This window comes from Gymnodraco acuticeps, unplaced genomic scaffold (assembly GCF_902827175.1).
Source record: "Gymnodraco acuticeps unplaced genomic scaffold, fGymAcu1.1, whole genome shotgun sequence".
NCBI lineage: Eukaryota > Metazoa > Chordata > Actinopteri > Perciformes > Bathydraconidae > Gymnodraco > Gymnodraco acuticeps.
The window spans coordinates 1,960,866-2,105,044 of NW_022990501.1; the positions used below are offsets into that span (position 1 = coordinate 1,960,866).

General features: G+C 41.0%; 1 protein-coding gene across 1 annotated transcript; it reads left to right on the forward strand.

Annotated features, from left to right (window-relative positions):
- Positions 1-1,171: 1,171 nt before the first annotated feature.
- On the forward strand, positions 1,172-103,081 carry pcdh1a (protocadherin 1a). Its single transcript, XM_034226724.1, has 5 exons — positions 1,172-1,747; positions 8,926-9,740; positions 10,678-12,864; positions 78,302-78,521; positions 99,119-103,081. The coding sequence occupies exons 2-5, from the start codon at positions 8,946-8,948 to the stop codon at positions 99,487-99,489; spliced, it is 3,573 nt and encodes a 1,190-aa protein (XP_034082615.1). The 5' UTR covers positions 1,172-1,747; positions 8,926-8,945; the 3' UTR covers positions 99,490-103,081.
- Positions 103,082-144,179: the final 41,098 nt, after the last annotated feature.

Genomic DNA, 144,179 nt, shown 5'->3' on the forward strand with positions numbered 1-144,179 from the left:
GCTTTATGGTTTTGACCCAATAATAGTTTTCTAGTATAGTATTTGTATACTAATACAACTTTGTTCCTCTCACATTGTGTTCTTCTCTCTTTCTAGGCGACTCATGAGCCACCTGTAAAATACACTTAAATCGTTATTAGTATGGCTGCAGAAGAGCAACATAGCAGTGGCAGTGCGTGGGCGGGAGCTCTAATGTGATTGGCTGAGGGACACTGTAAGCCTGAGTGGCAGCTCTTAATGGGAGCCCTGGAGAGGTAACCCAACAGCTGTGTGTTTGCAGTTAATGAGAGATGGGGGAGGAGTAAAGGATCACAGACTGGAAACACTGTGATAAACTCTTGCCTCAGAATGGCTGGGGAAGATAGGAAATCAAGTTTTCTCCGGAGGGGACGTTGCTCAAGGCTTTCCTTTGTTACAAAACCCGCGTTTATCATTGCCCCTGGTCCATTGCTTGTGTTTTAAGCAGTTATGATCACTGGCATCATCGTTGTGGAAGAAAGGAAGAGAATAACTGTGGCGTGGGATGTGTTTGCTCCCTGCTGAGCCATGCTGATTTATAGCCCACAGCAAAAACATTGTTTTTTTGTAATTACACTGTTGCAGTTTTTAAACAGATGATGTTAGTTAATCCAAATGTACACCAACAGCATTTCCATTGTCTCCAATCGCAGAAAAAAGGAAGAAGCAACAATAGGCCTATAATGTGCTTTCTTCAGACTTCAATGTTATCATTCAATTTCCCTCCTAATTCCCTCAGCTAAACAGTGTTATTTCCCCTCCTTATTATAACCGCCTGAGGGTGGCGCCAAATGAATAAATAGTGGCCGCACCAGCTTCCATTTTAGGGCCATTCATTTTGCTACATGGAATGCATATCAACAAGTAAACTGTCAGTGCTACCTGTTACATCACGTTTGGACACCTTTGTGTATTTTTTGTAGCAGGGGTTGGTGTTTGCAGCAGCAGTTAACACATGCACACAGACTGCAGGAATATTCTCCAAGGTTGCATTGAATTCGCCCCATTTGAGGTGACCCAGTTTGATGAGATCTTAAACTGTTGGAAATCACACAATTTCCTGGTAGGCAGCCCGGGCATAATGTGATGTTGAGTGTGAAGTTGCTGTGTGCTGCGGTGGATGAGAGCCCCACCTCCTCCCACGCTCTGATGAGTAGGAAGAGAGATAGGGAGAGAGGGGAGAAACTAACGGAGCCACAGCATCTCCACACTTGCTCTCTGGAAATGCTTCAGATTGGCTTCTTGTTTTAGGGTTGGTAAGCTTATTGCGTTGCACAAGAAAAGAAATACAAATAACAGTCGTTCAGACATACAGTGCGTCCTTAGTTCTCACATCAGAGGAAGCGCTCTGGAAACTTGGAGCAAAGCGATGCGCCACCGGGTGCGTATCTTGGAAGGAATCAGTTCTTAAGGATTGGGAAATAGCACACAGCTGGCTATCCCTGTGGAATGATTGACCCCGCGTTTTCCAGCTCTATCTTAATTATACAAAATATATCGATCAGCTCGTAACTTCTAATATTTTCCACGGACAGAATTCTACCGGGACGACACGGAATCCGGTAATTTTTTTGGAAGTTGCAAATTGCTGTGAGTGGATTTTGATACTGCTGAAGTTAGTCTGATGTGACGGAGGTTTGAGGGTAAGACACCTGCCTCTGGGATCACCGGCGGACACTTCAACTGCGGACAGATCGGCGACGCGCTCATAGAGAAGTCTCTGGCTCAGGTAATGACTGCGAATTCACGGAGAAAGTTGTCGCGATTAGTGGATTTTGTGTAGAATTTTGGCACCAGGGAAGTTTCCTTCTGAAAAGACTCCTAATACAACGCAGCCCATTATGCCAAACGGACTGTTTTTTTCCTACAACAAGTTGTCACAGGCAAGCTCTGTGTTACAGGTTGATGGACAGATATATGTCAGCCACAGTAACGATGCGTGACTAAAAACGCATATAAATCGAGTAGTTCTAGCCTCCTTGCGTAATGGCATTAAGTCATTATCATATATCATTGCACTTCACCCACGCTTTAATATGATGTGTGCTGGCGATCGTCTAATTGCATCTCATATCTTGATTCCTTGAAAAATCTGATCCATTCGCATCATTCCTTCTTCGCAAACATCACTAATTATCTTCTTTATTTAGAGTATTTTGTTTTCCATTCTGACGCACAGGCAACTAATCGCCTGCATTTTCTGTATGGAGACACTCGCGCATATAATTGAAGTGGGGGGTGAAAAAAGAAATCTTTGATCAGCACATCCACACGGGTAATCTCTCTCTCTTTCCAACCCCCCCCCCCACATCCGCTGAGAGTATGGGGTGTTGTTTCTCGCCACTCCATCGACCACCAGGCACATTTGTAATAGTCTGCTCCGCGTACTGATGTCGGTCTAAGTTCCCCCACACACTGGAGGCTAAGGTGCCGGTAAAACAGAGCATCAACACAGACCAATTACCCAATTTTGCCCCGTATCTTACAGCCTGCCTATGAGACATAAAACTGATGAATGTGAGGGTGGAAGTCGGTCGATTATGAAGCAGTCGTTGGAGATGGGAGTTTGGGAAAAGACAGACTTAATTGTTAGTTCTGCCAATAATTCTTACGGACAAGTAGCCTTCTATCTATCTAAAAAAGTGCAAGATGATGCCTTTAAATGTCCTGTTGTGGAACCAAAAGATAATCATTTTAATATGATATAAAACAGAGCAATTCAGAAACATCCATATGTGAGAGGCAGAAACCAGCATTTTCTGCAATTTTTCATGAAACATATCTTATCTATCTATCTAACTATCTATGGCTGTCAGTTCCATTTCCTCTATTTTCCCCCTTTTTCTAATTTGGTTTCCCTTGCTGATCAATGGTGATGATCAATGGTGAACTTTACACATGTCCTTTCCTCTAGTAAAGGAACATGGTTCAATTACATGCATTGTGTCATGTAAGCCCATCTGTTTGGTAAACAATTCATCGAAAGGTCACCAGCAGGGTTTTCTGACATGACTGATCAAACTGTTATTTGAACTTGAGAGTGTAGACCTGTTACAAATCATTCAAAAGCAGAGACTTACTGAATCAGGTTATAATGAAATACACAGTCTGAAAAGGAATACAACATATAGGACCTATGATTATACATCTATAGTTGTAACAATAAGACAATAGTTGATCAGTGGGCATTTAAATGAAAAGTCGTTACTACATATTTCATTAACATGGCAGAAAACAACTGGTTACAGCCTGTCTAATGTGGATATTTTTGAATTTCTCTATCTACCAAACTGATTATCTTCTGGTTCCACAACAAGACATGTAAATCAACTTGGACTTGCACTTTCTGACATGTATATATTAATCTAGAAAATAATGAGTCTGCAGTAAGTTGAGTCAACTGTTGCAGGTCTATACATTTCCCTCTTGTGTCGTAATGTCTGAATGCAACCTCCTTGATCTAAGTGCATTTAATGGCATTCTTTGTGGAGCAGCCAACATGAATAGCTAAATGCTCCTGCCCTTAGCAGGTGTTTCCACCCAAAGGCTATTCCTTTCTCATTACCAACAGCCAGGGTTTACTGTCTCTAGGAGTGCACAGTGTAACATTTTGCAGTAAATTATTTTGGAAGATCAGCTGAAAGGGGACCTAAGCTGTGATACTAGCCATCATAAATCATGCTGGTGGGAGGGTAATGGGTTTTACCTGTTATACTAGCTAAAGGCGCAGAGTCAGCCAATACATCAAATCACCTCAGTTGAGAAAATCATTAAATCATCCGTTATCTTTTCGCACACTACCACAGCTTGGAAGAGCAGATCTTACAGACATGCATGAGCTTGATCTGTGACCAAGTAACAGGTGACGGTTCAGATTCTACAGAGGAACACAAAGCCGTTGCCGTACTCTAATCATTTTCTTTGACATTATTATTAATTTGCAATTATACCTCAGTTGATTCTCCGCGTGAGTCATTTCCGATGTACCTGTGGAGCGGCCAACTTAAAGAGCAAGTGTCACCCAGTCAGTCACTGAGTTGACTCAATCAGTAGATAGTCTGTCTCTATGGTAACCAGGATGGGCGCACATGCTCTGCAACACAATTATACCGTTCATTCTTTTTACATACCTTAAATTATGACAGTATAATGACATGTATGCAGTCACACACAAATATTGAGTTACTTATTATGTGACTATTCTAAATATCTGATGGATCTTATTATCATTATTTTATCCCCTTCAGCACCTAAACATATGGATTGCAAATCATTTAGCTTTACAAAACAATTGTGAAATGCTCATAAAATAAATATACAATGTTGTGGCAGTAAAATAACTGTATAAATACAGGATGCTTGCCAACATAACATTAGACACACAACATTACTTTTAAATAAATAATCAGTTTTCAACTTTTCATAACTGAGCAAATATCATGTTAAAATTGCGCTTTGATTTTTTGGAGTGCCTGCATCCAAGAATGTAGCCAAGGAATATAAAACAAACTGCATATTTGTTTGTAGCTGTAAATATGTTGGTAAAGGTGGAAAAAGCTCTGTTAGGATTAGGGTTAGTTTCAGAACTTCTGAATAATTGGGATGTTGCAATATACCTTTATTATTATAATATTATTACAAACATTACATTATGATATCATTTAAATAATAAACATGATAATATCATGTAAATAATCAAGATACAAAATGAAAAAGCGCATAATAAACCAAGATTAAGATGAATTTGACTGAGCTGAGTATTTTTACATATCACGGTAATATTGTCACCATGAATTCTATTAGACTCGATAAGGGTGTAGTATAAATCTGTAATTTGTTCTGGTTTTAATGGAAAACCCGGCAAGTAAACATATTGTTTTCCCTTAAATAAAACAGTTGAACGCAGTTGATGTCAATCACATCACTATATTTCAGTGAAATTTGACAGTGACAGCAATCTTCCAGGCACAGTATGCGGGAGTGGGAATAATTTCCCCCGCTCTCTTATAGCCGTGCTTATCTATAGAGGTCGATGGCAGGTGAAGGGGTATGCTCGGGTACATTTCTCCTGCAGGTTGTAAGTCTGTAGGCTGATGGCCATGCTGAGAAGGAGCAATGACCCACAGACTCTCTGGTCTAGTCTTGCATTAGACCTGTGTCCCCAGATGGTCTTTATAGGCTTGGTTTTGGCAAGGGAAGAGTTCTTTCCGCGTGGCGGCCGTAGGGGTCGCAAACTTCATTGTTGAGTAGTTTCGCTTTGACTGCATTCTTTGTTTCAAAGTTTTCAGAGAAGATACAGCAAATGGAGGACCCATCAGACAGTTTGAGTCTTTGAAAGTCCACCTCCATACTGTGGTACAGGCTGCCTTTAGTTTTCCTCTAGGTTGGAACCATCTGGACCATTGCATGATCACAGCGTGAGGCAATGTGTGAATGCTGCTTCACTGGTAGAGTTAAAGTGTTCTCCTCAGTACGAGTGGATGCGTTGATTTTATTTCGATCGAATTTTCCTCAGAATATCTGTTGCTCTTTTCTGTGCAGCTCAGTGTGTTTGTGCAGGATGTTTTTTGCAGTGCACAGAGCTTATAGGAATTACAGTATGAGCCCTTTAGGCCGTACAGAGCCCTAATAGCTCTGCGTAAAGGAAGTACAGTGTGCTGCACTCATTCAACTAGTAGCACAGCAGGGGTCATCCTAGAATTAGCCAAGTCGATTGTCCCGTGGTGTAGCTACCACAAAGTACATTAGCTGGAAGTTTTTGTTATAATTATATTGTGTTTATTATTTATAATTCAGTTTACGAACAGAGAAGTTTCAAGTCAGCAGAGTACGTTTATAATAGACAAGGGGATTTTACTTAGCAATTCCTGAGGATTTCAGTGTTGAGATGCCTGATCCAGTGCAAGTATCTGCACCACACTGGTATTCTAAAGCCCCTTTCCCATTAGATAACAAAACTCTCTAACACCCACTAACATCTGTTCAGTGGGAAAGGTTGTAATCGACATCCTATTCCAGTAGTCACTGGTATGTATCGGCTCTAGCTACAATCGACAGTGATGGATTTTCACACTTGTTCCCGCTCAATGCAATAATGCACTTTTAAAACAATATATAATAGAACAAACTTAAGGCAATCCTTATAATATAGATGCATACAAAAACTACAGAAAGCATACTTTCCTGAAAGCCACCAGAAACCATTGTTGGAAACAGTATTTTTAACACGCTGTTTATCGTAAAACGCACTTTCAACAATATATACTGTAACTCATGAACTAATCTAAACGTTCATTGTTAGTCTTACAGCTGTTAAGGAAAAGCTAAGAGAATGTTGCAACTGGCATACTCATCTACTGGCAATGGGAAAGGAGTTTACTGCCTAATTTAAGTGGGTTTTCAATGTTTATTCACACATTTTGGTCGAAAAGGAGTATAGTTGTACAGTTAAGTCCATACAAAAGGAGTGCTTGGAGTGGTTAAGCAGAACTGATATCAAAGACACATTGAACACACTGGGAAAGCTAACTTCTTCTAATTTTATGCTGAGTTATGTTTTGTGATTTGCCTGAATCAGCTAGTAGTCTTGTGGGTCTACCACACCATCTGGGATGGCAGATGATAACCAAGTTTTTTAGAGGATAAAACGCTGAGATGCAGAAAATGACATTCCTTGTTGTATTCAGCTGCTTTCATTCATCCATTTTGCTGCTCAGGTAGGGGACTCTTGCAAGACTTGCAGTAGTCAATGTTGAGAAATCTCAGCACATCATATGTTCCCCTTCGCCACCGCTATGCTTTGAGATGAAGGAAAACATGCTGTCAAGCTTTTGATAAAATATTTGTGAGATAGAAGCCCATGTGCACGGTGTCAGTAATATTCACCCGATAAGAGATGCTCACTGGGTGATTGCAAAATGCGTATTTCACAGATAACATTCATTTTAATGTCAATGTAAACAAAGAAAAAAGAACACCAATTCACCGTGGCTGCCAGGCACAGTGCCATCTGGAAGACAGGCATGAGGCCAACTGGAAGACATTAAGTCATGAGTGTCATCAACCATAACAATCATGTCACTATCAAAGTGCGCCTATTCATTCTAGAAGTGGCTGTAATGGTAGGGGGACAGTTACAGCAAAACAAATGTTACAACCTTTATTACGGTTTTCATATTGAAATGGTCATTTTATGGGTAAAACATTTTGCAATCTTGAAATCAGTATACAAAAAGAGACAGGGAAAATATATCACAAGTGATCATTGTCCAATGTTAACTTTCAGTTTTTTAGTAGCACTTGGATGTATCCCCTGATTATGTTTTTACTCCTGCCTGCCTTTTTTTCCCATCTACACTTGAACACACAGAATGCACACTCACCGTTCACGGCACATTGACTCGAGACTCCCCCTGCAAATGTAAAAAGGGACACATCGATAACCGGGCAATTAGTGCATCAATAACCTGCACTTCCAATTTTAATGTATTCAAAAGGAATTGGATTTCTCATTGGTTTTCTGTATATTTGTTTTCTGCTGTCTCGCTTAGTACACATTTGCTTTGCTCCTCTCTGCAACAGTGTTTCATGTGAGGAGATGCAGAATGTATTTGAGCTCACAATAACACCATCTGACCATGTGCATCTCTGTCTTTCTCACAAGCACACAAACTAAGGCTGCACTGATCTTCGCTTATCTTTCCCAAAGGGTCCCTCAGGGAACTGGCTGATATCAGATCCAGAACCTGTACTCCTTTTTATTCTCTTTAAATGATTCTATGTGAACTGCAACACACATGTATTTCTATCTACGTGGTGATGTAGACGCTCACAAACGTGCCCAAACACACACTATAACTGGTGGCCATTACTACGCTATCCTGAGAACCGGGCCTTTATTTTTAACCCAAACGTCTGCTCTCTTTTCAATTACCAATAGAACTCTACACACAGGGAGACCAAAATAATTGTATTCTAAAATCGACGTAGCGTGAACAAACCCAGTATTCTTTACCTGGAGGGAATACAGATCAAAGAAGACGCTAAAATAATGGGTTGTAATTACGGAGTTGAAAGGTTCAAAATCAAACATAATGATACAATGTTTGAGTTAGCCAGTAGCAATAGAGCGCAGATGGAGAATTCTGCATTGTGCATTGTTTCAACCTGCATGTGATAGTAGTTGCTTAATCTACACAAAAATACCTGTTCTCTATACCTCTCTTAGAAGGCAAGCTCTCGTTGTTAGAGTTCTCCTGTAATGAAAACGATCAATCACCTTCATCAATGGACACTATATTGGCAAGTTTGTAAGGTTTCATGTGTGAGGGTTTGTTTTTTTACCATAGGTTCCTTTTAAGCAACATTGCTTCCCCGCTCAATTTCTAGGAGTGTAATAACAAAATAATGAGTCTCTTAGGCAATTTGATTTTGTAGTACACTTTTATTTGATTATGCAGCTGAAACAATGCGATCCACACCGGCCCTCGAGTTTGTTGTGTGTTGTGTAAGCTCACAAGATACAATTTCTTGTTCCTGCTGTAATTTACACGGGAAATGTGTAAGGCTGAGACATTCATTGAAGTTATTGAAGCTCTGGGACAGAAATGAAACCAAGCCGGGAAATAGTTATCATGCCTCTTTTCCCTTTCTTGTTATTATTGTCTAATTATTATATTTTGCTCCGAGGCCTGTTGCAGATTTTTCTGTTATAATAAAGAAAATACACTAAAGACATTTTTTCTTTACCGACCGCATGTATCTGTCTGGTTTTAATAACCTGTTGATGTGAGTTTCTTGCCTTTATGTAAATGTAAAAGTTCAGCAAATGTTTCGCCAGGTATTAATAGCTTAATCCGAACCAAAAGAGACAACATTTTGACAGAAATACTCTTTGTCATTTTACAGGCAGATCTTCTGATGACCTAATGGAACCAAATGTACGACAAGTGCTGTTCTGGGTCCTGGTGCTGCACTGTGGTTCTGCTGAGGGCAGCATCCTGTACAGGGTCCAGGAGGAGCAGCCCCCCAACACTCTGATTGGTAGCCTGGCAGCAGACCAGGGCCTACCAGACTCAGGCCATCTCTACAAGCTGGAGGTCGGGGCACCCTACCTACGTGTTGATGGGAAGACGGGGGACATTTTCACCACTGAGATACCCATAGACAGAGAGACCCTGAGGGACTGTCGAACCCTGGTTAAGGGTAAGCCTTGCTACCTTGAATTTGAAGTATCGGTGACAGACCTGATACAAAACCAGAGCCCACGACTGATTGAAGGACGCATTGAGGTACAGGACATAAATGACAACACTCCACAATTTCCCTCTTCTGTCCTCACCATCTCAGTCCCTGAAAACACAATCATGGGGGCGCTATTCTCCATACCTCTGGCTACTGACAGGGACTCAGAGAGGAATGGGGTGGCAGATTATGCTCTGACTGCAGGGCCAGATGCAGCAACCCTGTTTGGCTTACAGGTGGCTGACGACAGGGGGGGGAAGCTCCCGCAGCTTATTGTCCTGGGCAACCTAGATCGTGAGTTAAAGGATTCCTATGACCTCACCATCAAGGCACTGGATGGAGGAAATCCACAGCGCTACAGCAGCGCTCTGCTGCGAGTGGTAGTCACTGATGCCAACGACAACTCTCCCAAGTTTGAAAGGTCCACGTATGAGGCGGAAGTGTCCGAAAACAGTCCACCGGGGCACTCTGTGTTGCAGGTAAGGTTTGGCAGCAAATAAACTTGACTTCAAGAACTTATTTTCTTTCAAATAGGAAATTGAAAATGCAAAGAAAATTGTTTTTGCTGCTTGATGTACTATATTCAGCAACTAAGAGACACAGACTCAAAGAAAGAAACACTCAATAATACATAATGAAATACACAATTTATCAAGTTTTTGAAAAATGAGTCATGTTTCTGCAGTGCTTATTCCTCAGATACAGAACTCTATTGAAAATGTAATTCAAAGATAGATATTTTATTCTGCCATTGTGCTTTAAAATACTTAAAAGTAGCCCTACAACTCTGAATGTTCAAAATGTAACCTCACATGCGGAATTCTTGGGAATCAAAGGTCCAAGCTTAGTTCTTGTCAACTCACAGATAATCATATTCACATTTAACAAATATCTTATTTATAAGTTGTTTCAATCCCATTACTCTTATGTGCATTTTGATATTTGTATAACACAATATACAATTATGTATATACAGGTAATTAAGCTGCATATTGTTTTTTGTGCTATTATACTTACATGGAAATAATTAGAGATACACAATGACTGTACTCAAAGAGTGTATGATTTTTTTCTGCTTACCACTGGGAACTTGTACCAACTGTCATGGAAGAAAAAGCAGCCCTTATATTTTGCCATTTGGTTTAATGTGAATCTTTTCTATTCCCTATTTCTGTAAAAAAGGGAAGGGTGGGGGGGGGGAGACCCATCAAAAGCACAGAGGAAGGGCAATAATAAAACATGCCTAAATAAAGCTGTTCACTTGCTTTGAAGTGATCAGGCACCCGTTGATTAATGTATTCATTCATTCATTGACCAATGATTAGTAGAGAAAATCCTACACTGACTTCCTTTAATTCAACCACACAGCGCTGCACATAAATCACGCCTTTAACCACAGAATTCCTTTCATTTCAGGTCAAAGCAAATGACTCTGACATGGGCTCTAATGGAGAAATTGAGTACACCCTTCACCAAGCAGTAGACCCAGTGTCGACACTCTTACGAATTGACCGGTCCACCGGCATTATCTACGTTAAAGGATCCCTTGACAGGGAAGAAATCAGCAGCTTGTCCTTCTATGTGGTGGCGAGGGATAAGGGTCCACAACCTAAAAGCTCAAAGACATTTGTTACAATTGAGGTGACTGACCAAAATGACAACGCCCCAGTTGTGGAGATTCGTGGAATTGGTCTTGTGACACACAGCGAAGGAGTGGCCAACATTTCAGAGGACATGCCAGTTGGAACCGCTGTTGCTTTAGTGCAAGTGTCTGACAAGGATGAGGGAGAGAACGCTATGGTCACTTGTGTAGTCGCAGGAGATGTGCCGTTCCAGCTTCGCCCTGCCAGCGACTCATCCATTGACAGTAAGAGGAAGTATTTCCTACAGACAACCACTCCCCTCGACTACGAGAGGATTAGGGATTACCGAGTCGAGATTGTCGCTGTTGATTCTGGAAATCCGGCCCTCTCTAGCCAAAATTCTCTGAAGGTGCAGGTGACTGATGTGAACGACAACTCTCCAATATTCTCCCCAACATTGTTTGAGGTAGATTTTGCCGAAGAAAATCAACCAGGGGAGAAGGTTTTGGATGTTATAGCTTCAGATGCTGACAGTGGCACTAATGCTGAACTCCTTTATAGTATTGTGGCAGACTCATCCATCAAAGGTCTGTTTGAGATTGATCCAAATACGGGCACAGTAAGAGCCCGAAGCCCCCTTGATCGTGAGCATAAAGAACGCTACGAGTTCCGGGTCACGGCAGCAGATAAAGGGTTACCTGTTCATAAAGGGACAGCAACTGTTGTAATAAACGTCCTTGATCGCAATGACAATGACCCCAAGTTCATGCTGAGTGGCTACAGCTTTTCAGTTTTGGAGAACATGCCTCCTCTCAGTCCAGTTGGCATGGTGACAGTCCTGGATGTGGACAAAGGGGAGAACGCCCTAATTGATCTGTCTGTAGAGCCTGATGGAGGAAAGTTTGTCGTTCAAAATGGAACAGGCACCATTCTTTCAAGCATCTCGTTTGACAGGGAGAAAGAAAGCAGCTATACTTTCCGTCTTAAAGCAGTGGATGGAGGAGAGCCCCCTCGGTCTTCATATGTGGCCGTCACGATCAATGTACTGGATGAAAATGACAACAACCCTGTGGTTACCAAACCCTCCAATTCCTCCTTCAGGCGTTTGTCACCTCTAGCTTCCCCAGATAGCCACGTTGAGATAGTGGAAGCCGAAGACCTGGATAGTGGGCCCAATGCCGAGCTGGTGTTCAGTATTTCTGGCGGAAACCCTTACCAGTTATTCCGCATTTCACCGTCCAGTGGGGAGATCACTCTAGCAAAAGAAATGACCCGAAAACATGGCGGCCTACATCGCCTAGTAGTGCGAGTGAGTGACAGGGGGAAGCCTGCACGTCATGCCACTGCCCTGGTCCACATTTATGTCAATGACACCATCTCAAATGTCAGCTTAGTGGAGGCTCTAGTAGGACACAGTCTTTACACTCCACTGGAAAGGGACATTGCTGGTGATCCTGACTATGGTTTCGCTGCACAGCGTAGTAACATTTTGTTTGGAAGCCTTGCCGGAGTGGCAGGTGTTGTCATGTTGATCCTGGTGGTGGTATTTATCCGACACCGCATCCAGAGAGAAACTAAGAGTGGGTATCAGGCTGGCAAGAAAGAAACAAAAGACTTATATGCGCCCAAACAAGCACCAAAAAATGCCAAAGGCAAACGAGGAAGGAAAGGAAAGCCCCAAAAGTCCCCCAAACCACTCGGGGAAGATGAAGAAGTCAGCCTTCAAAAGAGTCTCAAGTTCAACCTCGATGGAGTGAATGATAGCCCCAGGATACACCTGCCCTTAACATATTCTCCAGGAAGCCCTGATATAGGCAGGCACTACCGCTCCAACTCCCCCTTACCCTCCATCCAGCTGCAGGCCCAATCCCCTTCGGCCTCACAGAAGCACCAGGCTGTCCAGGACCTTCCTGCCGCCAACACCTTTGTAGGAACCGGAGGAGACGACAACTCTACCGGCTCAGACCAGTACTCAGACTACAGCTACAAGACCAGCCAGATGAAGTACAGCAACAAACAGGTAAGAACATGACTCACACAAGCTGCTGTGTAGGTGTTAGAAAGTGTGTCTTATTGTGTTAGGATTTGAGGAGAGATAATTAACTTTAAGAAATCACAAACATTACTCATCCTGTTGCAAAAATGGTAATACATCTGATAGAATGAACAACTTATACTATATTAAATGTCAAGATCTACTTGAAAAGACAATAACATGATCTCATACATGAAATGTGTTACTGTCCTTTCATCCTAATTAAAAATGTGTTCTCTGCAGAACAGTACATACTGTGTGTCATGGCAGATTAAGGAACACATATACTCCCATTAAAAAAATACACAACTTGTTAAAAATTCATTAAATACTTCCCTTTCGAGTTGGCAGAGAAATGTGGCTATGGTCGCATGGATGACCATAGTATTCTTTAGGGAACATTTTTATTATGATCCAGTTATAGATATAATAATCCATTTGTTCTCTTATATTAAGTGCAGTGAAAGGCTGCCATAATAGTTTTTACTGTTTTTGCTCCAATGTAACATCGCTGGAGGGTGAAATTTGATACACTGGAAAGAGTAAGTTGCCGCACATATTAACTTCAAGTTTGTGGTCAAATGTTGCACTTCTAATACGGAAAACTTTGATGGCCTTCTATATGTTTTTGCATGGGGTTGTCAGTGCTGTTGAGCAGGGATGGTCCATTTCTCAGTAGCTTGCTTCGGCTCTTCTGCCTGACCTCTGGTGCTCTGATCTCAGCGGGTCACTTGCTACACTTATCTCTCTGCTCCTTATGCTCTTATCTCCTCTTATCTGGACAATATTTGGCAAGACCTGAATCGCCATGGAAACAGAAATATTAATAGAGGGGATTACGAGAGAAACAATTGTGGAGTCTAGGGATACAAAGCTATTGTGTCTCTAGGTTTCTGTGTCATCTTCAAGTGTGTGCATGTGTGTCTTGGACTAGACACGTGTACATTTCAATTGGTGTGTGTTTCTCAATGCAGACTGCCGTCATACTATTATCTTTAAATAATAAATATTGTTATTCCATCCGTTTTTTCATATAGCTATACACTATTGACATTTAGCTCCCTTTTCCCCGTAATTACTGTTTTAAACTTCCATTCTACTTAAGAAAATAATCCAGTAGGTAACAAGGAGGTAGTTTAAAACAACTTCAAAGAACACCCAAATCCAAAGACTGCCTACTTCAAAGGCATTCATTCTCAAACAAACATGCTGCATCCACAATCAGTAACCTAATGTGACAGTTGATAGTTCTCGCCACCTCTGAGTGAAAACTGAATTATTTGTGAATCACACAATAATGACAAGCTCTAACAGTGCAATATTCTTGTTGCTACAGGGGCACATTTTATGGAAATACATATTTGACAGTGATGTAAACAATTCATTTTCATCCAAGACAAGTTGACATCGGCTTTCAAGATGCTTTCATATATCAAATCACAGTGTCATGCATACAAAACTGTTTGACATTCTCCTAGGGCTTTGCAGATAAAGTTTGACACATGGAAAAAAATTAGCAAAAATAGAAGTGGAAAATATGCCACCGAGTGCTGAACATGTGTAGGTGACACTTTTTTATTGGAGATATCTTCAGAGCCACTATCACAGTTGGCTACTTGGTGGTTTCAGCAGATGCTTGCTGACAGCTTAGGTGATCACAAGCCTTTGTGGGTGGAGTCAGTTTAGAGAGCAGTCACCACTGTCTCCTTGATGGACAACATAAGGGACCAAAATGAATGCAAGCCACGGGGTTTGTCTGGGTATTTGTGTGTAGTGCCAATCTCTGTTTGTGTGTAGATTCACCGCTCGGTAAAAGACTGTTAATTGTAACTGTGGCACAGATTTACGCTCGCAGCTCTTGACAGTGTTTGTGGTTTCTCAATATGATAACAAATGCGTATGAGACAGATCTCAAGCGATTGACAGGCTGTGTAAAAACATGGACAGATGTTGAAGCTCATGTGACACACCTCAGCAGATGCTGTCTCATGTATGACATCCCCTCTTACATCAGGAAGAACAGATTGACCAAAATATATAATTAAAGTTTCTGCCAAGTGATGTGACAGATGTAGAGTGGTGCCCTTGCTTTAATTAACTGTGCTACACTTGACAATGGCTTTTCATTGGGAATTTGGTCAGGTGTCTGTGTTTCTACTAAACCGCTTCATGTCTAAATGTATCAGCCAGAATGGTTATAGATTATGTTCACATGGAATATAAATAACCTTTCTAGTCAAACTTTTTTGTACTTTACAGTTTAGCTTTGTAACTATCTGCAGCCTTGGCTTTACTCCAACTCCCTAAATAGCAATCCATAAATGTTGTTTAAATATGTTGTACATTATTAAAGATGGGGATGTTTTGCACAATGGGGTACCTACGGGGGGAGGTTAAACTGAAAATAGGTTCAGGGTTAGGGTTGGACATGATTTAAATAGGGCTTAGGTTAAGTTTACGGACTAGTGCAACACACTTCACAAAAAGGACCCTCTTTGCAGGGTTTAGTATTTAAGATCCGGCTTGGTCTGGAGAACCTCTTTTAGCTGGGATATTCCTAAATTGCCTTTGCATTGATTTATATGTTAACACCATTACTGTGATTGGGTGAAAAACTTTGCTTCAAACCAATTACTTGACTAATTTATCATTTTAAAATGTGGCTACTGTTATCGGCTGTCAGCACTCCCGCCCCCCCCCCCTAACACACACCACAATACAGAAAATAGCATTGTTTTAAGTGGGTGGTAAAACATATAAAAAAAGTGTTGAGGAAAAATGGTTAAGTATATTTTTGCTTCTTAGGGCTTGTTAGTATTTGTTTGCTTGTAGAAAATGAAACATTACACCTGCACCAATCCCTTTGCAATGCCTTTTGATTATTTTACTTACATTTAAGTAAACATTTTTTACTTGAAATGTTGTGAGGTACACTCATACCTATATACATATGTATTAATAGCAATAATTAATATTTGTTTTGGGTGCTTTTTGGAGAATGTTGGTTATTTGATCAGGTCAATTTGAAGAGTTCCCTATTGATTGTAAGTTTGTCATGCATGATCTTTTCAAGGTATTGACTCACTCTGCTTTGCTCTTTTTCAGTCTAAAAACATGCAATTAATTCATGAATTCATCGGAGGACCTTATCTTATTAGAAGAACATCCACACCTCTAAATGATAGCCTTGATACCAGACTGGCTGAACAGCAGAACATATAAATATTGTATGATGTATGTCATGAAGAGTGGAGCAGGTGCACCCAAATGCAGGACGCTGCAGGCAACATGAATTTGAAGACATTACTTTGAAATAAAGATTTGGTGAAGGCACGGCACAACTGAACAGCATTGAACACAACCAAAGCAGGTGTTTAGATGGGAAAAGGAGGGAGAATACAGAAAAAGAACAAAAAGTATCATCAAAAAGTCTGAGGAACTATGGATATCAATCCACAATGTGACACTGTCAACTAAAGAATGGTTGGCTAAGAGTGCCAAACCCAAATAGATGTTTCAAATGTCCTATTTATATCCCAACATTATTTGTATAAGTCTGTGTCAGCTATATTTGTTTTGTTTCCTACAGTATGGGCTAATACTGCTATCAATTCAGAAACATTTTGATCGCCCTCCCCCAGAGAGATTTTTCAGCCCTCTAATTGATTTAGATTAACCCACTTTCAAAAATAGTTCTTGAAATGCAGTTTCCTGCGTATAGTGTATTACAACAGCCTCTAAACATAGTTGTGCACGAAAATAAACATTGCCTCACAAGAAATCCGACATAAATCTTTTTCTTCCTAAATTACTTGTTCTAAAAACAAACCAGTCAAATGCCTAGAATAGACACATGCATCCAAAAACAGTAACCACAACTGTAACCAATGGTTTTCATGTACTGTCTGTGTCTAAATCCAATGAAATTCAAAACAAAGGATATATAGTTCTTCAGTGCAGATGGAGTACAATTTCATGATGAGCAGAGAGTAAGACGGCCTGTTTCAGGCTTATTGAAAGACTCCGTTCGCAACCACTAGCAACACTAAATGTTTACAATTCTGAATTTAAGTGGATAAAGCCCACCAACAGCTAGAAAAGAAATACCTGAGCCAGTTTCTCTGTCTGTTAGGAAAAACAATTTATTCTTGGCAAGAAAAAACAACATAACAAGTGCAAATGTACCAACAAACAAACCCAAACTGTTTTTATTCTAGGTTTGAACACACATGATGAGCTCTCTGCATGAATGCTGTAGCTTCCCTGTGCACGAACAAGGATCCTTACAATTGCTTTCACTCTGCTTGCACCTGTTTGGGTAATATTATAATTGAAGTGGGGACATTGGGAATTTTCCTCAGGGTCTTGGCAACTTAAACCACTTTCCTGTATGTCACATACAGGAAAGTGGGGATATTTCAAAGGAATATTCATTAATATGGGAATATATGTTTACATGGATAATGCATGCTTGTGTAGTGTATCAATTCCAGTAGAAATTGCAGGTAATAGTTGTGTTTTAAATGTAATACCATTCATAATAAAATATATACATATGAACAGTATGGTCACACAAACATGCACTAATTTGCTGTTTAAAAAAGTACAATTAACCAACACAGTTTCCACACTGCTGCTTTAAAATCTTACCTAGAAATAGCATGATAAGCTTCACCTTTTATAACAGGACTGCTGAAGGTATTGGCACTCTTTACAGTTTCCCGATTTCATCACCTTTGAATGTGTGATATTGCATGATGGTTGCTAGAGAAACCAGAGCCTCACATAGTCCATTGGAGCTGATAATTAGCTCTTTTGGGTACAAGAGCTGGCACCTTTTTTCACACTTTACTTAATGAGAATCCTGCTATTGAACAACACACAATGCAAGGGGTATGACATGCGGATATTCTTTGTAAACTGGCAATCATGACTTCCTGAAAAGCTGTAAACGCACCCTACACACGGTTAATATACGTTATTTATCACAAATAGATGAGTGTTGTCCCCCTGAGAGCTTCTCGTTCATCTCCCTTCCTGTCTGCATGTAACCTAAAGCCATTCTTTAAGCAGGAAAGGGGATAGCATGAGTCACTGCGAGTCTTAATTAACCTGCTTCTTTGTTAAGCAGGGCCCACACTTTGGGAACTTTAGGCATCCCTTTGAGCTGGGATTAGCCCAATTTAGCCCAATGCTGCTGTTTCAACTCAGCAGAGGTGCATTACAGACGAGGCCGGAGGCAACATTAATTGTTCTCCAAGACTGTGACACATTATTCTCTCTAGCCTGCACTCAAGACCAGTGAAACCTTGAAATCTTCGAAAATATGTCATCTGCAGAGTGAATAGTTGGCCAAACAAGGAGTGCAGCTGACTTATTTTCCCCATGTTTTCCTATCTTGGTTTCCAATCTGCCTTCCAGTATTTCTCAAACAGGCACGACACACAAATATATACAGACAAACACACACACACGGCTCTGCGCGCACCACATATTTGCCCTAGCTTATTACACAGAAAAAGAAGGCTAGAAGGAAATTGAGGTGAAAAGCATAGAAGCTAGAATAATTCACCCTGCCTGTACTGTACGTTTTCCCTGCTGTTTGATAGCATGCAAGCGTGATTCAATACATTGTGTTGCATGTTGCTGCATTCTTTTGAACGTACTATGTATATCGTTAAAGTCCCCATTGTTCTTGCCATTATATATCTTAACAACACCCTTTCAAAGGTTTACCCATTGTATGTTTTGCTTGTGTTCCAAATAATAGTGACCTAAAATAGTAGAACACATTTTTATCATTACAATATATTACCTGTAAGAAATGCTTAGTTACAGTTATATAACCTAGCATCCTAGAAAACAGTGCAAATATGTATAGGTTTTTCTTATGATAAATAAAGTCCAGATAATAAAACAAGAAATGTGGCAGGAGAGGTCAAAAGCCCAGGCTTATCCAACATAACAAAACTATAACATAAATCATAAAAAACACAAACAAATGAGAAATACTAGCCAACGAGTAAACAACATACTACTGTATCAACGGATAAATCTGCATCCAATGGTTGGTTCATGATGCAGTACAGTCTATTTCAGAATGTTTTTCAGCTGCATTTACATATTTGAATTTATTTGAAAAGTAAATATCTATTTCATCACATTCTTTTTGAAGCAAGTGTATATTATAGGTTACATGAGCATGTTAAAGGTGGGGTAAGTCATTTTGGAGAAACCAGCTCGAGTGCGCTATAATTTGAAAATACACAACCGGAAAAAATCTGCCACTTCCTTACAGAGCCCCTCCTCCATCGCTCACACGCGCACGTGACCAATGAAGGCACGAGATAAGTGTGTGCACAGATGGAAGGCTGACAAGCAGGTAGGCCGTCCAGTTATTTTAGCCGGGCCGGCTCAGATGATTGGTCGTGATTTTTACAGTACTACGGCTTCCACAGATGACATTGTTTTATGTATTTATTGTCAAAGCATTTAATATATTCATTGCTATCGGGATGTTAATAGCATTCCATGGAATATAACAAAAAGTGTTTCTGAAATAAATTACATACCCCACCTTTAACAGTACCATTATTTATTTTTCTACAAGAAAAATAAAAAGAAGATATTATTTTAGCTTCTGATGAGGGAGTATTTTGACATGGAACCAACCATGAAAGGCTGCTTTAAGAGCAGGAAATAGTAATGAATGTATGGTACTTTGATCCCTACATGATGCAGCCAAGGCATGGCTGGATCAAACACAGTCATGAAGATGACAAGAGCAGATGGAAGGTTTCTTGGCTTGCGTACGTAATTGGGAACCTTGAATGATGGGAAAATAATGCAAGGGCAGAAAATAATTACTGGACTTGTTTATGTGCTTCACATCCACCACCATGCTGTCATCGTTCAGGTAACTGACCAGGGGCGCCGTAAGGGGGTGAAAAGTTAGGACGATTCTAAGGGCCCGTGACTGACAGGGGCCCCAAACATTTTTAGAACATTAAGAACAAATGTTTAAGTCACCTTTCATCAATCATCAACAATTAACATTAATATAACGTTACATTGATAATGTACTCACTAAACTTACGATTCATTTCACTTTTTTTTTTCCAAAAGTTAATTATCCAAAGCCTCTGTACACCCCCCTCTATTTACATGTAATGGTTTGGTCCCGCCTCCAAACGCTGTGCAGCACCGCACTTTCTGGCAGAGAGTGAGAGCATGTGAGGAGCAGGGATGCTAGTACTTACGTGTGTACGATGTCTCAACGACTAACAAAGTCAGGCTTTCAAGAAAGAAAATAAAGGAGAGAAAGACAAGAGAGAGGGACTAAAGGGCGACAGTATGTCACCCAGTTTTTCAAGAGAAAAGGTGGGTCTGTTAGCTAAGCTTAGTCCATTGTAAATAATAATTGTAATGTTTTGCTGACATTAAGTACTGTTCATATCTTCACAGAAAATGCTGAGGTTTTTCATTTCACTCCTCTTTTAGCTGACATTTATTAAATGCAGGTACATTTTTAGCAGCTATTCATACTAAATCAGTTGTCCCTCCCCCTGGTGCCAGGACCAACAGATCCATCTTTAGGCTCCGCAGCACTGTCCCCCCATAAGGCTTTGCAGTCTTGCCATGCTGTCCATTGAAAGCCAGTTGGCTAGAAAGCTGGACTTCAAGGACTTGATCAGTGACTTTGCCTGTGAGAAGGCTTGGCGCTGGACTCTTGGTGAGTAAGGCTGAGCCAGGCCTCGTAATAACTGTTAAAGGGCAAGGCTATGGTAACGATATTGGATCACTACCTGATCACTACACACAAGATGCATGATGAGAAAAAGACTGAGAACAGGTAGGCTCTGATTTAGCACCACCATCAGGCCTTTTCATTTCCATTTCCGTTTTGTTGTCCATTTACACTTTAATACCCGCTTATTTTGTAGTTGGTATGTATATTTAATTAAAAAATCTGCTGCTTATGTTATTTTTTTTTTGTTGCTAATATTGGTGTTAATGTTCACTTTATTTTAATTTAAGAGGTCATGTATATTTAAGTTAGATTTATTTAGATTTTTGAATGTTCCATTCAAAAATGTTATTAAAAAGGCATGTACACCATAAAAGATGACTATTGAGGTCTATTGTCAGGAATGTTAGTGTTATATGAAATAGTGAATTCTACTGCAGTAGAATGTTGCACGTCTGCACAGTGTTATATGTTCACCGCTCAGTGTCAGTAAATATTGTGCAGTTAGTATTGGACTACAAGATAGATGCAAGCCTGTACAGGTAGAGTTATTTAAAGCATAAATTAGTCGGTTGGATTCTGGAAGTGTGGTTACAGCATTGTGCTTGGTTGACGTGGCCTGTGCCTGGTGGTGGGGCCCAATGTGATATATTTTCATGGGGCCCAAAATCCCTGGCGGCGCCCCTGTAACTGACACATAAAGTTCGACTCAAAAGTAGACAACAATGTACAGCAGAGTTGTTATAGGGCAATTTACTATAGCTGCAAGAAAATTGGCGAGTAAGACAGGATATCAACAACTGGATGTCAGGCATTCGGGTAACGAGAAATGGCTGGTAGGAGAGGTAGCGTTACCAGGCAGTGAATACAAATCCCATATAGGCTTTGACAAGAGAGAGTCGCTCATATGGCTTTGTCTGAATGTGAACCTGACATGGAAGAGAGAGGATGAAGGCACAAGGACTTTGGCTACATGTGTGTGTGTACGTGCTGAGCTGAGATTTCATGTATCCTTTTCAAATTAAATATAAGCAATACGATTGTTTGTGAATCAGAGATAATTGGTGTTGAGAAAAGAACGGCCCCGCATTGAACTGTTGCATCATACTGTTATGTGTACACTTCTGGTTTGTTAATGTTTCAGCTGCTGCCCTCCACACTTTCTTTCACAGTAGAAAATGAAGCCGTCCACTCCAGAGACTTTTCATTATTTTCCATTGAAGCATCGTCTTTAAACACATTTCATCAGTTTAGGATGGCTGAACACGAAGACCAAACTGGAAACTTTCCCTTGGGACAAATCAAGTTAAAGCTTAATAAAATATTCCTTACCCATACGTTAATTATGTGGGCTAACATGAACATGAAAATATTACCTAAAACAAAGATAAAGTAATTGATTTTAAAACTTTTTAAAAGTGTTTCGATGTTGGTCTTCGTGGGAAGTATATACATTTTGGGCATTTAGAAAAAAAAGAAAGCGTTCCCTATTACCATATCTACACCAAGTTAATATTCAGAAAAAAGGCCAGATGCAAGCAAAGCTTCAAAAACAATTGGCTTGAAAATCTTGCTAATGTTGAAAATAAAATATTCTGTAACCATGCAGCACTGTTTTATTTAAACGCCAGATTAAACTCTGTGAATTGATTGCATTCAATTGTAGTTAATTCTGCAGGCCGCATTAAGATGGAAGCACTTTGGCTGACATGTACCTAGTTGGCTCAATAACAATTTGAATTCACCTGAGCAGACATCAATCCGAGTGGAGTTAAAGTAATGTTTTTTGTTACAAAATCAATAATAAGAGAAAGTGCCTTTGCTAAATATTTTTGGCATTGGTCTGTAGATTACGCTTTTGGTTAGTTGCACAGTTGTCTTCGTAATATCCTTTAATCTCCTATTGCTCATTATTTTGTTAATAATAATAATAGCAACCTTTGGACATTTGGATTGTCCAACAAATTAGTCTTGTTGATATTCACAGGGTTTGTCGCTGACCTGCCTGTTGGAACTGCTGCCATACCTCCAGCAGCCAAGCTTGTGAAATTGCATTAGAGGCAGGCAGCATTATGGACATTTAGCTCATTGACTATTTAACATACAGTAACAACACCAGAAGCAACACTATGAGCAAATGACATCCAAAATCTACACGTATTCATTTTTCGCATAAACATACAAATACCTTGGGAAAATAAACTGTCACCTAAATGTAATAAGGGAAACACAGTGGGGTTGTATTTGGATTAGCAGAAGCCTGGGATAGACTTGGAGCCCGATTTAAACGATCTATAGTGCATGGTCCAAAGTGAATTGCTCAAGTGTATTCCGGGCGTGTCCGACTCCACTTTTGCTAATTAAATCCTGCATAATCCGGGCGTAAAGGAAACAAGTGGTAAAAAGGTTGTCTTTAGTCTCTTAATCAATCACAGCAGAGTTTTGGACGTAAAATAGATGAAACAAAAAAAAAACAATGTCATTTCCCAGTCCCATTAAAAGCAAGACTATGTCAATTGAAAATGTGGCAAATGTAGAAGCGAGCAGTATTTCGCACAGACAGACTTGTGGACTCCTGATCAATTACTTATTTAACTGAGGGGGATGAGCCATGTTGTGCATCCCTGTGTCTGTGTTACACTTAGATTGTACATTCATCTTTATATAGCAGGACAATACTGTTCAATGCTGCCTACCCTGCAGCTTCAATGCCACTGCAAGTACTTAAAGAACATGAAACTGCATAATAGGGGCCCCCAAGTGTACAATATCAAATTATGTCCTCCTTTGGTTCTGCGTAATATACAAACAAGTCAACAGACATCAAAGGTCCAATGTCTAAGCCCGTAAATACAAATAATACAGCCACAACAAACGGATCTGCCTTGAATATTACTTTCATTTTAAGGCTCTAGTAATTCCACTGCATAAGTCGAGTGGGCTAGAGTCTCAAATCCTCAAACTCCACCCCTTCATATCTTCTTTGGTGTTGTTGATCATTGCTATTAAAAACGGCGGTAGGCAGGTGGAGATTGGGGCCAAAAACATTCACATAACATCCCCAGACATCCTTTGAAGTATCTTGCCAGGGTAGAGAGGGTGCACGTTACCTTGAGTTACAGTAGACGGAGACGGATGTCAGCTGTGCGATCTGGCTCTGCACGTTATAAAAGATGGCACGGCTCAATAATCAAGGCTTATGCGGAAACGCTGGGTGCACAGGCCGCCTGCTGTACTCAGCACATTTACAATTTCTTGGCACCTTCCGAGTACCCCTCTGATGCTGCCTTGATTCATGTTCACTTAAAGACTGGAGCGCCTAAATATAAAGATACATCCTAATTATTCAGAGGCCAATCAGCTGTCTAAACTTGGCAGGGGAAACATTTTCTTGAAGTCCTTGTGACTAAACAAGTCAAAGTGTATTTAAGGCATGTGATGCTCATTGGCATGCAGATATCTGGTTTTACACCATTAAACCAATTGGGGAGCAAGACTAGTGAAGGGTTACAGGTAGTTATATTAAAACGTGAATTAACATTAAGTCAGAGTCCATGGATCATGAAGTTAGACACGCCTGGGTTTACATATTCAGGAAATGAAACAGAGGCTACGTAGTTATGCAGCACCCCCATCGTCAGTAAATGGAAGTACTACAAAGAACCCCGTTTAGTGCAATTATTTCACAAGTTTTGTTATATACACAGCTTGGAAAAAATTACCGAGGTCCGGACCTCGGTGACCTCAATGGTGGATACGGCCATGATGATGTGTATATCCAGCATTAGGCTATTTATCATAAGGATTAAAATGAGAAATTACAAATAACTTAGATATTGAGCTTCTATTGGCTAGCGCTCCAACACATTGTACTTGATAGGCTAATGGGCGGGACATTTTCTAAGTGGTTGACCAATCACAACAGAGCCGACCGGCTAACCAGTCAGCTATGCTGCAGCACAGGCAGTATGAGAAGAGTAAAGCACGTTTTGAACATTAAAGCACAAAAAACAAATATAAACCTAAAAATGTGTATAATAGGGCCCCATTAAAGCCTGTAAACATGTCACAGAAGAAGCACAAAAAACAAATATGAACCTAACAATTAATATAATAGGGCCCCTTTAAACCATGTTGCCAATAAACTCCAAGTAACATTGGTAGCAGAGCAGTAGAATAGTTCCTTCAGTAATTGTAACAAAAACCATCTCCTATTTATTGTAAGTTCCTGCTATTTTTCTACCATTGTGAACTGAAATCCCATTAAAACATGAATAAGAAAACCCATTTTATCATTAGAAGTCGGATATACTGTAGGAGACAATACTTGCAAACACAGCAGATAATACTAAGAGTTTTCCAACCACTCTCTGTAACAGAGGAATTATTGATCCCAATAAAATAAAACCTCTAACTAGACGGGGTGATTAACATGGTGAGGGCAAGAGAGACAGCAGAGAGGCAAATGACTTCAATTAACTGCCTTGCCCTAATGAGAGAACCATCCTTTGAACTCGGACATAAGGATTGATTCCAGTTGCACCTCACTCTTGAATGATTAGGATTGGCCCTCAGAGATTGCTCGGCCCAGCTTCAGTGTGGCAGGACTGACAAGCGTAGATAACAGGCTAAGACCATGCAGTACCCTTCAGTATATGGAGCATAATTAGCATACACGTCTGTTGCTATCTGGAGAGTCTTTACACCCGGGGACCTGCAGAAAGCTGTGGCAAGATGTTATTTTCCAACTTAAAAAAACAACCAAACTTGGAGAATGTGTCAGCGAAGTGTGATACCACTGGGCTTATGCTGATGATTTCAGTGCTCAAGAACATATAGTATAAAACTTGTTACTTTTGGTCCGCTTGTTGTTTGGAACAGATTTCATTTGCACTGTGGTGTGAAATTGCATGTTGATTAATGTTTCAACATAAGGATAAAGAGTGTCTCCAGTAAAGTATTTTTCTTTATCAGACTCAAATGCACTAACAAATACAAGTTCTTCAGTCATGCAGTTTAGCTTTGATTATTTGCAAGTAACTGAAATCATAAGCTTGAACTCTCATTTTCAGTATTTTTGGACTGGTACTGTAGCTAGAAATGTGCAAGTGTTTAGCTTTGGCTTGTACAATAATCAACATTTAAAACAAATAAACTAGCCTAATTTACAATATTTCCACAACTTGAAACTACAATACAATGTTGATTGATATTGACTGGGATTGTTCTGACAAACTACTGTAGTTGATCCAAATAATGGAGGTTCCTGTGTTTGAACAGTTGTTACTTCATGTTAACTCACTGAGTTAACTCAAGAGAATAGTCACCACTATAAAAAAGACCTTTCATTCAATGATAGTGTGGTTACAGAGTAATGTTCTGTTTGCATTAAATCATTACCTAACACGCATTGAACATTGGTGGCTGCCAATAAAAAATAACGAGGAGAGATAAAAGGCATATAGATGTGTCAGAGTCAGAGCTTGACATATCCTAAACAAAGGCCACAGTCTCCAACACACAATAATTCTGAATAGTAGTTAAAAGAACATTTTAACCATAGCCAAAGACCCTCAATACATTTTTTTAATAATGTAACAATCTATTAATTTAATGGCAAATAACCCGTAACAAAATGTCTCCCAATGAATGGACTGTACCTGAACTTTCTGTGCAGCTCGCCCTAACTGCCAGCTATGAGCCCTCGTGATATCATCAATATGCCCGGCAATGCTGACTTGCTCTTTGATGTAGAGGGAAAATAATTAAAGGGATGCTGGTGATCTATATACGTATTAAAAAGTGATGGTCTCTCCCTATCGATCACGACCAGATGACATTCTGATGAAAAGCCTGTGGTTCACAATGATCTGTTCTCAATTTTCCTCCGGCGCATATGCATTCTGCGAGTGGCACATGGACAGATTCCGTCTTTTATGTAAAAAATAAAATAAAACCAGTAACTCCTTTAGGTAAAGCTGTGTGGAGGCTCAGCTCCCTGATGGCATTGCCTTTAGCTGAGATATTATATCACCACACACCCCATCCTCCTTACCTTCTGCCAGGCAGATTAGTGCTTTTATCAATAAGCAGCTTAGCACCAAAGTGTCCCTCAATAATATGCCATGCTATTTTTTCTCCTGCTGCTTTAACTCCAGGGCTTCTCTTCCCCTGTCTTTTGCTCCTGGAGCGCATTTCACTGTTTTCACCCCCAACAAATTCTCCACTTTCTTTAAGTCTGGGTATTAACCTCTGACTACGAGAGACAGTGATACATAATGTATTCTTCTCTTCGGGTCACATTAGGAACCTAGACAGGGCCCAGGAGGACCAGAGTGCAGCATCCCCATCAGACATACTACCCCATTAGAAGCCTGCAGAGCCCCATAAAAGCCATTAAGGTCCATTAGGGAAGTGCTCTGGCCCTCAGACACCTTTAAGGCCGGTTGGCCACAAAGGTGCACAGTTACAGATGGTGTAAAACTTATTTGATTTGTCATTCAGAGCCATGTGTCAACATAATGCAACACAAGAAGCATCGGTGTGGGTGTCAAGCATGTTTGCTACGTGGTTGCAAAATTTATGTAATTGCAAAAGTCATATGTCAGTGTCAATTATCTACAAATTCCAACACGGCCTCATAACAGAACAACGGCATAAATGGATTGCCAGTGAAGGCCAAGAAATACAGATAAATAATCCTTCCAATTAGCATTATAAAAGGTTGCACGCAGTTTTTACAAACGTTATTCCTTTGGCCGTTCCATGTAGCAGCAATTGGTATAGGCAGCAAACTTACTTGGTTAGCTTAAGGGCATTTTTGTGGTTTGGTTAATAAGAACGGGACAAAATAACACTTGTGACTTACTGTATAGTGTAGTTACATGCTCGTAATGAAAAACCAGCCCATATTGCAACATGAACACAATAAACATGGATTGACATAAGCGTTATTTAGGTTCTCAGAAAGTCCCTTGGTCCTTTCATCATTACTACAGCTTAAGGACGCTGTTGAGGAACAGACAAAATATGAGTCATAATAAGCTGGTTTTAAATGAAACACATTTTTCCCAAATGTAGTGAACAATTCTGGTCTTTGTATAATATTTCTTGTTAGAAAACCAGCTCACAATGCAACACGAGCACTAAAAACATAAATTGACATAAGCGTTATTTAGCTCAAACAGATTCCAGCTGAAATGTTCCCCTCAGTGTTTTGTGGCTGCCTGAACAGGCTCTTCAGCAAATGGCAGCTCTTTCACGCTCCTTCGATTGGAACAATTGCGTATAGCTGAGAGGTCTCAGCGTTCTGCCTCTCATGTGATCAGAGCACTGCCTATTACGTTTGATGAGCCTGACCCAAATCTTCCAGTGGCAGACACATTTATCACAGCGAAGGTTTGAAATTCTAAATCCTAGATCAAGTCAGAGGTGAATCCTTGACTTGGCCATAATTGCGGTGCATTGATGTTCGGCTGTTCCTAACATTTTCCTGATGTTTAAAACCGGGGCGACACATTTTTAGTGGTTGACATGTTTACGAATGTAACACAAGGTGTCAAGCAACACGCCTCCGTCAAAGCAAGAGCTTGTCACACATCATTGTTGGGAGCACTGCCTAAGAGAGGTTTTTAATTAGCTGTGGGGAGGCATTTCTCCTTGTGACAAACTGTTGTTCATGTGTTTGTTAATTTATGTGTTCCATGCCCTTTATTTTGACAAGTTAACAGCATCAAGTGGATCTCACATGTCCCTTTTTTAAATATCACTCACAAGTGCATGTTGTTGTATTATTGCTTTAAGAAAACTACTTGACTAAATGCATTATTTTGAATTATATGTATGTACTTTAAACACATTATAGAAGACTCCACTAGAACGTTTTTTTTTGTTGCCAATTGGCACTTCTATTGCTTTGCTTTTGCATTTTTTGACAGTGCCTCTGACAAATTGAGATATTTGTTATGTAGTATTAAGCTCGATACTGAGGACAAGATGTTATACATTTTATAAAGTTGGCCACAAACGATATTTAAAGATATGCTAAGTATTTATTTCAATTGAAGAAAATGTTTTTTTAATAAAAACTAGGATACATTTCCCAAGAAAAGAAAGCTCTTCAAACACAATAGGCGCATTCACACTGCAGTACTTTTCCCACAAAGGTTCATGAGAACTCTTTAGTTCTGATGAACTAAGTAGGCTACAGATCGCGTTCACAGCGGAAAAGTTCCTGGGGAAGGATTAGGCAAATGAAGCCGCTGACGTCACTTCTTCTGCTTTGGGTTTACTGGCAGGCCGCACAAAATTTCACGGCGTATACTGCCACCCGAAGTCCCCGGCCGGAAGTCTCCAGAGTTGGGGACTGGCTTCAGTAGAAGCTGCTGGGACTCCCAGAAACTTCTACTGAAGCCTTCCGAGTAAATCGCTAGAACGCCGACACCTCCTCATCTCCACCGCTCCCATGTTTTCTTTTGTGTTGCCATAAGTTAGTCTCTCTGTGTTTGTGCGCTGGGCTAATGCTAATGCTAATAATGCTAATGCCAGGAGCGTGGTTTGCATTTCGCCTAGCCAATCAGAAATAGGAACCTTTTTCTCCCACGAAAGTCCCTGTTCTCTAGCAGGGACGGAAAAGGGGATAAAAAAGGTTCTGATTAACTCATTTTAGTTCCGGCTCTTTTTGGTGTGAACGCAACATTTCGGAACTATATCGGAACTAAAGTGGGAAAAGTACTGCGGTGTGAACGCGGCCATTGACTGAAGTGTGGCAGGTAGGTACACATTCCTCTTTTCACATTCCAAGTGGATATGTACTCAATATTTTGCATTCTTTCTTTGTATTCTCCTTTTCATACCCACAATGTACATCTTTAAGTGTCACGTTTTATTTTACAGCTCTTCAACCTTTTGAACCCATGCATATTTATATACATTCAAAGTATTATGATTCTGCAATATGATATTTAATGCAATATGATATTTATTTCACAGTATCTATCTTATCATTTGTAACACAGAGTTCTTTGGCCAATGATCTGCTCTGAGCCCCAGTGTGTTTGCCATGAGAATTAAAGTAAGAAGTCATAATAAAGAGGAATGGCTCAGAGAAAAGTGTGATGACAGGTTTTACTTTTTACCAACATCTAATTCAAAAAGCAGAGTAATTAGTGTTATAAATAAGACTTTGACATGTATTGTTAGTTAGTGAAAGCCCCTTGACTGGTACTAACACTATTAACATTTCTGATTTTAAGAACTTCTGCCTTTTAACGGCAGAGAGAAAAGACAGAGTAAGAAAAGAAAAATTGTGGAAAAAGAAATCATCTGATGTGGTTAACATTTTGAATGTGATTCAAAAGACTGCAAAAAAGGTTTTACTTTATTAGTTGAACAGCCACAATTCTCATTTACATTTCTAATTCACATTTAGGGCACAACGTTTTAACACTTGACGCTTTAAGCAATAACTCTTATTTTGGTTGCAGATACAACTTTACGTAGTTAACTTACCTGTGCAGATTCTCACACTACAGCGTCCCACCTGTGAACAGATAAGTCTGACTTCCATGTGTTTCTAACAAAGGAAGCTCTTTAATGTGTTACCTTAGCTAAGCATAATCATTGGAAGCCACCCACAGATCTAGAAAAGTTGTTCAAGTTTACTTTGGAACTATTTATCAACCCATGCGTTGCATTGTGGGATTGTAAGCAGAATTCAGCATACACAAACAATACAACTATATATATTTTCTATAGACAATCCTGAAACGTCCATATTCCTTTATTATTCATTTGTTCTCATTGACATTGATGTGTTCATTTTAACACATAGTATCGATAGTAATTGTTATGAAAAAAAAGTCAACAAAAAATGAGGGAATGTATAGCTTGTATGCTATAAGGACAAGAGGGAAACAGCTCTGGTAAAAAGTTGGACTCCAAAGTAAAGAATGATATCCCTATGACCATTCTCTTCGTTTGGAAACTGAATGGCTTGTCAGGTAACTGCATGAGCAGCAAAAACATCTCGTATTTTTGTTCAGTAATTGCAGACTTACCTACAAAGTGCAGACAATTCAGGTTAATTACACCTGGTGACGGATGCATCTGCGCATTACCCACCGGGGACTGAACATGCAATATGATTGCCAAACGCGTCGCGCTTCCAGAGGCAATGAAAGTGTTTTTTAACCTCCAGCTGAGAGATTTTTTACAGTGAAAGCACTGCCATAGCGCTCATTACGGTGCTCAGCCCATAAAAGTTTGTCCAATTCTGCCTGTGATGCATCCAGGAGTGCAATATCAGCATGCCGGCTCCGCTTCATTGCAGGAGGTACATGTAGAGAAGAAAGAAGGGCCATGGTCAAACTGAGCTATGAGCAGCTGTTCTGTATTCCTGTGAAATTCAAAATCAACATTAATCTTCTATTAAGAACGTGAGCTTTGGAAAAGACGATTGCGCGGGTTATTAATTTAGCTTCCAAAGGAAACGCTAATACCGTGGAGACATCTTTGGATAGATGATTTTACTCCAGGCTATAGGTTGCTACTGTTACTGGGACATACATTTGATTAGGCTCACTGAGCATGTCCACGCAGGCAGACACAATGGTGTGTGTGTGGAGCGCAGCGTGGCATGGGTTGCCTCCTCATCTCCAGCGACTGGAGCGGGGGCAGGTGCTGGCGGAGGTTGGAGGATAGATGCTGATGGGGGGTTGGCTGGAGAATGGGGAGGATCGGGGGCTGGGTTTCGGGCCAGATCTCGTCCTTGCAGTTATGAAGGAGAAACAAACTGATCTGACAGTGACAAATGAACCGTCTCCTCTTCCCCAACTGCCAGTTTTGTTTCTCAAACTCCTTTCTCGTCCTTCCCCATTCCCTCCCACCATTAACTCTCCCAGTGCCCTCAAATCCTATCGTCTTTGTTCTCACCCACCAAGCTCTTTTTTCCCCTGTCCTACATGTTTTGCTCCCCTTTTATTTTCCCTGTGATGCTCCTTCACTTCTTCCCACTTTCACCTTCCACTATTCTCTCTGTTGCTTCTGAAGAGGTCCTGCTACATTATATCATATCGCTGTTTTTAGTGGATTATTTAGTCGTTAATATATTCCAGCAGACAATAATTACGTCCCCGCTTCTGTTTCATGTCACTGATGCGAATAACATGGCATTTAAATGCTATAAATTGCCTTGCATGTATCAACATTTTATTGCTTTTGAGGGGAAATTGTCATAGCCGGATGCCATTAAGCAGGAGACACTGAAGTAGCACGAAGGATAGCTCAGCAGTGATTATTGTTGAAGTTTAATGACTGTCTTGCTCCTGTAGTAGACCTTCTGGGATGTTGGAATGAGATACCAAGCAGAGAAGACAATTAATTGCTCGGCTTCCTTTTGTCCCCGCCCCCATTCCCCTGTGTATTGGACTGAAACCTGATAAGATAAAGGCTTAGGGCCACCCTAATACCTTAAGAGACTCTTGTGATCATGCTTTCATTGTGGCCGCATTGTGTGAGTTAAGTTGCCTTGCGTTGGTTTTTCAGGTGTAGCCTTCTTTTCATTGATAACAAGCAGAGTCTAAACATGTCTAAGATGTTATTTGCTTTAGCCCAATTTGCTAATATAATACAAATATATAGCTTTATGATATATAATATGCCTGGTTGGTTTTGTGTTTTTGCTGATTTTCCCTTCAGTCCCTGACATAGTCCGTTCTGAATATAAATGTAGGAAGTAGAAGAGGAATGTATCTTGCCTTCCTTGTGCAATCTTTAGATATTTCAGTGGCAGGTTGTCAACATGTTGTAACCAAATGGCAGGCAAAGCAACCATTTTGGACCTATTTATCTTAATTGTCCTCAAACAGCTCAAATTAAGTGTTTAAGTGCATAATTTCGCTCAGTTTAAAAAAAAAAAAAAAATCAATCAAACATATTTACGGTGCACTGCCCCCCTTGAGCTTATCAGTTTAAAATAAAAAGGCAAAAACAAATACCCCCAAGTGTAGTCAAAAGATGATCCATAACGAAACATCAGGTCTCCGTAAGTATAAAAAAGGCAAGCTTACATTCACGGCTATGTACAAAGTCGGTGTAGTTTTAACGCCGCAGCTCAACTCACATTCTCATTAAATGTCTTTGTGTTTCAGCTAAGACACATTTTCATCACACACAAGAGCTAAGAGCAATTTTACACCAAGGAGTTGCTACAAAATTGCACGAACATACACACAGTTAAATGGTGGAGTAAACATATTCCGTGAAAAAAGAAAGCCACAGTGCACACTCTTGTTTATGAGCATTAAAAATGCATTGGTGTTCTAAATCATTATAATGCAAATTCTCAGTCTGTAAAGCAGCAGTACACTGCGCACATTAGATGAGTGCAAATCCATCAGGCAGAGCTAAAAAATACAGTGCACCGAATGTAATTGGAATAACAAATAGTAGGCTGTATTATTCAACATATGGTCAATACCGTACAGATTGGAGTCGGGAGTGAAATAAAAGCAAAATGTGCACGTTCACCGCGGCGTTTCCTTTGGGCAGGCACAATATGCAGCGCCATTAAGAGAACAGTTCGCCACGGGTAATGGAAAAGTTGATGAATTATACAATCTCAAATAAATACTGTCAATCAGTTGGAGGTAAAGATTAATCGCTGACACCGCCAGCCTTAATGCCTTTATAAAATGGCTATATTGTGTTTACATATTTATACAATTGCAGCACATTTTACTGGAGAAAATCTGGCAAACATTGATTTAAAAAATCTTATTTCTGTCTTCTCTTCCTCTCCGCTAAGTGCCAGAACAAACAAAGCACTTAGACTGAGGACTAAAGCATGGCAGTGTGGAATTTCAGCTCTCAACATAATGACTCTCGGAGGCTGCGGCAGCTCATAGAGAGAAGGGCTGTTTCTGGATTGCAGTCATACGAAATGTCATCTGGAATTTGACAAGATATGAAGAAGCAATCCCCTCTGAGGCCTCCACTGAACCGCACTTTTTCTTAAATTGTTCTCTTGTTATAATCAAGCCCTTACGGGTGACCCGTGTCAATGTGTGATAAAACAAATTATTTGCCACAAGAATTACTGTTGGCTCTGCTGTCTCGGGGTCACAATAACTGGCAGCGTTCTTAAACTATTAAAATGATTATGCTATTTTAATGGCCACTGTTGATTCAATAAAGTCAAGCAAACGCTATGTTTTAATTTCAGCTCAATATTTTCGTTGTTTAATATGATGAAAAACAATTTGATGCTTCTGTATTTCTTCTCTCGTGTGTGCCAACGACAACTAACCAAATTATAATATCTTGTTAGCAAGAAAGCTAAATAAATCTAATTTCAAACCATTATTTAGAGGGGCCCTGTTATGACATGTTTCCCTGCTTTAATGTTCAAAAAGCTCTTTATTTTTCTCATACTGCCTGTGCTGCAGCACCTCTTTTCACGCTCTGTCTAAAACCAGAGCCCAGTCTGCTCTGATTGGTTAGCTGGTCTGCTCTGTTGTGATTCGTCAACCGCCTAGAGATGTCCCGCCCCTTAGCGTATCACATACAATGTGTTGGAGCGCTAGCCAATTGAAGCACGAGTGGTAAGTAGTGATTTCACTATGTTATGGAAGTAAAGTCCAATGGAGGTATTTCAGGCTGGGGTGTGTGGTGGAGAAACTCCCTCGGGAGAGAACTTATAGGGCCCCTTTAACAAATAAAAATGTCAGCATGAAACTTTTTTCCACTTACAGACACTTCTCCCAAGACCTCTGCACATGTTTTTATTTATTTGCGCACATCTGGTTTGGATGTGTCCTCTTTTCTTTTGGTTCACTCCCCTTAGGCGCTTCGGAGAAACACAAACAAAACACAAAGTAGAGTAAAAAGACCCTAAACTTTTGCTACATTCTGTACTTTGGAGTTAGTTTTCCAGCCCCCTTAAAACAGAAAAAGGATCAGTAACTTTCACTTGTCCATTTATATTTCTAACTTTATATCATCTCCATTGTTACTGCAGGTTAGCTACAGTAGTTCAATCTAATTAGAGCTGGCTAGCAACCAGAATAGTTAAACATTCTTTTTTTCCCCCGCCTTTGAAGTCTTGCTCACAGTTGTGCTTTCCATTTGAGCTTGAGCCCTGATCATAGTGTCCTGATCAGATCTAAGCATTACTCAAATGTCTTTGATAAACGCATCAATAGCATTCTCTTCATGGTTCGTGGACCAAAGATCAAAAGATTGCACTGTACCATATCTTTCTTTGTTTTTAAAAAATAATTCATACTGCTGCAAGTGCTCACAAACTACAATGCCCCTATAGCAAATCATAATAAAGGAGGCCAGCTAAGGCTGCTGTGTTTGGGTTACATCTGGGGAGAGGTTGGGTGGCACAGCTGGAGTGACTTTGTCTCTAAGTCTTATTTTGCCCAGCACATTGGTATTTCCATGGTTGCACAGTTTGAGCTCCAGGGCACCCCACAGTAGGGCGATTGTCCGGCTTCCACTAAACAATATACAGCTGCAGTCACTGTGGCAGAATGAAATATACATGTGTGAACAATACGGTTGTCATCCTATAAATATGCATCTTGTATTGTCAAATAGAGATTCTAATCACATTTCAAGCCTACAGTATGTGTTCTTTTTTTGTATGTGTGTGGCAAGTGGTTAACATAATAAAGCTTACTGTCTTACCTGTCTTTTGACTTCAGAACTGCATCTTCATTTATTCATCTTAAGTTCAAATCCAAATTCTAGTTAAAAGACTCACCAGGAGAAAGAGATCCTTACCACGAAACAGCTTGCTTCATCGGCAGTTTTCTGCTTCTTTTGTAGTGTGATTAAAAAAAGGGCACTTTATACTTTTCCACTAAAGAGCTATCCACATTTTAGTTAGTTGTTGTAGTTGTGTTTAAAATCTATAAGCCAAAAATGTCACCTCATCAAGGATCAATTTGTAAAAACCCTTAGCATTGAGACAATACCTTTGGCACAATGCATTCACTGATACATTTAATGAAGTTGAAAGAGTATATCATTATGTTAAATGTAATTGTCAAGTGTTTTTTATCATACTTCACCCTGAACTCAGTCTCTCAGGCATTGCTAACTTTCCATTTTGCATGTGCTCATAGGGGGTTCAAGTAGTGTTGCAGAGCAATCCTTTTCCATTAAAGTAGCCCCAGTGCTCTTAAGGTGGAACATACAGTATTTCAGGTGGGATGAAGATAGACTCGATGGACTTTATATGCGTCAGCCATTAATTTTGTCTGACCAAATAAATACATATGCTGTTAATCCTTAAAGAGGCCCGATTATGTGTTTTGGTGTTTTCCATTTCCTGTAGTGTTTTATGTTGGTTTTTGTGAATGCAAAGGCTAAAATCCCAAAGATCCTCACACACACACTCCCCCAAAAAATATTTGTATGGGTCACAATGAAAATATAAAAGCCTTTTATGATTATTTAGCTTATTTTAGCTTCATTCTAAATGTCTTCCATCAATTATGGCCACTAATTGTGTGATTCAACCTGCCAGAAAACCAGTCAAGTCAAATAAAGCAGTTTGCAGTAATAGTGGGGACATCATTATTTATTGCTCCTCGGGGCATGCAGTGCACGCGGAAGAAGAGTTGGATATGGTAAATAGATTTTAATACATAATAGGTGTGTGTGCAAGGTTTGTTTAGTGGCCTTAACAACTGTGGCCAATCACATTTGCTCCTTTATCCCCTTTAAAAGTAGTGCCCTCCCACCGTGACGCATTGACAGAGAGCAGAGTCGGAAGCAACCTCCCTTTTGTTCTCTTATACACACACTGCGCTCTGAATATGCTGGCACGGGCAGATAATGTGTCTCTTTACATTTGCATTTGTGGAAATACTGAATGCTGGTAGTCCATTTTTTTACATGAGTAATGATGCAATAGTATGTGGGGTGACAGTCAGCTCAGGTGGTGGAGCAGGCCAACACCTGGCACCATTGCATGAATGCCTGTTCAGAGTGCATGTAATGTAGAGAAAAGCACTGTGGGTACATCATTTAATTACAGTTTCCATCTCGAAAATAACACATGACATGCATAATTATATCCATGTACATAATGTCTGATGTACATATAATTGCCTTGTTTCTCTCAGTAAGTTGTGATATATAGCCTATGTTGGTATGTTATATTGCTTATGTTTCTTAGAAAAAGAGAACAATAGCATAGTGTGCTTTGTATACATTTCCTTATTTGCCCTTTTCAATGTTGCCAAAAATAACAGTCATGTAGGGAAAATAAGAAAAATGGTTAGAACCTCATTTCACCAATTACAGTTGTGTGGCCATTCATGCTGACTGCACTCAGACTGAACCGCAGTTTTACTGAATGCTTGAAGGTATCACCAGTCATCAGGTGTTATGTTACCCCACAAGGGGCCGTTTCAATCAGCCTTTTGATGATTACCAAACCTTATTGAAAGGTTCCCACATAAGCAGGTATTGCTGTTCTCCCCATGCAGCCTTTTGAAGCCCCAAATATTTGAAATGAAGAAAGTAATCTGCTTTTGGGCTTGTGGTGAATACAAAAAAAACAGATCCATCATTACTTGATTTGCAGAGGTGATATACTCTGTGTCAAGAATACACTCTCACCAAAGCATATTTGTTATCCGACAGAAGCTCCTTATATCCTCCCTCCGTTATGTGCTTTTTGACTATTTCCACCTTGTTAACTGTGTAGCAGACAACCTGCATAGATGGATAAGCTCCAATACAATATATCAGAAGCCTGAACATTTCAGGGTCTGTTTGAGAAAGTCCAAACCCAAGAATATGTTGGAGTCCGGGCATTTAATAGTGTTTCTGTATGTGCTTGATAAGCATACGTCTTAAAATCAATGTGCTGCAATTGTGTGATAAGCCTTACATTTGACTATAGCCCACTGTAAAGCCTCGGCTCTTGATCTCGTGTTCTCTGTGCATTCAACACTATGTTTTTGATCCTAACTCTGTGTAAATGGTTTTAAGCTGATGGATTATTGTTTGTAGCATAGTATAATGACTTTGCTTTGTACTGAGGAGGGACATGGTTGCATTTTAGACGGCACAGCAGGGCTCAACAATAAGATACGCTCATGTGCCCTGTAAAATGCCTTGAGGAATATTCAACTAATTTGCTAAAAAATATTTTAAAACACCAGCAGCTGATGTTGGAAGAAGCTAAGGAGTTAGCCAACTTGCTTGCTTCTTTCTCATCTGTGGAGTTGAAGATGCGCAGTCCTAATTGGGCGTTAATACAAAATCTAGTGAAACTCCAGATTATTTACTTTGATGTTATTTAAAAGCTTCTAATAAATTGAAACCAGGGACCTTCTTGTGATGGATTATACCGGTCACAAAGCCAAAATCCTGCTAGGTGCGTACATTGTGGTTAATATCGGCTTCGATTGCTTCTTTTAAGTTCTTGGGTCCTTGCTTTGACCAAACCCATCTTCCAACTCATTTTGGTCTGATCTACGCACCTGCAAAGTTTGGGTACGCTTAATTGGGCCTGGGTCGTAAGGTGTTTGTGGGGATCGCGATGGCCCCTTTGGCCCCCCTTGCTTTTTCAAACTCAACCTTTATCTCAATTTAAAGGGGACCTATCATGCAAAATGTACTTTGTGATGTCTTGTATACATAAATATGTGTCCCCGGTGCGTCGGGGAACTCACGCATCCTCATAAAATAAAACCCTCTCTCTTTTCCTCCGTACCCAAATCTTTTAAAAACGGGTGTACAACGAGCAGATACAGATTTCCATCCGCTGTGACGTCGGCGGACCCACAGAAAGTTGCTATCAGAAACAATGCCTGACGTCTTTTGGACGTAATCTCGTCTTTGTTTACATTAGCAAGCCTCGCTAACACTCAGAGCTAACCTGTACTGGAGAGCATATGTGTTTTAAAAAGCAGGAAATAAAAAGAGAACTCACCTCGTGATAAACCTGCAAGAGAAAAAGCATTTGAGCTCCATACTGTTTCAGAATTTTCAGAATTTAACTTTATCTCCGGTAGAATTCTGATCAGGCATTAGATCCGCCTCCTCTTCTCTTTTTTTTCAAGCTAAGGACCCAAAATCCGCGTTTCTCTAACAGGGCATCAAAAGAGGGGTTTGAGCAGTATGAGGCATGGCTACAATGGGTGAACTGCTTGGTATTTTGAAAAAAAAACTTCACATACATGTTTTGTATAGGTATGGCCCTACAATATATTGTTCAAATATAGCATGATAGGTCCACTTTAACTTCTGTCTGAGTGCCTTTTGCACCTTTCAGAGGCTATTGAAATTCTAGGAAAAAATACAATGAGTGGAACATTTCTGACCTGCTTAATTGGTTGGGAGAAAAGCAGTATTGTTGAACCCTGTACAGCTGTCTAGCCTGAACCTATCCTCCCTGTGGCATAACAAATCAGATCAAAGTTGTTAAAGCAGGGACATAATGCACCCTTATGTACTCTGTGTGTCACCTGCAATGCCTGTGTGACGAGCCAACTCTAATTGAAGAAAGTTTTCCCATGTGAGTCATGCCCTTGTCTCAGCACTGTAAACTGCATATTTTATTCCTTCAAGGGGAAAGCTAAGGTTATGATAATAACTGTTCCTTTTCCTTTCCTCCTGTATTTATAACTGGTTAAGCCAAAATGTCAACTTGCTGCACAGGTGTACAAGATGTCTGAAAGCGATAATAGGGTCTGGATTATTTCATTGGGTTTATGGTTTAGATTCCAAAATATGATCTGATAAAAGCACAGAGATAGTTGGAGCGTGAGTTTAATACCATCAGGGTATGCATTTGATTATAGCCATTTGCAATTTACTTGACTCTAAATGTGTGCATGCGTCTCTCCAGCTGGGAGCTTGTTTGTGTCTTTAAGCTTGTCTGCCTCACTGTCGGAAACAGTCATTGACTCAGAAATAATTGCCCTTATGACTTGAATATAATTCAATTAATTTCCTTCATTTCACAAGTAATAACGCATAGCGCAGTTCCTATGAAGGACACAGGTTTTCACAAGAGAATACCATTTGCCGTCAGCTTCTGTTTTTCTGCTTTCTTGGACATGCGGTTCCATGAAAGTCCCTAATCTTCTCAACTCATGTGATTTATGGGTTTGTAGTGAGACCTTACTTTGTTTATCAAAACGTCCTGTGAAGAGCTGGATGACAAAATGAGCGTACTCTGAATCTGAATCCTCTCTTCTTTTCCCCCTGTCTCCATATTTTAAAGCCTTTTCCTCTTGCCAGTCACAGTAGTGATGATTGAATAGTTTAGGGAAAAGAAAGCGCCTCACACATTCAGTTTCAATGTGACATACCACAACCCCATTGCAGACGACTTGACATCTCCAATCTACATTTGGATGACATTTGCTGCTGTATAAAGAATCCTAAACCACCTACATATCTTTTCAAGAATCACTTTTAGGATGCAATTCAGGGCTTTGTGACAATACTCTATGCAAAAAAGACCATCTGCTTTGTCTTTACTGTTTCTTAAATCAGCCACTTCTTCTTATCAAAATGGATCTTTGGTATATCATTTTCTGTAGGATAAGATCAGAGCTCAGCTGATGTCGATATGCCCTCCAGTTTTTGCAGTTTCGTTATTAAGTGTGCCCAATCCTGCAGAGGATTCTGGTCTCAATTGTTCCTTGAGCATTTCAGGACTGATTCCAGTACTTCCTTGGGCGAGGCTTTTTCTCTGATAATTAAGGGTTTCTGTAATGTTTTAGCAGACAGGGTAAAGATTCTAATGCACCATGAGCTTCAGGAGATGCACAAAACTCACAGAAACAAAACAATGCAAAAATACTCTAAAGGTAATCTGCCTTATTCCTCCTGCAAATGCCAGTGAATCATTAAGTCCATTCAACTTTTTGGAAACTTGCCTGACTCAGTCAAGGCTAAATGTAGATTGGCAGTATGTTGCTGCTGCAACAATGTTTCTTATACAATGTATTGAAAGCATAGGCTTTAGCTTCTTTATGAGATATTCAACCAAATACCTAAGTTGTACATGTTAGTTGACACTGACATTTAGGTTGTAGAAATCATTTCAAACTAAGTATCGACCTACGTTAGCTATCAAACATATTCTGCTGAAAACAATGACGCACTTTGTATAATGTGTCATTACGACTAATACCGAATTATAAAAATTCTGTCTGAATTTTTTACTTAACTTTAACTTGATTTAAAATAATTATCTAGTTTTTTGTTGACGATCTTGAATCTCTGTTTTGGATGTAATGCCCTGGCTTCTCATTGCCGACTACAGAGTGCCTGCTGTATCAACATTCTATGTGAGGACAGAGAGATAACATCTTACTAAGCTTTTCTCTGGGTACCAATTAACTGTATATTTGCATTATTGATCAAATCTTCCTAAGCACTTTTTGGATTAAGATCTCCTCAGTTAATTCTATAATTAGTAAAATTAGACCTGTTGATGACATTATAACAATTTCAATATGTTTAATTCGTGAAGCAACACTTTTTGGAGGGACATACATGGCTGGCTACAGGAAAGAACATACCAGTAATAGAGTTTAATCATGTAGTGATACCTTGTTTCAAAGCTGAAGGGATTCATGGTATTGAGAGGAAACAGTCAATAAGTAACAAGCAGTACACATTCAAATGATTTGCTGTTAGTTAAAGATGACATATAATGGTAATTTCCAGGTTTATATGTATTGTGTACCTCTATTGTGACATGTTTAGATGCTATAATGTTCAAAAAGGGCTTTATTTTTCTCATACTGCCTGTGCTGCAAATCCTCTTTCACCCTCTGTCCGCAACCAGAGCCCAGTCTGCTCTGATTGGTTAGCGGGCCGGTTCTGTTGTGATTGGTTAACCGCTAAGAGATGTGTTGCAAATGTGAAGCCCCTTAGCCTGTCATGTACAATTTGTTCAGAGTGCTAGCAAATAGAAGCCTGAGTGTTACATAGTGAGGTCACAATGTTACAGAGGTAACCAAAGGAGTCAAATTGAGGCGTTTCAGACAGGGGGAGTGTTTTCTTCAAGACGCATAGCTTAGAAACTTGTAGAAAGGTATTGTATAGCAATTACATCCCATTGACCATAGAGCTTTAGAGTCTCAGCTACCATGGAAACGTGGGTCTAACTCTGGTCTAACTCTAAAGCAAATCCTCTATAACTTTGACCCATGCCTTCAACCCTTTGTGTATAACTTTTCAGTTTGTCTTTCATTTCCACAGCACATACAGCCTTGAACTCTTATCAGTGGGTGGGCAGATTCGGCTATCAACCAGTATTTTTCATGCATCTTCATCCTCCAATTTAATGACAGGGTGGCCGTTTCTTCTCAAGTATGAAAGTAAGGGAGGTTTTTTTAAAGCAGGAAGGGAGAGGAGTGCATGGTACAGTAGCTTGCCGGCATGATACTTTAGTGTCAAAGTGTAATGCAGAACTATGAAGCTGATGTATAGACTACAGTTAGAGAACTGTGAGAAAAGCAGAGGGGCATTGAGGTTTGAGTTTACTATCTTATTTATGTGCCTGTGAAGAAAAAGGCGCAACAATGAGTGGGTTGGGGTTAAAGTTGAAGAAAAATTCTAGAAGGGTATTGGAGGTAGCTGCTCACCTGGGGATTGGGTCAGGTGAAAAGGGCAGAAACAGAGGAATGTGGGTGTGCCGAGTAGGAGGATGTGTGAACGCTACTGTATCCTTTGAAATGGTGGGGGGTTGCTAGGATACCAGGGATGAGATCAGATGCTCTCGGTGAGCACACACAATTTGCCGACTGGGTCTGGCATGGGGAAAATTAAATCCAATGATGATTACTTGTTTAAGATTTCCAGCAAGCGTTGCAATTTCACACAAACTGATGCAAAATCAGCAGTTTACCACCCAAACAAATATGACTTTTATTATAAATCCTTCCAAATGTGACAAAGGCCACCCACACTTGTCGAAACAAGCTACATATGTCCAATATGAGTGTGAAATCCAAAGTCAATGGATGTGTGATAAGCAAGTCTATAGCTTTCTCTAACTCTCAGAAGAAGCAAGCCTGACACAACAGAACACACTGCAACGTGTCAAAAGGAGAAATCACTACACACAACCTTATCAGCTCTGTGTATGCATAATTTAAAGGGGAGATGCTCAGTAATTGGCAAGGTTTAAATATCTTGAGCTATGGTAATTGAATAGTCTCCCCACTAATGGAAATGTGTCAGACATGCTCTTACACCCGGCAGACCGCAGACATTGAGTGACGGAGCACCAGGGCCAGAGAGTGAGACATTGAAAGAAGAGGGAAGGAAAATATGTCTTATTATTTGCTTTGCTGTAGAATCAGATGTCATGAGGAGAAAGAGTGCCTGGGTCATGTTGTTCAGCTGCCATTGAATAATTCCATCTCTTTCCTCTAATATTTATCTTTTGATAAACCCACTGTTAGCTCCAGGGCTATCTGAGTTCTGCTGGTTATGTTCTCATCATAACCCTCCTGGCTATTTAGTTAGGTCTGACTGCAGACTGAGGAAAGACACGTTCCAGTGGGAGTTATCTTTCTCAAATGAACATTGCACAAGCCTATTTTAGGGATACTAATCCGACTTTTTCTTTCAGAATAAGCAACTATAGCTACGTGTCAATCTATGTCTGAGGCTGAGATTTGGGAACTGGAACGCTGTGAGATGTTGTGCTGTAACTCACAAACAAAAGCTTTGTCTATTTGCCCATTTGTTTGTCCGTCTGCTTGCCTGATTTTCATGAAACTTGTTTGAAGAGTGCAGCATGGACCAAAAACTAACCCACATAACTTCAAGACAAGACATCCTTGTGGTGCCGGAGTTATCTGAAACATTAGTTCCTAATGGAATGGTATTCATGTCAATGCTCCTTGCTCCCTCAAGTCGTGACATCAACTCTAAAAGTCTTGAGCTCAGGAACACAATATAGTCAGAAGACTAACTACAGACCTTGGCAAATAAGGGCATCTGAGTAGCCCTGGAATGCAGCATTGAGTTTAATACTTATTGTGCTCAAGACTAGACAACTTTTATATTGATATTCTAGTGACATTTTGGCCATTGTCTGATGCATCATTGCTACAAACCAGTAGCCACAATAATAATGTGATGAGTCTGGAAGTACAATTGCTTTCAGAGTTATTTCTAGTGGTGTTGCATTTTGTTCTCTAATATTTCCGTTATACCTATTTTAAAAAATCTCATATTATTCCTTTTCACAGCATAACAAAAGATACACAAGTCATTTTTTAAGGGTTGTTACTGTAGTTCCAGCTTCTTGAAAGCCAGTAACTCATCAGTGCCAGAGAGATGTACTGTATCTAAAAACTCAAATGACATTTTTCTTTCATAACTGAGTTCCAATTCCTGGCCATTTGAAATATATTAATGTTTTCTAGGAAATCACTGTTCACTTCTTCATATCCAAACTGACAACAGTAAGCAGATGTGAACAACTTAGATCTGACATTTCGGATTTACTTATGATATTTCCTGCTCTTGAGTACAAACGGCAATACTTGACAATGACTGTTGAACCATTACAGGACTATGAGAGAACAGATTATCCCACAAAATGGGATTAGGTTGTGAAGATTGCACCAATTCGGCATCTGTTTTCTAACAGATCAAAGCTACGCTGTGACACAGAATGGGTTTTTCTAGGTGTGCATGGAGCTTCTCTGCATTCATTTTGTGCCTCCCTTAGTAATTGCCAGGTTCAATACATCTTGTTCTTTATAAATCAAATGAACACATTGATCAGTGAGGAAGCTGCCTAATAACAACACTGAGTGAGCCAGGAGAAAATGGAGTCATGTTTTTTTATAGTAAATGGAAATAGGTTTGTGGCCCTTTAGAAACCTGTTGATGGGTTTCCCTGTAGCTCAGTTAGAAGAGCAGTTGCCCATGTACTAAAGATGAGCCATTCATGCAGTTTCCTGTTAAAATTTGACCATAAGGCATTAGCTGAATTGTGTCCCCTCTCTCCCTCTATCCTGTCTTTCGGAACTATACAATGAAGCCAAAATACCCAGAAAATAAATATATTTGAAAAATGTCAGATGTCATTGGTAAACACATAACTCATACAGCATATATACATATTTCAAAAAGATATTTCATACGATTGTACGAAACGACATCGTCAAAGTCATCTTCAAAGGAAACAACCTGGCTAGATTCCAGAAAATACTTGGATATGAGTTAAAAGTATCAAAGCTTTTCACAAATAAGCCCATATGTGGGGTAAATAAGTGTAAGTAAATGGCGAGACCTAAGTACTTCAATAACTTCAACTTTAAGAAGTAAATAAAATACGGCTTCACACGGGGCACCACCAATGCTTTCCTGTTTAAAAGTTTTACACTTCCTTGTTCAAAATTACAGAGGACTGGATTTCATTGGACATCCACCCTTTCTACGTTTTGTAGCTATAGCTATGAACAGTACATGAGAACAGCCTGCATTGGTTGAGTCCAACACAATATACTCTTGATGCCCGTCTATACGCGTTTAACTGCGTCAAAATGAAGGCGAAAGTAAACAAAGTTTTACTGCACCTTAAAAAGGTTAACATTTATATTTCAAACCGGAGAGACGTGATGTAAGAATTACATATTTATTGTTTACACGTCATATGAATGAAATGATTGCCATGATAATACAACAGGAGAATGTAATGGTGTTTGGCGATTAGGCCCCGGTTTGCAAGATAATCATTCAGGAGGGAAAGCACCGCTCCATGAAATCCCCGGGGTCTAGACACTGGTGGTGGTGATGAGTAGGTGAGACCGGTCTGAAGGAGGAAGGTTTAGCTTTGTCCTGAAGGAGACAGGAGGCAAGAGGGGTGGAGGCGGGTTGCGTGTGATCATCTGCAATGACAACTGACAGGGAGGAAGAGCAGGCATTTAAGGCATTTAGCATGTGCAGCAATTGGCTGCTGAGGGGTGACGCCCTCATATTTAATGAGGGGGGAAGGGAGCCATAGAGTGACGTGTGAGTGACTCGAGTTAGGTCTTCCTTATTGAACTTGCACTAAAGCTTTCATTTCAAACCGGAGAGACGTGATGTAAGAATTACATATTTATTGTTTACATGTCATATGAATGAAATGATTGCCACGATAATACAACAGGAGAATGTAATGGTGTTTGGCGATTAGGCCCCGGTTTGCAAGATAATCATTCAGGAGGGAAAGCACCGCTCCGATGAAATCCCCAAAACCAGTGAAGTATGAATACTGAGATGAACTGAGTTGCTTACCTTGTGGGGTGACTGGTGATCTGGGAAGGAAAGATAATAGATTAACACGTATATGAGCGACATAGTGCCGGAATCACTGCCGGAGCTTACTGGTCATGCTGAGACTCTGACTGCCGAAATCAGTGCCGGTCTTACCTGAAAACGACCTGCGGGTCGCATGCCTGGCCAGCAGGGCTTGACTGCGCCGAGGAGCGAGCGGTTTCGTTTTGTAACGGTGGCCCAACGTCCACGACACCGAAGTGTACGGTAGCCCGAAGCTACGACACCGAAGTGTACGGTGGCCTTCCGCCACGCCTGACTTCGCAGGCTATATATATATATATATATATATATATATATATATATTTTTTTTTTTTCTTTACTCTTTCTTTCCTTTGTTTTGTAACTGACACCGAAGTGTACGGTGGCCTTCCGCCACGCCTGACTTCGCAGGCTATATATATATATATATATATATATATTTTTCTTTACTCTTTCTTTGTCTTTCCTTTGTTTTGTAACTGACACCGGAGTGTACGGTGGCCTTCCGCCACGCCTGACTTCGCAGGCTATATATATATATATATATTTTTTTTTTTTTTCTTTACTCTTTTCTCTTTCTTTATTTTCCTTTGTTTTGTAACTGTCACCGGAGAATACGGTGGCCCGAGTCCACGCCTGACTTCGCAGGATATATCTTTACACTGACACATTTGAGCGAGGGCCTGGGATTTGGATACCTGTGTCCAGGAGATGGAGCCCGTTACGTGGAGGTGCGCGTGAGACGAGACGTTATTCCCTGTGGGCGGGGCCCGCGGACTAGGACGGGAATGCAGTTTGAATATCAGGTACCTTAGTGAGACATGTATACTTATGAATGTGTTTATGAGCCACCACCAGTTATATGCATAGATACCATAGTTAGGGTCTGAGAGATCTTTGGGAAGCCCGTACGGCACTGATGTCCGGACGAATGAAGGTTGTGAAGGCGGAGGAGGACCACCGTCCTAGTTGTTGTAGGGATGAGGTAGTGAGACCTTGATTAGCAGCAGAGGTGGCTGCACCTATCCTGAATGAATGTCCCGGGTATGATATGGGTGATAGGCCAGATTTAATGAGAACTTGCTTGAGGTAGAAATTGACGGGGCCATGACCCTGCGAACCACTCTCCCTGGAAGAAACCCCCAAAACCCATGGATGGGCGGCATCCGTGAAGAACCTCATTGAGTCAGAGGAACGCACGAGGCCATCGTAAAAGAAAGTAACTCCGTTCCAGTGGGCGAGCAGGAGGGACCAGAACCGTAGGTCTGAGCGGCAGCCTTCTTCTAAGAAAACGCAGTCATGGAGGTTGTCGACCGCTGATGCTGCGTCCAGGAGGCGGGAGATGAACGAGCGCCCCTGGGGGATGACGTGCATGGCGAAGTTGAGGTGTCCGAGAAGGAAGAGCAACTGTTGTTTTGTGATAACTTGTTGCTCGCAGTATGACTTGGTGATGTCCCGGATGCGCTGCAATTTGTCGGAGGGGAGAGACGCCTTCATGTCTATGGAGTCGAGGATGATGCCTAAGAACTCTAAGCGTGTGTTGGGACCTAACGTTTTCTCTTTGGAGAGAGGGACACCTCACTCCTGAAGCAGTGTTTAAGCTTGGCCAGTGAGATCCCTGAGCTGTCCTGTGGCGGGTCTATGGGGAGGAAGTCGTCCGGTAGGTGAAGGACGGAGGGGATTCTGATGATGTTCAGCAGGATCCAATAGAGCGCTTCCGAGAAGGAATTGAAGATTCGGGGGCTGCTTCTGCACCCGAAGGTCAGGCGAACGGCGAAGATAGAGTTTGGACTCCCACTTAATACCGAACAAGTTCCACTGAGACGGATGAATGGGGATGATTTGAAGGAATCGGTAATGTCCGCTTTGGAGAGCCGAGCTCCGTGCCCTGTGAACTTGATCATCTTTATTGCATTATCCACTGAGGCATGGTGAAGGGAGAACTGATCTGGAGGGATGATGCTATTGACGCTGCAGAATGGGCCGGAGCAGGGAGCGGACAGATCGAAAATCAGCCTTTTATTTACGTGTGGCTATTCCGATGGGATTTGAACGGAACACTGAGAAGAGGGAGGAGCTAAAAGGACCGATTATATATCCTTTGAGAAGTTCTTTTGTCGATGAGCTGGGAAACTATGTTGGGTTCTTTAGCGGCTGACTGTAAGTTTCTTGCTACGAAAGTCACTGTGGGAGATGAGAGGACCCCTACCCTGAAGCCTTGGGAGAGCCCTGACAAGAGATAGTCAACAAACACGGAATCTGGGTGAGTAGATAGCGCAGCTGCTAGCTGAGGGATGTTAATGGGAGTGGAGGGGTGATATTCCAGAATGTTTTTTAGTTATTTATTTTTTATTTGTTTGATGTTTCTGGCGCAGAGCCACTGTGACGGCCCGTCCACACGGTGGCGTGCGTTACAGCTTCCAAATGCTTCTGCCCATTCACTTTGAATGGGGTGACGTCACTTTTAGCAGAACTGTATTTTGGGAAGCGACGTGGAGCGTTTGCTGGCGTTGCTCGCTTCAAAAAGTTGAGCAATGTTCATGATGTGTGGAGCGGGTTTACAGAGAGGTTAGAAGTAGCGCAATTCCTTGAGAATGTGAGATCAAGGACATTGCCAGCTTTATGAGTTGGTGGGGAAGGAGACAGTGAGAAAGCAAAGGCGGTTAACAGAGATGTTAGTTCGTCTATCTTCCCCGTCTGGAGGTTGAAGTCTCCGAGAAGTACAGCGGGAGGGCCAGTTTCAGGGATGTGTGAGAGGAGAGTATCTAATTCCTCCAAGAAGTCCCCCAAGGCGCCTGGTGGACGGTAGAGAACAACAATGGTTAATTGTATAGGATGGGTTACTGTGACGACATGGAATTCGAAGGTGGAAGGAGTGAAGTTAGGTAGCTTGAAGAGGGAAAAGCTCCATTTGGGAGAGAGCAGGAGACCAGTGCCACCTCCTCTGCCAGTGGGTCTGGGTGTATGGGAGAAGGAATATGCTGTAAAATCCCGTTTATGCAAATCTGCCAGTACAAGCGCTAGCCAATCAGACCGCGTGTATGCTGGGAGAGACTATGCAGGTAATTCCTCATATTCCAAACATTTGAGGGAAAATTCATTATAGCGGTAGTGAATCACCCAGTGCTGTATGATCAGTCTCTGTTCATCTACCGGGATACAAACCAGAGGAGCGAGGTATGGAGGGAGGAGGCAGAGACAGTGGGTGAAACTGGTAGGTTTTCACCTGTTGGGGATTTTTTCTTTTTTTTTTTTCTTCCAGTTTACTTAGTTTTAACATTGCTATTGCTTTGTGTGTCGGGGGCAAGAGATTCATGTGATTGGTTGTTGCTGCTGTGCGGACCAGTAGCGTAGGCAGAAATGTACTTTAGGGTGGGCCTGTAAAAATATAGGGTGGGCCAGATTTTTCTTCTGCGCATCAGAAACTAACCACAATCCCGCCGGTACCGGTGGCAGATTACTTTTAGAATACTTCCTTTCTTCTCTTTTTCTTTCCTCTTCTTTTTCTTCTTTCCTCCTCTTCTTTTATCTTTTTCTTCTTTCCTCCTCTTCTTTTTATCTTTTCTTTTTCTTCTTTCCATCTTTTCTTTTTTCCTCCTTTTCTTTCTTCTTTATAATACTTTCTTTTCCATAACAGATGGGTATGTTTTGGTGAACGGGAGACACGTATTTTACTGTTTTAATAGCTTATGAAGAGCACAAACACAACATTTTAGTGTCATTCTGGACAGCTCTCTCATCTGCACCGCACATACAAAGAAAAACTCACCCAGACTGCATTCTTTGTACTGTCTTAAAACCTTTCCTTGGAAAAGTTTATGCATTGTAAGGCGTCCTTGGGTGCTTTGAAAGGCGCCCCTAAATAGAATGCATTATCATTATTATTTATTACCTGAAACGATGTAATAACTTTTAAAACTTTTCCCAGTTACTTGCCCCATGCATTAGGCAGCAGCAGGCCATTCAGTTATATTTGGTCCCGTTATAAATGTCATCATTTCGACAATAAATAAATGCAACATAAACGTTATCTTCCACGTTTTATCTAAACATCTCCGTTTCTACCTTCCAATATGTTTTGAAAGAGAACTCTCTCTCTCTCATCTGCGTGCGGGGCGGGGCCTCACGGACACGCTGCATCTCTCGCTCGCAGATACGCTGCAGCGCTGTGCACATGGTTCTGCCGGTAATGAATATTACATATTGTGAGGAAACTTCCCACCAATAATTCCAATAAGTATTCACTTCAGGTTTACGAAAGTAACTGCACTCAGATTACTCGTTTTCAAATGTAACACCAGCTGAATATACTGATTTTTTTTTTTCTGATTACGTAACACCGTTACATGTATTCCGTTACAACCCAACCCTGTGTAAGGGTGAGTGCAAACATTTTCGTTAAAACTAGTACCTGAGTGCAACGGAAATTGAAGCTCCTGTGGCGGAGTCTTCCAGAGCCTGGAGGCGAGCATCGATAGCTATCATGGAGCTAGCCGGGGATTGCAGGGAGCCGGCCGCGCTACTCTCCTAAGGGGTGTGACACTCCCTGCCAGGCGAGCCTGAGAAGGGGTGGATTTTTGGAGGGGGACGGGATCCTGGAGGGCTCGACTTCCTGCCCTTTTTTTACCTCCGCGGCTGCGGCCTCGTCCTGCTCTCTGGGGAGCTGACTGGAGCTGCTGCCCCGGACTGGGGAGCTACGCTGGAGACCTGGTCCGAGAGCTCTCGCAGCTGAGAGAGAGTGAGGCCTGGGGCTGTGGGAAAGCCCTGCTGCAGGAGCCGAGCGATGAGGAAGTCTGCCTCTGTTGATAAGCCGCTTTGGGGAGCCGAACCGGGATCGGAGACTTCCAGAGAAGGTTCCGAATTGTCCGAGTTGGACATCTTGAGCTAGTTGTTTCTTACGGTTTTTCTCACGAGAAGGAGTATTGTATTGCAACTACCATTGTGTGTGATCATCTGCAATGACAACTGACAGGGAGGAAGAGCAGGCATTTAAGGCATTTAGCATGTGCAGCGATTGGCTGCTGAGGGGTGACGCCCTCATATTTAATGAGGGGGGAAGGGAGCCATAGAGTGACGTGTGAGTGACTCGAGTTAGGTCTTCCTTATTGAACTTGCGCAAAGCTTTCATTTCAAATGTTTGTAGAGATTCACTTACTGAACGAAAATAACCCTTGACGTTGTTATTTCTGGCCAGTGATAAGTAGCCTAAGTTTGAACAAAAGCTAAAATAATTCTAGCTGGAGGTCTCTGTTGAACAGTTCATCTTTGGTGAGGTGAAATGCAAAATGTCAGCAATCTCTCCCGTCAGACAGCAGGAATTTGCTTCAGAATCAATGTAGGTAGGACGGTTCAAACTATTTATGTTGTGATTGACTGGCATGTCAGCAGCTGAGCAGCCATCAACAGCTGCAGAAGAAGGCCCACATGGGGTTATGGCTGTTTGTTTTATGGTTTGATTTTTGTGGGTCAGGATGCAGAAGAAACATTACATAGAAAGGAATATTTAACAATCTGCCGAAAACTGAATATCTAGGGACACATACTGTTGAAACCGGGACATATTCATCTATTTTCAAAGATTCCCGTGGACACCAACTGTGTCACTGAGACTAGAGACAAGGGGCTACATTTCAAGTTAACTTTGACAAGAAGTGGCAGGATTTTTGTCATGAAGGCCAATCAAACCGGTGGGCATTCATTCCCCATTTGGTCGCCAAGACAATGCAGTTTAGACAGTGAGCAAGAACATGCCCAGATCCTGCTTTAGCCAGGAAATAATTGAGCTTAGATGCATTAGCCGCTTAGATATTCTGTTTCATTCAGTCTTTGAACCTTCGATTGCAGCAGAATATATAAAAGGCCCACCGTTCTCTGCCTTAGTGCAAGTAATGAAACCCTACAGTATATGCGCCTGGAAAACAAGCAAAAATGTGACTGGTGGTGCCTAAATCATTACCACCAACAACAACATAATATATATACCACAGTATATCATAGGGTTGCTCAATCGTAATATTCGGACCATTTGTCAGGCAGTGGACAAATAATTGCGCTTCACTCTATTAAACTAAGAAATGGGAAAGTCATTGAAGATGGAGAGCAAGAGAGAGATGGATTTGATGGGGGTTGGGAATAACAGTCTGACACGAAAGAAATTAATCCTCAATATCCACTGCTCCCAATGCACCTCCACAATTGCAGGCTCAGGCTGTCTAGTCCATTCATGAATCACTGGGCCTAGGAGACACGCTGGAGAAAACCACAGCTCTCATAAATAAAGCAGAAACCTACTACTGCCAATGAGTCATCCAGGTCTGCTCTCATTCAGCTTTGGAAAGGGGAAAAGCATGACAAACCACCTCCAATACTTGTGAAAGCCTGCCATGACTGTATTTGCTCTAGAACTTAACCTCCCTGCTACTGCTTTCATCAGCACAGGATCCAGCAATATGTGAAAAACACAGTTATGAGAAGGGCTGTGAAGATTAGATAAAGAGGACACATTTAATTTCCTCCTATTGATTCAGGGTGGTCATCTGGATTTTGGCTCCAGCGGTCGATCTGATAGATGATACAAGGTGCTTATCAGACACAGACGATTTTTGATATGAACATATATACAACATTTCTTTCCAACTCACCAGAGATGCTTCACATCAAAATGTCAGTAAAATGCCATCAGGGAAATAGAGCTATTTTTCCCTCATGTGCCTCTAAGGTCTATAGGAAGAAAAAAACAGCTAGATTTCTGGAGTGGTTGTTCATTATCTCCATCAAATAACACGCTTATCAACCAAGGCTTATCTGATGATCCACAGTGTTTGAATTCCCGTGCATCAGTTTAGATTTAAAGGGAAATGTAGCGTTATTGTCTGTCTAGCTGAAGATGTTCCTAAGTAGGAGATGTATCATAACATTGTGGCAGCCTCTGCATGATTTGAAAACCCATATCTAACACTTAACTCCAAGAAAACTGAAGATACGCTTTTTTGTTTACACATGGGTTGGTCCTCGTCTGAAACTAATATGAAAAATGGACTGTGAAAGGACAATCTAGAAAACTGGTTTCCGTTAAGCAAATATCTTTGTGTTGTTACATTCTCAGTCCAAATCATGTAGAAACCAAGTGGTAAGACAATGGATTGTAAACAGGTATTACATACCCTTAATAGTCAATAGGAGCTTTAAACACGATCACACGGTATAGGGGGCCGTCTCTCAAAACAAACCGGGCTAACAGATCATGTGTGCCTAACAGTATTGCACTGCTAAACAAACACTGAAAAAGAATGAGCATGTGGATGCTGTAGTGAACACGTCTTTGACGAGCTGTACTGTGTTTGTTGTTAGTGTGTTGTTGTCGTTGGCAGCATCAGAAATGTCTTTCCACTGGATACATTTCTGAAAATCACTAATAGATCAGAGTGACATTTTATCTTTCTATTTCTATTTTGTCTGTTTGGGTTTCCCAGTACACAAATCCATTTGAATATAAAGAGCACACATAAATCAGTAACTGAGGAACATCGTAGAATATGCAGGATTAATGTTCTGTGATTCTGTCTGTATTGGTGATTCTTGTTCCTTACACTCCCTGTATTGTACTTGTCGTTCACCATTGTCTGTCCCAAAGAATGCCCAAGAAGTCAGCCTATAATCCCCTGCATGTGTTTTCACTGCAATGGTACGCACTAGGGTTTGTTTGGAACCACCCCTCGTAAAAGACTTGTTATGTTCCGCATCAGAGTACAATTACTCCATCCTCAAGTGCCCAAGAAAAATAACACCAGCCTTTTTTTGCATTTCATTTGGTTGTTTAAAGTCTACAATAATCAAGACTCTTCAGAGAGTCAGAGGTTTGCTCTCCTCATACTGTAAAGATTTGGTGGTATCCAACAAAAAAAACCTAATTACTTTAATGTTGTCAAGACATGTTAAACACGACACCTACATTGACTTCGGCATTTTAAACTCACTGTATCTCTAAATGTTTCTAAAACGTGTGTGTGCTCAGCAGCAGGGATCTGGATGAGTGATTAAAGGAATGTTCTTGCATTCATTAGGTAAATGTGAAACTCTTTAGTAGCAGGGACTATTTTAAAGCTAATATGATACTCCTGATACATAACCCGGGAACAATTCTAAGAAAGTGTTACTTTCATTGTTATTTGTATATTCTATATAACTTTAATGTTCTGCGCAGTATTTTTGTCGTCATCTAGGGACAATAGTCGCAAACTTGTGTCTGTCTGTCTGTACTCTTTACGGGGAATGTTCTATGCTCTGTGTGTGTCACATAAAAATAATAAGAACCATGGCATGTCAGATGTTTTCCCATCCAATTGAATTATTTAACTCCCCCCTGACAAGCTAATGTGGGTCTCTATGATAAGAAGTACTGATGCCACTGTGTCCTTGCATACAGTATAGATATACATGGAAATATCTGTGTTGATAGGAGTCTCTGGTGTTGGAGTTTGGGGAAGTTGTGTGTGTGTGTGGGGGGGGGTGGGAGAAGGGTGTGTGTGCTCTCTGCAACCTTCAGTTTGGGTGATACAGGACGTTAGGATAATTTTTTTGGGGATATTCTGTTCAAATGTTTCTTTTCATTCATTTCCAAGTCTTTAATAATATTTTATTTTTTCATATTTAGTATTCTTTTGTCCATTATTCAAATTGTGGTGGGAGGATAGAATCATGTCTGATTCAGTTTGTATTTATCTTGTCATGGGGACAATGGAAACATTTTGGTTGGATTTAAAAATGATGCCAGATAATTTTATTTAGAAAATGCTAAGTTATGAGATGTTTATTTAGTCAAAGCAGATCCAATAATGTGCATTTTGAATGGATAGACAGAGAGTTAGGAGCCAACTTGCAATCTGTATTCCCTTTCTTAATAATCAAATATTTCTAATCAATGAAAGTCCAATCTTGATAAAACCCAAACCCACCCTTAAAAGATAATGTCCACAGCCATTAATTATATTCATTACAGCTTTGAGAGTGTTATTTCCAAGAAAGCAGAACTATGAATGAATGAACAGCCATACACATTTAGCCCCTCTGTAAGGATGAATATCAATAAATATAAACCAATATATTCTACACGATTTTATTAAACTGCAGGTTATTGTTTCTGTGTAAAGGAAGCTAAATTACACAGTTGGTTTCTTGATATATTAACTTTAACGTCTAGTGTGACACATTAGCCTAATAATGGTTACAGTTTTCTGTGCTATTGGTTTTGTCACGAACTTGGAAACACAAGGTAAAGAACTCAAATGCACGACCCGGGAGACAGAGGTAAAGTATGAGTAAAATACTTTATTTCCAAAATTGGTTTACAAAAAGTGATCGACACTCTTAACGAGGTGAAAAAAGGCTAAAAAAAGGCACAAAGAAAATCGCTCACTAAGTGAGGAACAAAACTTACAAAGTAATTCGGGAGCAGAAAATCAGGCTTGAGGTAAGATACGTGATCACTGGTAAGCAGACTACTGACATGGAGACAGGACAAGACGAACTGACACAAGACAAAGGAAGGCTGGGGAGTTTAAACAAAAGGTAACTGGCACAGGTGGAAACAATCAGGGGTGGCTGATGAGAGTGGGAGAGACACACAAGGGCCGTTTCTCAATGCCGAGTAAACCTGCTGCAGAGCCACTATTTCAAGTATACTACGTCATTGAGTGGCGCCGAAGGACTGTTTAAATGCATGTTAAATGCCCAGCATTCAGCGCCACTCGATCGTAGTATACTTGAAATAGTGGCTCTGCAGCATGTATACTCGACATTGAGAAACGGCCAAGGATAGGGAGTGAAGGGACCTGGAATGAAACACAAAAGGTGAGTACCAAAATAAAACAGGAAGTGGGAGACAAGGCAAAAAATGATTAAACAAAAACATGAAACATGACTGAACTCAACACTTTTGACGGGACACAACAGATTTAGGATATTGGATTCATCATTTACAAAACGCCCATGGCCAGAGAAACAAGCTCCTGCTGCCATTGGATTCCTGTTGTATTGTGAAGTTAATTCCTTTCAGGTAGTACAGAAAATGTCTAGCAGATGGTGATCAGTATTGACATTTAAGGTTGTTGTAGAGTGTTATGAGAGAAGAAAATATGGTACGTTGGCTTTTAGGCAGAATATCGATCCGTGGCACATACAACATATTTCACTAAAGACTCTGCTTTCTCGTGCTTTTCAAAAAAACAATCTGAGGGTTAAAATCAAAACAATGTTTTTCATTTAACGCATCAAATACAAAGGTCAAAGAACTGAGTAGGGTTCTAGAAAAAGCTAAAAGAGTCATAGTTGACTTGCCCCCAGTTAGTCTTGCAATCTGCCTGTGTTATTTAGAGCTATCCAAGTGCTGCCCCGTGTCTGTGAGTGACAAAGCCTGGTTTGTGATTCCAGAGAGTAGAAGCCAAGAGCCTTTCTGTGTGCTGACGGACAGGGTCAAATACCATGATCTGTATTTATCTGCGGGATGCTGCTCCTGTGCTGTAAATGTGATTCTAAAGCCTTTTTATCCTCTTTCTGAGGATTTGCAGTATAGCAGGCCACATGTGAGTCTCCCTGCACTTAAGCTACACTATCATCAGCTCAGTAGGCTTTCCATAACACACACAACCTCTTTTCATTTACTTTTTGTGTTTATCGAAGAGCTGTACTCATTGGATACCATTCAAAATTATGAAGCAATCTGCTAAGTGCCTTAACGTTACTACTTTAGGCCAATGGAATTATTGCGGAAAAATGACATTACTGCTTCCGTCTTTGAAGAAGCTAATGCGTAAATCACTTGTTCGTAAAAAACACAATTTTACATATAACAGCAACGCATGGTTCGTATTCGTTAAAAGGTAAAGGGTTTTAAACTGCAAGGCTTTCAAATATGTTATGCCATTCTGTGATAATACACAGTCAGTAGGGTGGAAGGAACACATTGAGGGAACAGGATGTTTATTCATTTGCCGTTGCACGCATCACAAAAACTGGCATGTTGTTGATACTATTGGGGGGGATATACTATGACTTATACTCCCTTTGTGGTTAAGGATCATTACAGGAAATATTCTTGTTTATTCAGTTAGACTTGAGACTCTACTGCTTGGATCTTTAAAATCAAGTTTAAATCAATAACATGCTGAAAGCATCGTAAAATCAAATGGAGATCATATGCAGGACCGTATTATAAAGACTCATGTGTAATTACAGAGCACTTAATGCTAAAGATAAGTGTCTTAGTCTTAGTAGACCGTGACCCAATGTGCCAACTGCTCATTGATGTTGACTCTACAACTGGCCAACAAAACAGAACATATTGTAAAGGTTAGATTTGAATACATTTATTCTGATCTAGGACTCACGAACCGTTGAAACAAAAGCAACCCGTGTTATAAATACCTGCTTATGTCAAAATAATATGGAAATCTTACGAAATAAAGAGTTTGTTGATCAGGGCTTGCGGTTATTATTGTTACGTCTTCCAAGTCTCGAAAGCTCCTCGGCGGTGTCATCTTATTGTAGAGATGGCTTTCTAACATGACATTATACAAGCTTACAAAAAGCAAAAGGTAATGTAAGTGAATCTATTTTGGCAGCATGTTCTGTAACCACCCAAAGAGACGTCATAGGGAATAAAGAAAGTGGGGAAGCTAGAGGGGAAGGAAGCCAGTGAGGAATCATTGGCTGTCAGAACCGTGTCTGTCTAAGCTTCAGAAATCCAGGAAGCTAATGCTGTTTGATGCATTAACCATGATGGAGGGGGCAGGGCCTGTGTGTTCATGATCAGTCCTGGAAGGATTTGGGTACATTCTGTAAGCGTGGTGTGTGTGTGTGTGTGTGTGTGTGTGTGTGTGTGTGTGTGTGTGTGTGTGTGTGTGTGTGTGTGTGTGTGTGTGTGTGTGTGTGTGTGTGTGTGTGTGTGTGTGTGTGTGTGTGTGTGTGTGTGTGTGTGTGTGGTGTGTGTGTGTGTGTGTGTGTGTGTGTGTGTGTGTGTGTGTGTGTGTGTGTGTGTGTGTGTGTGTGTGTGTGTGTGTGTGTGTGTGTGTGTGTGTGTGTGCTCATTGACAAGTGGAAAAGGAAAGAGAATTGATGTTGTTTGATGTATTAATCATGTGGGATTGAGAGGCTCTGTGATGGGTCACTTGGGCACTGATTCTATCTTCAATCAGGCGCTCATTTGGGTCCCTTTGTGTAAATGCTTAACATTGTTTAGCAGAAAATGAGCATTCTGCTCATGAAACATTTGCGTTTGTTTGTGTGTGCAGCGAGACGGAAGGGGACTTTGGGGGAAGATAGCAAGAGTGTTTCTCAGATTTTTGAAAGCATATTGGAAGCATTATTTTCCCTTTTTTGATGTGGTACTTATGAAGCGGCTTTTAGTGGTCAAGCTCGAGCAGGAAATGTTTTCAAACAGCAGCTCTGCCTATGGGGTAATCAATAATTCAGAGGAAAAAAGGTATGACACTGATCCATATGCGATCAGAATTTATCAGCATCACGTCCACCCACTTGTTATTTCACAGCCCCCTGTAGAAGGTGGATGAATAACGGTGGCCATTAAGGACAGCACTTTTTCTTTTTTTTAAACGACACAGTTAATTAGTTGTGCTTATATTGTGCTCGTTCAACCTTCCCTTTTCAGGCACGAGCCGGCGTTCCGAGAGTTATTAAGGTGCAGCAAATGATTTGCCTTTCCCAATTCACTTGGCCCACCTCAGCTATTGAAATTGTGTCCAAGAGGCAATCCTACTGTCCAAAATGTAATCCATGTTGCCTTTAGATTACAAATGTATCTCGTTTGACACCTACATTCACTGCAGAGCTCAAGTGCTGTTGCCAGGCAACTCGGTTAAGGTGCACACAAAGGATCATTATAGATTTCTCGGTTGCAAACGTTTAACGTGTACTTCTTTAAACATATATTGTATACCTTTTTATCCAGATAAGGCTCAGGTTTGTTACATTTCACATATGTGACCTGCATGTACTCAATTCAAAAGGCCTTTTTCTTCAAGCCAGTAAACGCACCAAGTCTTGGGTTTAAGCTTTTCTTCAGCACTTTGGAAGAATCCAGTTGAGTGCCTATTATTATGCATCTATCAGACATATGTTGCTAAAAGGAGATGACAGCATGGCCCACAGTACTTAAATGGTTCATGGTGCTTGTACTCTGATGGCTACGATATGACATGATGAGCCATACATATGTCAGATATGACTCAAATGAGTTCTGAAAGGATATAAGAGAATTCATACTGGATATTGTGCTTTGGGGCTCTGTCTAAAGCCCATTGTGGAGCTCTCGCACCAAAATTCCATCAGTAGATTAATCAAATCTGTCATCAATATCATACCATATCTGCATCAACTGTGCCTAGTGTATCCCCCCACAGTGATACCGAAGCTGCTGTGGGACCTTCACAAACATAGCATACAGTAAATGCTCATAGTTTCAAGATTTAAAAATGAGAATTCCCTACGCTGTTCTAGTCAAGGCAGTTTGTTTAGATGTCTTAATAGCTCTCTAATGAAAGGGTGGGGGGGAAACATATCTAAATGCAATAAAAGAAGTTCTATCTTCAAAGATTCTTTATAAAATCAATATTTAATAAAATGTTCCTTCCTACAAAAGGACCTAGATATTGCCACTGATGGACAGTAAACCTACACACACAAAAGAAAACACAAAATATAGACTTTTTTTTATTTTACCCTACCAATTGTATTTATATAACAGGCAGCATTATTAGTTTATTTCTACATTTTGTATTAGGTTTGCCTTTGTGTTAACAATATCAGATATACTGTACCCTGAAAGAAAATATTAAACTCCATAATCATTCATTCTTTGGTCGACAGTTGAATAGTGACCAAGAATCAAAATTGAATCATGAGATACCAAAAGATTCCCACCCCTACTCTTATTGTGTTTTGTAAATGTGAAATTGATGTATGTATGCACGTATGCAGTTTTCAAATCTGTGAGCAATTACTCCCCTGGAAATGCCGGATCACTATGCATCGTCTTCATCAGCAAAGCATCTATCTTTTTCACCCGGATGGAACTTGTAAGCCATCTTTTGTCTACAGCCTGCAGGGAGATCATTGCTCAGTGGCAGACTGCTGTTTCAGGAAGAGGGAAAGCAGCATGGTGGGATGCAAAAAGGGAGGAAGCTAGTGGAGGTAGGATCTAAGAAGCAACAAGAAAGGCAGTTAGACATGTGCATGTCTGGCGAATGGGCGTTGAGACAGAGGGCAGGGACTACTTGTGTGTGAGTTTGTTTGCACTATGATTGAGAAGCAGTAGGTGGATTACAGAAGCGCTTCCCACAGAAACACGCTAGCTCTTAAATGCCTCCACACACGGAGCTTCTCACTCAAACAAAGTAATCTTTTCATCTGATGATTTTTGATATGTTGTTTTCTTCTGCCTCGTTTCACTGCGCCGGGCTCGTCTCAATCTCCGGGTCTGCAGAAAGATCAATGTTGAGAACACATCTTGCTTCGGCAGTGACTGGGCTTGTAGCCTGAGATGAAGAAGGTCACTATGAATCTAATTAAGCATGATTTTTCTGTTCCTTGAAAAGATGGTTGAACATGAGGGCTCCCAATCCAGTTCCATCCAAAGGATTACTTTAAGTGCCAGAACAAGATGCAGACACACTTCCCAAATCATCCAGCTCTCTGGAATATATTGCCAATCGGGACATCTCAGATGCAGGGTAACAAATCAAGACAAGCGAGACCATGAGAGATGCTATTAATAGCAACGCATACGTGTGAATGCACATGCACATGCACATACTCGCAACGCACATATTAGAGGACAGCCAGAAAAGGAAAAAAAAGGGACGTTTTAAGTATGGTTGAAGGCTTTTTCATCCTTCTCCCCAATCCAATTATGTTGCAGTTCAAACAAATGGAAGTTTGCATGCTTCTCAGCCAGATGCTACAGCAATAGAGATATTAACTCTAAAGATGGGAAGTTTGAGAGGCAATAAGGTAACCAGCAGGGAGTGGATATTGGGGATTCATTGTTCCTCATGTCGGATTCTTTACTTCCTACCATCAGCCCATCTTCTTCCCTATTCAGTCTTCCTCTTCTGGTGTTATTAAATCCTCATGCCTCTTTCTGAGAGACACTTGGGTCTATGCTTATTTCAACAGGAATGGATCATAGGAAATAAAATAAACTTGAACATCTACATTATTCTATGAGATTCAAGAAGTACAAGAACATTTAAATTGGAATGTTCAATTGAGCCTACCGCCTTGTGCTGACATGAATACACTGACAAAGTATATACTAGCCCACAGACAGCTATTAAGGTGTGGTGACTGTGCAACTTCTTCATTGGCTTAAGAACAGTAAATATTGATTTGTTTCAGAGTACTCTGAGTAACTGCTTGCAGGCTAAACAAATACAAAATGTTTGTAGAGATTGGCCACGATACATATCAGGCAAGGCTGTGAATTGATATAAAACAATCCCTACTTTTCTACTTTAATTGAATATATAAAAAGTCTAAATGAGCCAGCTCTCTTGGCCTCTTTCGACCTTCCATCAACATGGTGGGAAGTCGCTCTATTGAGTTTACTCCTTCGTTTTGTTAAAATATAGCCTCAAAGTTCTACTTGCCTTTAATTCAGTTCTGTTTAGGAGCGCAGCTGTTGGATTGGATTGGAAACTTGCCCCAGGGACATTATTTAGATAGAAAATATAGTTGCAATTGACCATTGGAGAGCTCAGATATCGCGATTTGCAAAGTTGCCAAGGCGTCTGCTCAGCAGCATTATAGAGCATGACCAGATGTGATCTGACAAACGTAAGGGCCAATTCCAGACATTAATGTAAAATGTGATGTCTCTCGCATTGGCACAGAAATATCATGGACTTCACTTTCGCAGGCCCAGATGCTGGCTCAAGTTACTGTGTATGATATCGTTTGAGCTTGAACAAAATATGTTTTACCTGCAGTGCAGTAATAGGTGCCAGATTAGGATAAATGACATATCATATTTGTAGTAAAAACCGGCTGCCACAGTTTCAGAGCCAATTACATCAGATCATTTTTACTCCCATAAAAAGCAGTGATCTCTACACCAGTGTGCCACTGACTGTTTATCACTGGAGGAGCTTGAGATGTTCATGTTTCAGAGGCACTGAGCGCACAGTGAAAATATATGCCACCTAAAATATCCTGCCGAGGTCAGACTGTGTTGGATTTTAAGTTGAAACCACATCTCTGGAAGTATTAACATCACTGTCACCATGCTTTTCTTGTGTTGTGATGATGGTGCTATTGAGCATGGTTTGAAGTGTGAGAGGGAAGAATGGAATAGCTTGCAGCCGTTTTTGAAGACCAGCAACAAAAAGGAGAAACAAAACATCTAATTAGTCTTTTTGCTAAGGCTCCTTTTGCAGACAGTTATCTAAAAAGAAACTTCCAGAACACAAAACAGTGGCCTTCCTCCTTTAGCACAGACAGTTTGCTGTCCTCCAACAATGTGTATACCCTATCACCTGATATCTGTAGCCAATCAGGGAGGAGCTCTGGAATTTCAGCCATTTTAACCCAGGTGGTATCAATCTCTAATTTCAAGCTAATTAGTACCCATTTGCGCAAAATAAGTGAATCAAATGTGCCTTCTAAAAAGTCACAAACAAAACACAACTTACAGTATTGTCAGTTTATAAACAACTGTGCATACCTATATTTTTTTCGGAATACACCAACATGTTAATACAATTCAAATTACCCACACATACATCCTAAAGGGGAAGAAAACTCTTTATTGAAGTCCAAAGCAGGTCACGGAATTAAAGTCCCACAGCGTTAACATGTGTGGGCCGAAAGACATGAACCAAGTGAAAATTACATTTGTGAGCTGAGATAATAAGATCCATGACAGATGGGAATCCAGAGTTCAAGTGTGAGACACACTGAGATCATCATTTATATCTTTTTTTTATCTTTCAGCCATAATTTATTATAATGCACATTTATTTATGTATTGTTTAAAAATCATTGCCTGTGTGATTGACTCACATGCTGGTGGCAGAAAAATACACTTGTCACTTTTATTACCGCCACTTTGTCACTAATATTTTAAGATGCAGTATTGCTTTGTCTTGTCATGTGTCGTTATGCATTGTGTGTGTTGTCTTAAATGCCAGTTTCAAAGACACATTTCCTTTTTGTGCTAATCTATTGGACAATAAAGTATTCTGCATCTAAAATAAAACACATTATTATGAATGTATATGATAGTGAAACAGGCAAACATATCCAAGATGGAGAACCACAGCTCAGTACTCATAACACGATCATAGACTGTTCGTCTACTGAGCTGGAATGTATTCATCTGTCTACCTCAAGTCTTTCTTGCTCCTTAATTTCCCTGCATCTTGCTGGAAGGACTCCAGGATCCAAAATAGTCTCATTTATAAAAGTTCTCCTTTAAATAGTTGGTATTGCTGCTGGAATGTAACCTGCAAATATACTTTTGCCTCCAAGGGAGTGTTAATGTCTGGGTTTTAGGAGCAACTGATAATACGTTTTATATAACTTTAAACCTGATTGGTCGACATGAATGTGAACTTTTTACATTGGGAAAATAAAGCAATACACGTCTTATATAATGTCAAGGTTTGAGTTTTGTGTGTCTAGTTTTGGGGTTATTTTGCTGTTCTGTCCTCCCTGTCGTTAGTTTCCCTGGTGTGTCTGATTGTCTGATTGTGTTCACCTGTGGCCCTTGTGTTTCTCCTCCCCTGCCCGGCTGTTTCTCGTCTCGTGATTACCCCTCCCTGTATTTAGTCTTGTCTCTTCCTGTGTTCAGTGTCGGTTCATTGTTTGTTTTTCCTGTCTCCCTTCATGTTGGTCACGATCGTTTTTTGGGTATGTTATCTTCCTCGTGTGACCTATGGATTATCCTTGCCATGTTTTTTGTTGATCGGCTTTTTAAGAATAAAGCTCGTTTTTGTTTATAGATCTTTATCTTTTTGTAGTCTGCATTTTGGGTCCTACCTTTCCCAAACTGTAACATATAATCCTTTATTCAGCATGTGATAATAAAAACACAAACTGTGAGAATGAGGAATGTAAGTTTGAGCTCCTAATCTCATTGCTCATCATTCTAATGTATTTTTTAAATAAAAAAATAAGAATGCAACCAAATGTAAATAATGTCAATGATGTTTAACCCTATGAAGTATATCTCAAGGGGGGTTGTTGCTTGCTTAAATCAATTTAGCATTTAAAAAAAATTGTTGGAGAATTCATATTTTCTTGTGCTTTCTTTGGATCCATCATATAGTATGATGGCGATTAACTCTATCAATTAATTACCCAAAGTCAAACTGCAAGACAAAGCCTTGGCATCAAAAACTTAAAGAATTTACATAGTTATAATTATTTATCTTTTAGTAAGACTTATCATGTTTATACATTTTAAAATATATTGGATATTCACTTTGTGTTTATTTAGTAAAATGTGATGATCATATTTTATTTGTTCTTCTTTCTTTAAAAAAAAAATCAATAACAAGATTTTGACTTCCATATTTCAAACCGGAGAGACGTGATGTAAGAATTACATATTTATTGTTTACACGTCATATGAATGAAATGATTGCCACAATAATACAACAGGAGAATGTAATGGTGTTTGGCGATTAGGCCCCGGTTTGCAGGATAATCATTCAGGAGGGAAAGAACCGCTCCGATGAAATCCCCGGGGTCTAGACACTGGTGGTGGTGATGAGTAGGTGAGACCGGTCTGAAGGAGGAAGGTTTAGCTTTGTCCTGAAGGAGACGGGAGGCGAGAGGGGTGGAGGCGGGTTGCGTGTGATCACCTGAAATGACAACTGACAGGGAGGAAGAGCAGGCATTTAAGGAATTTAGCATGTGCAGCGATTGGCTGCTGAGGGGTGACGCCCTCGTATTTAATGAGGGGGGAAGGGCGCCATAGAGTGACGTGTAAGTGACTCGTGTTAGGTCTTCCTTATTGAACTTGCGCTAAAGCTTTCATGTGTTAGCTTAGGTTGTACATATTTTAGATGTATTAGGCATTTAAAAAAAGAAAAACATCACTATGAACAACCGTTATAGGCACTGGCGGACCATATTGCAGCGTAAACCTGATGAGTCATGGATGCATAACATTTAACAGCCATTCAGTCTTTTAAAACCAATGATGATATTGTATCAAAGGTCAGTTACAGTAAATATGTCAAAGGTCGGATTTTTAAAGTGGACAAATCTTGGTCAGTTGAATGGCCCACAAGGGACCATGAAGCTTGCTTTCTTGTGTTAGGGTTGTGTTATTTTTGTGTCATTTCACTCTCTTGTTGTCACTTGTACAGTAAGTCTGTCTGTATTGGAAACAATTGTGGCAGATAATAGCTTCTGCAGTTCCTTTCCATCTAAACTGTATTTTCCTTTGACTCCCATTTCTCTTTTTTCTCTATACTCTGTTCTCCATTTCTCCTATGTACTTCTCACTTCTCTATTGGGAGCTCCTTCCCACAATGTCCAGTAGCACATCACTTGCAAACCCCCCAAAAATGTGCTCATTCTATAAGTTGTCTTCTGACCCTTTGAGCTCATATTAGCATAGTTAGTCCCCACAGTTTAAGGCTGCAGCCACACGAGGACAAAAACGGCCGTTTGCGTTACTGTTTAGTGTCATATAGACCGTTCGGCCACACGAGGACGACCGCATACGGCACTAAACGACTGAGGGAAACGATTAACGGGTCCCAAGGTGGATAGAACGGCATACGCAACGCTCTGGGGGGTCAAACAGCTCCGTGTGTACGCCCTATACGATCATTTTCTGATAATGATTGCCTAATAGCCCCGCCTCTCCCCACCTCTGCTGCTCACCTCCGCGTACCCCGCGCCATTGCTGATGTGTTTCGCCACCAACAACAACAACAATGGCGGATCGCAGAGTTGCTATCGTGCTCCGGACGCTACTGACCATGCTACAGTTCTTTGTGCAACATCTACAGCAGACTTACACATCCGGGGGGATCTTACTCGCTGCTTTTGTGGATATGTACTGCAGCTTCAGCGATCATTTTCTGATAATGATTGCGCAATAGCCCCGCCTCTCCCCACCTCTGCTGCTCACCCCCGGGTCAAAGTAAACTGCACACTGAATTCAGATTATTTATCTTTCTCTCGATATGGACATAAACGCGAGTGAAGTCTAATCTGACAGGACGGAGACACCTCTCAAACTACCTAGTTATAAATATGTTTATTTTTACTGTCGGCCGGGTCACTCATTACTGGATCAGCTGCTGCATGAGACAGACACTGACGCTGTCCAAAGAGAGGGTGGAAAAATATAGGCTCCGTGTATTTTTATTATTATATTATATAGAGTCATTATTCATTTGTTTTAAAGCTCAATAAATAACAAAGAAGACCTTTGACCGGCACTTTTATAATTTTGTCGGAAGATTTAAACTTTAATACACGTTGACTGGCGAAAAACTGCCTGGTTCCCTCGGCCCCCACCGCGGAGAATAAACAGAAGGGCAACCATGACAACCATGCTTCTTCGCTGCTTTTGTGGAGGAAGTTACAGCGCCACGTACAGGCTCCTGCATATGTACTGCAGCTTATCCAGCGGTTGGAGCTAGTGATGGGAATTCCGGCTCTTCTTGGTGAGCCGGATCATTTGGCTCGGCTCACCAAGAAGAGCCGGCTCTTTCGGCTCCCAAACGGCTCTTCAGTTTACCACATATTATACCTTTTAATTAAATCAAATGTAGCCCTGTTTTGACTAATGATTTATATGTGTACACATATATCACTTAAATTATTGATTATATCCTTTGTACTGAAGTATTCAAAAGTAAAAATTACATGTTTAATATAAATGATTTGCTGTGGCCAATTGTTTTCATTGCATTTACAGACCCTTGCAACTCTCTGATACCACCCAATGAATGCATTGACTTGCTTGTAGAACCACGCTACATAAAACAGATAAGGGGTTACTGTATCGATCTATATAAAGTATATAAATATCTTTTTTTATATAAAAAAATATAGACTATATAGGCTAGACCAAAAAGATCCTGCATTTTAGCCATGCCTCATTTCGCTCTATTTGCTCTTTCCAGCGCTGTTTTTGCAGGGGGCTGATTCTGTGAGCTGCAGCTGACCACGCCCCCCTGCAGGAGAGGGGAGCGTGCTTTGAGATCAGCTGCTGGGCTGTCAGAAGAGGGGGAGAAAAAGAGATCTCCGTCCTCCGTGTTTTATTCTTATAGAAGTAAGAAGAGAAGTAATGGGGCAGAAACCCTCCTTTTTACGCAGCGGTCCAGACATAGACATCAAACGGCGACACATATTCAGTGTGCAGTTCCTTTGGCATTAGGGCAGGGATATCTAGATACTTTCCAAGGTTTGACATAATGAATTGTGCTACTTTTAAAGCAAGCAACGATGTTTTCAAATCTGTAATCAAAAAGCTCCTCAAAACCACTATCGAAGCAGTTCCTGCTGTTGCTACGTTAGTTCAAACAGTAACAACGGACTACTTTTCTTAGCGGATGCATGTCAATTTAAATCAATACATAAAACTATTTTTTAAATCAATAAAATATTTTTCTAAATCCATAAAAGCATTTCAATTAATATTGGGAGTCATGTCGTTACTTTGTTGAGAATGTGGCCATGTAATAAGCGGGATAATGTGCACATTGCATAATGTGCCTTCAAGCCGATCTAGATCCCTCTGCAAAAACAAAACAAAACGGCTCGTTCGCGGGTGAGAGCCGGCTCCCGTCGTTCACTTAAAAGGGCCGGCTCTTTGAGCCGGCTCGTTCGAGACCGACACATCACTAGTTGGAGCTAAACGGAGTGGTCTCGTGTGGGCAGACACTATCCGGATAACTATTGCGTGTGGACGGAAGCTTGTTTGCGATTGCGTTTGCGTTCATCCTATGCATTTAGACGTTTTTGTCCTCATGTGGCTGCAGCCTAAGACAATGAAAGTGCCAGTAGAAAGACATCACCATCTAAACCCTAAACCAATCAAATGTTTAATCCTGTGCCATTCCCAATTAAGTTTAACCACTGATCCTTCCTCAGCTTCCCCGGAGCTGATCCCTCCCCTCGAAAATCTCTCTTGACACCAAAGAATATTACATTTGTGTTTCCCCAACCACCATTGTATTTCATTATGCCAGAAAAAAATGATAATCAAGGAAAATATATTGTCTGTTATTAATTAACCGTTCACTTTTGATATTAACAGTTACATTACAAGTGTGCAAAAGTAAATACAGATTATTTGAACATAAGATGGTTTTGTAAATGTAAAATAAAAGTCTGTCGCACAGAATGACAGATATGATATGCACAAATTACACTTTTTTGACTATGTTTATGCGATTATAGTGTGCCTCCCTTAACCGATACCATTAAACTGCACACAATCCGTATTAACAGAGGAGAGTTGAACACTTCGTACCGCATACACACTACTCTCATATTCTCACACTCAGAACAAAAGATGTCACGGCATTCCCCACAATTGCCTAACGGATGCAGGCAGCGGGGAACACTTGTTCACACAGGTACCCATCTTTCACACTAACCACCTTTTTTCTCGAGAAGAGTTGCACAGTGAGAGGAAGATTACTTTTTGGATTCTGATTTGTTTTCGACATTGTGTGTAAGGAGTATTTATACGCTCTCACCATGAGGCGTTTAGTTGGAAACGGGTCAGTGATGGTGGGAGGTTCACGTTCACCAGTTGGACAGAATCATTGCCGAGTGATGCCCTGCAGCTGACAGCAGTGAACCCACCAGAATCAGTTTCATACACTGACTTGAAATGTGTTCTACAGTGAGAGGTGTTCCTGTAATGGAGGGGAAAAAGAGACATCCATAGCTCATTGCGGGACAGAGGGGCTGACGGAGAGCTTTTTGTCGAAGGCTGATGCATTCACCCCCGCACCCCCAAATCATGTCATATGGAATGGCGTGAACAGTCAGATTTGTCATTAGATGTGGCAGCAATATTCACACATGGTGTCTCCAGCTGCAGTAATACTTGGTTTGACTGTGACAACATTATGGTATTTCAAGGCCAGTGCGCCCATTGAAAATGAAATACACGGAAAAAGGAAAAAGTCCAGAATAGGCAGCGGCGCAGACAGTGAAGAATGTGAATTCAGTCTTGCTTATCAAGACCATTAAGGTCTATATGATTGTTTTTTAATGCATTCACTTCGACCTTTTTCTCTCTCCATTTACAGTATGCGAACAAAGGGGCTTCTGGTCTTATCCTTCCCTCGCCCCCCACCCCTCCCCTGTCTGATCACTTCATCTTCCACCCAAACCCATGCTGACTCCTCTGCACTCTTTCCCCCTCCCCGCCTCCCGCTATGTTCCCCCCCTCCCCCTCTCTAGCGTGTCCCCTAGTTTTCTGGTAGCTGTGTCTCTTTGATAATCCAAGACTCTTTTGAAGACTCCAATTCCACGCTGCTTGCCTTGGAGCTATTGCACCTACAAAAAACAAGTGTGGTGTGTGTGTGTGTGTGTGCCTGTAGAGAAAGAAGGAGAGAACAGAGAGAGAGAGCAGTGGATAGGATGAGAATGGAAGACATAATGGTGGCAGTGGAAAATAAAACAGTTCCATATGCATTTCCTTTGCAACTGCTCCAGTCTTTATGGTTTTATGCGTGCTTCATACACTGAGAGGTGCACTTCTTCATTGTCATATTTGTTTGGTGCAGCCTCATTTTTTTCTCTGCCTTCAGAGGCAGCAGCTCATTGATTCCTGCATACACGCCCAAAATGCCGGAGCCAGGATGTACTCACAAAGATTGTTTCTAAATGTAATACCAAACTAGAGGAACTTGTGCAAGTTATCAGAGTTTATTTGCACATTTTTGTAACTAATTATATGGTTAGAATAACAGAAAATGAGTATAATATCCAATTTCACTCCACAATAGTCAGTCAGTCTGAACATAGTTTTTACTGTTAAATCTCAGCAATAATTGTTTTCACTTTTTCTGTCAGACACTGCAGAGAGGCAATTAGAGACAATTAGTTGTCTCTCCTTAAATCCCACAGTGATCAAAATGAGTCATTACTAAAACATTTTTCTCCCACTTCACTTTGTATTGCTGTCTCCTCCTCTTACCTTTCAGCGAGTGTGGCTGCTCCCTGCGACTCCATCTCTATCCCTCATTGTTTTAGTCTCAATCTTTAGTCCCTCTTCTTCCATCTTCGTCTCCGGCCCTACCTTTTTGTCTCTGTCAGACTGCCTCGCTTTGGCAGAGGAGCTTGCCATTGGGATTTAGACGAAATTGAATTTAATTATGAAGGAATTTCTCTGCAGTACGATTGGCATCATTTCCTCCACACAACAGAACATCATTCTCATATCTCTCAATGTGGGGGAATGAAAATAGGCCGTGCACCATTCTTTCTCTCATCCTTTTAAATTGAATTTTTCATATCACAGAGGCACTGAGACATCAGCCGTTTCCTTTAACATGGGCAGAAAACCCATTCCGTAATATCTGAGAGACACATGGCTGTGATTCAATGGGAAAGTTTGGCTTTCCAGCACACACATGATATACTCCAGCTCAGGATTGATAAACAGGGCCACATAGGTTTCCAGCAGCTTGGAAAGTTGAGTGTATTCCAGTTGAGTATACTATAGCTGTTTGGCTTAACAACCCGGTTGAAAGCACTCCATGAATTCATACCCTCACAGATTCCATTCTCTCTACCTTCCTCTGTGTGAAACATATATACATTATTTATCTTCTGGAACTGCCTAGTTTACCAGTTTAATCCTGTTTTCCAGCAAATTGCATCTAAGTTGCTTACTACCCCCATTCATGTGTTTTCTCCAAAGGTATGAAATGTGCGACTGTTGTAATTTGCATGTTTCAAAGGTCACAGTGACACATCCTTAGCCTTACACATCCTGTGTAATAAAAAATGCAACAAAAACATTTGGCAACAAACTAGCTGTGACAAATACACAGTTACCCATTGGACTTGAACACAAACATATTTTATTTAAATACAGTGTTGCTGTTTTCTTTCAGCTTTTGGGAAAATATGATTTTTTCTCTTTAAAGCATTGAATAAAGCAAATCTAGATTGCTGAAAGTATTTATTATTTGTAATTGCTCTACACAACAATTTAGCATATTGTTTATTTATTCCTGGAAATAATAGATAACTGGATTGATTAAACATTTAGGTTTTTTGTGAATAATTCAAAATAAATATTGCAATATTTGATTGGATTTGGATATTTCACATGTAGTAAAATATATGGAGATGTAATCAAAGACCTATGGGGTATCAACCACTTAATTTAACATAATCCCTCAGAGATTAGAGGCTTTCTAAAGCTTTTAAGGGAACAGTATCATACAAAAAAACACATTATTTCAGTATCTGGAGTGCCCATCAACCAACCAACTGTGAGAACTACTCACAGCAGGCTTAGCTTTTTTGGGAGTGGCTTTTAAAGGAACAGGGCCTTAAAATGTTTGCGTTTCAGACATAATTTGTAATTATTAATTTATTTAACAGGGACAGTGCACATGAATTAAAGGGGACCTATCATGCAAATGTATTTTATACATAAAGATGTGTCCCCGGTGCGTCGGGGAACTCACGCAGCGTCCGGAAATAAAACCCTCCTCTCTTTTCCTCCGTACCCAAATCTTTTAAAAACGGGTGCACAACGATGCGGATACAGATTATATCCGAACTGACGTCAAATCGGCAGCGGACCCACACAAAGTTGCTATCAGAAACAATGCCTGATGTGTTTTGGACGTCTTTGTTTACATTAGCAAGCCTCGCTAACACTCAGAGCTAACCTGTACTGTAGAGCACATGTGTTTAAAAAGCAGGAAATAAAAAAAGAACTCACCTTGTGATAAACCTGCAAGAGAAAAACTATTTGAGCTCCATACTGTTTCAGAAATAATCCTTGACGTGGTTTAAACAGGATGGCGTTTTATCACAACCAAATTTAACTTTATTTCCGGTAGAATTCTGATCAGGCATTTGCTCCGCCTCCTCTTCTTTCTTTTTTTTCAATGTAAGGACCCAAGATCCGCGTTTCTCTAACAGGGCTTCAAAAGAGGGGTATGAGCAGTATGAGGCATGGCTACAATGGGTGAACTGTTTGGTATTTTGAAAAAAAAACTTCACATACATGTTTTGTATAGGTATGGCCCTACAATGTATTTTTCAAATATAGCATGATAGGTCCACTTTAACATTTCTGTAAATGTGCCAGAGTTAGCCAAGAGGCTATTTTTCATCCGTAGTCCCTGGACAGATTTTGTAAGTCAACCTAAAACAACACATGAAAAAATTATGCAATCATGTTCTTCTGTTAACACGAAAGACAAATATGAACCTGAAAATAAACATAATATGTCCCCTTTAAATATCAGGTTAGATGTTACATGAGGTACAGTACTGTAGTATTCAAATGAAGGTACCTTTGTCAAAGAACCACTAGTGTACTATTCTACAATAAATCCTTGTTTGAGTTGTTCTATAAAATATGCTGGAAGATTATTATTATTATTATATGTTACATCCTACTTCCAGTGCACTTTATGGATTGTAGTCCGACCAAATGTAACAACCATTAAGCCGCCACTTGCAGCATGCCATGGAACCAGTTCTACAAGGTAGTTAGAGTACCTACAGCTAACGCTTGATCACCAAATGTTCACATATAAATCAGTCAAACGTAACTTGGACGCAGGAGAGTGCATTCACTAAAGCGAACTCACCTGCGACTCTTTTGGAAATCTGCACGAAAAAAGTGGCGATGGAAAAGCTTGCCCCATCTGCATAAGCACCCCAACATCCTGTTCACTGGCAGTCAGCGAGGCTTAGCCGGATGACAGGGGAGCTGGACATGGGAGTGGTGTCAGGTAGCTCCCGGGTATTCACAGTGGACTTGGTGCCTATGGGAGGAGAACAACAACAGAGGGATCTGCTGTCCTATCAGGGATCAGTGGTGCAAATCAGCAATGAGATTATTGATGCTCCAAAGTCACCAAAATGCTATCCTGGTGCCTTAGCCACAGCCATTGGCCTCAGGAAGCCCTTTCTATTCCTTCATTCAAGGCTGCAGGCAAATCAACTAGTTTTTGTATTTCAAATCCAATCTTTAGGACAGACTTTCCAGACTGTTATTTGCGAGTGATTAGATATAACCATTAACAATAACCCATCTGCGTCAGTTGCTGTGGAAACGACATAGGCAAGGGGTACATTTGCAAACTGGTGATGCGTTTTTTTTTCCGCAATACAGACACATAACAGCAAGCTGGAGGCTGGGTGAATATAATGGAGACGTATCCCCTCACTCTTCACACCATAGCAATATCTAGGCTCGGTGCAGAAGTCTTCCATCATACCAGACAATATTAGCGACAGAGGTGCTTGATATATGTTTTTTTCTCAGCAGTAGCAAACCAGCTAACAGGCCTACCAGCTCTCCAAAAGGGACGTCACTGTTGTGTGTCAAATTGCAGATGTTAAAGGGAATTTAAACCATCAATAAATGCTGTTTGAATCAGATTAAATACATTAAATAATTAAGTTTGATGAATCAGATATCAGCTTCCAGTCTCGATTATTACTTTAGTAAGTTATTTAGCCATAAGTTCATGATTAAACTCAAAAATATCTTCCCTTAGAAAATGTCACTTGCTTAAGCTAAGTTTTATGTCACCTTCTGTTTTGGTATTCAGCTGCTTTAATATATAATAAGAAGTTGACTTTGAATTTGTAAAATTAACTGACGTGTGGTCCTTAAAATTAACCTTACTAAATGTATATGCAACTTGGAGGATGAAAGGGAAAGAAGGCGTAGTGCTTATGAAGTCAAATGTCTTTTCTTGTAAAGGTTTTTACATATTTCTTCAATAGTTATGGTAATTAACATTGAGGACCCTCAGCTTACATAACTGATAGAAATACAAGCACATCAAACGGCTTTTTAATGTACCTTTTCTCCTTGATGTGTCAAAGCTTTTTAATATGACATTTAAACATGTTTCAGCGCAATATTTATGCCATTACATGCGGCATTGTCCACATACAGTCAAGTTCTAGTGTAAACATGTTAATGATAAGTAATACAAATGATTCATTTTGATGGCACCTTAAAAAGAAAAACGGAAATAAAAACAACAAACAAAGCTGAAAAATTGAAACAATTGCAAGTATGCAATTTCAAATAGAAATACCTCAAAGTAACAAATAAAGCATGTATATATTTAACTTTTTTTTTATTAATTAATAAAAAACATACCTTTTGAAAAAATATGTTTAAATAGCAATTACAAATATGTTTCAATCTGTTGTGTCAGATGCTGGTGTTGAAATTGCTCATGAACTTGATTCATATGGTAAACATCGTCATAAAAGTTCATTAGCAGGTGATGAACCTATTATTTTTCCTAAATACTTCAGTTGAGATTTCAATATGTTGGAAAATGAAGAATCATGTTACCATTCAGTATAGAATATATTGTTGCAGTACGCTCTTTGTCTCAGCATTATGTTTAAGACATTAAAGCCAAGTAGTTTCAGCTCAAGGGTAATGAGGTAGTTTGAGTGAACATAAATATAAGACCTATGCCACTGAATAACTCGAAAGAAAAATCGGTGGACGAACAGCAGTTGCCATTTATACATTTGTAGCTGCGCCAAGCAATGCTAGCAACCAGCAACGTTTTCATCACTCTTTCGACTCCAGCTTTGTAAAAATATGGCATGTACAGTTGGTCAAGTGTTTGTTTGCACATGTTCTACTTGTATGTAGTGGAGGGCAGCTGAAAAAGGCAGAATTCCGTTTTGTATGTAATGAAACACTGTACTTGATCACTTTTCATTTTACACTTGACCACCCATACATCATGCAAAGTGTAATGAATTGCAGAAATAACTACATGTTTGTGTAACTAGCGGATTCCCTTTCTGGTTTCTTGGCATAAGAGTGTATCGGTGGAACTTTTCGGCTGTGTCCGTGTGTAGCTTGGAGTCATTCAGAGGCAGTAGGTTGTATATAATATGTCTTGCAGTCTGACAGAAAAAAAAAGTGTCTCCGAAGGGCTACAGGAGCTCCAGGAAGGGATGAGTGCTGTTTATTGCTACTTTCAAATGTGCCTTGGTTCCCTTGTAAAGTCTGAATCCTGCACTATCGTTTCATCTGCATTGGGATTGTAATATTAGGCGTATAAATGAGGCCATTTTAGCCCAATCTAGGGGGTTGTGAATTCAGATGTCATCGTAAATGTCCCCTCTTTTTCATTCTCAGCCCCACAGCTTCTTACTTCTACCACAATGCCCAAACAATCCCCTTCTCCCGCCCCCAGTCTCCCAGAATCTAATCCTTCTGCTTGTCCCCTCCAGCCAAAGCGCTGTCCGTGTCTGCCTGACCAACTCCCCTCTCCTGCCCAGCCCCCTCTTCCATCCTTCCGTCTTGCCGCATCCCAGCAGCCCCCCAAGGCCTGGCAAAGGATTTGTGCTCTGACTAAAAGGAGGAATCTATTTCCCATCTCTGCAGCCTTAGCTAGTTATCATAGGGAACATGCTGACTCTCTGGAGTGATGGCTCGAGGAGAAGTTTAAGCAAGAATCCATATTTAAACAACTGAATGCCCTCCTCACATTTAAACAGTCATGGAGCCTCAGCGACCTCCAATCATATTTCAAGCATCATTGATGTATATCATGTCTGGTCCAGCCTCACAAATCAATAGCAATTTTATTGAAGTACTGCAGAAACAATGGTTAAAAAAACTAGCTGGTGTTATGGAAGAGTTCTTTATTGAGACTTCCTAAATATGGTCTGTTTTCACACTGGTGATGTATATTAGATCAAATAATGTACTTTTCTTTCTTTATGGGTCATGGGCATTTTGAAAAAGGCCCTATTATGCTTCATGGGGTTTTCCCTTTCCTGTAGTGTGTCATATAGGTTTGTGTGCATGTACATGGTCTGCAAAGGCTAAAGTCCCAACATTCCTTCGAGATGGAGTATCTTTTTTTGTACCTTTTGTGCATCAATAATACAAATCACTACACCATAACAAAGCCTTTATGATTTTAGAATATTAGATTAGATTAGATAGTCTTTAATGATCCAAAATGGGAAGAAAACACATCACTGGAGCATGTTGGTAAAGTATTGCACATGAGTTAAAAAAAAAAAGAAAGAAAATAACAAAAAAAACGCAACCCTAACCCTAATAGTAAATACAGAATAACTTATTTAAATATAATAGACCAATTTAAACTATAATATAACATATAAACATAGGATACATTATAAAAGTGTGCAACATTTTGTTATACAAATTAGTAGATGTTCATTCAATAACAGGAAAGACCAATTTCTTACTGTATACCGTGATATATTGAGCAGCACTGCTGGAGGGAGAATACAATGGTTCACCCCACAATTCAAATAATCACTATTTAGATGAATGGCAGAGAGCTACATCTGCCGTGAGAAAGAAAAGTGACGGTTGGATATGATTGGGGGATGAACAGGTTTCTGGAAACATTTTGAAGCCTGCTAAAGGTATAAAGGACACAGTGTTGATAGCACTTACCTAAGCTCTAAAAGCATTTATCAGTATCAGGTGTGCGTGGACTAAAAGGCTGATGGTTCGAATGATTTCTGGCATGGATTTGTTTGCCAAAAAAGCAGTCGAATGGTAGAAAGCAAAGACCCGCGGTATTGATCTGGGCTGACTCGTGCAGCAGAGGCAGCCCTGTTGTGCTGTATCAGTGCTTTCCTGACTTTTACGAGAGGCGCTCATGGGTGGGGGCGGGGGCAGGGGATGGGTGGGCTGGGGGAAGAGTGTGATTGCACATGCACCGTAAGGAGTCATCTTTCTGTTTTGGACTGGTGGAAAGTAGAGCCATTAGTAAACTGATCTTCGGAAGAGGAAATGTAATGGTCTCCTAACTGTATTTACAAGCCATTCAATTTGATAAAGGGTGTGATGTTGAATGATTAATTTTGTTGCCGCTCGGCTCCTCTTCACAGTATCAAATTCAGTGTTTCTTCAGTATTTTTATTTATTCTTTCATCAAATCTAACAGTGAAGGCAGATCTGATGATTTATTTTGATGCTGCTAAAATAGTTACTGTAACTGTGTTTCCAAAACTGTTTTGCTCTTTTTGTTAGCATTATTTAGATCTTCTTGGGATTCCCTTTTCACTGCGAAATATCGTCGAGCTTTCCATTTGGTTAGACATCAAAGGATGTGGAAATATTTAAATATTGAGATAGGAAGTCGCTCACTGGGGCTAATGAAAAGTGAACCAATAATTGTCAGCAGAATTAATTTGTCAGAGGAAGATTTGGAAAATAAACTTTTGTCTGACAAATAAGGTAATAACAGAATAAATAATGTTTCGTCTTTTTTATCAATTGCTTTTACCTTGCATAGATGTATTGACATGTGACATGTTTACATTCTTTAATGTTCGAAAATATCTTTATTTTTCTCATACTGCCTGTTCTGCAGCACCTCTTTTCACCCTCTGTCTGAAACCAGAGCCCAGTCTGCTCTGATTGGTTAGCTGGCCAGCTCCATTATGATTGCTCACCCGCTTATGTCCCGCCCCTTAGCCTACCATATACAATGTGTTGGAGCCCTAGCCAATAGAAGCAAGAGTGGTACGTTGTGATCTCACTATAATTCTGCAGGTCTCCCTTGAAAAAGAGATCAATGATCTCAATGGGACCTACCTGGTTAAATAAAGGTTTGAAATGAAATGAAATGCGGAAGTAAACAAAAGAGTCTAATGGAGGAGTTTCAGACAGTGGGGGAGTATGTGGGAGATACACTCCATCTTAAGGGCTTTTGGGATTTGAGCCTTTAAAGACTATTACATGCACAAAAACCAATTTAACAGACTAGAGGAAAGGGAAAACCCCAACAGGCATAATTGGTCCCCTTTAAAGTTCTTCCTCTGTTCATATATGTCCACCTTAGACTGCATAATAGTAACAGTGCACAAGGGCTGCTTAATGTTTTAGGAGTGTTACATATTTAATGCTATTTTCTGACTTTTGAAGAGTGAACTTTATAAGGCCAGCACAATTCAGACAGTATTCTGATCATTGGTGGATTTTAGAGCTGCAACTTGTACTGTATTGTACCACCTGCTGGGTGTCTACATGGAAGCCCTCAGAAAAAAAGAAAAAAGTATTGTTGAAAATACCGTCCCTTGTATTGAAGATGTTAAATTATTGTCCCTTTTTTCGTTTTTTCTTAGCATACCCATCGACGAGTGACCTTCTCCACCACCAACCCTGTGCAGGACCTGCAGGACGCCTCTCAGCACAGCTACTATGACAGCGGCTTGGAGGAATCGGAGACTCCCAGCAGCAAGTCGTCGTCTGGTCCCCGCATCGGACCCCTGACCCTGCCCGAGGATCACTATGAGAGAACCACTCCAGATGGCAGCATCGGAGAGACCGAGCACCCTGAAAACGGTACCTTGACAATCCCTTCCACTCTGTCGTGTGCCCCATGAATATGTATTTGCATGTACATGACTCTAATAAGCTCTTTTTGTGTGTTGGTGATGGGAGGCATTTGTGGAAGATTTGTTGTTGTTTTTCCAGTGGAAATGTTGTGACTTGCTGTGTTTGCCGATGACTGTGAAGATGTTATTGGTTTTTAAGCAGATCTGTGGGAGGATGTGTGTGCATATAGAGAGGGGGGGGGGGTCAAGGCTGGAGTTAGCAGTGTCTCCATCCTCCTCATCAGCAGGTCCTCTGTCAGACATCCTTAATGACCCTCTCTCACAAGTGTGCTAATTAAAAAGCCCAACTAATGGAGCATTTGCCCTCTAAATAAATCTGAACCATGGCATCTGTGCAGACAACACTGTATTTACTCGCAGCGTTTCTTTCCCGCAAGTTACAACGCAGGTGTGCATAATTTCTAAGGACTGCAATCAATCCACAGGCTGAGCAGCGATGGTCTCAGCATCGGTCCATATTAAAAGAAAAAATAACCAAAGCTGTAACTGCTATTCTGTGAACTGTGCATCATAATAATAATTTTGGCGCCTTAAGCTGCCAAACATAATCCATTACCTGTCTTGTAACATACTATGATAAGTGATTCACATGGTGCATTTCCACTCATTATAGTGTTTTGCATTGCACTGCTCTCTTAGCCGTTCTTCCACGGTGGATGTTCGCCACTCACAATAACAAATCACCTTGCTTCTTATGTTTTTATATAACTACTTTGCTGTGTTAATGTATGGTTCTATATCGAGAGCATGCATGGTTATCGTTTCTTGCTAATGTATAAGGATGTATTTGTACTGCCCCCATACAAAGTGAGACATGGTGGAGCTGTTGATCAGCATTGACAGTCAGTTTGTCACAGTGTCAGAGAAAAATACACAAATATACCTTTTGTCTACGGGACTGGATCTGTATGGGCTCAGAACAGTCTCATAATACACACATGCACACAGAAGGATTCACACTTGTATTTCCGGATCCACACTTGTGTTTTTCAATGCACACACAAATGTGTTCCGTTTCATATACATGTAAATAAAATCCAAATACAGAAAAAAGTTTTACATATGTATTGTTGATCCTCACATATTAGTTTCCCGTTTAAATCCTCTGAACCTGCAAACACAAACCGCTTTCTGTGCACGGATCGCTGTGCATTCGTGTGTGGGTTTTTTGAGACTCCCCTGACGGTCAGCCGATTCGTACTTGTAATTTTTTCTATCTATAGCCAATCAAATGTCTCCTCAATTCTAAGCCAATCACATGAGCGCGCCCCCACGAGGGTAGATTTCTTGCGTTCATGACGTAGCGCGTTATGTACGCATTTTGCGCTGTCCGGAGCTGACAGGTCCATGGAGCCTGCCTGCAGGCGCTAATGTCAGGACACCTCCACTCTCAGTACATTGCCACTTTCCGAACAGGAAATGCACGCAAATACAATCTTTTATATTATTAAGGTACAGCGCCACTTTCCGGACCATTGATGAATGCTTGTGTACACACAAACGGCAGGCAAAACCGTTTTAAATGTGTGTTTCCTGTATGGCGAATACAGCTGATTTATTTATCTTAGCCTAGATCAGTGCACTACGAAGCCAGTGCTAGACAGTGAACTGTCAACGGGGGGGGGGGGGGGGGGGGTGAGCCCCGCCGGTCATTATCAGCCGATATTCACTCTTAATAGTTTGATCGGTGCTCTCTATAAAGGCCGGTCAGGAGAGCTGGATCTGATCGATATGGACACAAACGTGTTGCAGGCTTGGCCTGTCACTTTAAGAGTAGCAGCCGCAAGGGGTTGTGGGTTTTTGGTGTGTGTGTGTGTGTGTGTGTGTGTGTGTGTGTGTGTGTGTGTGTGTGTGTGTGTGTGTGTGTGTGTGTGGTGTGTGTGTGTGTGTGTGTGTGTGTGTGTGTGTGTAAAATGTGATGGCCAAGGCGAAGTGCGGAGTTATGAAGAGAGAGACGAAAGTATAGAGAAAGTAGTCAGAACGGGAAAAGTAACTAGTCTGTATGTAGGCCTATGCAATAAAGTGTCAATGTAACTGATTAGTATGAAGAACGTGAATAAACGGAGGTTCTTCCCACGGCACCCGAACGCCCCGTTTGCATCCCTTTTCCCCTCGAAATGTCTGGGCAGCTGGTTACCGACTGACAACGAGCCAAGTCAGAAACCACCGGTGTGTAACCGAAACTACGGTTTCGGTGCCGAGATACCGTTAGTAAAAAGGTAACAAACGCGAGTGAAGTATTATAACCGGACGCGAGAGAGAGATCAGATCAGCTGCTGAATCTGACGGAGACACACAGCTCTGCATGATCACCTGATGCTCCGCCCTCTGTTTAGCGAGCTGACCGGACTGCGCAAAATGCGAATATGAAGTGTCATGAACGCAATAAATCTACCCTCGTGGGGGCGCGCTCATGTGATTGGCTTAGAATTGAGGAGACATCTGATTGGCTATAGATAGAACCAAATTACAAGTACGAATCGGCTGACCGTCAGGGGAGTCTCAAAAAAACCCACACACGAATGCAACAGCGAAAACTAATATGTGAGGATCAAAAATACATATGTAAAACCTTTTTCTGTAATTGGATTTTATTTACATGTATGTGAAACGGAACAACATTTGTGTGTGCATTGAAAACACAAGTGTGGATCCGGAAATACAAGTGTGAATCCTTCTGTGTGAATGTGTGTATTATGAGACTGTTCTGAGCCCATAGATCTGAGTGTGGAACATACATATATATATATATCTATATTTTTTTTAGGGAAAGAAACAGTTTCAACCTCAAGCGCTCTCAGTTGCAAAACAGCAGGATCAAAGGCTAAAAAGTGTCACCGTCACACCATAACAGCAGATGACAAACTTCTATTATTAGCATAGTAGCTTGCGTTGTGATGCATCGCCAGACAACTGTGTTGGCTCTCATTAGCTAGTTTATTCATCTGTATTGCAAATGTTTATTGTTTATTTATTTATGTGAATTAGTGACACCATTATTCAAGGGTATAGGGAGGGGGTGGTGGATGTGCAGTGGAGGATGAATCCAGCCAATACTGCAGTTCCCTCAGGCCCTATAGAGGTCAGAGATTGCTTAACATCCCATGTAATAGATAGATTTAATCACCCTATATACAGTATACAGGCTTGGTGTTTACAGGTCAACAGTTGACCATTTCCATTTGCACTTAGAAGATGTAATATATGCATTTTATTTTATTTTTTTCTCTTTTTTGTTGTAACTAATTATTGTGTTTCTCCCTTCTGCGGAAAACAGCTTTTGTCAGTCTTTGTTGTCAGCAGCAGGAGAGCAAGATTGTGAGTGGAGATGGAGCAGTTAAAGAATGAAAAGATGGCACAAGATGGTGGAGATTGTGACAGAGAGCGGGGAGGAAGCAACGCCCATAGGATGAGCACATAGGACAGGGAGATGCAAAGATGAACGGCTCACCGAGGATAGACCTAATTAAAATGTGATTCCCACTTCAGGGAGATAACTTAGAGCCGACATAAAATGAAGGATTAGACAGAAAAATCAAACAAGACTGAGGAGTTTCTCCCCAGCTTCCACCTGAATTGTGACGTGAAATCCTTTGAGTGACAGAGTGACAGCTTGTACTGGTGCAGAGCTTTATTCATTGCAGGAGTGATGAGTGACAGGCAAAAAAATGGGGAGGTGAGCACGATGTGTCACTCCATTTAAGTTGGATAAAACGCGATATATGAACTCCAGACTGTCAGACTTTGCATCACTGGGCCCCAGAAATATCGACATGGATGTGTTTTGTATAACAAGTTTAACTTTGACAGTGGAGAATCTACATTGTGAGAGAGTGTCAGTGGTCTACAGCAGAGAATGATGTGGTTCATGTTCTATTTTAGATTCACATTTGTAAAAGTGATGGTGTCAGGTCAGACCTTTACTGACATTAGCCTGCACTTGGTGGGGTATTCCAGTGTGAAGCAATCTAAGGCCATGCAATATCTTTATTAAATGCTCGTCCCCTGTCAGGATATATATTCCAAAGATAGGTCAATAGCAAATAATACATTATTGTTATGAGTTGGTTTGCATTAGTTGGTTAATGTTGTGTTAAATCTTCTATCTATTACCACCTTTACTCCTTGAAATAAAATATGTTTGGGGTGCAGGTGGATAGTGACGACATAAAAAGCATAGTTAGGCTTAAATGCACTCAAACAGACTGTGAACCAATTGGCTAAATCACCTTCAGTGATGCATTGTGACATCATTAAACACGATTGTAATCATGGTGGCAACTACCGTGATTGAAACTGAAGCCGATGAGGAATTGCCTCTATTGCATTCTCCCGAATAGGCAGCAGGGGAGAAGAATGTATACTGTTAGAAGTCTATGACAAATTGCGTAAACATTTTAGCTTATTTATTTCCTCCGCAGACATTGTTTTGGTCTTAATTGCTAAATTCCAGTCTTCTTCTAGTACATCATGATGTTCATTTTGTAAATGATGTACCCCATTTAGTGTAGAATATACGATAAAGTAGCATATCCAGGTTTGGGGGCCCTCTCACATCAACAGCGGTTCCTGCTAGCCGTTGCGTAATAGAGCCTTCAGAGGCTTCCGCTCAGCCCTTTCAGACTGAGCAATCGGATCTCAATTAGGTCTCAATGTGGACACTGGAGACACATATTAATACCAGGTGTAAATGCAATCAGGTTAAATCATATCGGGAGACAATCTGGATATGAGAGGAATTTTAATGCAAGGTGTTAGGGAAGTCTAAGTGTGCTGCCTTTTGAAGAGTCGTGCAGACTAAAGTAATACGACCTTGGTTCATTGGGCTGGGTGGCAGAGAGGAAGGAGAGTGTGTGGTCCGTAATAGTCTCTGGTTCACTAGAGTAGACAGCAACATATTCCCTCATGGCTCTTGGCGTTGGAATTAAGAGTAGATTCAACTACAGTAATAACATTTCTGATATATGACATGTATGCTGCCCGATCTGCAGCAATTCATTTTTTCTGGGAGTTCCTTTTTTTTCTTCGTATGCCTGAGCAGCTGCTTCCTCCTCCCATTTGATTTCTAATTCTTGTCTCCGGGCTGTGTTAAGTGCACTGCATTTCATTTCCCTGTGTGTATGTTCCACTCTTATGTTCATGCATGTGGAGTGCACATCATTCACTCTGTTGGTTAATCTCGGCAAAAATTGTTTATCCATCGGTGTGTGTGTCTGTGTGTTCGCACCTGCATGTATGTGCGTATGTGTTTGCATTGGAGGTTGTGCATCACACCTTGCATCTCTAAATCAGTTTGATTGCTGTGGCATTTTACTTTAACCGACTCTCACCATAATCACTCAGCCCTTTAATTCTTCTTAAATGGATTGCTTCAGACAACATGGAAACTGCTTATCTTGTATGTCTGGTTGCTGTCGAGATACATGATTTGTCCTCCACAATGAAATCAAAGGAAGACCAGAGGAATTGTTTCTGTATGTCAAATCTGTCCGTCCATCTATCTTCTACGCTGCTGATCAGAGTGGTGGAATCAAAGAGATTGAAGGTGCTCGGAAATATGGACAACATATGTTTTCAAGATATAAGGAATTTCTTATTTTCACCAGGATATATAGCAATGAAACATTCACTTTTCATGTGAAACCTTAGAGAAGAATACATTGACATTCAGCCATACTATGTTTTTCATGCATGCACACATAGTAATGAGATTTAAGACAATAGTTTGATTAAACTAAACTGGCATTTACCCATAAGCAGAATTATATGGTGTTGGTTATTTTAGCTATAACTAAAAATATTCCCTTAATTCTCACTATGAATATCAGATTCTCTGAGAAATTTCAGTCATTTTTGCCCAATATAGGATTTAGTCACAATATAATTCGGTTGAAAAACGCCTTAAATATGATATTGCATTATTGCCCAGCTGTTGTTTTTATTTGTCATGTTTTGGAGCAGAGCAGGGTTGACCCAAAGGCAGGACAAAAAGTCTTGAACAACAAAAATACCTTTAATTCCAGGTTTTAACAGGCAAATTAGGGCAAGTCAAAACACAAAATAACAAAGCTCTCCAACACAAAAACAAGACACAGCTGGGGAGGGAAGAAAACACCAAAGGCACCCGGGTGAACACAATCAGATAATCAAGCAGGAGGAAAACACAGAGACAGGAAGTTAAAACAGACATAACTCAGCGGGTGAAGTGTTTTTCAAAATAAAACAGGAAAACCGGTGTGGACAGAGCATGACATTATTACTGATGGATTAACGCAAATAATTGAATCCACAAAAAAGGAAAAGTGTCAAAAACCAAAAAAACGTTTGTTTATCTTCAGTCTTGGAGCTGACTTTTTTATAATACAAAAAACAAACAGTTGACAGTTTCTTTTATCTCATCGACCCGAGCTATTAAGTGTATTCTGAGCCCCAGTGCAAAACTGGAGTCCCTTAACAGAAATGATTTAACCTCCTGTTGCCCAGGAACCCTGGACATGAGTCATCTGGGGCCCGTTACAGCCCCCCTTCTCTTCTTGGGACACCAGGTTTGACGGGCAATCCCATCATGTCCTGTCCAACCCAGACAGTAATCACTCTTCCGGGGATCGGTGGTCAGGCGTCTTGGCTTTGTGATATGAGGGCTAGCACCAATAGGACACAGGTGGAGTGAAGACTGGTCCTAGCATGCAGGTACACACACACGAGCACACACACCCAATTGACCACAAGATGGCGGAATTTTGATGTGGCCCGCTTGCCCAGCGTGAGGTCTCCCCGTATCTTCCTCTGTACAGACTCGCTGCCATATGGGCGATTGAGCAGGGTGAGATAAAATTGGAATAAATGGCATTTGCATGATAATGAGGTGCTTTAGTGATGCTGTCTGATTTATCCCCGCCTTAGATCTCTCGGATGATGCTTGTAGCGTCATATATATTTGTTCCTTTTGAACTCCTGTCAGGATTTTCATTGCTTGCCGTATCAGTATCATACAGGGGGTGCCACCGTTTTTAGCCATTACTTATTTTCATAAGCTTCCTCCTGTGGATATCTGGTTAGTGGCTTGTTTGTGCACAAAGCATGAGAAATATTTAAAACAAAGAAAGATGTGGAAGAAGACGTTGAGCAGACAGAGACGCAGACTGTCAGCCTGATGGGGCTTGTCTGTCCTATGAGTGCCATATTGGGCTCCTGCCGCGGGTGCCAGTATAAGTGCTGATGCAGGGTGTGGGTTTCCTCAGACAGATGCCATTGAGCCTTGTCAGAGTCCCCTGCCTGGTTAGCACTATTGAGTGGAGTAGCCTGTACCAGTGCATTAGCTTACGCCCAGCCACTGTTTGGAAGTAAGCACCACCAGAGCAGGGACAGGTCATGGGACTGGCACTTTTGTGGAAGCTTCTGGAGGAAAATAAGTCCTTACAAGTGCTCCCCTGAGGCAAGTTGTCATGAGTAATACGCTTATAATCCCAAGCTCATCCTTGCACACACATTATGCTCTGCTCACATCATCTGCAACTGTTTGTTACCCCCTGATTGTTTGTAATTTTATGTCGGAGCAAAATAGGTCACTGGAAGAGCCTAACTGGAGCAGAAGTAAACTCTCCAACCTGCATAGGTGCCGACACCATGGACAAATGGTTACTATGGCCCTTTTTACAAATGACTTCATGGGAGAATGCAGCTGAATCCAAAATGGAACAGATTATGCGTCAACCCGTCACAGTTTTGAATATGTCCCTTCGCCCAATTTGAAATAGAAAATGTGCTTCCGCTTGTGTGATCGCCTCACAATGAGACACTCCACAAACGTTGGCCACAGCACACATTGCAGTGTTTGTCAATGACTGCAGACAGGCTAGACCTTATGAAAATGTCCATGTTAGAGGAAGGACATGGTATCACAGCGCAGATCATTAACTGAAGCAAAGTGTATAATTGGCCTTGGTAACTTTCAGAGTGAACTGACATATCATTTAGTGGCAGAGATCACAGCCACATGAGAAATCTAGATGGAACCAGAATAGAAGTGCCATTATTCCAATAAATATAACCCTTGCATTCACCTTGTATTAAACAAAAAATCTGATTTCATGTGGTTTCATCATTGTGTCATTGTGTTCAAATGACTGGACGACTTTTCTTAATATCGTGTTTTTTTTCATAACCTTAAACTCGCATGAACTGTGGTTCTTAGAGTTGCAATATGTGTCATACATTTGTATAAGAAAGAAAATATATACACATTTGTTTTCTTTAATTGAACATGTTTTTTTTATTTTGGGTATTGAGTACATTTTTTTACAAAATAGAGCAAAATAATACAGAAAAACTAAGAAATTGCTGTTAAAATAGCACAAAAAATATGTCACAATCTCGTCTAAATAAGAATAATAATTTTAAAAAAAAGAAATCAAAAGGGATTTTGTGGATAACATTTTTGGGAAAGATATCCATTATTTCAGATCCACACAAGCAACTCAATATGGATGAAAACCCAGATGGATGTTCTGAATTATCCTCAGAAAAAGAAAAAAAACTCCACACATATAAGCACACATTAGGTCCACATGAATGATGCTTTTAACACCATGCTGCCGCTGAATATGTGTGGTTTTAGCACTAAGCTTGTAAAATGTGTGAGCCAGTTTGCCTAAGCCAGTATCCCTAAGCTTTAGATGTGCTCATGTATTACTCTAACAAAAGTGGATGGCTCTCTGTACTTAGGCAAAAATTGGATAGCACGCTGCCCGCTATGGCTTAACAGTGAGTCTGGGCAACAGCATGCTGAAGCAGCAGGTCTGGAGGTGGCAAAATGTGTTTAAACACTGGTTTGAAAGTACAGGTTAATAAAAAAACACATGGAGAAAGATTTCTTAATTAGTGGCTCACAAGAGATGTCCGTGTCCACTGGCAGTTCCTGGAGACCCTGAGTTTGAACTGAAGGATAATTATGGAGGCAGAGATAGAAAGAGGTGTTGGGTCTCAGTGGGTCTTACCTAGACCAACCCCAGATGTTATGCATAAAGCAGGTAGAGCTGTGAGTAGAAGAGGGGATGCTGGCTAGGGGCCAGATCCACTTCAACCTCAGCTGGTCGAGCAGCTCAAGCCGCCATCAGAGAGAGGCCGCGGGGGTCATCTCTCCATCATAGTGTGATGGGGACCGAGAGCCGCTGAACCCCCCTCTAACTAGTGTTCTGCACTTCAATGATGGATGGCACTTGAGGGACTAGAGTTGTACTGTATAGGTTCGACATGTATTTCCTTATTTCCAGTGAGTTGCAGGGGAATGAAGTCGCCTTCGTTTTAAGGCACAGTCTGTTGAAGATATCTCAGAATGCAGCGGGACCTTACAATGAGGACTGCATCCAGTGGAACTGAAAACGGAAAGCAGTAGTGCAATTTATTTTGTTGATTTCTTTCACAAATGATAACATCCCTACTGGTGGAGGAAGGATCAATTCCTAATTTGCAGTCCTGTGTTAACATGGTTTATTATGCAGTCAATATTCTACTTGCCTTAAGCTAAATAGAAATGACTTGAATTTGTCTTGCTTTAACTCATAGGCCAAGCATATCACATTGCTATGCATTCATTGCGAGGTAACTAACATTTTACAGGCCTATTACACAGAATCATCCGTATTTTTTTATAGATTTTCTGGCTTCAAAAACCCACTACCATGCCATCCCTAAAGAGCCCTTGCACAAAGTAGAGTAATTCTCAATTTCATTGCATGATAATATAGCTTGTTTCTATCACTTCAACTGGATTGGTGCTGTAATTACTGAGAATACTTAACTTTACTGTAAATTATCAGAGATTTTCGCTAGTTCCAAACTGCCAAGCTGTAACACAGACGTATATTTCCATGTGATCCTTTGGTCTCCGAACAAAGATCCATTTTATTCAAAGCAATTTTTCCATCTTGTTCCCTTTGGCTAGCTCCCTCTCAGACGGTCATGTTGCAAGGTCCCAACACTTGTCACTCATCTTGATGAGCTGTCCACTATCTAGCCTGGAGATGAGGTACCCATCAAACATGCAGCCTCCACAGGCTCGGAAAAAAACAGATGGCGAGGGCAGCCACTTTAATAAAAAAAGGGACAGCGATGTTTACTGTTGTTGTGCATTTGCTGTATGTATTTGTATTCCTTTTCTTCCTGCATTATTGTAGTTATTGCAATGGCTCCCTAGCTCATCTGAAGCCACATTCATAAGACACAAAGGTATAGAGGCTAGCTCAACATTATTAAAAAAACGCCTTCCACGTTTCAGCCACATACATTTAGTCGTGCACCCGGGGTCACAGCCAGTCTAAGGCAACTGCACTGACTACATGACCCACTTCACCCACCGGCTCATTAAATGTTAATCTTATTGCCTCATAATGTAGTGGATGTCCTGTCCATTTATACAATAATGTGATAAAACATTTTATATTGCTTTTTAATGCCTCTCTAATACACAAGGCAGCACTAAAGTGCAGGTGTGGTCTTCATTCAATTAACCCAAAATACTTAGCCTCCCACATATTGTTTCCAGCTTCCCCCCTGCACATATACTCTGAGCAATGAGGTCATCATGTGTTGCTTTAGATTTTTCGGTGTGAGATTCAGTAACATCAAAGGACACGACATTGACCCTCTTCACTATGTCGAAGCTTGTAAAAGTCAATCAACACAAGCAGCCTGAATGCAAAGGATCAGGAAGGAACAACAGGGGGGGTGGAATCACGCTGGCCTTTAAAGGTCGATATGATCACCCCCCTGCTGCCTTCTGTTTTTTGCGTTTTCTCTTGAACTCCAGATTTAAAGACATAAATGTGCTGTTTCCTTTAATAACTATGCTGTTTATTCGATCACATTCTTAATATCATGTGATGTTTCTCCCGCTCGCCTTAATCAAAGGCTTAATCGGAGAAGCGATCGCCTTGCACCGGGTAAAGATGGGCATCGAGCAGCTTTGGGAGATTGCTGCAGTTCTTTTCCTTTTGCCTCTATGCAACACAAAAGGCAATATTTATATTTCATCAATTAATACATTACAATTGTTCTCCTCTGAACACATAGCTGTGTTTTTCAAAGCAATGTGGGGAGCAGAGCTTTTCCATCTGACTGCGTTAGTATTTTGTTTCCCAGAGACTTGTCAGTCAGCAGCAACTCAGTATCTACAGTAAACGCTCAAATAAAAGCACTGCCTCTCTGGGGTTGTTATTTAGCCGCGGCATGAAACTGCTTACATGATTCTAAAAATGGGATTTTGTGAGATTATGTTGTGTTTGTCCATACTTGGCATTTAACTGGTGTACATCCTGTGACTCACATATTTAACTAATGCAGTTATCTCTTCATATCACGTGGGCTGATGTGCCTGGAATGCATCCAAGACTCTCTGATAGTAACCCAGAGCATGACCACTCGGTTAAAGAATATCATGTTTGATCAAATGATAAAAAGTTATTCTGCCACAACCATGGCCATTGGCAAGGCTGAGAAAGCCCACAAGACATAGAACAACGTCAATAAAGAGTGCAAAAATAAGTCTGTGTTCAATTTATACCACTTCATTTCTTCTTTCTGTTGGCAGCTTATGTTATCTCTCCCTGGTTTACCATGTCTCACATTGCAGACTGTGGAAATCAAAGGCAGAATTAGTGGAGAGATAACATCTTGTTGGGAACGGGAAGGAAACAGCAAATGGAAACATCCGTTTATATGTCAATGAGATCAATGAGTGAAGGATAGTGAGCGATGCTCAGGAATTAACTCCATGTGTCCAGGGAGGGAAATCATTCCTCCTTTGATAATTGGGGCTGTAGATCACACGAAACCTTTGATTTTCTTATTGATACAAAAAATACTGACTGAGACCGACATTATTTGGATTAATTGAATCATTAAAACAGTAAATCCAGTCAACATGCTGGGTGTGTATTGGAACCTTTTTAACCTCTCTCTGTTTAAAAAAAAAACATTTCTTCTACTAAAATCAAAGAATCTTTAATGGGTTGAATGGAGGCTCTTAGAGACAGGTTAGTGCGTGGGTGGCAAACACAGATAAAAGCGCGACATAACATATTGGGGCCTGAAAAGAAAAACCCATTACAGAAAGTGTTTCCTCTGAAAATGTGCTCCAAGGAAATAAACAGCCTAAATGCAAAATACGTTTTTACAGCAAGACTGAATGTTTCTTTCTCTGCTGTTGCAAACGTATCTCCTACCTGCTAGTATGAGGCCATTAGGCGCTTGCACCGGGTATAAAGGGCCATAGAGTGCAAATGTGAAAGCCGAAAGCATGAAGAAAGCTTCAAAGGTCCGGGCCAAGAAAGAGACATTCTGACAACAAGAAGAAAGAACGTTTTGGGTAGGAGACAGGAATAGACAAGTGACTCTTAAAGTAAATGTCAGAGAAGGGTTGGGCAATAAAACAGCCTGTCTAATTGCCATGACAATAGTTTTCATTAAAAGCCCTACAACTTCACAACACTGTATTTTTATTCTCAGCTTCTAACCTCAAAGCTGTCAACAATTATTAAGCAAGTCTTGCATGTTTCTTTTTCCAACTACTTTGCACTAGTAGCCAGACTTCTGGTGCTTTTTTCAACACGCACATCCCCTAGCAGCAGGAAAGAGCAAAGAGTCAATCAAGTTGTTCAGACAGAAATCGAATCTTGAAATGTTTCTAACCAAGTTTGGTTAAAGGTTTTTTGACCTGTGCAGACTTTGTAATGGGAGTTAAACTTTGTAGCACAAGGAAAAAGGCAAAAAAATAGGAAAAGCCTCAGCATATTGAGGCGTCCAGTCACAACCCCCACACCACAGGGATTTAGTCTACATTTCTTGAGCTTTTCTAATTAAATTGCACAGAAAACTGAATGGGAAATGTGAGGTGTCCTATTTCAGGGTTTGGAGAGAAAGAGGGAAGACGGAGCAGCAGAGTGGAGCTCAATGTAATTATGCAAGCAGGTTATCACATATGATAAGATTATAAACATTTGCTGACACCTTTTTCCAATAAACCCATGGCATCCCAAATGTCTAGCAGTAATGGGCTTCATTATTCAGTCGTGCATTACAGTGTAAAAACGATTACTACATTTGCACACCAAATGTGTGTTTCGTTACATACTGAACACGTGAAGTCTATACAGTATTCAATGCCTAATCAGCATACCTGTGTTTGTTTATTACACCCTACACCAACTGCAGTCCAAATCAGCAGTAACAATTTAAATGACCAGCATTAATACAATACCTGTATTGGCCTAAAGAACAAATGCAAATGTCTAAATGTAGGCATTGAAGTCTTACTAATGCCTTTCAAACTCAACATGCACATTCTGCTCTCCCTGAGCCCTCTGTGCATGAATATGAGATTGAATACAGCATATAGAGGACTGCTGTTTATTATCCAGGCTGACTGCACTGATAAACATTAAGCAAAACGATGTAGGCATCCTTACTTCTCGATGCAAACTTGAGTACCCGTAGGTTTATGGTCAAGACATCATTTGCTGTAGGTTGTGTAAGATATTCTCTGGAGACCTACTTTTTTTATTTGTTAACTTTTTCCTTAACAGAACTGGTAACGTTCGAAAAGTCGAAGAAGTCATACAACTGGAAACTAGAGCCGTATGATAATCATAAACCTGCATCTCAGATCTCCTGATGAATAATGTATTCTGTTTTATTTCGCATTGGCAGCTGCTGCAGATCAATATAGTGTTGTCAAGGTTCAGAATGCAATTTCCAGTCTGTAATTGGCCAGCAAGCCAAACATATTGTTGTGGGCAGGGGCATGAAGCTGTTCTCCATGCAACCATTTCACTAACACCTCTGTGCACCAACAGAGGAACGATTACTGTTACTTGCAACAGCAACTACATCATCATTTATAACCGCTTCCCTCCCTCGTCTCAAACCGATGTATGAAATCTCTTCTATTCAGCGATGCCTTGCGCTTGTCACAGTTTGATAAAAGCCTTGGTATTGGTTGACATATCACACCGCATATCAACTTCTCAATTGGAGGAGCCGGTGCGTGGTGTGATCTGTCAGCAGGTGCTAAGGCTTTGTCAAATGCGCGGGAAACAAAAGGAAGTCTTAAAATAAAGGAACCGTTAAGACAAAATGGTGGATGGTGAGTGGGCTGACAGGAAGTGCACCATCGCCCACTGAACCATCGAGGGCTTCTGCTGATGTGCCTCTGGACAACACGTCCACTCATCACACTCTGTCAGCAAGAGGCTCGCCTACCTTACCCGGAAGTGGGGGAAATGTGCCTCAAACTTCAACACTGATTCTCATCTTGGCTTACCTTCTGTGGACCAATTTGACCAATGATTGATTAACCATTTAGGCATAAGTCCTTTTCACATGGGACTATTACTACCAGCAGACCTCATGAAGTTATAACCCTCCACGTGTGTGTTTTGTGAATTTACACTGGAAATAATTCTATATTTTACTAAATGATAATAATATACCCTAAATATGATGTCAAAGCTTGGCGTAACAAACACTTATATACACATTATTAAACTATATATTATTTATATTATAATTATAAGGTTTATTATATTAAATGGGCCTACAGTATTTATGTTTATATAACATTAACATAACATTTATTAAAATAAAAAGCAGCCTTTTGGAATGGATCTAGATCACATGTGTCAAACTCAAGGCCCGGGGGCCAAATCCGGCCCTTGGTGGATTTAATTTCGGCCCACAGGATCATTTCTAATTCCTATTAGATCTGGCCCGCCGGTATATTGCACGCACACCTTCACTCCACCCTGAGGATTTCCTCAGCTCAGAGCCTGAGCCCAAACATTGATGAACTTGCACTCAAGATGAGATGCCAAGTATCTGGCTTGAACTAGCATCACAGAGCAGCACACTGAGTTCAATGGATGTTTCCATCTGCACTTTCTTTTATGCGACAACAGGGCATGTTTGGTTTGTTCTTTGAGGGAAATAGTTTTTTGGAAGCTGTTGTTGGCCTGAGGAAAAATGTAATCATAAGAAATGAGTCCAGAAAAGCTGCAGATAGAGCCATAAGAAATGAATGCAACTGATTATTTCATGTTTAATGTTGTTTTTCTAGGCAATAAATTAAGCTTTGTTAGTTCCAGGTTTAATATGTGCAATAAGTTCATTTCAATAAGTTTTGCAATAAACATTGAACCAGTCCGGCCATCGACTAGTTCCCATTTCTTCATTTTGGCCCACTGTTTATTTAAGTTTGACACCCCTGCTCTAGATGATGTATAGTTAGCAGAGGTGGAAGAAGCACATAGATCTTGTAGCTAAGTAAAAGTAGAAATAACAGAGTGTAGTAATACTCTGTAACAATTAAAAAGTTCTTCATTCAAATTGTTTCTCAAGTTAAAGTACATAATTATTAACATCTAAATATACTTAAAGTAACATACATTAAAGTACTATGCAGATAATCACATTTCAGAATAATATATATCGTATCGATTGATTATAATTATTGATGTATTAATGTGTTTATCATAGCTGGAAAAGGTGGAACTGATTTTAATGACTTTAGTGTAACTAATATCTTAAGTAAGTGTTGGTTATATGTTGTATCATAAATCCATAACTGCAAAGTAACTGAGGTATTAAATGCATTTAATGGAGAACAAGTAGATGATTTACCTTTTAATTGTAGTGGAGTGCAGAAAATGGAGATACATAAACATTGTATTTAAGTACAGTACTTTAGTGAACTCAATAAACTAAGAGTGTACTCATTTACTTTACACTACTGATAGTGATCTTCCCAAAATGTGCTTATTTTCCCTTTCAGAAAACAAATAACGTAGCAAAAAATCCCAAAATCAATCCCAAATCTCATATTCCGAAAGCAAAGGACTACTTTTATCACATGACCTCCATGTTTGGTGAATTATGAGGTAATTTGCGACAACTGCAATCATCACAAATGACTAGAGGTCCCCCTCAGGTTTCAGTGCAAACAGAGCTTTAGAGACGAAACAGAATGGAACGAATGCCCTCCATGGCTGCATAAAGGGATGCATTGGCTTGTTTTAAAAATAGTTAGAAAATAAAACTTTTCCAACAATGCAGGTAAGTAAACTGCATGCTGTAAAAAATGAATGCACAGCAATTATCTACAGGAAATCAGCACAGTATTGTGACTTAAATGGTTAGCTCCAGCCTATTTTTACTTTCTGTTCAGGCAAGGTGACAAAGCCTTCAAGACTACACATTCAAATTGTTGCAAAAGTGCACGTCTGGTACAAGTTCCACCATTGTTCTTTTGTATTCCATTACAATGAGCAAGGAAAATGTGCGCGTCAACACTATGGTTGCTTGCTTGTAGCAACTTTCCCCTCCTGTTCAAAATGCTCCCCTCTGGAGAAAAATACATTTAAAAAAGACTGTTTTTTGGTAGCTTCTGCTTACTGCGAAAAACTGTTGTGAACACTTGAATAACAAGACTTGACATGTCACAGCTAAAGAAAAACAAAACCCTGGTATCTTGTTGTTTTTCTTCACGAAGTATGACAAGCACAGAATGCCTTCACACCCAGTTATTACACTGATAGCCCGCACCAGAAACTAATGTCTGCTCCAATGTGGGATGTTTCTTCTTTTTTCTTCCCTGAATCTTAGTCATTTACCACTGTAAACTGTTTGCAGGGACCACAAATATACCATTAATAACACTCGCGCACACAATAGTAGCTGTTTTCCCCCGTTATCCCTCCATGAGCTGTGGGCCTCTCATATTTGTTCGCCATCGATCATAGCGGTGTGGCGCACACGCTGGATAGCAGCCGGTGGGGAGAGGCAGCATTTGCAATCAAACAGAGAGGAGCGGTGTGAAATCTCAGGAAGAGGCAGCTTCCCCCATGCCCGTGGGCAGGGGATCAGACGATGTGGAAGCCTGCCTCAGACACTCAACACCTCCCACTGGCACCCTGATGCAAGCCGCATGCAAACCCACCCCTCACATGTATCTGTCAGCCTAGGGAAAGGGAGGGGTGGGTTAAGCTATGTGTGTACCCTTACTCTGGAACTGCACTGTGCATGTTATGCTACTGCAGTGGAGGTGCTTTTAAGAAAGATGTGTGCTAAGGTTAACTGTGAGTGTGGTAGTGAAGGTTGGAAGTGGACATTTCATTGTGTTCATGCTTTAAGCAAGCAGATGGGGCTAACCAAATATAAAAGAGCTCTACAGGTGCAATCTATCTCCTAGTCTAGAGGAAAGGAACTCTGCTGTGCGGGGAGTCAGAAATGTCATTGAGTCACCGCTCTTCAAAAACCAAATCAAAAGCTCTCTAAATCCAGTCAGCCTGTTGCACTGGCATACCAGTGCTGTGCTTTGCCCACCAATGTCCACCTTACAGTCCATACATGACATACAAGACTGGAGAGGGGTTTGTTCTAGACTGCAGAAACACCTACGGAAGGAGACAGGCCTGAGTGGACGGGGAAATGTGTAGTTTCTCACCCCCTTTGGCTGCTCTGGTCGCCCTAATGGTTGACTCATCTCATTTCATCGCGTCCACTAAAATATTCAGACAATGGTCGAGTGTGGGAGTGTGTTTTTAGATGTGTGGAGCAGATGGAATTCTGCCACGCTGTGAGCCGCTTACAGATGGCTAGTGTGGCCACAGCGGAAGGCAGACACAAAAGTATAATTATCCGTATTGATTTTTGTAGAGATAGATTTGAGTGCGAGAGAAAGGTCAGCACGAGCAAGTGTAAAAATGTGTGCTTTCACAAATGATACACCCCATCATAACACATAAGTACTGTACTCGGTTTATTATTATTACTACATGTTGAAGGGAAATAACACGCATTATGGAAGGCTAGTGGCAGCATGCAGAAACACAGTCACTCCAACCTGACAGCTTCCTGTTAAATATAGGCCTCCCATTGCATCTATGTGTATGGAAAACAGACAATGATGTCATACTTTATAAATAAAACCACATATAATTTTGATGAAACACCAACAGACAAGGTAACGAATGGCCTACTAAAATAGCTGGCGTTGGAGCATATATGTTCTCTGTCGATGGCGTGCGATGTGTGCTTTGGCACTGTTGGAAGACAATGGCAGACTTTGGCAGGCTTTAGCTGTCATTGCTGATTTTCTGGCCCTGGATGATGATGAACGTGCTTCATAATGCGCTTTAATTCCTGTCACCGGTGCATGGCATCATTTTCCCCTTACATGTTTTCTTTTAGCTGGTGTTTTACATCATTAAGAGCAAATTATATTTTCTGAACCTAGCAACCTGACAATCAGTAAAGATGTGGCAATCAGTAAAAATGTAAGTTCTATGTGCATGTATGATTAAGTTAAGGATTTGTACATGTAAATATAAAGTCAAATTCATTAAGAAGAAACATTGCCCATTGTGAGGTGTTTTAGAAGTCCGGTGTAAATGTACCTTTTTTCGCTCCACAAACAGATTTTTCGGTTGTGCAGCTCTGCAGACTTTTATACACAAGGCCGCTTGGTGTGGCATAAACCTCCTGGAAGCTGTGGAGAGGTTTTAATCAAGTGTGAAATCCTTTCGGAGTAGATGCCTATACGACTGTGCTTGTGCTTAGAAGCGTACTCCTCAACCCTCTCCCCAAACTCTCTTCCCATGAACATCTTTTGTATCAAGAGTCCATTTCGCAGCAGTGATGCATACAGACAACGCTCTTAGCGGCGCTCAGAAAAATGAAACTCCCAATCATCATGCATGATGCACACAGGCACGCTCTCGCCTTGTCCTTTTCTTGGAGCACCACATTCAGTCTTCTTCTTTGTTAATCAGGCATAGTGCTGCTCATTCATTTGCAAAGAATCATTGACATTGGCCTTGTAAACAGGGAGAAGAATTTGCCACTTAAGCACAATAATATAATTAAGCATGGATAAGGCAGAACGTTGCTCAATTGTAAAGTAAACGTATTAAACAGCCTGAACATCTAGCAATTTAGGATTATTGGAACAATGAGATTAACGGCAACAATAGATTGCGCTATGCATTCATTATAAACAATGGAATTGTATATGGATTAACCATGAGAAATGAATCTTTAGACACACATAAGGAAAACGAAATGAGAACAAATACACTCCACCACTTTTCATTAAGCATTTTAAAATATTAAAGCATGCCTTGCCATTACCAAAGCTGGTTCTGTCTGGGATCTGATTGATTGAAGCCTCGGTGGGCCGGATGCTGTTTTTCTCGGGCCTTAGAGGTCTGACATTTGTGGAGATAATTATCTATAGCCACTGGTCATGAGTACAAAACTGATGGAACGTCTCAAAGGCACACTGCGAAGATGGCATTTGCTCTATTAGCTGCGAACCCTCACTCCTGCCTCTAATAGGTCATCTCTTGTGGTTGCATCATTCTCATGCAGCAACATCTTCTCTTTGTGTGAAGCACCCTCCACATTATCCACAGATGCATTGACTCTCTTTTACACACTGTGCTGGATCCACAAAACAAGATGTCCTGTGATGGACGGGTGCTTTCATGGTGTGGACAGCGCCAAGGCATTACAGTAATGCATTTATTACGGCAATCAAACGTTTACATGGAGGGTGACTTCGCACTCTCACAGATCTTTGTTGTCTGCTCTTTTTCTTCAGAGACATCGATTGGGCTGTCCTAGTCTGAGTCTGACGGCATAACAAAGACAAATTGAGCGGTATTTCCATTAAATCTGGGCTCTGTGTGTTTAGCTTGTCAACAGGTGGGCTGCTTAACAAGTATATTAGGTGCCAGCTGCACATTTCTGGTAAACAAGTACATGGGTTCTTCTTCATGGCAGCTCTACAGTGAGTTCAGAAAGCGTGTTATACTCTGGAGTGATGTATGAGGCAAACTTTTTTTGGAGCTTTTACAGCTTGTACATTTAAATCAGGTCACTAGGTCATAGACCCATTTATTTAATTAGGAGCAGTTGAATAAAAAATGGATAGAAATCAAGGGCAGGGAACTCATTTTAGCACTGTCAATCAATACCTCATTCAATGCTTTCGCCTCCAGCTATTGTAGCCAAACGCTGCCTCTTTACAGTATGTGTGTCGGTATTTCCGTGGTATGTTATCTTTTTATTGTTGTCTTTTTATGTGGACATGTACATGGAGCACCATTTAAAGTCCACGCATATCATGTGATAGAAGTCAATGGTCGCTTTATTGAACTCGTTAACAATGCAGTGATATTTTCCAAACATTTCAGACAAACTGCTGTTGGACACTTCTAAATGACTGAGACACAGCACCCCATCTCCTGAATGCATCACATCAGCTAGTGGAATACACACACACCGAGGTGCTCATTACACAGTGCATAGCAACAGCTACATAGCAACTGCTGCTGACTGCTTAGCAACAGCTGCAAAGACACAGAGGAGTGGGTATGGTGGGCTTCATGGGGTGTTTCAGATGACACCATTTCTGTTCACAAATGCCTTTTTACAACTTTTTTGTACCACTGTGAAGCTGTCTCTTATAGTTTTCCTCTCTTCCGCCCACAGATATCCGCTCGCTCCCTGATGTGGCGATGACCGGAAACTGTACAAACGAGTGCAGCGAGCTGGGCCACTCAGACGCCTGCTGGATGCCCGGGCATCCCTCCCCCGTTCGCAAGGCCAGGAACCCCCCGAAACTCTCCACCTTCGTGCCTTACCAGGAGAGAGGGAGCCTGGGACGCCTGGCCAACGGGAGCGCCAGGCTGGGGGGGGAGGAGCCCCGGTCGCGCCTCCCGCCCTCCCGCAGTGCCTACTCCAACAGCGGTAACGACGCCAGTCAGGACTGCCCCTTAGAGGAGATGCCCCTGAGCGTGGCCTCTGAGTTCCCGCCCACCCCCCCCTCGGCCCACACTCCAAAAAGGGAAATTTACCTGTGAGGAATGCCGTCATCCGATTGGTGCACAAATGAGGAAAAAGCTACACCCACGTCAGAAGGAGAAACAGGCTGTACACATGCTAAAGCCAATGCCCGTTTTGTAGGTAACAATAGGCTGTGACGCATTCAATCACTGGCATGAACACTTGTTTTCTGTCATTTCCTCCTTAAATTATTAATTTATTAGCATATTTATTAAGAATTCCACAAAGTTGATGCACTCACTCATTAATTTATACAAAATCCGGATGGATTCGATTCTAACAAATCAAAAGGAAGTGCAGATGGCATATGCTACTTTAGTAGTAACTAATTATTGTTGTAGTTAGCCAAGTACCATTCTGTGAAGTGATCTCTTGAATTTGAAAGTTGTGGTCAGTGCTCTTGTGCCATTATTAGATATTATTCAATAGACAGACAGTCAGGCCCTATCAGAAGGCATTACACTTTTGACTAACATCAAATGAAACGGTCTATATTAATGTACAGTGCTGTAAATACATTTGAATGGTGTGTTCTACATATATTTTTGTCCGGCATACGCTGAAAAAAGAAATTGCCTCAGAATTTTTTGCATATTTAAGCTTTTCTTTGCTGCTGCTGTTTAAACTTGATTGAAACCATCTCCTGAAGTGGAGCTCAATATTGTGGTGGGCATTTATCCGCTCCACAAAATCACACACACACACACACACACACACACACACACACACACACACACACACACACACATTTCAGACCCCTAATCATAGTTGAATGGCCTTTACCTCTGCTCCCTACAGAGCTCTGCCACTGGTGAAGAAAACTGTGTGGCAACATTTAAACTGACATTATGTTCCACTGACTCTCGGCACTGTGACCTATCGTTCATCATGAAAACGGTTGACTAGGCCACAGTACCCCGGAGTCAAAATGACCGCAGAGTACTCACTGGACATATTCTGATTGGCTTTTCATATTAAACCATGTGACGCACTCTGTTGATGAAAATGTTTCAGCCCGAAAAGCTCATCTCTGTCGTGACAATCAGACGAGATCTCGCAATCCCGTCCCCCCTTTACGCTCATAGTCCTTTACCCCTTAAGATCCATAAGAACTTCTCTAGATCTATTGAATGCATAACGAGGTATTCACATAAAAAGGCACTTGAGCTTAGAGAAACACTGCAAAACATTGAGCACTTATGGAAGCTAATATCACTACACGAGTGCTTGATGTTGAGAATACTTTCTTTGTTTTTTAGAGTATCAGTTGTCAATAGATATGTACTTCTTCAAAGGTGGAAACAATACAGAGCACACAATGAAATGAGGGAATAAAAGGATATTGAATGAAAATACATCTTTGAAGTTATTGTTACTAAAATGAGGGAAACAAATATTTGATAGCAAACGCAGAATATTGTTGAGCTTAAACAGAGAATACAGTCAAACTGGAATTACTCCAACTCCTGTTAATTATGAGTTCCCCTCTATTGAGGACAACATGCTTAATCAATTATTAGGCATTTTTTCCTCCTCTGGCTATTGAACAGAGAATAAAATATAGGGCATGCCCGTGGGCTTCATTTATCTCTACAAAGATTTTGCAAGTTAATGTGAAGGATATGTCTGAAGGACACTGTGTATTAGTCAGTAATTGGATGTTAATGATGACAACACTAGCCTGTCTTACAGCATTGTAGGGCCGGCCGGTGTCTTTGATTTAAACATTGATTTGATTAGATTTGTAGATACCTTTCACCTCTGCAGAGTATTTCCATCGTGAGATTGTGTCTCTGAGTAAGGGTGGAAGAGCCTTGAATGGACATTTCCTAATTAGGGTGAGTAATGAGTCCTGAGCTAGGGCATGCGTGAGCACACCCCCAGGACAAGGCACCCACCAGATAATGCAAATCCACCCGCAGAGCTACAATCAGTTAAAAGGGGTATTTTTATCAGCACTTACCTCATCACACTGCCATTGAAAGCTGCGTTTAGAATAATTAAACTGGAAACATATGGAAATTACTGGACATGGCCATGATTAAATAAGGTGGGCGATTATCCTGCCTTGAGGGGGAGAAAGCACATTATGCCGTTTTCAAAGCCATTTAGCAACTGAAATAAAATTCAAACAACAGCCATGATACACTGTGATTAAACCCCCACGGCTGCCCCCAGCACCCCTCTCGGAGCTGCGGATAGCCGCTTCACAAACTCAAAGCAGTGGGTAAGATCGCTGACCTGGAATTGATGATAAGTGAGAAAGATAGCAGTGAGTGATAAAACCAATGTCACATAGCCTCCATCACAACTATGTCTATTTAAATGCGTTGACTCAATTCCTATTATGCTTCATATCCAGATTTATCTCCGGGGTTAACCTGATTCCAGCCAAAGTACACTTATCGCTTTTGGGAATCTGGTATCTTCAGATTTGCCTCTTTGATCGCTAATACATGAAATAAATGGCGTGGCTTTTAGCAGATAAGTCGTAATCAGCGGTTGTTGCTCTGAACGGAATGACGGGAGTTTGATTTAGGTGCTCTGCAAAATAAAAAACAAGCCCTGGCTTAATGAGTTGGATTCTCTCTCTCTCGGTAATGACCTCCTGCTACTCACCCCTGGAATGATATATCACCAGGTTTGACCTTTCTTTTGAACTCATGCTGAATGAACTGTGTTTCCCTCTCTCGCAAACACAGACAGTTCCTCTTGATTAAAGTAGGAGGACATCATGAAGCACCTAAATACACTGAATAATGTTTAATTTGTACCTAACATTGATTTAATGTTCACTTGAGTATATGTTGCCTCTCTGTGGTGTGTATCGTATGGTGATCATTTCTTTAGAAAGATGGAGAAATTACTGAACTGAAATTGGCAAGATGGAATTTTGTTTTCTTACTGATCAAAGACTCTTAGGAAAACTGGTTGTGTGAAAAAAATAATGACATATTTTGGTGGTATAGTGTACATAGATCTCCACCACCATGCGTCTGCTGTTGAACAGACAGCGATTTTAGCATGAATTCCAAAGATAATTGGTAGAAACTGTTTACTCTTTTTCTTTTTCCTTTCTGAAATGTCAGTGCTGGTTCATATTCAAAAGGCCCTCTCCCAAACGAACTGAAATTAACTGAACATTTCATCTTTTTTCACACAAGACAATTGCCTTGAAAATATGTCTTTGCAAAAGAGAATCTAGTTGTTATCCTAATTGTTGGTATATTTATATAGGATAAAATGCTTGTGATGCCATGTTTTTGTACAGTTTTATGTACATACAAGTGAAGCTTTCTAGAAGTTCTGAGAAAAGCCGATGGCATATAAAAATTGTAACATGTTTTCCTGAGATGTGCAAATCTTGCCTTGGTTTGATTGACCTTTGCTGAGTCAGTGTGAATGTGGCCGTTCTATGCCTGCACTGTAGTCATTCACCGGCTCCCACCTCCTGAGGACTTAATCAGTTTTTATGTTTATCGTGAACAGTGGATCGTCTTATCTTACCAGTTTGTTAAACTCCTGTGTTCTGCTTCGTTCTGTTTTCGCATGTTGACAAATTTTCTTGTAATACTGTAAGTCCTCATGAACTTTGTAATAAAATCACTTCAGGGAAAAAATGAATGCTGTCAGTGTTTTCCCTGTTTTCCTGTTATTATTCATCGCTTTTGACTGTTAAACAAGGACTTGGCTGTTGCATTTTTACAAGAGCTTTTGCTGCCTCGGAGCTACATTGTGTAAAATGTCTCTCACTCTAGGACCCAGGCTCATTAGGAAGAACTAGTATTCCGGTCATGTGGGGCCCAACACCTAATTTCTAAGTCAGGAAACCCCAGAATGTTGAGAGGGAAGCATTCCAGAGCTTGAAGTAGGAGGTCCCAGGACCTGTGTTCTCTACTTCAATGAGAAACATGTGCCAGAAATACACAGCATGCACTTAGCTCCACACAGAACATATCTTTAAAGCATTGATGAGCTCTTGTGATGTTAATTTTGAACTGTCTATGTGTCTTTTTTTAAAGGGAGAATATAATAGTTTTAATGGACAATGATCCACGGTTGAAAGCATTCAGAGAAAGGGAAACTCTTTCTATGCGAGATGTTCACGCTCTGCGCACTTCTGCTGTGTTTGATCATTAGCATATAAGCTTAATTGACTTAATCATTGTTGCACAGATACCATATTATTTAATAATGCGTGAACTACAGTAATGTAACATGAGTGGTTAAGCAATTTTTTCAAGGCTTCCTTCACAATCGGTCGCCAGGACCAAGTCTTGAGTCATTCCTTCATAATGTAGTCCTCTCTCACATATATGCTTTTTACTCCTCACTGCCCCCAGTTTCTGCGCTCAAGGAATTTTAAGACAGCACAGGTTTTTTATTCACTGGGGGTATACAAATGGCAGGAAAAAGCCTTCTTCTCTATAACAAAATTGTTCAAATGGAAAACGATGCATATATTTTCTTAACACTGCAAACTGTATTATTCAAGGTTAAAGTCAGGGGTGGACAGAACATTGAGTAACTAATATCATGGTAATTTCCAAATTCTAGCGCCAAATAACAAAGGGTAGCAGAAACATTAATCAATCAATCAATGTTTATTTATATAGCCCAATATCACAAATGTTACATTTGTCTCAGTGGACTTCACAGTTTGTACAGAATATCAGTATGACAATAAGCCACTCAAGAGATTAATTATATTATTTCAAAGCAAGTGTCAAGTCAGCAAAGATCTGAACATTGAGCTATAGAAATGTACTTAGTACATCTCAAGTCCTTTTACAATTCATGCTACGGGTTGTACTTTATGTACATTTTAAAATACCAGCTGTTCATGAATTTGTCGTACACCAATAAACCATCGACCTGATGAAGGTGGTTGATCAAATATCAGGGGATCACGAGTGATATTCAAATACCTTGAATATCCAAATGGCAAGATAATCTGTCCAGTATTTATCTCTGAAAGACAAAGGTCAACCTGCTGTTGGCGCTAGAGGATAGAAGTCTCGGAATCATCCCCAAAAAAGTGAATGGTAATAGAACAAATTACTTGTATGTGTAAACCAACTTGGCAATAAACCTGATTTGGATCCAAAAATGGTGGATAGACCAACCCACATTGCTATCTAATGCATTTAACTATTCAAAAGTGTAGGATACTCAGCCCTAAGAGGCCATGAAATTGCCTTTCAATGCCCTTTAAGTTGGATCAGCGTATACCTACATTATATATTTGCTTCAAAGATCAAACATATGCTACAGGCCCCCATGTACTGCTGGGCAACTGCACTGGCCAACAGAACTGTTTAAAAAAAGTGTATTAATTATTCTGAAGGTAGATGAAGGCAGAAATCTCTCATCATCATTACAACATCATCAGTAATAACCGACATGAAGCATTATGGCTTAGACCAGTAACTGTAAAGCTTTGTTACATAAAGGTTTATGTCTAGCCAATAATTGCGCTTTTCAGGCATTAGCGCAGTGGCTAATAGCGTTCTTGTGTTCAAAACGGTTATAGAAAAATAGCTCATCACAGTTCAATGGCTCACTGTTTTTCTACATAAAAATGAAGATATTCCAATAACAATATCAGCTCAGAATAATATACAGTTTTGATTAAATGCAAGGAATATATAAATAGAGCAGGAAGAGCCATAATGGTGACATCATTTTCCCTTTGTAATGCCAACGCCCCTAGACCCTTTTGACAGCATACCGGACAAAGAGTTGCTCCTCGTCCTTGTGCACCTGTTCATTTCACGTAACATGCTCAGGGCATTATTGTGATGCATGTTTTTCTCCCTGTAAGACGAGAGGCATCCAAGTGATAACTCCCAATGCTTTTAAGAACGAAGGATGGGTTCTGCCTCATTCTTTCCGGTCAAATCTGATGGGTTTGTGACATGGGTGAACAAAGAGAGCAAAGGTCTCTCATCCTCTTAACTGATTTTGAAGCTTGCAGTAGCCATGTGATAGACAACAGCCACTGCAAAAGATGGCATTTCTATACACCATCGAATCATTCCATTTTCAATTATGGAGTCATTAAGCAGGTTGAGTGTAATGTCACTGATGCCTAGAATATTGTAAAATCAAAAACTCTGACAAAGTATTCAGAACATATATCTCAATTTACCAGGTTGTGTTGTGGAAAAAGGACTATAAGAGCTCGAAAAATGTAATTCACAAAGCATTTGACAAGTTTGAAGCAATGACATACTGATTCGATTAAGGCATGGGTTGCAAACTCATTATATCTTATTGTGTAAAAAAACATTCTCTTAACCTTTGGTAAATCAATGGTTGCTTACTCTTTAATCTTGTTACAAGGGACTGTCTAATGGTCTTTGGTCGATTTGATTTTAATGAACAATACAACATCGAATTCCAACACGACAAGTACATACTTCCCGCAGTTATGTGATTTAATGTTAACAAAGAAAATGATATATACTGAAACAAGGCTTTTTAATTTTACATTATCACAGATGCAGCAAAAGCAACAACTGGTGTCTCATGTCTGTGCATTTATAATACAGATCTACAGATGCTTTTTTATATGTATGTATTTGAAGTGCCACACACACATACTCGTGTTCTATACTTGTGAGGCCCACACTTTTTCCCCCATAATGGGGCCCAACCAATATCCCATCTCATTTTTTTCTCTATAATTTGTACATTTTGGCTGGGATCAAAGTTACTATCTAGATCAATTAAACTGCGGGACAGCATCAGGGATTTACATGCTACTTTTACATTCTCTGCACCAACACATGTACATGGCAGTGGTTGGCATCATCTTAACATAAGAACATCATAAGACAGTAGGTATTTGTTTTGTTTTTAAATTGTTTTTATTAATAATTTTAACTTAATTGAAACAAAAAAACTGAAGCAACACTCAAGCACATATTAATTCACCCACACTCGGTCCTTGTGCTTTACAAGGACGCATTATCTGAAAAACCTTCAATCATTCCCTAACCTAAATTCATAAGCATCAACATTACAGTCATCAATTGTCTTTGCTCACTGCAAATATTGCAAATAGGACTTTCCATACTAATTCACAAGAAGGTCCCATTAACTCATATCAAACATTACTGACCCAGAAGGTTCCTCATCATTACAGAAAATAACAACAGATTTTATAATTGCTAATATTTATATCAAATTTTTCTCACGTATTTGCCTTAAATGGTTTCACATATTCTTAAACCAATATTGGAAGGGATAATATAACACCAACAATAGACCAATCAACAACAAGTGGCAGGAAATGGCAATCACTGAGACAATAAATGGAGGAGTTAGGATGTAGCAGTTGGTGTATAAATAATGCAACAGTGAATGAATATTCATACTTTTCACTGCCATTTCACACATTCTCCAGCATTGACTTTTCCCTCACTAGTAACTCAGTTATAGACATTACTGATACATCAATCCCTTTGATTGTATTAAGTGACCATGCCCATATCTTCTAAGTTCTCCACTGTAAGCAGTTTTACTAACAGCCATATTGTCAAGGAGAGACTCTGAGGCATGAACTCAATTGCACGACTCAGATAGTGTTCTCAAAAAATAAAGACTTTACTGGAATTTAGCACAGTAATCAAAACAAGGAAAACAAATATACTCTTTCGAGGAAAACTAGCAAGTGATCAATGAGGTAGATCCGTGGGAAGTCCGTGAGGTAATCAGGAACGTGGGTCATAGTAAGACAACGAACTGACAATGAACAGGAGGAAGCTACCACAATATATACACAGGTAAAGGGGACACAGGTGGAAACAATCAGGGCGGGGAAAACAATCAAGGACGCAGGAGACAGAAGGGGGCGGGGAGCGTGGAGGCCTGAAATGAGAGGGATGATTAATTAAGGGAATAAACATAAAGCACAGGGCAAAGGGACATGACAAAACTAACATAAAGAATACACTTTCACTATTCGTTTCCTAGACATGACAGTACCCCACCTTCTAGGGACGGCTCCTGACGGCCCAGGCTCCTCTGAGTTGAGGCGGTCAAAATCCTCAATGAGGCTTTTGTCTATGACGAAGCGGGAAGGAATCCATATCCGCTCCTCAGGACCATAACCCTTCCAGTCAACCAGTAGCTGTCGCCCTCTACCCCTTTTCCGACTAGCCAATATCTTCTTGACGGTGTAAACCGGACCTCCATCAATCATCCGGGGGGGGCGGGGGGGGGTTTGGCGGTGGGAACCATAGCGCTCTCCTTCAAGGGTTTTAGTTTCCCTACATGGAAGGTGGGATGTACCTTCATGGACCTGGGAAGCCGTAGTCTCACTGAAACCGGGTTGATGACCTTGGTGACGGGAAAAGGACCCACAAACCGGGGAGCCAATTTACGGGAGAGTACGTGGAGGGGAAGGTCTCGTGTAGAAAGCCAGACTTTTTGGCCTGGCTGGTATACAGGAGCTGGTCGGCGTTTTCGGTCTGCTGCTCTTTTCACCAGTTGTGAATTCCTGCAGAGGATCTTCCTAGCCGCAGCCCACACGCGCCGACAACGCCTGACCAGCGCGTGGGCAGACGGGACCGTGACCTCCCTCTCCGTGGCTGGGAACAGTGGCGGCTGGTAGCCATAAACACAGTGAAATGGGGACAGGCCCGTGGCAGAAGTAGGGAGGATGTTGTGCGCATACTCAACCCAGGTGAGGTGCTCGCTCCAGGAGGATGGATTCTGGGACACCAAGCAGCGCAAACAGGTCTCCAGTTCTTGATTTAGGCGCTCTGTCTGGCCGTTAGACTCCGGATGGTATCCTGACGAGAGACTGACCGTGGCACCGATGAGGCGGCAGAACTCCTTCCAGAAGCGTGACACAAACTGGGGGCCCCGGTCGGAGACAATATCCTTTGGGAAACCATGAAGCCGAAACACATTATGCATCATGACCTCAGCCGTTTCCTTCGCTGAGGGCATCTTGGGCAAAGCAATGAAATGTGTCATTTTAGAAAAACGGTCCACTACCGTAAGAACTGTGGTTTTACCTCTAGAGAGGGGCAGGCCAGTGACGAAGTCCATGGAGATCTCTGACCAGGGTCTGTTGGGAATCGGGAGTGGTTGTAATAGTCCTATTCGCGCCCTGGAAGAGGTCTTGTTTCGAGCGCAGACAGGGCACGCCTCCACATACTCCTTCACCTCCTTCTCCATGGATGTCCACCAGAAACGTTGTTTTATGATGAACATAGTTCTCTTGACTCCAGGGTGACAGGTGAGCAGCGAAGTGTGAGCCCAGTGGATCACCTGTGGTCGCTCGGCCTCCTGAACGAAAAGCCGGTTAGGCGGGCAACCCCTTGGTGCAGGAGCTCCAGCATTGGCTCGTATTACCTCCTTCTCTACTGACCAAGTCAGCGCTCCTACCACCCGGTTTAATGGGATGATGGGTTCCGGCTCCTTGACTGCAGGCACAGGGTCAAACAGACGGGACAGAGCGTCAGGCTTGACATTCTGAGACCCCCGGCCTGAAGGAAAGAACAAAGTCAAAACGGTTTGAAAAACAAGGTCCACCTAGCCTGGCGGGAGTTCAGTCTTTTGGCCTTTCTTATATATTCCAAGTTTTTGTGATCGGTCCAAACCACGAAAGGATGCTCGGCTCCCTCCAACCAATGCCTCCACTCTTCCAGTGCCAGCTTCACGGCCAGCAACTCACGGTTTCCCACATCGTAATTTCTCTCTGCTGGGGAGAGCTTCCTGGACAGGAAAGCGCAGGGGTGAAGTTTGTTGTCCTTCTGTAGTCGCTGGGAGAGGACCGCTCCCACCCCTTCGTTGGAGGCATCCACTTCTACCACAAACTGACGAGTGGTGTCCGGCAAGGTGAGTATGGGAGCAGAGGTGAACATTCCTTTAAGCCGATAAAAAGCCTCCTCAGCCTGAGGAGACCACAAAAAAGGCACTCGAGGGGACGTGAGGACATGAAGAGGGGCTGCAATAGCACTGAACCTCCGCACAAAACGTCTGTAAAAATGTGCAAAGCCTAAAAACTGCTGCACTTTCTTACGAGAGTCAGGGGTAGGCCAACAAGCTACTGCGCTAACCTTCTCTGGGTCCATCCTAACCTGACCTGGCGAAATGATGAAGCCCAAGAAAGTGACTGTCTCTGCATGGAATTTGCATTTTTCTGCTTTGACAAACAACCTATTCTTGAGCAGCTCTTGTAGAACCTGGCGGACATGTTGTTTATGGGTGTCAAGGTCAGGGGAGTAGATCAGAATGTCGTCCAGATATACAAAAACGAAACGGTTCAGAAACTCCCTCAACACGTCGTTGATCATAGCCTGGAACACAGCAGGAGCGTTTGATAATCCAAATGGCATTACACGGTATTCATAGTGGCCTGAAGGGGTGTTGAAACCCGTCTTCCATTCATCACCCTCCCTGATCCTGACTAAATGATAAGCGTTACGCAGGTCTAACTTGGTGAAAACCTTGGCTCCCTGAAGCTGCTCGAAGGCTGACGAGATGAGAGGAAGGGGGTACCGGTTTTAACCGTAATGTCATTGAGATGCGAGTAGTCAATACAGGGCCTAAGAGACCCATCCTTTTTCCCAACAAAAAAAAACCCCGCTCCTGCTGGTGATGAGGAAGGGCGAATAAGGCCTGTTTTGAGGGAGGCATCAATATAGTCCTTCATGGCCTCTTTCTCAGGTCCTGAAATAGCATATAGTCGACCCTTAGGAATTGTAGACCCCGCAATCAGGTCGATAGCACAGTCATAGGGGCGGTGAGGCGGAAGAGTCAGAGCCTTGGATTTACTGAATACTTCACTTAAATCGTGGTAGCAGGAAGGGACTGAAAGAACATCAGGAAAATATATTTCTGGGATAGTTCCCTGCCTAACCCTCCCAGTGTTACCTCTTCTGTCAATCTCCGCTACCTGCTTAACACAGTGATCTCTGCAATTCTTTCCCCACCCCTCCACCCTCCCAGACTGCCAATCAATGTGAGGGTTATGAAGTTTCAACCAGGGAAACCCCAAAATGAGTGGATGTTGGACTGAATTAAACAAGTGAAATGACATTGTCTCGTGATGGTTATCACCACATCTTATTTCTAAAGGCTCTGTTTGGTGAGTCACTTTAAACAACAGCCGCCCATCGAGAGCACTCGCTTCAAGAGGCTGGGGTAGAGGTTTAGTTTTTATGTCCCATTTTTTAACTAAACCCCAATCCATCAGACTTTCGTCTGCCCCTGAGTCAATGAGTGCACCATGAGTAACCACATTGTCTCTGATTTTTACCTGGATGCGGGTCAGGGTGCGAGGAGGAAAGTCAGAGGAAGAGATCCGGCTCACCAACGTACTCCTCTTTATTGGTGAGCCTCCTCTTTTACCGGACAAGCCGCTTGTGGATGTCCGCGCTGCCCGCAGTAGAAGCACAGACCCTCCTTTAATCGACGCTGACGTTCTGCCATCGAAAGCTTGGCGCGGCCCAACTGCATTGGCTCCTCACTGTCAAGGAGAGACTCTGAGGCATGAACTCAATTGCACGACTCAGATAGTGTTCTCAAAAAATAAAGACTTTACTGGAATTTAGCACAGTAATCAAAACAAGGAAAACAAATATACTCTTTCGAGGAAAACTAGCAAGTGATCAATGAGGTAGATCCGTGGGAAGTCCGTGAGGTAATCAGGAACGTGGGTCATAGTAAGACAACGAACTGACAATGAACAGGAGGAAGCTACCACAATATATACACAGGTAAAGGGGACACAGGTGGAAACAATCAGGGCGGGGGAAAACAATCAAGGACGCAGGAGACAGAAGGGGGCGGGGAGCGTGGAGGCCTGAAATGAGAGGGATGATTAATTAAGGGAATAAACATAAAGCACAGGGCAAAGGGACATGACAAAACTAACATAAAGAATACACTTTCACTATTAGTTTCCTAGACATGACACATATGGTGCGTTAATATTTCACTCCTCAGAAATCTAGTCTGACAAGTTCTTCAGAAGAGCGGGCATCCTTCATCGACACAAATAACTTTCTCTAACAGCTCACCAACATTGCTCTGAAAAACAGCAATGTAGGGGGGAAATAATCTCAGAAAAATCTCACAAGAAGTAAAAAAAGAATATGAACCTAGAACAGGAAAAATAGATCGACAGCCAAAAAGTACTTGTGCAAAAACTCCCATAAAGGAAAAGCTAAACTACTGTAAGGTGATATAAATCAAAATTGACGGAAATAAAAAAAAGACAAAACAGATGAACAAAAGCAAAGAGAGAACACTATCTCAGCAAGAGTTGGAAGACTCACTGCAGACTTAGAGTTTTTGGCGAAACACATCATCCCAATTTTCAAAATGATCAAAGTAAAATGCTTGGATGGAAGATTAAAGATTCAGAAAATGTTATTATATCACATAATAAAAATGTTCCTAATTTAGGAGTTATATAACAAAATCAAAATACCCATAAAGGAACCACTTTAGATTACAATGACAACAATATGGCCCCTAAAATAAATAAAAGCAAGGATTCAAAGCTGAATTAAAAAGTAGCGAAAGTCTATTTGGCCTTGTTTGAAAAGCAGTGAATGGGAATGAAAGAGTTTTTGTTAGTTCTTTTCCTGGACAAAGGTGCTCTAAAGTGGTTGTCTGATGGGAGTAGTTGAAAGGAGTTGTGAAGGGGGTTTGAAGGGTCCTTAGTGATGAAGTCGGCCTTTCTTTTCACTGCATGACTGTTTTTTTTTCAGCCCCCGCTTTGTTCACACTGCCCAGAGCCCGACTGGTGCTGCCGCTGCTGCGTCATGACGTCACCGTTTACGTCGCTGATTTTCTCCCCGACGGCGTCGGGTCGATGATTGTGTTGCTTTTAATCACACGAAGCCAGATTACATTAAATAACTACTTCTCAACCCTTGTACTTTTCTCCAGAGTGTCGTGGTTCATTGTTTATTAATGTGTTTCAGCTGCATTTACCGCTGCCCGCTGTTTTGCCTTACAACGCTGTTATGAAAGTTTCTCTGGAATAAAATGGGTGATGCAACCGAAGCTAAACTGACTATCTTGACTACTTGTTGCTATCCCATTGTGGCATAAGCCGACACATTTTACCGGCGTATTTTTCATTATAATTCTACTTGTGATAGTCGGACATGGTGAGTCATTTCGGAGCTTTGAGGCGGTTCCGCTCCGGTGTGAACAGGAAAAAACGGTGCTTTTCAGGCTCTAGCTCCGAACCGGCCCTGAAACCGTGTTGGTGTGAAAGGGGCATGAGAGTTTGGTATGAGTGGTGCCGGGGATTTTGGCTCCATGCTCAGAAAGTCTTGTGAGAATTCCCACTTTGTCTTGCTAACTATCAATTACCTTCTTAAATCAAGGTTATTTCCAGTAGATTATATACATTCTTTAAGAGTCAGGCTATTTAATGTAAGTGGCGTAATAAGGACTGTTGCACCGACTGTGGTGTTCAAAGCTCTTTACTAGCCTTTACAGCACAAGGCTGTTTTCACTTGTGAGTTTATGTATGTTTGTCATCGTTGCAAATATTGACCTGGAGACACTTTAGCGGGAAAATAACACAGAAGTGGTATTGAGAACTTTGCCCGTTCTGTTTGACTGTGACCTGATTTTGCTTTTGGGGTTTTCCCTTTTCTGTAGTGTGTTATATAGGTTTGTGTGCATGTAAATGGCCTACAAAGGCTACATTCCAAAGTTCCCTCATGATAAATGTTCTCTCTCACACACTCCCCCCAGCCTGAAACACCTCAAATGGACGTGATTGTTTACTTCCGTAACATAGCATCACTATGTAACACTGGTGTTTCTATTGGATTAGCGCTCCAACACATTGTACGTGATAGGCTTAGGGGCTAGACATCTGTAAACGTTTGTCCAATCACAACAGAGCCAGCCAGCTAACCAATCAGAGCAGACTGGGCTCTGGTTTCAGACAGAGGGTGAAAAGAGGTGCTGCAGCACAGGCAGTATGAGACAAATAAAGAGCTTTTTGAACATCAAAGCATGGAAACATGTCACAGTAGAGGAACACAATACAAATATGAACCTGAACATTTGCGTTATATGTCCTCTTTAAAGTTACTGCACTTTAAATTGATTACAACAGTCAAGACTCTTTCTACGTCTTATTATAAAGAAAATAAAAAAATATATATTTTCTTTCTCTCACACTCATAGCAGCTGAGTTGAGGTGCAAGAGTGTCAAGAGCTCGAAGGAACACATTTGTCTCTCTAACCTCTTTTAATGTGCTCCATGCAACTTGCATGAGTAGCTTTGCTGAGTTTATCAGCTCTGATGCCATGCTTAACTTGCGGCTAATTTTAGCCTACCGTGCTTCCTGGGGAGTGAGAGAAAGCCAATATCATCAATAGCACAAAACCTTAACGCTGGACATGTGGCTACTAGCTTGCTGTGCATAGAACATAATTTACTCCAGTGATAGAGACTGCATGCTGAACTACAGCACAGTGACTGGTAAACTGTGGATGCTGTTCTATATTTAATACAAACCCCCGGTGTACACAGTGTTGAAGTGACAAGAGGTAAAGATAAAATACTCTAGTATGCTGGTATTTGTTGGACTGAATTCTTAACTGCAACATGTTTTAGAGACTTTTTTTCAGAAGGGAAGTTTTATTTTATTATTATTCACAGATATTTAGTGATTTCAGTATAATTAGTTAAATTGTTACTCAGGAATTACAGGATTTTTACTCTCAACTGAATTTATACTCAGGTTAAGGGGCTCTATTTTCTAACTTATTAGCCTATTAGATTTGCTCGGCATTTCACTTCCCTGTTGTAGTGAAAGATGACATAACTGGCACCTTCAAGACCTATTTGCTGCTGGAAATTTCTCCTGTGGCAGGCGCTGGGCTTCTCAGAATTGCCATGTAGGGCTGGCTCTATAACTATCAATTATTAATGTGCCTATGTTCTGCTGGAGACCCTCTTACTTGAGGGATGTGCTGTCTCAGTATTATGGTTATTATCTGCTTTTTGACTCATGGAAGTGTTTTGCTATTCAGGGGAGTCACCTGGAATTGGGTGAGAGAGACCTGAGACCATGTGGTAATTGACAACGCATAAAAGAAGAGGCGAGGAAGATGATAAATTGAAGATGTTAAATCGAATTAATAACTCTATACATATCTCACGAGCAGCTTGACTTATAATTCACTTTTACAGATGATATTCCTCTTACAGTCGAGTAAGTTGGCATCAACTGTGAGGGGGAATATCAAATTGAGGCATTTCAATATATCTACCAACCAAATTTGAGACGTTAAAGATGCAGGAAGTGTTTTATACAGTAAAAACAATTAGTAGTATAGTGAAAATAGAAACATGGGAAACATGACAGCACATGTGATAAAGTGTGATATATCATTATAACAACAATATGCCTTATCTAAGCTCCACTACGGGCAAATGTTTATGTTATGTGGAAAAGCAGGAAGAAGCTCTGCTTGTAACACAGAGAAAAGTGCAGATCTGGATGTCAGGGCGGTGGTTAAGTGTACAAATGGTTTCATTCATCATCCCCTAAACCCTAAAGATTGCCTCCACTCAGAAATGTGTTTTTCTTATGTTTATGTACATTCAAATGTCTGACCTTGACCAAACTGATTCATACTGTATCTGTGCAGAGACTGTCACTAAAGGGGTGTTTTCACATTCAAAGCGGCAGATGTGATCTGTAGGGGTGTAACGGTTCACAGAAGTCACGGTTCGGTTCATACCTCGGTTTGGGGGTCACGGTTCGGTACAACAAGAAAAAGCAAAAAAAAGTCCCAAATGCATAATTCCAGGTTTGTTGTTATTTATTTTTGAACAGTAGTGCAAGTTTCATTTTAAAAATAAGGAACTCTGACATTTTGAATAATTAACTGTATTAAACAGTTAAAAACAAGCTGTAAAACTAAAAAGAATGTCTTGAAAATATTACATCATAAATAATAAGAAAGTGTTTCCAGAGTGCAAAGTCGTTGAAAAACATATGCCAAAAGCTTCCGTTATTTATTTTGGTCTCTCGGCTTTCATGTCTATTGGCTTCTTAAAAACAGCGGGGATAATCTGTTGAACTGCTGTTGTCTTTTGCCGGGCTCCGGTGATTGGCAAATCTGGGTGATGCCTTCTGATATGATTTAGCATGTTTGGCGTGTGTTATCATCAGCATACCGCACCGCTATCGAACAACGCCGACACACCGTCCTCTTCCGATCCACCACTCGTCCGATCCACTACTCGCACTCCATCGTTATTTAGTCCACAGGGAACCCGAAATGTTCCCACACAGCTGATTTAAAAGAAGCAGGTGGGTTCTAGCTCCTGTGTGTTATCTGAAATCGCCATACTAACTTTTCTTCTTCTTGTATTTTGTTCATTTGTTGTTGTGTTTCTTCTTGTTCTTCATTTGTTGTTTAAGGGCGGCTGGCAAACAGGTGTATTCGTCGTGTGACTGCGCGGGCCGAACCGTGACGTCCGAACCGTGACGGTACAGGACGAATACGGATACCGTTACACCCCTAGTGATCTGTGATTCAAATGTACCCCCAGCCAGTTGGTCACAAATTCGAAAGCCAATCACTATCTAATATGCAAATTAATTCAGAGAAACCTAAAACCACCAGTGCATGGTGGACTCAGTACGCAACAATAGTTGGCATAAGCATAGAGAAAGTTTTTAAAAGCAAACAAGTAGAGAGCGTAATTTTTGGGAAAAAAACAACTGAAAATAATTGTTTTGTTGTGAATTAAAACTTAAATATATTATATAAGTTCACTAATTACTGTTTGAATGTCCCTAAATACTTGATTAATGCTCTTGTTTAATTACCTGCATGCATCTGTGGAATAGTGTGTACACAAGTTGATAGCCACTTGCCTGTTGCACTACCATTTACAACCAGCCCCCTAATCTCAGTCACATTCTGTCAACAGATTTATAGAATATTAGGCTAACATTTGCAAAAAATGTGTACTTTATCTTTTTTTCATCTTAAGGTAAAGCTTACAAGAATGAACCCAAAATAATAATATACTTTCATCAGGACTAAGGTCACATTCACACCTAATAGTCCGCTCCTCTGGTGCGCAACAGACTACAGTTTGTTAGATTGTTTCATTTTTTAGAAGGTTCGTTTGCATTCACACGGGCAAAACTCAACCGGACTATAAACTTTAAAAACACAATTCATGTGCACGGAAATGCTGTTCAACAATAGAGTGGTGCAGTGATGACGTATTTACCCGGAAGTAAGCTGCGCCTGGGTTCCCTCGACAAAAAAGCAGTGGGATTTCTCCATAGGATTTTGGAAAATAGCTGGAAATAAGGTCTGTGGAAAACGAACCTGTTAGATAAATGCACGTTGTGTTCAGCCGGATAATATCCACATGTCTATCCTACTTTTATTATTTTCGAATCATAAATCTAATCGATAGATTTATGATCGATAGATTTATGATTAGCATGATGGCTCACCTCAGTGATAGTGATGACATCAGTGATAGTGATGACATCGTTGCGAAATTATTAACCGAGTCATTTTCAAGATTGAGTTACAGGATAAACTGGAGTGGCAAAGGATCAGCTGCATGACCCGCCATCAAGTGCTTCATCCAAAAGGACAGGAGGATGGACTTTGTGTTTCAGTGATTTGATCATCAAAGGTAGGCCTAAGTCATTTTCAATGTGGGCCGCCGTGCTGACTTAATTCATTTGTAATCGCTACTTGGCTGTGGGTGCCCTGTCATGATAGGTGTTTATATAAATGATGTTGTTTTGTGTGGTAGAGGGTCGCTGTCATTGATGTGTTTTGCACCCCGTGCCGCTGTTTTGATATTCCGCTGAAGTATACGTTGAGACGTACATCTTTTTTTTCGAGGGAAGGGGGGGCTCGCCACTGCCGTCTAGTATATTGCTTTCCCCCAATTTTGTCTAGATTCTTGGATACACTTTGAGCCAGGGCCGTATCCAGGATTTCCTAATTACGGAGGTCCAAACATGCTAGGGGGGTTCGGGGGATACCCCCCGAGATTTTGGGGGATTTTCATGATCTAGTTAGGTGCTTTTTAAGTCCTGTGGGGGTTCACAAATTGGATAATATATTGATTTCAAACCATGTCAGTGGGCTGACAATGTCAGCATCAATTATTTGTAAAGTGTAATACATAAGAATCAGTTGATTGTTACTATAAATGATCTGGACATGCAGAAGAGGCTAAAATGATCACAACACATTGTCAACATTGATTTTCCATGTCTCTCTCCTTTCCATAACCTGCAGCGTCTCTTCCATCTTCTTTAGTCTCTCTGTCTTCTTCCTGTTCTTTACTCTCTCTGTCCTCTACTCTTTCTCTTTGTTCAACCTCTCCCTCGTTGTTCAACCTCTTCCTCGTTGTTCACTGTTTGCTCCTCCTCACTTGTTGCTCCTGCCAGTGAATTAAAAGCAATTCAGCAGTTTAGTTCATTTCACTGGTTTGTTTGCATTCTTTTTTTATTTAAATCTGTTTTGTTTGATTCTCAAAAGAGAACAAAGATGTAAGCAAATTGTGTTTTATACAATTGTATGTTATTATGACATCATAACTGCAATAGATGTATGTTGTTTTAAAATTATGCCTATTGTTTATATTGTAAATGAAGACTATTGTTATAGATGTATAGATAGCAGTGGCGGCTGGTGGAAACTATTTTTGGTGGGGCTGTTGATATAGTGAGTAAAAAAAATGTTTTGGGGAGAAATGACCCCTTAAATTAGGACTTCTGGTGATGTAATGGCGCGTTTCCAGTGCAGCGCGGAGCTCGCTTTAATGCTGTGTTCAGACCGGACGCGATGCGAATATTCGCTTCGCTCTAAACGCTCCTATCGCATCGCTCTAGTCGCTCGAGTTTCACCGCGGCTGCCAGCTGTGTTTACTCGCATCATTCAAACAAGACGCGCTCGGGAGCTACAACTACAACAAAATGAACATATTTTACCGTGATTAAATTGTAATACACGTTTCTAAATGATGCCGACGTAACAACATACTGATACCGGTTAGTAAAAACCATGAATTAATGCTTTGACAAGTCTGAAGACAGACGGCAGGCGAAAAACCTTTTAAAATGCTTGTTTTCTGAATGGAGCTTGGCTAAGCTAACATTATATATGCTCCGACCGTCCACACTCACAACAACGGCCTATACAGACATAAATAAACCAGCGACTGTATTCTCCATGACACAGACAGTCTGTGGTTTGTAGCCTACTTGTTTAACTTTTGTCTAGTTTCTGAACAGATCGTATCTGTCCCCGGCTGTTTGAAGAGCAAGCATGGGAAACAAAAGACAGCATTTACCTGTTTGCATCCAGCTAGCCATGCCTTTCTGGTGTACCAGCTACGTGAGAAGCCTCGTTGATACGTTTTGTCTTTTTCACGAGCTTGCTGCGATATATACAAATCGGGTTGGTCCGGTCCAAGGTCTTTAAGCAACCGTTTATCTCCCAAACTTCTCCTTTCGAAAGGATTGGAGATTAGCTCTTGAACGGAATTGGGCGGGGACCGAGGTCCGGCGACTCCACCTGCACACGAAGCCATTCTCATCCAACTCATCCAACACCTTGGTCACTCACGAGTCTAAAAAACAACTCACGTCAAGGCACGTAAGCAACGTGGGCGCCAACGTGAGTGCCCATGTGACCAAAATATTTGACGGCGCTGATTGGCTGAAATTATGTTTCGGCGGCACAGTTTACTATTGAGACTTTTGCAACGTGCTGGTTGCTGCTGTTTGGCTCGGGGGCTCCTTGCACGGTGCCCGGTAATGATAAACTAATGCCACGGGCAAGGCCAGGCAGGAAACATGTGTATTTACCTTGCTCATTAAAAATACAAATATAAAATATATATATTTTTTATAAATATATATTTTTTAATAAAAAAAAAAATGTGTATGTGGGAAGAGGTGGGGCGGCGCCCCTAGCGCCCCTATGGGCCGGCCGCCACTGATAGATAGATAGATAGATAGATAGATTGTTAGGATCTGTCTGTGTTGTAGTTTTGTATGTCTGGTTATGGGTATTTTCATCCTTGTATATTGTCTGGTCCTTCTTCCTGTGTTTTTCCTCCCGTCGTTAGTTTCCCTGGTGTGTCAAGTTGTCTGATTGTTTTCACCTGTGGCCCTTGTGTTTCTCCTCCCCTGCCCGGCTGTGTCTCGTCTTGTGATTACCCCTTCCTGTATTTAGTCTTGTCTCTTCCTGTGTTCAGTGTCGGTTCGTCTTGTGTTGTCAGTAAACTGCGGTGAGTGTTCTGTTCTGTCTCTGAATATTGTAGCCTTGAAATAAAGGAATTATTTTTGTCACTTAAATCTGCATTTGGGTCCTGCTTCCTGCACACCGTAACATTACGAACCGACCAACAATGGACCCAGCGGATTTTAATTTTGATTTGGACTTGTTATCCCTAGAGTACACTCTTCAGTGTCATTATGCTGAATGGAGTAGAACCTTGGCTAAAAGGGACAAAGAGGCTGTCCTCAAAAAGGCACAAATGGAGGTGGACAACATGCCATGGTTGAGAGGCTCATTGCCTGAGTTTCTCAGAGTTTTCTCACGCAGCCCTGAGTGCCAGTATCCATTCTCTGACCCTTTCTTGGGATCCCGCCTGGCGTTTGGAGGTCCACGGAGCCTCCAAAAGACTTCTAAAAAACGCAAGGTCAGGAAGCCAGCTCGTACTCAGGTACCGGTCCTAGCAGCCATGGTTCCGGCTCCAGAGCCGGCCCATACAGCCATGTTTCCGGCTTCAGAACGGGATCTTACAGCCATGTTTCCGGCTCCAGAACCGGACCTTACAGCCATGTTTCCGGCTTCAGAACCGGACCTTACAGCCATGCTTCCGAACCGGACCTTACAGCCATGATTCTGGCTTCAATTCCGGCTCCAGAGCCGGCCCATACAGCCATGTTTCCGGCTTCAGAACTGGATCATACAGCCATATTTCCGGCCATGGTTCCAGACCTAGTACAGTCCCCAGCAGCCATGGTTTCAGCCCCAGTTCTGGCCCGAGCAGCCATGGTCCCGGCCCCAGCTGCCACAGTCCCCTCTCGAGTTCCCTCCTCTAGTCCCTCCTCTAGTCCATCCTCTAGTCCCTCCTTTAGTCCATCCTTTAGTCCCTCCTCTAGTCCCTCCTCTAGTTCCCCTCTCTAGTTCCCCTCTCAAGTCCCCTCTCTAGTTCCCCTCTCAAGTCCCCTCTCAAGTCCCCTCTCGAGTTCCCTTCTCTAGTTCCTCCTCTAGTCTCCCCTCTAGTCCCCTCTGGAGTCCCCTCTCTAGTTCCCCTCTCGAGTCTCCTCTCGAGTCCCCTCTCGAGTTCCCCCTTGGTTCCCCTCTCGAGTTCCCCCTTGATTCCCCTCTCGAGTCTCCTCTCGAGTCCCTACTTGAGTCACGTCTCAAGTCCCTACCCAATGTCCTGGTCCGTTGGAGGTTCCGCTGGGGGTCCTGCCAACTCTATGTCTGTCTCATTGGAGGTCCCGCCGTCTACTCTCCTGCCGGGGGTCCTGCCAATCCCATGTCCTGTCCCGTTGGGGGTCCCGCCGTCTACGCTCCTGCCGGGGGTCCTGCCAATCCCATGTCCTATGCCGATGGAGGTTCCGCTGGGGGTCCTTCCGGCTCCATGTCCAGTCCCGTTGGAGGTCACGCAAACTACTCTCCTGCCGGGGGTCCTGCCAGCCCTGTGTGCTGTCCCGTTGGGGGTCCCGCCGACTGCCCTTCTGCCGGGGGTCCTGCCAACCCTGTGTCCTGTCCTGTTGGAGGTCCCGCAAACTTCTCTCCTGCCGGGGGTCCTGCCAACCCTGTGTACTGTCCCGTTGGAGGTCCCGCCGACTGCCCTTCTGCCGGGGGTCCTGCCAGCTCCTAGTCCTGTCCCCTTGGAGGTCCCGCCGTCTACTCTCCTGCCGGGGGTCCTGCCAGCTCCTTGTCCTGTCTCGTTGGAGGTCCCGCCGACTACTCTCCTGCCGGGGGTCCTGCCAACCCTTTGTCCTGTCCCCTTGGAGGTCCCACCGTCTACTCTCCTGCCGGGGGTCCTGCCAATCCTATGTCCTGTGCCGTTGGAGGCCCCGCCGACTGATCTCCTGCCGGGGGTCCTGCAAATCCCGTGTCCTGGTCCTCTTCCGTGGGGGATCCTGCCGAGGCCTGTCCCACCAGCTCCGACACCGGGTCCTGCCCGGCCTCCGGCACTGTCCTGTCAGCGCCTTCCTGCCCGGCCTCCGGAGCTCTCTGGTCTTCGCCATCAAGCCCGGCCCCCTGAGAGCCGCGGTCCTCGCCCTCGGGCCCGGCCCCCTGACTCTTCCTGCCACTGCCTTCGCCCCTCCATAACGCCCTTTTCAAGCTCGGCCTTGCCCCTGGGCTGTCAGCCCAAGCCCGTCCTCCAGACCCCCTCCACCCACCCTGTTGGCCCTAGTTTTGTGTCCCTCCTCCGGTCCCCCTCCACCCACCCTGGTGGCCTAGTGATACGTCCCTCCTCCGGACCCCCTCCACCCACCCTGTTTGTGGTTTTGGACTTTTTGTGGTTTTGTTTTGGGACGTCTGGGATCCGTCCCTTGAGGGGGGGGTACTGTTAGGATCTGTCTGTGTTGTAGTTTTGTATGTCTGGTTATGGGTATTTTCATCCTTGTATATTGTCTGGTCCTTCTTCCTGTGTTTTTCCTCCCGTTGTTAGTTTCCCTGGTGTGTCTAGTTGTCTGATTGTTTTCACCTGTGGCCCTTGTGTTTCTCCTCCCCTGCCCGGCTGTGTCTCGTCTTGTGATTATCCCTTCCTGTATTTAGTCTTGTCTCTTCCTGTGTTCAGTGTCGGTTCGTCTTGTGTTGTGAGTAAACTGCGGTGAGTGTTCTGTTCTGTCTCTGAATATTGTAGCCTTGAAATAAAGGAATTATTTTGTCACTTAAATCTGCATTTTGGTCCTGCTTCCTGCACACCGTAACATAGATAGATAGATGGGGTTATTAAGCCTACATTATTTTTTGTGACTGTCCCTGCAGTTCCTCCCTGACTTCCATCACTGTCTCTTTCTCTCTGCCTGTCCTGTCTCTTCCTTACCAACGCTGAGCTTCGACTGACGTAGTCTTTACATTATATCTGAGTCAGCGTAAAAAAAAAACAATGTTATATCTTCAATGTTTTACTCAAATTGAAATGAAAGAAAAGCATTACAACGTTTGTTAAAAGGTAATCCTTCTGACATTGGATGAATGTAATTAACCTTAGCTCTCTAGCTAGTTTATTCACGCAATTTAAACCAAAGTATAGCCTATAGCTGCAATCAGAGGTCGCGTTAACCGAATATTTTCCGTCTATGACGTATTTTTTTTTTAACAATGACGGACAAATCTGAAAGCAGTCCGTCATTTTGACAGATTAGAACAAACTCGGAACAGCGCCAAAGTTTCCCCGCAGCGAGGCTCCGGTGTTATGCCGTGTTATGCATGCCCTCCAAAAAGGAAATTATACCGTTTCCAAACCTAACTGTGCCTTACGAATCATTGAAATGTCTGAGTTTTGGCTTTACGCTGTGCACGCTCCCGTGAGGTGCAGCAGCATAACACGGCGCATGTGAACTGTCCCCCCCCCCCGTTGACAGTTCACGAGCATGCTTCCTAGTAGAGGAACAAACCCACAAAAAAGGCTTTAGTTATCGAGATACCCCTACCCGAGGTAGAACAAAGCACAACCATGTTTTTTCATTACTTTAATATCTGTAATATATGAAACGGATTGTTGTATACAAATATTTTACTGCAACATAAAAAAAATTGGTTGATATATGGAACCTTCCCAAAACCGAAAATAGTGAAAATGTAGGCTCCTCTGGAGGGGGCCATGTCAACCTTACCGTGTATATCTAGAAATAAGGATTAGAATGTCACCAACTTTGGTTTATATGTTCAGGGTGAGGCAAAGCATAGACTAAAGCACATTTTGTACCAATACCTTTGTCCATCTTTGTAAAATATACAATCAAACACTGATACAATTTAGGCGGAATTGAAATTTGAAAGGAAAAATCCAAAAGGTATGTTTATACTTTTCTGTCATTATTAAAGTTAGGAGACCAATCCCCAAAACACCTTATGTATATGTACCAAAGAGTGTTATCTTATGATAAAAGTTGGTTATTTGACTATTAGGGGCTGGTAACCTCTTCTGTCACCAGCCCCTAACAGGTTGCTAGTGCAGCAAGGTCTTCAAACTGACAAATAGAATGGGCCCTATACTGTAGGTGTAAATGGATGAACGAAAGGACACAGACCATAGATTAAGGCAAAAAACAAGATTTCATATAATTATTTTTATATAATATATATAATAATAAACCCATCTTTATCATTCTTAATGCATTTATCTTTATATTTAGTTAATCTTTGAATTAACATGGCGATAGGCCTACTGTGAGCCAACAGGCTTACATTTAAACCAGGTATATCAGGGAAAGATATTTAGCCTATAGGATTTAGACTACTTTTTATCATTCCTAAAATTTGCCTTAACATTAACATACGTCAATGTTAAATATATACATAAACATATAAATCCTACAGAAAAGGAGAGATATCATAGAATGAGACAGAAATTACATTACACTAATGCAAGCACATTAAACAGCGTTTAACATTTAAAGTAGAGATTTCGGCTCAATGAATAAGTGAGAAATGAATTGAACTTCTGTTAGACAGCCATATGCCATACATTTTTGCATACATTCACAGTAAATATGTATTCAGTATGATAGCTGTCTAACAGAAGTTAAATCAATTTCTCACTTATTCTGACAATGTACTTAACCCCAAATAAAAGAACCCAATAAAAAGAGTCGTTAAATAATAGTGAAGTCACGTTGTAATAAAAATAACTCATCTCTCTCAAGTTTTCTTTTTCAGCTTTGCTAAAAGCCACTGTGTCAAGTGTCCATCTTGGGTTGCCGTCCGGAGTTGTCCAATATGGCGGACCATCTCGCACATGCGCAGTACCGATCGGGCAGGGGGACGGGTCGGGTAGTGACACAGACACCGGTACAAGTCCGGGCTGCGGTGGTTTGTTGATACATGTCTTCTTCTTCTGTTTGCTTTAACAGAGGCTACGTAGTTATGCAGCGCCCCCATGGTCAGTAAATGGAAGTACTACAAAGAACCCCGTTTAGTGCAATTATTTCACAAGTTTTGTTATATACACAGCTCGGAAAATATTACCGAGGTCCGGACCTCGGTGACCTCAATTGTAGATACGGCCATGCTTTGAGCGTTTTTACCAGCCAGTCTCGGCAGTTCTCTTCATAGTCATTATCTTGGATCATCCAAGGTCATCACATTCCTACAGTGAAGAATCCTTGCATGAATCATTGGGGATTTTGAGACTCACCCTTTAGCAAGTTGTTGCTTTGTTTCATCCATTACTGACCGTTAGGCTAATGCAACACATTGGCTACGCTCTGCCTCTCTTTCTCTTCTCCTGCTGGGCATAGTGTGTCCTACTTGGAACGCATGATACACATAGATGCATTGTCAAAAAGAAAGAGGGAAGAATTTAGTTCTATAGTTGAAAATAACCAAACCTGAACACAACATGAGGCTGACGGGCAATTAAACCCCCAGACCCAATACCTTCATGGGGCCATCGGGTTAATTTGCAGAACTGTACTGCAGCTTTAATGAGGATCCATTGAGGGTAACTGTGGTCAAAGTTGTGCAAATGAACACCCTCTGGATTCCAAAGAACTTGCTATGATATATATCTGGTCGACAAGCAGGGCAAAAAAATGACTAGCACAATTCTTTGTTCAGATCTTAAGGAAGAAAGCTTTAACAGCTCTTCCCCTGCATATTCACTTTTAAGATACTGCACTATTGTGCTTCAGATTTGGCCTACACATGTCTAATCCTGAGGTTTGGAGAACAATTGTTTCCTGTGGTGGATTGCAGAGGCCTTACTGTTACAGGTTTGCATACATTTTCCAGCCCTGCAACATTTCCACGGATATATCCATTACCGTATAGATGTTCATTATAGAGCTGCAGGAAGCACTGCAGGGAAACACTGCTCTCCTGTAGCCTTTTCATCAAGATGAAAACACTACTCGGCTACCTCTGCTGTTGCCGTGGAAACCTGGTCACTCTCACTCTTTTACCCACACTCTTCACCACTCGCTTCATTAAGTGCGCTGTTGCTGGCAATTAGAATAAAACCAGCGGCAGGGATGCCTGTCTGGAAATGCAGTCTCCAATTAAACACTTTGAAACAGCAACTACATCTGCTCTCTATATAATAAACCATGCACTTGGGAGCCATGCTTCTAAAAGCCTGCACTATGGTTGCCATGCAAATGAATGACTTCAAAATACATGTATTTTAGTACCAAATGTAACAAGGATCCGACATTGCCTCTGAAGCTTTTTCAAGCTTGCACTGCGCTCAAAAAGGCAAAACAATGTTCCAGACATTGTCACGGTTATTTCACAGGAGGAGGAAAATGCCTGAGTGATCAATCCAAATCTGCATCCTTCTGTGTGCACTACAATTTCAAGTACTGGAGAGAGAAACACACACACTTTTTTGCTCATCCATTCAAGGCCATTTCTATATAAATGATTGATATCAGAAATATAAAGTGGAATGAATGACGGCTACAAGTCTTTAAGCCATATCACACCCATTTATATTACTGCCTGGCATTTTTACTTTGATTAACTGACGATGTTATTACGGCATTAAAATTGATGAAGTAAATTTAAGTGAATCATCATTACAGGACGTTTGCGTTAAGTGAATAAGTACTCTTGAGGAGTGCACTTGGTATGTTTCGTATGCAACACCATCATTAATTTAATCTTGCCTGTCAGTTGCTCTCACACACTAAAAAGTAGGAAAAGAGGACGTACTGTATGTTTAACAGCAGGCACCGAAAAGCAGTCAGAGCAACCTCTTCCTACTCAGCTGAGTCTGTGAAGCTTTGCATCACTCATTTAACACTCTATTACCTCCCACCTGAGCACGCTCTCAGTCATTACTGAATTACCTACAATCTATCCATTTGCATTGACAGACCTTTTGTAATCAACGACAAGCCCTCGAACGTTAAAGTGAAACGTGACTGCTGGTTTAACAATTTAAGGTACATGAAGTCACCGAAATTGATGATACAATCAACAGTATCACAACGTCAATTTAAAAGATAATTATTTCAATCCATCTTTTGTTAAACTTATGTTGATTTTGACTAACTACACTAATAACCATAACCCCCTAATCCCACCAGGAGCGTCTGCGCTGCGTTGCGCTGCGTTGCGCCGCGTTGCGCCGCGGCTGCGGCGTTTTTAGCGATCGAGGCCACTCTAGTCAATGGGTGCTATTCCACCAGACACGCTGCGCCGCGGCTCGAAGCGTCCCAGAAGCTCCTCGCCGCAAGGAATTTCTAAAATATAGGATGAATTCTATTTTTGACGCGGCGCAGCGCGGCGCAGCGCGGCGCAGGCAGGAAGTGGAATGTTCATCCAACAACTGCGAGGCTGCACACAAGACGCTCCGCTTCCGCAACGTTTTGAAACGCGCCTGGTGGGTTAGGACGCAGGAGGAGGTCGCAGCGCAGCGCAGCCGCAGCGCAGCGCAGCCGCAGCGCAGCGCAGCCGCAGCGCAGCCGCAGCGCAGCCGCAGCGCAGCCGCAGCGCAGCCGCAGCGCAGCGCAGCCGCAGCGCAGCCGCAGCGCAGCGCAGCCGCAGCGCAGACGCTTCCAGTGGGATCAGGGGGTAACCCTCACCCAACAATAGTTTAAAGAGGCCATATTACGCTGATTTTCATGTTTATATTTCTATACTGTGCCTCAACTGGGCTCTCTTTAATCTATCATTACCTAGAGTACAGATGTATTTCATGCCATATACACCCCTATAAACCATTTCAAGGTCCTCACATTTGATTGACAATTTGTTATTTTATGAAAATACCCAAAAAACAAATCTCAGAGCTAATAGCTTGACTTGAGTAATTATATGTCTAAATAGAGACAGTGGCTGAGAGTGTTTCCAAATTAATTCAAACAATGAGTCACACCGCCACCAAGATCAAGAGCTTGTTGTGAAGCGACGGCACTGAGTGAGATTGAATTTTAGTTTGCTGTAACGATTTGTTGCACGAGGAAGAGACAGAATGACTGTGAGGTGAAAGGACACAAGGTTTACTTTAATCAAAAGTATCAATATGATAAAAGAAAATAACGTCTCTTTAGTGCAGTGGCTACGTAATTGGTCAGATAACAAGCCAGAAATCTGCTTGTGCAATTACTGGGCTGTGAAACCCCAAGCGTGTTGCTTTTCTAAGAATTCTAATGGGAATTCATCTTTGACTTTTGCTCTGTTACTTGAAGGTGGAATGTAATATGTGGCTGCTCATGTGGAAGATTTTCTCCTTACACAATAATCCTGTCAACACTAGAGACATAAAATAAACATGAAAACTTCCCACGGCGCTGATGCTTTCAGATAACATCAACCGTTTTAATTTGATTTCAAATAAATAATGTATGAGAGGTTTGCAATTGTTTGTTTTTAAAACATAATTACTTTTTGTTACATAAAGAACTGTCAACCTTTTAATTTACTTCTATTGCTATATACAGTATATTGTATACATAAACTCCAATAATGTGATATACTGTTACTGGAGGAAATATGTTATGTATATGATGGTAACATATTTTACAGTAATGGGGACTATATTATGTTAGAATTGTTGGTACCTCTTTACAATAAGACTACCCTTATGAAGGGTTTACGAATAGTTTGTAATTCATTTATTAATTAGGTTGTGAACACTTTATAAATCATTAATAAGCTTTTATAAGACATGAGATAAACAGGGCAACTGTGACCGGTTACTTGCCAAATAGTGAGCCCACATTTATCTGTACTGCTGTCTTATATTGGCTACTTAGCTTAACTCGTCTTCTTCATCAGCCAGCATCCTTGGTATCTGTTGCTCACTGAGTTGATTCCACCCCCCTTCCATCTTGATATTTCTTGGCATCTCTTATGACCATTTATGAATGAGTTACTAACATGTAGGGAAAAAAGGGAGCCTTATTGTAAAGTGTAAAACACATATCACCATTTATTAATGAGTTACAACCATTTATAACTACTGAAAGGGTGCGTTTTTTAAAGTTTAATACACATGTCCATTTATGAATTAGTTATAACATTCACGCTTACCTAATACACATTTTTCACATGAAATGCAAAGTAAGATGCAACAGAGCCAAGCAAAACATTTTATTCACACATGAAGAAAATCAGGACTCAAAGTAATGACTGTTTAGCATGACTAATACACATATTTTTAAACATAAAAGCTTTTCTCAGACATGTATATCCTTGAACAAGCGTCCAAGCAGTCCATCAGGGTGACCAAAGCCAAGCCAAGATGACCATTCAAGAACCTTGAGGTGTTCCTCAAACAAACTCTCTGTACGGTTTCCTCTCAGTCTACGGACATGTCCTTTGACGGTCGACCTAGCTCTTATGTTGGGTATGACTGCCAGTCTGGGGGTTCACAAACCACCTGCTGTGGTTTATGGTGTAGTGGTTGTACTCCATGTTACTCAGCACTCTCCTATGCCCTCCACTCATCACTAATAAAGCTACTTCCTGACTTAACATGCCGTCTAATCAGAGGGACAAGGTGGCATCTTGATCGTTTCTCCACTAGTTTCAACACTAGTCTCCACCTTTTGTCTTTAACTCCCATCATTCCGAAGACCTATTTCTTCTTTCTCCAGGTATGTCCAAAGCGTCTACGTGCATACTAACAAAAAATAAATCATAACATCATCTTAGTTAACAACAAAATGCACACAAATTACAGTAACAATTGTTGCACATCATGTTTCAAAATGCCATACTTGTTTATTAGGTGCATTGTATAACATAATTTAAGGATAATTATACAGAAATGGTCCATATTGATATATTGGATATTGTATTCTCTTGTACAAGAAAGCCCAGTCTATAACTGCCGGACATAGGAACTGGGTACAGTACCTTCTCCCAGACACAAATACTAAAATAAAATAGTTTACTTTATCAGCATTGGTGTTACCATTAATGCTTACTATTTATTTGATACCAATTTGGTAACACAATTAATAAAAAGAACAAGGTTTGGGTTCGTTCTTTAGATATGACTGTGATGTTAACGTGTACGCTCAATAATGAACTGCAGCTCAACCAAACATATTGTAATATCTAACTAATCATCTTGAAATATGACATTAATAATTGTAATATACACTCATCTTATTGTGAGGTTAATTGCACATACACTAACACTACGCCGCTCTTCAACACTACTTTGACGTTAGCTTGTCTACATACTCGAGCATAGCACATTTAAATTAACCTTATCAATGCATAAAGTTACCTATCTAATAAAATATCTCTAACTTACAAAGATGACCTAATTGTACCAACCTCAAACAGAAGCTGTTAGTTTCTACATTATTATCCCACTTAATGCTTAACACTTCTCTATTACGTTTGAACTTGGAGGGTACGATTAGCATTGTTAGCACAGATGTAGCTACCACTTGCTTACATGCTAACCCAAGCCTTAACATTCATTAACGTTATCTGACTAAAAACATAAGCAACACATAAATAAAGTACTCGAATTTCATTTACCGAAAAAACCGCATTCATGCACCGTCTGTTTTAAACGTGGAGCGAGTCACAATAGTACAATATAAACATGAAGAATAGTCCACAAGGCACCAGCACAACAAACACGGCCGAGTTCAAGTTACATTCCCCGGATGAGTTGAGTAGGCGGAGTCCCTGTAGCATCACGGAGCTGCTAGCAGAGAGACAGGAAGCTAACAACAGCAGTCACTGGAATTACCTGTCACTCAATGTGACCACGCCCTAATTTATGCATAACTTTAAGGCTTAATATAACTTTAACACATTATAAATGGTAGTAACTCATTAATACATGGGAATGTGTTTTACACTTTACAAGGCTCCCTTTTGGCAGTTATAAATATTAGTAGCTCGTAGATAAATGGTCATAAAGAGATGCCAAGAAACATCAAGATGGAAGGGGGGGAATCAACTCAGTGAACAACAGATACCAAGGATGCTAGGTAGCCAATATAAGGCTTAGTCATCTTGCCAAATAGTGAGCCTGTGTTGATGTATGAAAACTATGTTAGAACTGGTTTATAAATGGTTCTTAATGATTGATAAAGTGTTTACAACCTCATTCATAACCTCATTATTGTCATGATCTGTCTTTATGGTGTTTTGTCTTGTCTTGTTTCATGTTTTATGTTGAAAGGTCTTCACTTCCTGTCTTGCCTGTTTCTGTCTGCATTGTGTCTTGTTTAAATCTGTCTGTGGTTCCCGGTCGTTAGTTTCCCTGGTGTGTCTAATTTACCCGATTGTGTTCACCTGTGGCCCCTGTGTTTTCTCCTCCCTCCTCACCTGTGTCTTGTTTCTGTGATTAGTCTTGTGTGTATTTAAGTTCTGATTTTTCTGTCTGTCTTTGTCGGTTCGTCTTGTGTCATGACTAGTTTGTCGGTGAGTGTTCTGTCTTGTCTTTGTTTAGCACCTAGCCTTGAAATAAAGGAATTCTCACTTTAATCTGCATTTGGGTCCTACCTGCTTCACACACCGTGACAATTATAAACCCTTTATGAATCCTTTATTAGGGTAGTCTTATTCTAAAGTGGTACCAAATTATTATTACACCATAGCTTGCAATATTCGATTATATGAAAGGTGTAGTGGGAAATTAAACATCATCACCGACAAAATACACACATCGTCCAGTACCATTATACAAAAAAAAATAATAATGGTGATACATTTCTAGCAATACCAAGAACAGTCCAAAACTGCCTGATGACACAATATTGTCAGAAGAGGAGACGCCATTTTCTACGTAAACGTTAAAAAATTAAAGTTCAATTAAAAAAACATGATAAGGTACAGTGAAGAGTAAAGACATAACATTGCAGCAGGGATTATGAGTTATAAAACTTGGTTTTACTGACTAATCTGAAAAAACGGCTTCCACACATTCAGTTAAATGGTTTCTGGAATTCCCTTTGCTAAAACAAACCTGTTACATCTAAGCAGTAAAAAAACCCGTTGCTAAACCACATCCTTAAAAATGGGGGCTTTGGAGACTTCATGTTGAGTTATATATTTATTTTTGTGTTGCAAACAGACCTGTCTTGAGAGCCATCAAAGACAATTGTCTCTTGTCCTGTCAGAGACACCAAATAGTGCTAAATGACAGACTTGCTACAATATCAACAGTTTCTTCTGCACCTAAGAATATGGCTTTCTTTAACGTGGCAATAGATAATATTAACCTCATTATGAAGTAAATGATGGCCAATGTAATGGCTGTAGAATAATGACCCCACTGGTGTGTAAGCCTCACTTTTACAGTGTCCTTTTGTCTGCCTTGGGGTTGCGTCTTCCCTTTTATAGTAAAACCTTATGGACATACATCCTACATAATACTTACCAGAGATCATTTGTTAATAGGCAATTCAACAAACTGTTAAGAGTAGCTATCCTCATGTAGTGGAAAAACTGCAGTAATGCGAACTATGACAACTACCTGGAAAAAAAGCCCTGTTGACCGATTGGGCAAAAAAGACAAAAGGAAGGGTGAGGCTGGGTTGTTAAATAACAAATCCAGCCTCCTTATAATAGAGATTGTGTCATATCTCTAAGATCACGGTTTCCAGTTGGTTGGGATTATTTGGGAGTCTTTGCTTTGGACAGTAATGCTTTTGCTAGCGGTAGCCATGTTGCTAACAGTGTTGTATATTTCTCCTCTTGTTACAGATAATATGTTATCAATGTCTCCACTTTGGAATGAAATGCAGTGTATGTTGCATTTTTGGTAGCTCTTAGGAAAATTATCCATTGGGTCTATTCAACTACAACAATAGCATTGTGGAACGCTTAGTGGTTAACTACTCTCAGAACCTTTTTTCAGGCTGTAATGATGGCCAAATGTAATGATGGCCAAATGTTGCCAAATGTTGTATCCTTTATTCAGTAATTCACCTGTAGGTTTAGTTCAATTGCTCACAAGAAATCTACAATTTTCACCACATAAAGGTAACAAAAGCCACACTGCAGTTAATTAACAAAACAACTTATATTTTCTTTGACACGAGCCAAGCCTTGTCCACAGGTATACCAGCCAGCAACTCTCCCCCATGCACCTGCTGGCTTTCAGGGTCGTGGCTGACGAGGTAATGCGGATCAGGTGTTGTAATTGAAAATTGCCACCAGCTGGTTGTAGTGTAGCTTGGCAGGGCAGAATCTGGCTGTCAGGCTGAACAGGTGAGCGGGGCTTCCATGCTGCTGGCCTCTGTTCACAACAAGCCCCTTGTTCATGGAGAGGCACTTGTATCTCCAGGCACCACACACACATAATAGCATTATAAAAAAAAGGGAATGAGCCTTTCATTTAATATTAATTTGAATCTGAAGATACTCTGAAATTAAAACCAACTAACCTCATTAGCATCATCTTGTCGAACATGTGAAGTAGAAAGGATGGAGCCACAATATCAAACATTATTTCATTGTCCAAATAATTTCTACGCTGGCTGTAGCGCCAATATTCACTTAGTTTAATGTAAACCACCCATACACTCAACGGCATGCGGGCCAGTAGCGATGTGTATTAGATTAAATCAGCCGCAATTCTCTTCAAAACTCTGCTAGCCAGGGAGAGCTCACTCAGTACCTCTTTGTAGTCTTAAAGGATACATTTAATACTTCCCATTTACATCTCTAAACCAAACAAACATGACATTTAAGCAGTAATCTAATAAACCACCATTACAGGTCCAAATGGAATTAACACAGTTAGCATCCACCTAAGATGTATTCAGGGTATATGTAGATGTCTTCAGATGTCTAAAGTACATTAGCAGTTTCTGCCTTCCCTCTCATACTCATTTGCAGCTTAAGCCGTGCATGTTCAATATCTACTTCTCCGTGCAATAACTAATAAAGGTTCTCGACATTGGAGGTCATGATGGGATTTTTCTATTTCTCTCAAGTGCCCACTTGAATTTAGTTAGATATACTCTTAGAACTCTAGGCAACTCCATTACAAACACACATGTTTTTTTAAATGCATGGGGTTCCATTAGGACCTGATTTCTCCCATTTAAGTTTAAGTGAAGTCTATCCAAAAAACAATAATAGGCATATAAATAACAGGATTTTGGACTCATCTAACAGAAGAGTACATACTGTACTAGTTGCAAACACAAATACCCTTTTTTAGGTATTTTCTAAGCTGCTGCTCAGACATAAACTATATGAGATATGACGGAGCAAATTGTATATTGCCCTTTTAAAAGCTACAGGGAGATACTTTTGGATTATTCAGTTATGGGACAGTTTGTGTGACCACCAGCATTCCCTGCAATTTTCCCCAAACATTGAAATCGATCATTCCATTTTCACACTGTAGCACCTGGGTGGGGGAGGGTGCATGCCGGCACCTTATGCCTCTCAAACGGCTACAGTGGCTCTGCACCATGAGAAGCAGCAGCCCTCCATAGAGAGACAAGTCAATAAGCAGTTACTTGGGCCAGTGGGTTGTTTGTCAAGTGCAATTACAGGAGAGAAAAAAACAAACATTTTTGAGACTGATGTCACCCAGTTTGAACCAGGTAGAGATTGGAATGGAAAGAAAACATCAATGATTGGAGGATGGATTGGAAGAGGTGTCTGGCACTTATTCCTTTCAGTAATACGAGCGGCTGTAAAGGACCACAAAAACAGGCTCCAGAGAAAAGCTGCTCACAAAAGCAGTGGGTGAACGAAGACAAGGGTAGACAGGGGCCATGAAAGATGCATGTCTGTCCTGAAGTAGAAGAGATATAAAAAAAAAAGATACAAATAAAAACAGAACATAGGTAAATAAATAAATGCTATCCATAAAATATGCTATAGATTTCAAAGAGTTATTGCTCATCGCTCAAAAAAAAGCAGGACAAAAGAAAGAACATAAATAGGTCACAGTATCGGAGCGTGTTCACTCATTAACATTCAGGATTTACCATCAAGTGAAATGACATAACACATCCAAAGTCATCCGTAAGAACAGAAGAAATCTCAGAGCAAATGAAATGTTAAACAAGAGCTATGTGTAGAACACTGTATTGCTTGAGGGCATTACACGCCGTTGTTGTAAGATAGTCTTGGCCTATTACTGTATAATTTACACGCCGTGATTTGTAATGAAATATTATGTCTAATTAGCGGAATCTTCTTCGGTGAGTTTCATATAGCATTAGATCAACCTTTCCTTGAAATGCATGTTTTATTGATACAATGTAACAAATCTCATATTTATTTTTGAAATAAAATACTGTATTGGTTTAAAGTTGGCTCTAATGAAGAAGTGCTCGGAGGTATTGGACAGAGGTAGCTGTTTCAACATTTGAGGTTCATTCATTGTGTTTAACTAGAAGAGTAAGAAAGCTTGTTAGGGAGTTTTTCGGTGGAATATTAGCTTTCCTTCCATTAGTCCTTGTAATAGTTATATAAGTGCAGAGTTCACAGCCCAATCATCTGACACTCAAAACTAATCACCTGTCTTATACAATCCGTCAACCTTTTATAGAGGGCCTCTAGGTGAGAGAATAATTGGTTCTGGTTCACTTTCTTCCGGGAGGGAGCTGTTGTACTTCCCTTTTTTTTTGTTTTATGTGTCTTCTTCTCTCTGAGGTTATTTAGTTAAAGGTGGCTGCGGAATCTCGAGCAAAATAGAAACACCCGGAGACATTTTAACAGGCTGACTTTGCTGAATGGTTCAGAGCCAACTGTCACTTGAGCAGATCCAAGTAATTGATTGGCTCATTATCCTAACGCCACATTATCTCTGTGTGAGCCTTTACGTTATTTGGTTGCAGCAACCTTTTATTCCAACAGGGCCTTTATTGCAGAGATAAATGTGCAAGTGCTTAACGGTTTCATAACTTCAAAACAGCTCATAATCCTGTGATGCTGTGGAAGTGCTAAATGTTAACATTTCATTTAAATACTGTTGTTTTAAGCTGGATGAAATGTCCAAGAGCCTCTTCATTTAACACTTATTGAACATTCATCCAGTGCAACATTTATCGACAAGTGCTATCTTTGCTGAGATGTGCTTTCAGCGGGGATCAATATTAAATAGCAGCAAAGCATCATCAATTTATTCAGAACCTTTAAGTTGTGATTTGCTTCTTTATTACAGTACACTTCCTCCCTAAAGTGCAGCAGCAGAAACATATTGATGTTATGTCCAAATCATTATGCGTGTTACATGCATTGTTATTGTTCCCACTTTGCTCCCTATCAAAACCTTTTATTTGACTGTCACTATCCCCACACACAAGCACACCTATACTCCACAGTAATCACTAGTGGGTTGTAATCCTCACAAAAGGCTGACCATCTCCCCTGAAGTGACAGAATGTAACCTTTAGGAGGAACTGGCCCATGTCCTCAGGGAGAGTCAGTGTAGACAGACACCAAATTCACAGCGAACAAGTCTTTTAAGAGGCAGCCGAAAGGGCACCGGCTTGCTGAGGGGGATACCAGTGCGGCTCACAGATGTCAAACCCTTGGAGTTTTGCCTGTTCACCGCTTGATAATTGGTCATCTATCTACTCTCCTGTGATCACCAGTTTAGTTCCAGCTCCGTGGGTCAGTCATTTATTTCCAGTGTTGTGCTAGTTACTGAAAACCAGTAACTAGCTACCATTACTTGTTACTTCATTTCAAAAGTAACTCAGTTACTTTACTTACACAAAAAAGTAATGCGTTACTGTGAAAAGTAACGTTTTCGTTACTTGAAAATAGAGCTCCCATTAATGCCCTTATAGCCTTCATTTCAGTACTGTTATTGCATTGGAGAATAATACAATCTGTTGATCAACTTGACATGCATTATATGCAATCTGGATTGCATCGATATTAGCTAGCTTTCCATTTTTGTATATTCTTTCTCCAGGTAGTTGGAAAAGTGTTCCGTCCCATATGCCGTGTGCCGCCCGGACATGCTATCATGCTAACTAGCTCCCTGAAAGCGGGTGACTACACTGTAGCAATAGCCTGCATGTGTTCTACAACATACCGTGCAATGGCTTTATCGACTTTTCCCTGGCCAGCAGTCCGGTCCTTTTTTAAAAGCCTCGTCGATAGGTAAAAGCCCCGGTACCTTTGCAGCTGGCTTTGGATTCGCCGCTAGTTTAGCAGCGCAGGCGTCTTCGTACGCTTTTAACACACCATCGTAGCAATGGCGATGTTTCAGGTGACTAATCAGGTTGGAAGTATTATAGCTCGTTGCCTTTTTCCCTCCTCGTGGAACTTCTGCATTGCATTTGTTAATACAAATAGCAAGCGAACTATCTAACTCTGAAACTTTGAAATAGTCCCATATTACCGGCGACATGTTTGTTTACTGCCCTGGCTTCACGGCCGCACAACATTTACGTCACAGCCAGGCATGAGTTAGGGAGCGCTGGATTTGTGAAAAACTCCCCTCTTCCTAAACCACTAATACCACAGTACTGGCAAAACGGGAGGAGCCGAGTGAAAAACAAGCGCCCCTCATCCCAATCCACCCACACCGCAGTATTTTTTTCTTTTTTTTTACCCAAAAAATATATTTTATATTATCGGGGCTATTAATACTTTTATCGGGTTTATCGGGATGACGTCATAATTCCTAATATCGGACCGATAATAATCGGATCGGGCCGATAATTATCGTGCACCACTAGTTACAATGCTCAGTAACGCAGTTACAACACATTTTAAACCGAAATGAAATGGTGTTTTGTTTTTTAAGAATGTACTAACATAGCGAGACATTCCGACACCATATGACAATATGTGCGGGTAGATTAGTAAAATGGTGTGTTTACCCTTCAGGCTTCGCGTCGGGATCTTCGGGGCAGTTGAATGTTATGCACCCTCTATTCAAAAAAGAGAACAGAGCGAAAAATACAAACAACAAATTGTGTCAGGTGCGCGTGACCTGCTCCGCTGCGTGTGCATCATTTCCAAAGTGCTTCCACAGCAGTGACACACATCTGATCTGTGGATAATCATTTATACGAAAATGGTTAAAGCAACCATCACTGAACGCCAGCAACACTGCATCTACTGCAGACAGTAGCAACAGGTCAGATGGGGACATCACGTGACCCTCCGTTGTGGAGCAGCAGTCTTCGTTGCCCGAAACACCGCCGCCCCTCTGCGGCCCGCAGGTGCCATGATATCACGGCAAAACAGAGCCTGCCCAGGTATATCTAAACAAGTACCCGCCTGTACAGTGGGGTTAGGCGGTCATTTTGCAGCTCGTGGTATACAAATAGACAATGGCTAGAATATGAATGTAAAAATAGTGCCATATTCTGCCATGCCTGTAGAAATGTTGGGTCAAACATAATGCATACAATAGCACAGATGCCTTCACCACGAATGGCTACAAAACTATCTCATATCCCAAGCTTATCAACAAGCTAATGTTGCAGCTGAAATGTTCTCCAGGTCACAAAGTCAACCTCACATGATGATGTGATACCCGTTTTCAAGAACAGTAAATATTCTCTTCCCAGAGTATATGATGGGACCAAAGTGATGATTTAGTACATGGTTTTAATAATACTTTTGCTTTTCAATGTTTGCCATTTCAAACCATGAGCTGGTTCAAATAATATTTGCCTTAATTTACAATATGTTCTCATTTCTTTTATCAGTACAGTTTTGAAGCTTTTGTGCTTTTCTTTGCCATAGTCCACTTTGGACTATATTAAATATTTCAGGATTGCACTTTTAACTCACTTGAAATGTTCTCACTTGCTTGGTTTCAAAACATAACAAATGCCATAATCTGTTCATTGGGGACCATCAATGCTATTTTTCATTGCTGTTGCCGGGCAACACTATTGCTCATGTAAACCTACTACCGCTGCGCCCCCTGTAATCTCAGAGGCACCCTGAGTCATTTTGTTCTGGAACCGGGCCTGTACATGGCCATATACTAAACAAACTACAGAGCCCATTCCGTATCCTGTTATTGTTTACTTCCTGTCTGCCTTCTTCTGGTGATTTATCTGACGTCCAGCGCTCCGTCTTTTAACCTCTTTTCCTTCTCTTTCTTGATCCTCCTTAGCAACCTTCATTATAGTCCTTGACAGTGGTGTGTACTACTGTATTAACAACGTGTCACATGTTAAGAATTTACATCGAGTATTCAACTAAGCCGTGTAATACAAGTTGTTAGTAGCCTTAAGGGCCTACTGTCACGATCTGCCTGTATTGTATTTTGTCTTGTCTTGTTTCATGTTTTATTTTGAAAGGTCTTCACCTCCTGTCTTGCCTGTTTCTGTCTGCGTTGTGTCTTGTTTAAATCTGTCTGTGGTTCCCGGTCGTTAGTTTCCTTGGTGTGTCTAATTTACCCGATTGTGTTCACCTGGTGTCCCTGTGTTTTCTCCTCCCTCCTCACCTGTGTCTTGTTTCTGTGATTAGTCTTGTGTGTATTTAAGTTCTGGTTTTTCTGTCTGTCTTTGTCGGTTCGTCTTGTGATTTGGCTTGTCCTCGGTGAGTGTTATGTTCTGTCTTTGTTAGTATAGCCTTGAAATAAAGGAATTTTCACGTTAATCTGCATTTGGGTCCTACCTGCTTCACACACCGTAACACCTACACAGTTATGCTATACCACATTACCCTTCACTGGATGTATAATGAGCTGCACTAAACTACATTAGCATTTCAAATACCTAGCCATTCTTTCGGTTATTTTGGTTAAAGTAACTAAAAAGTAGTGTAACTCTTTACATTTCAGAGACAGTAATATTGTAATGTAACTTATTACTTTCAAAAGAGAGTAATAAGTAATATGTAATATATTACATTTTGGAAGTAACTTGCCCAACACTGCTTCTGGTCTTATGATCAGGAATGTATTGCTGGTGCTGCAGTCAGTGCTGTACGACTGGTTTCAAGGACATTGCGGTAGATGGGCAGGGCTGCAGCCACTTTCTGCTTGATTTTATTAATTAGCTTCTCACTTATTTAATGTGCTGGAAAGATTGTGTTTTGGTCATATATCCTGGAGGGATAGAGAGACAATAGAATGCCCTTTCTGAGGAAATTTCAGCATTGTTTAGAAATCTAGAAGCTGGGTTATTGCTTCATGTATAGCTGGGAGCTGGACAGCATTGTTTGAAAAATGTATAGGAGCTGAACAACAGTACATTGCTCGCTTCATTTTCTGTGAAGGAAAGGTGATGTAATAAGACCTAGAGTTGAAGGACTTGTATACACTGTAAAATATTACCATGATTTCACAATATTTAGCTGTAATATTTTACAATAAATTACTGTTTTACCACTTTACAGTCTTTACCTGTGATGTTCACAATATAATACTGTACATTTGAATTTCACAGTGAAATCAATGCAGGCACAGTTAATTACTGTGAATGTACAGGATAAATGATTACCAGGACTTCACAACATGTTACTGTATTATTTCACAGTACAATACTGTATTCAGACCATCCTCTGTGATAACACAACAAATTAAGTGATTTTCTTGCTTGGCTTTAAATACTAATTTCTTTCTTTGGTGCAGGTTTTACTTAAATTGAAAGGGGCAGGCGCTGCATGTGCCTTAAAATAAACTATGCAACATATATATCTATGTGAAATTGTTGTCTTGGTTTATTGTTTTCAGGTGCTTCCTGGGCATTAACCCTGAGACGGACTCGAAAGCCAAAAAGAGGCATGGCAATTTAAACCCCCATGTCAGCACATTCTTCAGAAAATTGTTGACTTCGAGTGGATGTCTGTGTAGACATGTGCTCCCCTCCTTGTTTTCTTTTCTGTCTCAGGTGCACCAGGTCTTCCCCTGGCTCCGCCTCTGCCCAGCTGCACCTGTTCTGCCTCTGGCTCCGCCTCTGCCCAGGTGTTCCAAATTCCACTCAGCCGTGTATATATAAAGAGAAGCTGGAGGAGAAGGATGTCTCGCCTATCCTAACGCCGGGAGACACTCTCCTTAGAATACCTCTTTGCCATTTTGAGCTGTAGGCCATATTTTTGCAGATGTGTTTCTGGAGGACCTGGTAGTCCAGTTTTCGCGGCTTTATTTTGTTTCCCATAGGGTTTATAATTGATTTCTGGTAGGGGTAGATCTGGGTCCTACGGTCCGTGGTGTGGCTGCCTCGGGTTCCCTCCTTCTGTTTGTTCCTTTTGGCCAGTCCTCCAGACCTCTTTTTGTTTCCCGTTTCGCTTGTGTGAGCAAACGGCTGATTATCAATAAATGCTCGTTACCAAGTACCGGTTATTGCGTGTATTCTTTCATGTTGCGGGTCTCAGCACGAGCCACTACCGCAGAGTAGAGGTTGGGGCCGTAACAACATGTCCAAGACACTGTGAAATGTACTTTGCACTTCAATGGAGTAATACAAAGTTAAAATGGGCATTTTCTTTGTTTTTCTTTGTTGATTGAGCTGATTGAATTGTGTAGTTATGGTAAAATCCCAGTTAACTAGTCACATTTACAATATAATATCGTATTATTTACATTTTTATATTTACAGTAAATTACTGGCTAATGTGTTGCATTACTTCTACAGTAAAAGTGTGAAAATACAAGTAATTACTGTAATGTATGTACAGCAAGGTACCATAATACCACAGCTCTGTACTGCTATATCACAGTAATTCCATGGGCATGGCAACTGTAAAGTCACAGTATTTAATTGTACTTTTATTCTAATTTACTGTAAAATATATATATACAGTAAATTACTGTGAAATATTCAATCAATTACTGTGAAATACATGCAACTAGTAGCCAGTAATTTACTGTATTTTACAGCCAAATATTTTACAGTGTAGGCTTAAATGAATAGTGAAAATGTTGTCATAAAAGTCTAGTTGGAAAGGATGAGGTCTATAAGCACAGCTGTTTATTTTAATTAGATAAGTTGTCTTTGTGTGTAACTGTTAAAAGAGGCCCTGTTATGCACATTATCAGGTTCATAATGATATGTTGTGCCTCTACTGTGACATGTTTACATTCTTCAATGTACAAAAAGCTCTTTATTTTTCTCATACTGCCTGTGCTGCAGCACTTCTTTTCACCCTCTGTCTGAAACCAGCGGCCATTCTGCTCCGATGTTGCTCCCCTTAGCCTATTAAGTTAAATGTATTGGAGCGCTAGCTGATAGAAGCGCGGGTGTTGGGTAATAATGTTGGGGAAGTAAACAAAGCAGAACATATATACACATTACAGGAAAGGGAAAACCCCCAAAAAACATCATAGGACGCTTTAAAGAAAAATTTCACTTTCATATATGTTTGGAAAGTCGATTTTGTGTGTGTGTGTGCTAGGGTTAGGCAAAGAAAATGGAAGTACCTCTTTTGATCGGAAGATCAGATTTTTGTATGTTTGTCCGTGTGCATGGCGTCAGTAATGAATCCAATAACTGCAGTCATACAATAGAGATTAACGTGACAGGCATTGTTTAAAATGAGTTGAAATAATAGAGCCAGTACAAAATGTTTGGACTGTAACTGTGTTGTTGAGTGACTGGTAAATGCCACAGAGATCAGAGGCAGTATAATTAGACAATCTCAATCAGCTGTTTGTTCCCACTGCAATTAAAGGTTTCCATGGTGATGGTTAGTGCTGAGTAACTCCTGGGTCAGACTGTTCATTTAATGGAGAGAGGCACTATTAAACAAATCCAGTTTATTATTCAAAGACTGTTACTCTTATCCCCTTTGTTTGAAATGTGGTTGAGAGCTGAATATGCTTCTGTAGAATATGTGTTTGGGGAGTCACAACATTTGGAAAAACAGATCTGCCAAAATATGTTATTTTTCTTTCTTTCCACTCACATACATTGTAGCTCTCTTACAGCTGACCAGCTAGCCCCTAGCTAACCCTAGCACATCGACCAGCATCAATCACAAACAACGTGCTTGATTTGATTGGCTGTCTGGTCCAAGAGTGCCAATTAAAGAGTGGTTCAAGTTCAGGAAATATTACATGTATGTATAAAACCAAAAATGCACACTGCTAAGACAATGTTTTTGCTGTAGATGCTTTCGGCACATCACATCTCAGTGTGATCTGGGGCCTGTACTACGAAGCTGGTTCAACCTAACCTGGATATGTTTGAGTTAGCCGGTTGGCCTAATCCAAAACATACGCACTCTCGCTAAACGGTACTACGACACGGGTTATCAAGTGGATCGCTCAAGCCAGCTGTGTCCTATCTAGTTAGGTGCGCGTTCACATAAAAGGGGTGGTATCTGGAGCATTCGACCAATCACAAACATGGAGAAGCATACTGACAGCGCAGCGTAATACTTCCTGAATGAAAAGTCAACTATAATATTAGACATATGAAGAAGTTAAACTTTAAACATCCATGACTCAAACACTTTATCCAGGATAAAAGCCACATAGCTGCACCTGCAAGGTGAATACAGCTGGTAAAAGAAAAAGTGTTTGAATGCATACATTAACAGGTTTATGATATCACTGCCCGGTCTAAAACACGAGTGGATCTGACTTTAATTACATTTGTCTCGAGTGTTTCGTCAGCTTAATGTGTTGCTTAAAATAATACTTCGGCATACAGTATGTGACACTGTGAATGTTGCACGGCCAGATACGGCTCAGCCAACCCAGTCTCATAAAAAAACGTGTAATACCTACGTTGGTCCACAACGTAGGACGTAGTATTTCTACAAAAACGCCTCTGAAATTGTAAGATCCCTACGGTTTTTTTCACCATTCATTCCAATGGCTGGCGTCTGTCACGTGATCTTCACATTTCTCCCTGCAGAAAAAAAAAACATTATTCTCGGTGTAAAATGCCTATTTTAAAGTTAATTTGGCCATTAAAATGCGTTTTGATGTCATTTGATGAGAGAAATATGAGTTTTTATTTCAGATTATGTGTGCAGTGGATGTACATGATCTTTAGTTTGCTAGTTATTAAGAAGATTACTTCAGGAAATTGTGTCTATACAACGTTTTCATTGTCACCAAGGTGGTTGCTAGGGATGCTGCTTTCGATATTATTTCTGTTATGTTGTGTAACTGTTTAATGGTGTAATCTTTATTGCTACACCCTTCCCCGTCAATGTATAGTGTTGGTCCACAGCGCAAACGTATTAGTTTAACAAAATCCGCATCTAAAATTGTGGCATAGATACGTTATTTTCCCCTGTGCAATTCCAGTCTCACATCTCACAGCACATCGTCATAAACAAATACCGGAAACAGACCGAAAATACTTTATTCCGAGTGTGCTTGCTTTTCTCTTTGTAGGTCATCACATAACGGCATTGTAATACACGGTTCGGCTGCATTACATTATACATATCTGCCGTAGTTCTCTATTTATAGAGCCCTGATGAGAAGACTTCTAGACAAACATGAGGAACTGCCGCCCACACTGAAAACGTGACGTGGATCATAAATATATCAGCCATTAAACAACATCTTACATTTATTTTCACACAATACGTCTTCTTGCAGTATCAACACTATTCGGCTGACTTTTATATTTGATCCAATTGGTAGATAGGCTGTATTTACACCATAAAGGTG

What these genes read in the sequence shown, in the direction of transcription:
- pcdh1a (XM_034226724.1), top strand. Translation starts at nt 8,946, where the DNA reads ATGGAACCAAATGTACGACAAGTGCTGTTCTGGGTCCTGGTGCTGCAC. An exon ending in TGAAGTACAGCAACAAACAG is followed by an intron (nt 12,865 to 78,301) that starts GTAAGAACATGA and finishes GTTTTTTCTTAG; the next exon opens with CATACCCATCGACGAGTGAC. An exon ending in GACCGAGCACCCTGAAAACG is followed by an intron (nt 78,522 to 99,118) that starts GTACCTTGACAA and finishes TTCCGCCCACAG; the next exon opens with ATATCCGCTCGCTCCCTGAT.